At 45.9% G+C, this 141,457-nt stretch overlaps 6 protein-coding genes, 1 long non-coding RNA gene and 2 pseudogenes across 13 annotated transcripts; 4 read left to right on the top strand and 5 right to left on the bottom strand.

The window, feature by feature from the left end:
• Positions 1–2,035: 2,035 nt before the first annotated feature.
• On the top strand, positions 2,036–2,659 carry LOC136548210 (receptor-like protein 7). The gene has a single exon (XM_066539817.1). The coding sequence runs from the start codon at positions 2,036–2,038 to the stop codon at positions 2,657–2,659; it is 624 nt and encodes a 207-aa protein (XP_066395914.1).
• Positions 2,660–33,031: 30,372 nt separating this feature from the next.
• Positions 33,032–38,461, bottom strand: LOC136551119 (uncharacterized). Of its 2 annotated transcripts, none has more exons than XM_066542708.1 (8): positions 37,976–38,461; positions 37,206–37,369; positions 35,912–36,117; positions 34,771–35,025; positions 34,561–34,647; positions 33,965–34,137; positions 33,729–33,838; positions 33,032–33,520 (listed from the first exon to the last, which is right to left on the bottom strand). In XM_066542708.1, the coding sequence occupies exons 1-7, from the start codon at positions 38,401–38,403 to the stop codon at positions 33,730–33,732; spliced, it is 1,422 nt and encodes a 473-aa protein (XP_066398805.1). In that variant the 5' UTR covers positions 38,404–38,461; the 3' UTR covers positions 33,032–33,520; position 33,729. The 2 variants fall into 2 exon arrangements, with proteins under 2 accessions (XP_066398805.1, XP_066398806.1); XM_066542709.1 differs by having other exon boundaries at positions 33,032–33,495.
• Positions 38,462–52,849: 14,388 nt separating this feature from the next.
• LOC136551118 (uncharacterized) lies at positions 52,850–56,512 on the bottom strand. 5 transcript variants are annotated; one of them, XM_066542703.1, is made up of 10 exons: positions 56,378–56,512; positions 56,204–56,286; positions 56,028–56,118; positions 55,894–55,937; positions 55,641–55,809; positions 55,413–55,544; positions 54,919–55,008; positions 53,668–53,760; positions 53,427–53,583; positions 52,850–53,097 (listed from the first exon to the last, which is right to left on the bottom strand). In XM_066542703.1, the coding sequence occupies exons 4-10, from the start codon at positions 55,899–55,901 to the stop codon at positions 53,003–53,005; spliced, it is 744 nt and encodes a 247-aa protein (XP_066398800.1). In that variant the 5' UTR covers positions 55,902–55,937; positions 56,028–56,118; positions 56,204–56,286; positions 56,378–56,512; the 3' UTR covers positions 52,850–53,002. The 5 variants fall into 5 exon arrangements, 4 of the variants coding, with proteins under 4 accessions (XP_066398800.1, XP_066398803.1, XP_066398804.1 ...); XM_066542706.1 differs by having other exon boundaries at positions 53,455–53,583; XM_066542707.1 differs by lacking the exon at positions 54,919–55,008.
• Positions 56,513–57,830: 1,318 nt separating this feature from the next.
• LOC136548209 (L-type lectin-domain containing receptor kinase SIT2-like) lies at positions 57,831–59,822 on the bottom strand. The gene has a single exon (XM_066539816.1). It carries the CDS (start codon positions 59,820–59,822, stop codon positions 57,831–57,833), a length of 1,992 nt encoding a protein of 663 aa, XP_066395913.1.
• A 25,978-nt stretch (positions 59,823–85,800) lies between these two features.
• LOC136551117 (uncharacterized) lies at positions 85,801–87,987 on the bottom strand. Of its 2 annotated transcripts, XR_010782445.1 has the most exons (6): positions 87,453–87,987; positions 87,300–87,368; positions 87,127–87,221; positions 86,892–86,985; positions 86,631–86,748; positions 85,801–86,515 (listed from the first exon to the last, which is right to left on the bottom strand). It is a non-coding gene; the product is annotated as an uncharacterized lncRNA (long non-coding RNA). The 2 variants fall into 2 exon arrangements; XR_010782444.1 differs by having other exon boundaries at positions 87,300–87,987.
• Positions 87,988–92,233: 4,246 nt separating this feature from the next.
• On the top strand, positions 92,234–95,041 carry LOC136548208 (uncharacterized). Its single transcript, XM_066539815.1, has 4 exons — positions 92,234–92,290; positions 92,427–92,506; positions 93,196–93,580; positions 93,731–95,041. The coding sequence occupies exons 1-4, from the start codon at positions 92,234–92,236 to the stop codon at positions 95,039–95,041; spliced, it is 1,833 nt and encodes a 610-aa protein (XP_066395912.1).
• A 2,012-nt stretch (positions 95,042–97,053) lies between these two features.
• LOC136549515 (DEAD-box ATP-dependent RNA helicase 52B-like) lies at positions 97,054–103,643 on the top strand. Its single transcript, XM_066540819.1, has 7 exons — positions 97,054–97,218; positions 97,548–98,425; positions 98,523–98,606; positions 99,143–99,385; positions 101,643–101,810; positions 101,975–102,088; positions 102,935–103,643. The coding sequence occupies exons 2-7, from the start codon at positions 97,595–97,597 to the stop codon at positions 103,433–103,435; spliced, it is 1,941 nt and encodes a 646-aa protein (XP_066396916.1). The 5' UTR covers positions 97,054–97,218; positions 97,548–97,594; the 3' UTR covers positions 103,436–103,643.
• A 4,214-nt stretch (positions 103,644–107,857) lies between these two features.
• LOC136549516 (UDP-glycosyltransferase 91C1-like) lies at positions 107,858–110,743 on the top strand (annotated as a pseudogene).
• A 2,193-nt stretch (positions 110,744–112,936) lies between these two features.
• On the bottom strand, positions 112,937–114,633 carry LOC136551116 (putative UDP-rhamnose:rhamnosyltransferase 1; annotated as a pseudogene).
• Positions 114,634–141,457: the final 26,824 nt, after the last annotated feature.

The raw sequence follows: 141,457 nt of genomic DNA, 5'->3' as shown, positions 1-141,457 counted from the left end.
ATAACAACTCTAATGTCTAGAGATACTCTAATGGTGAACTGATCATAGATTAGTTGGGTTCCTTGCGGTGAAACCTGCTCACCCGGGTTCAAGTCCTCGACTTGGAACGAGTGCTCGCATTTTTATGGATTTATTCTAGAATTTAATGGCGCTATGCTTTCCAAAAGAACTAGATTTCATAAACAACATAGATGAAGAATGAAGGGAAAATCATGCCGAGGCAATCTAGAATTTAACAACGCTATGCTTAATTTCCAAAAGAACTAGATTTCATAAACAACATAGAGGAAGAATGAAGGGAAAATCCTGCCGAGGCAATCATATTTGTTTTGGTAGATATGCTCTTCAAGTGCTTGAACCTATTTGGATCATCGCGAGACAGGTAGAAGCAGGATGAAGAGCAATGACACGATATGCACGTTGTGGTAGGCGAAGTTCGCATCAACAGAGGGGTGGGGTTTCCATACGTGTGTTTATAGGAATGAGTGCGCGTGCGTGTTGTGAGCATCTACGTTGTACTGCATAATTCTAAAAAAACAACTCTAATGTCTATTATCAAAATATTGCTGTTTCTTAGGAGCACTCAATAATTTGAACGACTTGCAAATTAAATCCTGTTTTCTTGGTGCTGAGTCGTAGAATTGAGAGAGTTGAGAACTTGAGATCAAACAATCTCAGCTAGAATATTTTGTCACAAATTTTCACACTCTATCTTGACCAGTGACGGACCTAGGTTTTTACCTCTGGATATGCGCAGCAAAAAAATTTCTTATGCAATTCGGTGAAAATTTCCTTTTTTTATTTTTTTTTACATTGAAAATTTCTACCTATCTCTATGACTGACGGACCCCAGGGTATGCGGTGGCCCACCCTGTGGGTCCGTCCCTGATCTTGACAAGTTGAACTTTTGATTCCAAGATTACAACGGAGTTTTCACTTTTTTGCCACCGCTTATAGGTGGGTATTCTGTATTCTCAAATACAACTTCCTGATCTTGTATAATAATACCACGAATCTCTTTGGTTATTAGATTAGTCATATAATACAACTTCCTGTAGTAACAAAAAGTACAAGATCAGGAAGTTGTATTTGAGACAAAGTATAATAATATATTTGGTTATATAATAATATATTTTTATAAAAAAGTACAAGATCAGGAAGTTGTATTTGAGACAAAGTATATTTGGTTATATAATAATATATTTTTACAAGTACAAGATTAGTTATATAATAATATATTTTTATACTAAATTTATTTGGAGACATAAGTGTTAAAAAACTTAGTGTTAGTTTGACCGGCAGGATCTCTCGAGACATTGTGTGCAGTACGGTTGTTGGCGCTGTGCATCATCTGACATTTACTCTCGCTCCTCACCAGCCGTCGTAAAAATTCTCTTATTTATACTATAATCACGAATTCGTGGTCTTGGCCCCAACCAAGCCACCGGCGACGGCGACGGCGACGACCTTGACTTGAGAGGCATGTGCTGACGTGTGCATGCAGCATGCGGCCATGGCCCATGACTCCATGAGTGCTCTACATGGCGGTGAACAGAAGAGCGACGACGGTGAACAGCAAGCACCCATGACGACTCCATGAGCGCTCGAACAAGTGAAAAGTGAAATACAAAGAACCCTCATTTCCCTCTCTACATCTCTGTTATTCTTCTCGTGTGTGCAAACACAAAGAACCTGATTTGTCAACAAAAACGTTTTCTCTTCGCGAACGTGCCACGCAAAATACTACTGCGAGTTTCCAGCGATAGATTTGTCAAAGTAATAACGAAAAGAAAAACGTTGAAATTTTCAACAGCGGTGATATAAATAAAGGGTGAAAATTCACAAATGAAATGACTTGGCATCGTGCCGTCCGTACATAGTGGATGTTCTATAAGATGATATAGCATGGGCACTGGCCACTGCAATTCCTCGAGTGACACCATCTATCATCGGCAATGCCTTCCATTTCCTGGCCCGTACTGCTGTTCATCCTAGTATCAGCACAAGTCTACTACATCCGCCACCACTGGTGGTCATGACAACCTCACTAGCTGCTGCTCTTGAGTGCCTCCCTGACCAGGCCGCCTCGCTCCTCCGGCTGAAGCAATCGTTCTCCTTCGACTATGCCACCACCACCACCCTCCTGTCATGGGAAGGCGGCACCGATTGCTGCCGCTGGGAAGGCGTCGGCTGCGACACTGCGACCGGCCTTGTCAATGCTCTCAATCTCAGCAACCGTGGCTTGTACAGCTACGGCATCGACCAAGCACTCTTCAACCTCACCTCCATTAGACTCCTCGACCTCAGCATGAACGACTTCGGTGGGTCGGAACTCCCAGCTGCAGGGTTTGACAGGCTCTCTTCGCTTGCTTACCTGGATCTATCAAGCTCAGGCTTCTCTGGCCAGATCCCCATCAGCGTCGCCAAAATCACAAGCCTTGTGTCCTTAGATCTTTCTAATCAGTATGTATATGAAAATGATGGCATTATGAGAAACCATTTGCTGGTCTGGGAACCCAACTTCCAGACCTTGGTGAGGAACTTGAGCAATATGAGGGAATTGTACCTCGATGGGGTCAACATATCTAGCAGCGCACAAGAGTGGAGCAGTGCACTAGCTGAACATATTCCTCGTCTCCGAGTTCCCAGCTTGGTATGATGTGGTCTCCAAGCTTCCATTGATCAATCGTTCTCGAGCCTTGGCTCCCTCGAGGTGATCAACCTTCGTCTCAACAGCATGTCTGGTGCGTTCCCTCAGTATTTTGCGGATTTTCTTAACCTAAGTATGCTCATGCTTGTTGGATCTGATCTTGATGGATTGTTCCCTCAGAAGATATTTGAACTCAAGAAACTCACATATCTTGAATTACCAGACAACGCTAACCTCGTGGTGCAAGTCCAGAGCTTTCCAAATGGAAGTAGTTTGCACATGTTGGCTCTCGGTGGCACTAACCTCTCCATTGCTAATCCGAGCTCCATTGGAAACCTTAGGTCCTTACAGTTTCTAGGGATTGATGCTGGAGTGATTTCAAAGGAATTTTCTTCCTCATTGAACTCTGGACTCTTTGGAAATGTTGGACCTCTCTCGATTTGTCTTGCAGAATGAGTCATTCTTCTCATGGATTGGTGACCTCAAGAACTTGATCTTCTTGACTCTTTCGCATGGCGACTTCTCTCGGACAACAAACTTTTGGATTGGCAATCTCACAAACTTGGAGGAATTGATCATTTTGAATTCGTTCTTCTCGGGACCAATACCAACTGAAATTGGAAATCTCAAGAATTTGATGGTACTAACACTAGACAACTGCAGCCTTTCTGGCAGCATACCGGTTTGGATTGCTGATTTGAAACAGCTATCATATGTGGACCTTAGCTATAATAACCTCAGCGGTAAGATTTTGCTAATGACTTTTCCTGAAATAAGATTTTACTAAGTATATTACACTGTATCCTAATTTATGAATATTGAGTAGTAGTGATATACTCCCGTTTCTTTTTGTAAGGTGTGCATGCATTTAAAGATTCCAACCTCATAATTTTAATTTCAACAAGTAATTAGCTGTACAAGTTGTAAACTTTGTTATGCAAATGTAATATTATTGGATTTGTATTTGGAAACACTATCTTATGGTTATGATTTTGTTGCTAGAAACGCAATGTTATAAGATAAACTAAAGGTCAAAGAATAATATCAAAGACCGTACGTGTTGCTATAGGTCAAAGAATAATATTAAAGACCGTGTCACGTCAAATCGTGTATCTTATCTCCTACAACTAAAAAGAACAAAAGTAAGACTATTTTTTCGTGCGACTTTTTTTGGGGTCGTCTTCGCTCCGCCTCCCCTGCGATACCCGCCTCCCGTCCGCGCGCAAATCGCTAAAATGCCGCAATCACCGCCCCACCCACTGTGCGTCCGATCCACGCCGACGCCAGCTCCCACCCGCCGCCACCGCTCCGCATCCACCTCCTCTTCCTCTCCCCTAGCCGCAGCGCGCACGGATGCCACGCTCGGCCGCCTCGCCGTCGCTGCCTCCACGCGTCCGATCTGCCTCTCCCGTAGTAACGCACGTCGACGCTCCCTCTCTCTCCCTGCCCTCGCGCCGCCACTCCATCACCACGCTCGCCCACGCCATCGCACTCCATGGCCGCCCAGCCCCGATGAGGCTAGGGTTTTTCGGCCCCCACCCCTCGAGGCAGCGCTGCCGTCGCTGGTAGCCACGGCGCCGCCGATGCCGTGAAGCTACCGTTGCGCCCTTGCCGGCTCCGATTCACGACGCGCGCTACACTCCTCCATCTACCCGACTCCGGTGGCCCGACCATGTGCTGCGCTACCACAGGGGCACCGGTGAAAGGTTCTTGTTTGGTTTTGGTAATTGAGTGACAACCTAGGTGGACTAATTGTGTTTATGTGAGATACACAGGTGATTAGTCCACAGGTACATGTGTGTGAGCAACATATGCCATGGAGGTGAAAATGGCTTGGAGATGTTGCGAAGCTCACACATGTGATGATGAAGGAGCTTAAATACACATGAGACATGACATTGAGTCATGTGATCAAGGTGGAGAAGATCAAGACAAGACTTGGCTTGATGAACCGGTTGCAAGCGTGAAGGGCAAGTCGAAGGCTTTGGAGTGACGGACCGCGTGGCGGTGAAGCTTGAGCAAGACTTGGCGCCGATGGACGATGGCAACGGTGAAGAGCAAGTGAAGTCAAGATCGATGAACCAATATGATCACGTGATGATATGAAGTGGATCATATCATTGTTGATCATGTTGGTGCATGTGTTGCATCGACATTAGAGGAGATGGAATGGAATGCGCAAGGCAAAGGTATAACCTAGGGCATTTCATTTCACCGGTCATAGGTGTGTAGAGAAGTTAATGATCGGGTTTAGGATAGATGGCCGTACTATCAAGAGGGGCAAACTTGTTTGCATATCGGTCATCTAGTGCCACTCGAGTGATCTAACTTTGCATTGTCGCTAGGATCGAGTGGCGTGGCAAGTTGAGTGGCTAACATCCTTTGGGAAATGATTGTGAAAATGCTAACACACATACACATGATGGTGTACACTTGGTGGTGTTGGCACATTTACAAAGGAGGTGGTGTTTGCAGGGGTGAGATGGGTTTGGGTCCATTTACACATGATGGTGTACACTTCGGCGCTTTCGGGAAAATGGAATGCCTATTTTCTATTGCGCCGGATGCAAATTCTTGTGGTTAGCACACTTGAGCAAGGGTGAAGAGAATGGAGAAGATGCTGGCGTCGGTCAACTGACCGGACGCTGGATCTGAATGCACTGGACGCTGGCAGGCTGCGTCTGGTCGCGCTGACGAGGAGTGTAGCAGTAGCTGGAGAGTGACCGGACGCTGGCTGCGTCCGATCACGTTCGACCGGACGCGTCCGGTCATGCTCGGGAGCTTACTGGAAACGACCGGACGCTGAGGGTCCAGCGTCCGGTCAGTTGAAGCTGCTGCGTCCGGTCAAGTCAAGTGACCGTTGGAATCGGGACACATGGTCGTCTGCGAGCGACCGGACGCTGAGGTCCAGCGTCCGGTCAACACGACCGGAGCGTCCGGTCGGCCCGACCGTTGCCCAGTGAAGGGGTAACGGCTAGTTTAGCCCTTGGGGCTATAAATAGAAGTGGCCCTCGGCCATGGCTGGAGTAGAGCACCTCAAGGGACTTAGTGTCCATGCTTGTGAGTGCTTGGGAGCCCTACATCACATATATACTTGATAGTGATCATTCGATTGTGTGAGTGAGCGATTCTAGTGCGATTGCATCGTGAGGTTGCATCGAGTGGCACTAGGTGATCGAGTTGCAAGCCGGTGGAGCTTGTTACTCTTGGAGGTTACCACCTCCTAGACGGCTTGGTGGTGGTCTCCGTCGAAGCGAGCAAGAAGCTTGTGCGGCGCTCCGGAGAAGTGCTTGTGAGGGGCATTGTGCTCGCCCCGCGGGAGCCATGAAGAGCAACTCTAGTAAAACGTGTCATTGAGCTACCCTCACTCAAGGGGTAGGTTCTTGCGGCGCCCGACGTGCGGGCTTAGCGGGTGATGCTAATTAGCCGCCGAACCACCAAGTGAGCGGTCGACACAACGGGGACTAGCGTGTTGGCAAACACGTGAACCTCGGGAGAAAAATCATCGTGTCAACCTTGTTCTTCCCGTTGGTTTGCATCCCCATTACACAAGCTTGCAATTACTTTTATACATATTAAGCTTGTGTAGTTGCTCTTGTAATTAGATAGCTTGTGTAGCTTGCTAATTACCTTCTTGCTTGTGTAGCATAGAAGTAGCTCCCTTGCGTGGCTAATTTGGTTTTAGTAACCTTGTTAGTCACATTGCTTAGTTTGTGTAGCTAAGTATTTGCGCTCTCTAATTAGGTATTGGTTGCCTTGTTATTGAGCATTGCTAGTGAGCTTAGTTAGCTTTGTGCTTTTGCTTACTAGCATGTGTAGGAGCTCCTTTGTTGCTTAAAGTACTAGTGGCATAGGTTTGTGTAACCTTGCTCCTAGAATTGTTTAGGAGAGCTCTAGCTAGCCCGGCACCCTTGTTGCATAATTGTTATCTTTGCAAGGTGCTAATGAACATATATAGTGGGGTATAGTCTTGGCTAGACCGATAGTTTTAATTCCACATTTGTATCGGTTAGCCGACGCGATTAAGTTTTAGAAAAGACTATTCACCCCCCCTCTAGTCGCCATCTCGACCCTTCAACCGGCAAGGGCAAACCCTAGCGGCGCGGTTGAGGCCTCCTGCGCGACCAGGTCCTCCTCTACTCCTCTCTCCCCATACGTCGCGCGGAGGAGGTACACACGAGCCCCGGCATGTGGAGGCGCCGTGGAAGAGGCCAGACAGCCCGGCGTGCGACCCCGGTAGTGTGCAGCATCGGCGGCATAGGAGCACGCGAAGCCGGCGCGCAGCCTAGACGGCACGGTAGCGCGCGGACCCGGCGGTGCGGAAGCCGCGGCCCTAGGACACGAGCTTCCCCAGGCGGCCACGGTACGCGCGGACGTGGACCCCGCGGGCGGGAGGTGGCGCGGCCGGTCCACGGTGCTTCGGCGAGGCTCCCGGCGTGCTACCCCGGTTCATTATCTTTCTCCCTGGCGGCAACTACCGGCCGCTTCATCGATTGAACGCATCCGCTGCGCCGGCCTCTGTTTCCCTGCTGGAGGACAAGGTGATGGTTCTTCTCATTTACTGTTAATGTATTTTTACCTGTTTATAGATTCCTATAAAAATACTTTTGCACCTTCCTATAAAAATGCAATTCTAGATTGTATTGTTAAAGGCCTTGATCCTAGGTTTGATATTACATAGATTGCTAAGCCGTGAGTACTTCCTGCATTACTAGCATCTCAATACTTTTTTTCAAAAACATACAAAGCTTGCACATCTTCGTTTTATTTTGTACTCTATATTTTCAGCTTGACCTTTTTTGGTGCTGACTTGACATGTCTGTTAACTTTGCGTGATATGCCATGGAATTGCTAAGATTTAATGACTGAACAATTTGGTGCTGTGAAAAGGGTGAGAAGTGCAGTGTATTTATTTCATCGCTATTGGCAGATAAATCAAAATGACGAAAGAAAGAGTGTATTTTCTTGCAAATCTATCTTTTCTATCACTAGCTGCATAAATTGGATCTATGTTTTTTTCCTTAAGCACTCTACTTCTGACACAGATTTTCTATGGTGGAATGAATGCGAAATTTGCATTGCCCAATTTATCATTTATTTTCAGTGATATTCTTTTGGGACTGAATATTGAGTTTTTTTAAACGCTGAAACTTCAAATTTGGTTTGACTCCTTATGCTTGCTACCATTTCCTTTCCATTTGTGGTTTGACTGGTTCTATATATAGTTGCAGTTTGTGTAGATTTGTGTACAGTAGCAATAGTAGCATCAATGCCCACACACTAGCTCTTGTTCTGTGTGCAGTGCTAGCCAATTGTTTCAGAAAGGCTTCTATCACCTAACCTGTCACCATGAACTATACTCATATCTACTAGCGTTTCTCAAGTGTGTAGCAATGTGTTGCAAAACACTGAAATAGTAGCTGCACTTTAACAAAAGACTGTGTTCCTATCTCTATTTTTTTTGTTGGTCATATCTCTGAAATAGGTAGGATGACAATTAATTTGATTAACACAAAAGTTTATTAAATAATACGTTCAGTTACCTTTGCCTTTAGAGAAAAGCTATCTGGTCACACATTTATTATTTTATTGATAAACTATACAAAACAAATGATATTTCATTTCAGTGGCATAGACTACGCTCGAGCATTGCCGAGAAATAGACAGATGCAGTGATGCACTATCCTGAAACCAAACTTGCATTCTTATCGGGAGGTCAGATTCATGAGCTGCCTTTTCTGAAATAGCAAGTACACTGCACAACAATGTTGAACATATACAGGTCGTCCACTCCAATCCGTTGGTTTTTTTGCCGTTGCTAGCCGAACCTTTGCTCGACGCTGGTTGCCATTTTGCATGCCTGTTCCTATTTTGAAGATGTATGTTTCAAAGCACTGAAATAGTAGTTGCATTCTAACATGTCTCTGTTTTCTTTGTGTAGCATATCTTTGAAACAGGTAGGAGGGCGTCTAATTTAATTCACACAGAAGTTTGTTAAATAATAAGCTCGGTAAGCTTTTCTCTGTAGAATAAGCAGCTAAACACATAACCAGGGAATTGTACGCAAACCGCCACATAAAATGCTTCGTTCTTTCTGGGTGAAGAATTTTCCTAAGTTTACCCCACAAGCCATTCCTCTCCACTGAGTTGCTACAGTTCGCACCACCCTGGATGCTTTGCCGCTGCTTCTTTGCACAGAAAACACAATAAGCCGATTTGACTGAGAAAATACCTTTTTGGTCGAAATGCCAGGCAACCACATCCTCCATCTCTATATGTACAGGTAGCGCTAATATAAGCCAAGCATCTTCTTCACAGAAAGTGTCCTAAGAATTTCTTATAGTTTTGACAATTTGTTTGGTTACTTTCATTCCTACCTTCAAGATGGGTGACGCGGCAGAGCCAGGCCGCTCTGCTTTGCTGCCGAAACCTGACATCGCAGTCGCGGACTCCTGTATCGCAGCTGTCCGTGGCCCCCCGGGCGCTCGCATTGAGGCAAATTATTATATTAAAGGACAAAACAAAACAAACACAACAACACAGTGACAATGAGGTGAGTCGCATGCAGCCTGTGTGCGGCTTGTGCGGTCGGAGCGGCACTGTAGGCACAGCTTGCGTATGTACGCAGTGACTTCCAACCAACTAAAAAATCATAACTTCTTAACCAAATATCCAAATTAAATTCCGATTGTACCGTTGAGTTTCTGACAATAAATCCTTCAAAACAAGATCTCACATGGTGAATAGGTTGCATATGATTTTTTTTCCAAAAGACATGCGTTAAAAAAAATAACCAAACTAATCGTAAAAAAATAATCGGTAGTATGGACTCCAAAAGACGGGCTCGATGCGCTGCTCCTCGATAACCGGTGGCTTTTATCAAGATAAGTATCATTAGATTTGACATCAGATATATTTTCATAATATATTTATTTGGCTTTATAAATATTAATATTTTTATTTATATTTTTCGTCAAACATTCGGCACTTTAACCAAGAATGTACATAGAACCGTGTCCTTTTCTGGATAGAGATAGATGTAGTATTTAATTAAATTTAAGATTGTTTGACTCCTAAGAAATATTAGTTTTAGCTATTTTACAACGCAGCGAGTAGAAAAGAGCATCGGTATGTGGTTCACTTTTTTTAAAATTGACTAGGTTGGTAAAAAATATTAGTAATATCTGTATCTTTAAATAAGGCTATATACAATAAGTTTAACTATTCAACTTATGTATATGTGGGGCCTGTTTGCTTAAACTTATCAGCCGGCTTATCAGCTAAAATCTTCAGTATTTTTCTTTTCACAATAAATTAGCTTCAGCCAGCTTTAATACCAATCGAATAGGCCTGTGGTCAAAGTTGAAAATATTTAACTTTTGAATAGCCAATAAGGGAGTGCTCGCCTCCACCATCGTCACTATGGAGTATATAAAAGCACTTTATTTTGGTTGCCTTTGAGTTTTTTTCGCCACATGCTTTTCAACCGCATGAAATTTATCCGGATGCACTTACGATCATCTGTCTTGTCGCGCCATCTAGATTTATCAAAGTGGCGTCTGATTCTCGAGAAAACATTACGACTATCCAGTAAGAGAGGTTTTACTAGAAGGTAAAAAGGCAGCATCATAGCAGTAAAACACCATAATAATAAATAAAAGGACTCTACATTTGTGTTCATTATTAAAGAACGATCTGTCTAAAAAAAGGCATGGCACCAGCCGCTCACTTACATCTTAGAATAATATCATTTTTTAGTTCTAATGTGTGTCAAGGAATTATAAATCTTAATAAAAAATTAATTTAGCGCTATACTAGAATTGCATCATTTGTAGGTGTGAGAGAGTAATAAGATTAAGAAAGTATAATAGCAAAACGTCAAAAGCAGGTGAGCAAGCGTGCCACGATGGGAACTTTGAGGTGAACGAGGTGAGCGTTAGCCATCAGCCTCAGCCAGCGGTGCGATATGAATGCTAGTATTCTGACACAAGCAACCAGAGCACGGCGGTGCCAAAGCCAGACGGCAGGCGTAGGCGCGTGTCTCGATAAAAGCCACCGGTTATCGAGAGCAGCGCATCGAGCTCATCTTTTAGAGTCCATACTACCGATTATTTTTTTTTACGATTAGTTCGGTTATTTTTTTAACACATGTCTTTTGGAAAACAAATCATATGCAACTTATTCATCATGTGAGATCTTGTTTTGAAGGATTTATTGTCAGAAACTCAATGGTACAATCAGAATTTAATTTGGATATTTAGTTAAGTTATGATTTTTTAGTTGGTTGGAAGTCACTACGTACATACACAAGCTGACACGCCTACAGCGCCGCTCCGACCGCACAAGCCGCACATAGGCTGCATGTGACTCACCTCACTGTCACTGTGTTGTTGTGTTTGTTTTGTTTTGTCCTTTAATATAATAATTTGCCTCAATGCGAGCGCCCGGGGGGCCACGGACAGCTGCGATATAGGAGGCCGCGACTGCGACGTCGGGTTTCGGCAGCAAAGCAGAGAGGCCTGGCTTTGCCGCGCCACCCATCTTGGCGCGGTAGTGCCGCGTCCTGATCCATGGCGCGGTAGACCTTGCCACGTCAACGATCAGTTTTTTCGGTCGTCGCCACGTCAGCCTCTCGTTGCGCCATCATGCATGGCGCGGCACAGGCTTTTCGCCGCGCCATGGAAATAGGCGCGACCAAAAGTATTAGTTTTAGAAATAAAAAATAGCCGGTGTTAGGTATAAAATTAAAGTGCAAAAGTGTTAAAATTAAAAAAAATCCATAGCAACGCACGGGCACGCTACCTAGTACTGTAATAAAATAAAGAGAGTGTTATTTTTCCATCTTGGTTCAACATGTCTTGTAAGGTCTAGTTTGTCTCTTTATCCTGTGAAATTAAAATACTAATGCTTTCAATTAGGACACGTCATTTCTGCTTTTCGTCTAGGTGGTTCCCAAAGGACCGAACAAATAACCAAATAGAGTGAACGAGAGCTTCAAAATTTTCTTTGCCGAGCATATAGGTTTGTCTTCCAATTCTTGCCTAACTAAAATCATGATAAGCCAAAATATAGGTTTGTCAAAATCAAGGCTTGCCAAAGTTAGGGAAAAAAACATAGGTAGACAATTTGTTGAATGTCATAACAATGGTAGAAAGCACTTTTTTCTCTCATGCAATTTAAGAAGTTTCTAGAAACTTGCTAAAACTTTGACCATAAACATTGGAATGCTGATTCTTTGGCAATAAACCAATTGATAACTAAAATTTTTGGCATGCCATATAATTTTAGTTAGGCAAAAATTGAAAGCCAGCTAAGCAGGCCCATCATGCCCCAATGATTCTTGATGTTATTTATAATAGTATATTCCTACAACGGACCATAACATTACTGCTTTAGTACTTCATTACTAGTTTATTACATTATTGGTTGTTTCACAAAATAAAGTAACAATTAAATATTAGGGGGGTTCTCAATAATTTCCAAAAGATTAAGGTCTTATTTGGATCTCATGGTCTATAGTTTAGTTGGCTAAATAATGTTAAGGGCTAAACTTTAGATCACTTTAGCTCATTTGTGTGGTCTAATGAACTAATTAATGGTATTTTATAAGGTTGACTAAAGTTTAGACATCACTTTAGATCACTTATTTGGAGCCTCAAGAGCTAAAATGGTATAAAGTTTAGTGACTAAACTTTAAACCATGGGATCCAAATAGAGCCGCATAACATGCACTTTTTTAATCGGTTCAGAAAACATAACTAACTACTGAAAGGTAACTGCTGCTTTACTTTCTGCAGGGGAAATACCAACACAACTATTTGCTCTTCCTGAGCTGAGAAGATTGGCTCTTAGAAACAACCAGCTATGTGGCTCCATACAGGAGTTCCGATGCATCATCTTCAGGCTTGACATTTCTTGATTTGAAAGAAAATCAATTAAGCGGGCAGCACATCCCAAGGTCATTTTCACAACTCCAAAGTTTGTATATTCTCGATCTTAGCATGAACGACTTTTCAGGCTTGCTAGAGCTTAATACACTTTGGAGATTAAGAAAACTCAGTTTCCTTTCTCTCTCAAATAATAAGCTATCTGTTGTAGATGGAGAAGTTAACAACTCTTTACCTCCTATTCTCCCTAAAATAGACAGCCTATACCTCTCATCTTGCAAGCTAAGGAAAGTTCCAAGATCCTTGATGCATCTTAACCATATCCAAATTTTAGACCTTTCGAGCAACCAGATTCAAGGGACAGTACCTGAGTGGTTGTGGAAGAAATGGAGCCATAGCCTCACCTATATGAATCTTTCTCACAACAATTTTTCAAGTATGGAACTTTCTTCATATTTTCTCCCGAACATGCAGTTGCAAACTCTTGACCTTAGCTACAGTAATCTTCATGGCAAAGTTCCTATCCCAGGCCACCCAACATATCGACAACTTCTTGATTACTCAAATAACATTTTCTCATCAACCCCGGAAAACTTTTCTTGGTATCTTAGCCAAACTGCATATATTAGTTTTGCAAGAAACGACATAAGTGGACAGCTCCCGGACACCATTTGCAGAGCAAGGATGCTTGAAGTTCTTGACTTGTCATACAACAATTTTAGTGGACTGATACCGCCCTGTCTTATAGAAGATGGCCACTTGAGGATTAAACACTAATGAACACTACAAAACCACTGTTCCTAGATAAGGGAGAACATATTTAGGGAGCACTGTCTTTTGTTACAAAAAATCGTCGCACTCTTCAGACAATTGATTTGCATGGAAATAAAATTGAAGGACCACTTCCAAGGTTACTCTCAAACTGCAGCGAACTGGAGGTTATTGATTTTGGAAACAATCACATAGCTGACACATTCCCTTCTTGGCTGGGAAAGCTTTCCAATCTTCGTGTCATAATTTTGAGATCCAACCAATTCTATGGAGCCATATGTGACCGTCTACAAGAAGATAGATCTGAAGAATTTTTCACAAGTTTACAGATCATTGATCTTGCCTCAAACAACTTCTCAGGGTTTCTGTGCCCAAAATGGTTTCCAACGGGGTAGCGGTCCGGAAGGAAGTTTTTGAATGTCCTCTTCTTTGTGAGGGAATGTTCGATAAATTTAGATAAGGTGCCGTTATCCCTGGGGGAGTGATTGCGGATAGGTTCCTATGGCTCTTCCTAAGCTGGGACGGATTGATGGCAATGATGACCAAACAAAATACAAAAAAAAATTGTCAGGGGTGAACATCTGTCTAGGGGATCCTACCAAAATATTGTTATAATCACCTACAAAGTGATGTTCATATGACATTTGAAAAGATATGGACCACCTTAATGGTGATAGACTTTTCAAATAACTATTTCCATGATAGAATTCTTGACAAGATAGGAAAGCTTGTTTCACTCCATGAACTTAGCTTGTCACATAATGCTTTTAATGGAAAAATCCCTGCACAAATTGGAGGGATGACGGAACTGGAATCACTAGACTTATCTTCTAATCAGCTTTCTGGTGAGATTCCACACGAATTGACAAATCTCACCTTTCTTGGCACCTTAGACTTGAGCAACAACAAATTGCTTGGCAGAATACCAGAATCACACCAATTTGGAACGTTCCCGAGCAGTTCATTCGAAGGTAATGCAGGATTTTGTGGTGCACCTCTGCCTAAACAATGCAAAAGCTCAGACGCTCAAAGTGAACCAAATGGGAGTAACTCATCGAGGCAAATCGATTTTATTTTATATCTATTTTCTGGTGCAGGCTTTGGCATCGGATTTGCTACAGCTATCCTGATAAAATGGGTTCATATTGGCAAGTGGTGTAAAATTGAAGGCATTTTGTTGTGGCCCATATGGCCATGGGCTAGGACAGGCCACGGCGGGCGGCAAGAACTAGACCAGGCTAACCCATGAGCTAACTCTGGCTTCGGTTCACACTCGCAGAGTAGCTCGTGACCTCTCGCACCCAAGGGCCAAGGGCAGTGCCTGCGCTCGAGCGGTTCAGATTCACCGGTGACTTATCCCATGCCTGATGCCCTCCATTCCACATCCAACGGCTGACAGTAGAAAGCAACTTTTCCACCACAATAACAAAGTCCAGCACCGGCGATTCTGGCCCAATATGGCCGCACGTGGTTGGCTGCCCTCGCCCATGCGTGGAATTTTTTTTGGCAGAATTTTTTTTTTGACGGAAATGAAAGATTTTTTTAATCGTTTCATTGAAAATCCGAAACTAGATGCTTTGCTCCCCTACAAGTTTATGTCTTATAAATTTCTAAACTTACGTACGTGTCCAATACCTGACATAGAAAAAAAAACTTTGGGTGCGTACATGATATTTTACATGGCCATTTTACGTGTTCAATATATATGACAGCTTATATTTTATTAGAAGAACCTCTCAATTATGTAACATAGTTTTAATCGAGTCAGCATAACACACATACTCAATTATGTAACATGTTAATAACATGTATATTTTAGATCGTCGACGTTCATGTTCGATTATGTAACATGTTAGCGTGTAATATGTTTTAGATCGTCGACGTTCATGATTCAGTTAACGTGTTAATTAGATGTTTATTTTTTTTTATGTATATAGCATATTTTTTTAAACTGAGTATGTGAATTAAAAATAGATGTTTGAATTTGCATTCAAGATATACTTCCTCCTGTCTTGTAATATAGTGCATTCTAGGAATTTTAAGACATATTAAGAGAGAACATAAAAGACGCATGTACCCTCAATTTATTTCCTAATCAGACGCTATCATCAACATGATTAATGGTGATTGGTTGATAAATAAAAAGTATTTAATGCAAAATTGGTGTTTGTCCTCTAGAATGCATTATATTTGAGGACAAATTTTGAATGCTAGAATACACTATATTACCGGACGGATGGAGTATGCTTTATCAGTTATTTTAGTAGGATAATATATTTATGCACAGTCACAGAATGGAAAAGGAAAGGCAAGAACAAGAAAAGGTGCGGCAAACAAGGCGCTGATTAGGAGGATTTGACAATATCTCCTTTTCTTTTCATAGATTAATTAATATAATTAATTCAAAAAATCTATAAAAAATCAACAGATTAATTTATTTGAGGTACTACCTCCTAGTAAGTAAAGAGAGTACCATAGTATTGCTCATTAAAAATACTTAGTAAAATGTCCGTTTAATTCTGCTATGAAAATACTTAGTAAAACTATATGTTATTTCTCTGTTTGATATATAATAATTCCAAGTTGGGTTATATTTAGGCTAGAACCACAGCTGGGCTTTGCTATTTGGGGTGAAAAAGTTGCTTCTTCTATCAGCCATTGGATGTAAAATGGAGGGCATCGGGTATGGAGTAAGGGGTGTTTGGTTTTATGGACTAAATTTTAGTCCATGTCACATCGGACGTTCGGATGCTATTTAGGAGAACTAAATATGAGTTAATTATAAAACTAATTACATAGATGGAGACTAATTTACGAGACGAATTTATTAAGCCTAATTAATTCGCCATTAGCACATATTTACTGTAGCACCACATTGTCAAATCATGGACTAATTAGGCTTAAAAAATTCGTCTCACAAATTAGCCACAATCTGTGCAATTAGTTATTTTTTCGTCTATATTTAATACTTCATACATGTGTTAAACATCCGATGAGACAGGGACTAAAATTTTCCTGTAAAACCAAACACCCCCTGAGTCACCGGTGACTTGCCTTCAGTAAGTTAGAGAATCTGAACCGGCGCTCGAGACCGTCCGTGTGATAGATGGGCAGGCCATTCCTCTATGTGGCAGTGTGGGTGTGGCTAACGTGTGGGTGTGGCTAACTAATAAATAAGTCTGGTGGATTGTAATATGGCTACAAAAGTTAGCGCCATGTGTGTGGCTGGCTCTGTGGCTCAACATGGTTCACACGGTGGATCAAGTGGCCTGGCTGTTTTTGTTCGCATGGGCTAATACTGTTGGAATCGGTGACCACTGAGTTCTTGATTTTAGAGTTGGCTTACAGCCGGCTCGGCTCGTTATGAGCCTACGCTCCCATAGGCCACAGGTCCACTGAAGCTGACAACATATAAAGTCCATGGACCGTACTCAACTCAAAAGACTCCTGATAGGTGGGGTTCTCCCGCCTTATATATTGTGCTCCCCCACCATCGATATACGATGTGGGACTAAACCCCAACAATCTCCTCCTTAGTTACATATCGGGGTGCCCCCGCCATACGTGACGCTCGAGATTTTTTTTGTTGGGTTTAGCTTTTCTGACCATGGGCTCCGATACCAATTGTGCTGGCTTGCTCGTTACCACGAGCCTTCGCTCCCACAGGTCACAGGTCCACCTAGAGCTGACAACATATAAGGTATTTGGGTCTTACTCAACCCAAAAGACTAACTTGATAGGTGGGGGTTCTCACGCCTTATATGTTGTGTTCCCCCACCATCACTACACAATATGGGACAACCCCAACAAATACAAGTCAAATCAAGCATGCGATAAATGTTAAACGTGTTGATAACATCATTCTTCAAACCAAACACACCCTTAGTTAATCTTGCAAGAGAGAAAATAGCTCTTGTAAATAGTGCTGCTATAGTTGCAAGTGCAGGAGAAGGTGGAGCCACAAGAAGTTGTAAGCGCTCCATTTAAGAATGTAATATTTTCTCGTGGAGTATTTCTATTCTATTTTACACTGTTATATGTTTGTTACAATCACAACTACAAAACAAGACTCATATTGTATATATTTTGAAATAGTAGTTTTATGTAATACTGAAATGTTATTTTTATGTACATTAGCTACTTCATTGATAAGTTATCTATACCTAGTATTAAAGAGCTCAAATTTTATCCTATTATTTTTCGTCCATCTTCTCCCTAACTAACTCTATGAATGTGAAAATTGTCTGTCGGTGTTTGATGACCGGCAATCCATCACGGGGGTACCCAGGATGGTGTTTGAAGGGCTTTGACGTACGCAAAACTCAATGGTAAACACAAAGAGACAAACGATTTATACTAGTTCGGGCCCTCTTGTCGAGTAATAGCCTTTACGTTCAGTCGACGTGTAGCCTTTTACGTTGGATTAATTGTATGATTGTTAGGGTTATAAGCGGGTGCACTGTACCTCTCTTTATATAGGGGAGAGGGTAAGAGCACGTATATAGTACTAGTCGGTTACAAGAGAAGAGTCCTAGTCCTTTTACAGAATCTAGCTTTCATAGTAAGCCAACTAAGTCGATCTAGAATAGCTTGAAGTCCACGTCATCTTATCTTGCGTCCTTCAACAAATTGCGGGCCATCCCAGGGCCCATCCAAGTAGTACCCCCATGGGGAACCTCTAGGACCCTAGTCCATCAAGCCCCCGAGCGTGTCATGACTAAACTCGGAAGCCTTCTTGTTCCTCCTGATTTTGCCGGGTAGAAACAAGCGTAGTCCAAGTGCTTTCGTGAGTGAAATCATGAGGTACTCCGTAAAGCCTCCGGGTGACGTGCACTTTTCAGAAAAGTACACTCACTGAGTGTAGCCCCCGAGCCTCTTGCTGTTTGCAAAACAAAGAGTTAGAGGGTTTAAAAGAAAAAACATCCATAGAGGATATGTACCTTGCAGCCCCCGAGCCTGTGTCCGAGTACTTGTACTCGAGATAAGGATCTAAAAAGAATATACTCGAGGATCAGAGTGTCAGCAAAAATTATTGTCCTATCTGCTTGTACAGAAGCAGGTAAGACATGTCAAAGTCACATGCAAAGCTTTAGTACAGTTGGTCCAAAGATGCTCAGGATATTTGTGGGAATATACCATCAAAGGTGCTACCGGGTGTATTGTGACTTCACATGTGCTAGGAAAAGGCCATCTATACACTGAGAAGGTGTAGTGGGATGTATTGTACCCTTGTAGTATAACACGTGAACCTATGTAGGAGTCAGTAGCTTGTCCATGTATTCCGCATGAACCTTGATGTAACTCTAACACCGATCACAGCAGTAGGTATTCGCCTGATGATGTAAGGAGGGCTGCGATGCAGGCAAAATAAGAGCGGCTGGCAACCTATCTAGGGTTTGCGCGGCGGCGAGAAGTTACACAAGGCGGCTAGCGGGGCAAGTCGAGTAATGTGGTGGCTTCGACTTGTTGTTTGGGAACGGTGGATGGGATAGCGGCGGAAAACAAAATCACAGCAACGGGCGATTGAACTACGACCACGAACACAATCCTAAACCAGCAACAAGACTCGACCACGGACACAAACTCAACAACACGAATCTGAAACGAAATTGCAAAGGCACAAAGGGCGATAGGACAGCGGAAATTGAAATATTTTTGGGCTTTTTGTGGACTCTAGGTAATGAACAAATATGAATCTAAGGCAAACGAGATTATACCTCGCGGTAAACCTGAAATATCTGATACCAATTGATGTGTACAGGCCCGATCTTCCGAGAGGTAGTCGGTAAGTTCGATTTGTGGAGATCTCGACGTTGGCGATCCGGCTTCAAATCAGACACGATTCGAACCCTGCAACCGTTACACCACTGCTCCGTTGGTTATCAACCAAGCACAACTTGATTGACCTCGCCAAGAAGGCTTTTCCTGCAAGCGAATCGAAGAGCACAAGCAAGAAGGTAAAACACGCAATCTGAAATTGCAAATATGAATGACGCGAATATCAATAGAGGGTTCAAGAACTCGGTTCCAAAGGACTAATCGACACAGTGGAGGAGATCAAGAACGGGGGCCCTGGATCACTGCAAAAGGATTTGTCACCACAGTTACAATGAACGATTCAGTTTCTCGATGGAAAACTAAACTCTAAACAAAACCCAATTGTGTAGCAGCGGCGGCGGCTGTGTTTATAGTCTAAGACTCGACCTAGGGTTGGGGACGGCCAGGGGTTGGGCGCCCACAACTTGGGCTTAAGGCCCGACACGATACATGGCCAAGTTGGCCCAAATAGGTGACGCAGCACCTTGCCGTGGTCACACAGAATGATCCACGGACCTTCTGGAGCTGGGACCAGATCCAAAACGACGGCGTCGTCGTCCCCTTTCCAACGCATCCAAGAACGGCCCGTTTCGATGTCGTATGAGGAAGTTATGACCGAAACAGTGACGACGTGTCTGCTGAATCCGAGGACGACGTGGCAGCTGAGTTGGAAACGAATTGCAACTTGGGGAAGACCATGGCGTCGATGTGTCCAGCGTGGCGATGTCCTCATCAAACCTAGTCCATAGACAACACCAAGACACCTATAAAAACCCTCCTGGAGAGCACTTGAACCTCAGTTGTTGAAGAAGCAAAGTAGCTCAGAGTTTTAAAGCTTGCAAATATGGTGGTGAGCGAAGTAGACCAGCCCCCGGGAGTACTCGGTTGGTATAACCAATAGTCATAGTGACTAGAAGAATTCTTGTGAGAGGGTTTAGAGATAGGCTAAACCCATAGTTGTGCACAGTAGAGGAGTCTAGAACTGCAACTAGAAGAAGTCTTATGATGGCTAGTAGGGTGGCACGTCCAGCAGTCCCCTATCAGTTCTTCTAGGGTGCCTGTCAACGTTTGTCCATGAAGGGTTGTACCCGGACCCGAATGTGTATAGATGGCGTTGGCTAGGTGGCAAGATGTGCAAATAGCTCATCCTATATACTAGCCTGCAGGCTTCCTCTTATAGTAGCATGCTCCCAAGGGTAGTCAGCCAACAAATGTTCATAGCCGGACAGTCTACCCAAGGTTCTAGGTTCGGACACACTGCACTTCTGTTATCTACCCAGATGCATTACTCTTCTCCTCTTGGATCTAGATGCATCGGGTATGAAAGCACCTACTAAGAAGCACTTAGAGTATGAGTACTCTGTTTTATCTGAGTAGGTGTTATCTTTGTTATTGACTAAAAAAATCTTGTATCCAATATTTGTAGTTCTCTAAATAAATAGTTGCTCATTATTCTAAGTGGTCTTGAATCTTGTAAAGTATGCAAATTTTTATCCATTGAACTATTGTTGAATAAAAAATCTTCATCCAACTACTATGCTTTCTAATAGGTACTGTCAAGCGATTATCTGAATACTGCATCAATCATCTAGGTACTTCACGATGTGGCCATGTAGATAACGGTCGTAGCATGGCCAGTACCCAAAAAGAAAAAAATCCAAAGGATAAGTCTGAACACATTGTGACGCGTTGGAAATCCTGCAAAGGCGTGTAACCATCGTATCAACCGTGCAGCCGCATTAAAATGGAAGGGAAACCGAAACTCCGTGCCCATTGGCGTGATTATCAGGCCACATCATGGTAAAAACCCTATAAAAATGGAACCATTCCTGTGCATCATCTTCCTCTGCTCCATTTGCATTCTGCCTAAGCCCTTGAGCCACTATGAGCGTTGCCAATCTCGCTTCTTGAAACCCTAGATCTATAAAAAAAGCTTTGCTTGCTGGGTAAGGGCAAGAACCCGAGCACTGCCGCCAAGAAGACTGGCAAGAAGAGGGCGCTAGAGCTGCCAGAGATGGCCACCATCGCCCAGATCTGACCGGTGCCAAGCATGAAGCCGAAGCACCTCCAGAAACTCCACGAGCAGGGCTATTTGCTAGATCAGAAGCTTGGTGAATGGAAAGCACCTGGTGAGCACTGTATTCCCAATCTTGAGCCAGGGGAGATTGTGCTTTTTATGCCGTTCATCTAACATAGGTTAGGGTTGCCAACTTGTCCCTTTTTGCATGGGTTTTTGCATTATTATGGCATAACCCTGAATCATCTGAACCCTAACTCCATTCTACATCTTTCCATTTTTGTTCATCTTTGCAAAACTTTCCTTGGCATCCCCCCATCTATCACTCTGTTTTGCTACTTTTTCAAACTGAAACCACACCCGGATGCCACAAGTCCAAGTGTTTTAGGGAGTGCTGGTATTCAATTTCACGTGGGGAGGAAGAACGAGTATATCCACTATACCCTGGTGGATTCTGTGAAGAACTGGAGGGCCGAGTGATTTTATGCGGGGAACATGTGGCCTCCCCTAGAAATGCATAGCAACACCATGCCAGTGCCCAACAACCGTTGGGGATAAGTAGACATTGAGTGCGATGGAACTTGAGGGTATTTGTCCTTTCCTCAAGCAAATCTAAGCCATGAAGGACCAAGGCCTTAGTGGAATCGGAGTAGTTGCCAGCTTCATTAGACACCGAGTACAACCTGTGCAAGAGAGGATCCACTATGGGTTCGAGTACACCGGCCCAGAGAACCCTACCTGGGTAACCACTGATGAGTGGATGGAGGGTGAAGTTCTAGAGAGAATTCAGAATGTGCTTGTGTCGATACAGGTGATACCATACCAGTATCCAGAACATGATCATCAGAATCTACCAGCCACTTTAAGTATATTGACATTGTGATTTGTAAATATCTTAATACTATGGAAAACTAACTCCTATGTGTTGATTGTAGGAGTTGGGGCAGAATTTCAATGATTTGCCTGCTCGTCCTCCACGTCTCGATTCTAGAGGAGTTGATAGAAGCGAGCAGCATCCGGTGGAGCAGCCGGAGGGAGCGCCGCCTCCACCGTCCCTATGGACTAGGAAGCTAGGGGCGAGTCTAAAGAGAACCCAGATGTCATCATAGTCTAGGCAATCCCGAGTGCCAGGTAGGGAGCCACTAGAGAAAAATGGTCATTGGAGGCCGATGTTGCCGCCGGGAGTGGGACAGTGCCTAGAAGGCCCCATCAAGCCTACACAATGAGACCAGATAAAAGAGGTATGAACTATCTCCATGTAGTCTGAATTTTACCCTATGCTAAATCCAACTCATGAACAGCTACTGCACATGAGGCTGTAGAAGAATAGCCAGAAGAGGAGGAAGACACCTCGTTTTCTGTCAGGCAGTAAGTATTCTTTTCTGAGTAAAATTCTGTTGCTAAATTCTTGACATAGATATACTTGATGAAGTTTATTTGCTTTTGACAGGATGCCGCCACCAGACCTGTTGAGCACCCAAGTGGCAACTCAGGGTGATAGGATCCTGCTTGGACAAGGTGCTAGCACTGTGAGGCATCAGGAGGACTTAGTGTTGTCATGTATCAAGCCTGGAGTTGGGTGGATCGCTTAGTGGTATATCACTAGGAAAGCCCACCCTGGAGAAGAAGTCCAGTGATAAGTAAGTGTCGAAGTTTCCTCTGTATGTTACTTCATTCCCGGGATATCACTTGACTGCTGCTCATATCAGGGTAAAAAGGGCACTGAGTACCCGAGCGTAGAATGAAGAGCCTCGGGTTGAAGAGAGCCTACGCACCGATGGTGACCAGGTGGAAGAAGGCTAGACAAGTGGGCCTGTGTCTCCACCTAGGTCCATTGAGATGCCCTGGGTGTAGGGGCCAACATCCGTAAAAGGTGAGGTGGAGCAAACTGCGCAGCTGGGTACTACATAGAGTGTGGAGATGCCATAGCCACATGTAGCGGTGCCTGTGGGTGACGAAGCACACCAGCCACCAGGGTCGGAGCCCACGAAGGCTACTGCTGAAGAAGTACAGAGCGCGAGGGCTGACCAAAGCACTACTGCACCGAGTGGTCCTACCCCAAAGGTGCCGACGACGAGCGCCCAGCAAGTGGAGGAGGATGACGTCATCTCGGTTACTAGACCGGGTACCTAGCCCCAGGCTTATAGCCCAAAGTTCATCGGGTTGATGAAGTCATGGTTCGGGCTGCTAAACCAGGCTTCCGTCTTCGACGGCCAGTTGAGGGTAAGTACACGCATTTTGTTATTTCCTGCTATAAATAACTTCCTAATGCTCATTCTAGAAATAGTCATATGCTCATGACGTGGAGCTGAAAGCCTCTGTCGAGGTCCAAAAGATCCAGGCAGAGCTCGCCAAACTAAGGGAGGAGCAGGCCATGAGGGAGGCCGAGTGGGAATCTGCATAGAAGCACCATGAAGAGACCCTCTGTACTCTGTTCTCAGATTGGTGAAGCCGAGCAACAAAAAGTGGCCGCTGAAACAAGAAAAATGATGCCTTTGACTCTTTGTTGAAGATGACAGAGAAGGCCGAGCTCTTTGATACAAAGCTGAAAGGTAAAAGAACTATATGACTTCTCTGTGGTTCATGACATGTAGTAGTCGGTGATCATGATGATGATCATTTATGGTCCTTTTTACAGAAGAGCAGATCAGAACTCGACGGTTGGAAGGCAAGGTGAAGGAGCTGAATAAAGCCCTGAGAATCCAGCACAACTAAACTAAAGAGGTAACTAAATGAGCAAGTGAAGAACTTGCTCGAGCTAAGCTGATAAAGCGGGGAGCTGATCGTGATCTGATGTAGGCTCTTAAGTTAATGATTGATATGAAGGCCTAGCTAGAGAGAGCACAATCAGAGTAAAACATGCTCTAGGAAGCCATGAAGCCACTCGCCCTCCTCTTCCATAGTCCAGAAGATGGTGAAAAGAGGCGGGTGGATATAGTGAAAGACATCCCCAACCGCTTCGAGTGTTATGTGCGTGGAGCCACCAAGGTCTGCATCTGGAATGTACTCGGTACGCTCCGGGTGCTATACCTAGCTGTGGATCTCCATCAGGTGACCACAGAATATGATGATGAAGGCCATCTTGCTACTGTGGAGAGAGCTAAGGAGGAACTCGATGGACTCGCCACCACCATAACCGACGAATTAGACCTTAGGATGGAGAAGCCTGATGAATAGGCTATGTGAGTTTGAACAAAACTTGTTAAGCATGTGTGTCGGGTAGGCACGTTGTAAGAAACAATGTCTTTTACTTGTGTAGGCTACTAGTTGAATAAAAAACTTACCCTGTAACTAATACATCTTGTTAGGGTACTTAAACACCAAAGATAGGTTTTTCAACTTGGTTAGACTTGGTAATCTTTTAAGTAAGACTGTAGTATGCTTAGGCTGTAAATTTATCTTATCGAGTCCTTTAGAAGGGCGTGTAAGACTGTATAGCCAAGTAAAGAGTGATCAACATAGTCACTATGATTAGAATCATGTTAGACCCTTCCATCGATGTTAAGTGCTTGAAGTCACTTGTTTAAGGAACCCTTATAATGATTGATTACTGTTAGAATCCCACCCATAGCCAACGAATTAGGTTACTTGCTTCTAGGAATCACCCTACCCAGGACAACATGCAATAGTTTAGACTAAATGTCAGTAATTGGCTCCCAGCAAAGGAGATGTAAGCCATCCGGGTAGGAGGCATATCTCGTATAATATAGCCCAGTACTCGGTATATAGAATAAAAACTATGTCGAGTAAATTTATCATCTTTGAGAGAGGTGTAGCTGTGCAATTAGTCAGTTGTATATCTCGTATATGATGTAACAAAGGCTACAACAAAAAGAGACAACTGGAATAGTTGTGTATCTTGCATAGAAGTAAAAAGACAGATTCATCTAGCGAAGAACATTGACTCTGTATTATTATCAAAGAATATTAAGTACAGATGCTAGAACACTAGATTTACTTAAACAAGAAAACTACTTAATAATATTAAGCATAAAATCTCTGTAGCTGATCGATGTTCTAGGAGTTAGGCATGGGATTGCCATCCTCAGTGATTAACTCGAAGGAGCCTGGTCGAGTAACTTTAGAGATGATAAAGGGGCCTTCCTAGGGGCTGAGTAGCTTGTGTTGTCCTGAGGTATTCTGGATATGCTTGAGGACAAAATCTCTGACTTGAAAGGTACGGGGGCGCACATTCTTATCATAGTGATGTCGTAGGCCTTGTAGGTACCTGACAGACTAGAAGAGTGCGTTAAGCTTGATTTCTTCGGCACTATCAATTTCTAACCGCTGGGTTTCGTCTGCTTCGCCTTCATTGTACTGTTCAACACTGAGAGAGTTCCATATCAAATCCACTAGCAAGATGGCTTATGAGCCATAAACCCAAAAAGGGGAGTGCCCTATCGCTCTGCTTTGTTGAGTGCGTAATCCCCCAAACTACCTTGGGTAACTCGTATATCCACTTGCCGCTATAGTCTTTAAGCTCGTCGAATAGCCTAGGTTTTAGCCCGGCTAGAAGTAGCCCATTAGCTCTCTCTACTTGGCCATTTGCTTGAGGATGAGCTACGGAAGCATAGTCGATGCTGATGCCGCAATCTTGAGCCCAACTTCTAAACTCGATAGCTGTAAAGGGTGAGCTGAGATCTGTAATGATTTGATTGGGCATACCGAACCGATACATAATGTCTTGCATGAATTTGACTGCCTTTGTAGCATTAAACTTGATGAGTAGCTTGTACTCTATCCACTTAGTGAACTTGTCAATAGCCACATAGATGTACTCAAAACCACCCGGTGCTTGTTTGAGAGGTCCAACCATGTCGAGCCGCCAACATGAAAAGGCCATGATGTAGGGATGCAGATAAGGTTGTGAGCTGAGATGTGGGCTTGCTTGGCAAAAAACTGACAGCCCTTGTAGTGTCATACTAACTCTTCTGTGTCATTTAGTGCTGTAGGCCAATAGTACCAGGATCTGAAAGCCTTACCGACTAAAGTCCTGGAGGCTGCGTGATTACCACAACACCCGGAGTGGATTTCCTCCAAGATCTTCTGCCCTTCTTTAGGTGTAATGCATTTGAGGAGAACACCAGATGATGCACCCCATTGGTAGAGCATGTCCCCAACTAAGACATAATTTTTGCTTCTGCGCGTGATCTGCTCTACTTCTACCTTGTCATCGGGCAACTTATGGTCTCAGATATAATCAATAAATACTTGCATTCATACCGGGTAGACCACTAGTACCTGGACACCAGGAGTCGGAGTACCGGTGGATGTGGAGGCTTCTTGTTTGATCTAAGGGACTTGGAGTTCCTGAACAAACACATCAGGGGGTATCTAGGCTTTATCTAATCCCAATTTGTCCAAAACATCAGCCGCAACATTGAGATCTCACATAACATGGAGGATTTCTAGACCTTGGAAGTGTTTCTCAATTTTGCGGACTTCTATGCAGTAAACATCCATGGTTTCCTTGGTACAATCCCAATCCTTGTTGACCTAGTTGATGACCACCGAGGGGTCACCATAGACGAGCAAACGTTTGATGCCAAGTGAGACTGCTACTCGGAGGCCATGAAGGAGGGCCTCGTACTCGGCTTCATTGTTAGTAGCAAGCCAAAGTATTTGTAGGACATATTTAAGCTGCTTTCCATCTGGAGATATAAGGAGAACGCCAGCACCTACGCCTCCTAGTTTGAGGGAACCATCAAAATACATCTTCCAATGACCGAGGATAACTATCGGAGTAGGCTGCTAGGCTTCGGTCCACTCGGCTATGAAATCAGCCAAGACTTGAGATTTGATAGCCTTATGGGAGACAAACTCAATGTTTTGAGCTCCGAGTTTGACTAACCACTTGGATATGCGTCCTGTTGCATCCTGATTGCGTAGGACGTCACTAAGTGGGAAGTCAGATACCACTGTTACCTTGTGTTCTTCAAAGTAGCGGCGTAGCTTGCGTGAAGTGATTAAGAGGGCATAGAGGAGCTTTTGCACATGTGAGTACTTGGCCTTGGATTCAGATAGCACCTCGCTAATATAATAGACAGGTCATTGTACCTTATATATGTTCCCTTCTTCAGCCCACTCCACGACTATTGCCGTGCTGACTACCATAGTAGTAGCTGCAATGTAGAGTAGGAGTGGTTCATGTCTCTTAGGTGGAGTAAGTATTGGAGAGATAGATAGGTACTCTTTTAGTTTCTAGAAAACTTCATCAGCTTCAGCTGTCCACTCGAACTTGCCCGATTTTTTCAACAACTTGAAAAGTAGACCTTTTTCCCTGAGTCGCGAAATGAAACGATTAAGGGCAGCCATGCACCCTGTTAGTTTCTGAATGTCTTTAACACAGTGAGGTCGAGTCATCTGAGTGATTGCTTGAATTTGTTTCGTGCTAGCTTCGATACCCCGATGGCTCACGAGAAAACCCAATAGTTGTCCAGAAGGAACTCCAAACACACACTTTGTTGGGTTAAGCTTCCACTTGTACTTACGAAGACTGTCAAATGTTTGCTTCAAGTCTGCGATTAGAGTAGAGGGGTCCTTGGTCTTGACGACCACATCATCTACGTAGGCTTCTACATTATGTCTGATCTATTTGCTTAGGCACGCCTGGATAGCCCGCTGATAGGTTGCACTGGCGTTTTTTTAACCCAAAGGACATGGTTGTGTAAAAGTAGGCACCAAACGGAGTGATGAAGGATGTCTTGCTCTGATCTTCTTTATGGAGGGTAATTTGATGGTATCCTGAGTAGCAATCAAGGAAGGATAGAAGAGCCAACCTGGCCATAGAGTCTACGATCTGATCGATACGAGGTAAGTCAAAGGGATCCTTCGAGTAGTGTTTGTTGAGATCTGTGTAGTCGACGCACATGCACCACTCTTTTGAGTTTTTTTTCTAGACGAGTACAGGATTGGCTAGCTAGTTAGGGTGAAGGATTTCCCTAATGAACTCGGCTGCCAATAACTTGGTGATTTCCTTTTTGATTGCTTCTTTCTTATCTGGTGAAAACTATCATAGACGTTGCTTGACCGGCTTTGAGCCAGGATTTAAATCCAATTTATGCTCAACCAACTCTCTTGGAACACCTGACATATCAGCCGACTTCCATGCGAAGATATCTTTATTTTCCTTAAGAAAGTTGGTGAGCGCGAGTTCCTATTCTTTGGAGAGGTGGGAGCTGATGATAGCTGTCTTAGAGGGATCACCAGTACCCAAATCCATCTCGATGGTATCCATCTTAGAGGGTGGTGCAATGATTCCTGCCTTCTTAGTCGGAATCTCCATGTCTTTCGGCTTAGTCTGCTGTGCAATGTTGCAATCTCGTATGCTTCATAGGCTTACTGTGTTCTGGCTATGATCTAGACAACTTCCATGTCGCAGTCATATGAGCGCTTGAGGTCACCTCGAAAGGAGAGTACGCCATTGGGACCTAGCATCTTGAGCAACAGGTACGGGTAATGTGGCATGGCCATGAACTTGGCCAAAGCAGGTCGACCAAAGATGGCATGGTATGATGATTCAAAGTCAGCCACCTCAAACTTAATGAACTCCGTTCAGAAATTGTTTGGGGTGCCAAACGTTATCGGGAGCGTGATCTATCCGAGTGGCATGGTAACCTTGCCAGATACTATCCCATAGAAAGGGATGTCAGTGGGGGTGAGTAGGCTGGTAAAGTCTAGGCCTATCTTCTTTAGTGTATCTACAAATATTATATTCAATCTTGCGCCGCCATCAATCAAGACCTTGAAGACTGTCATGCCGGTGATTGTTGGGCCCAAGACGAGTGGATAGTGGCCGGTGTTAGTCACGCATGGAAATCATTCGCGAGTACGTTCTTTAGATGCAATCATCTTCTGTACTATACGCTTAAATTCCTCGGTGGTCTCTGGATTATCATCGCAGAACTTTTCTAACTAACACTTGTATTTGATCCCGTTGGCAAAGTGATCTATCACCTCCCTGTCTATGATATCAAAGACTTGGGCTCGTATTTCAGCAAAGCAGTGATAATATTGCTGGAAGGTTTCATCTGATTTCTGTTTGCAAGTTCTAAGCTCATTCCGGGTACTTGGGTGAGTGAGGACACTGCAAAAAAATTCATAGAATTTGCGCTCAAGTTGTCCCCAAGTACCGATGTAGCGGGCTCATAGTTTATCAAACCAGGCGAGAGGTACAATGTCAAGTGGCATGGGAAAATATAACACTTTGATGTCATCGTCGCCACCTGCCAACTCGATGGACTGAGAGTAGATGCGCAACCATTGGTTAGGTTCTGTCTTCCCATCATACTTGGTATGATTGGACGGCTTAAATTTATAGGGAAGCCAGACAGAGAGTAGCCTGTTAGAGAAACATGGGAACCTGTCTGGTGGGATGCCGGCCTCTCTGTACTCGGACTCGCCTTTGCCTTCCCTGTTCCTATACTGGTGCCCATGATAGGCCGATTGTGCGGCACCCTGATTCCTATTCTGGTTACCCTACGGCCCTAGACGGGAGTGGGCCAGTACTCGTTGTTCTCCTCATTGGTTACCTTGTGGTCCCAGATGAGAGTGGGTTGGTGCCCATGCCTCTGGTCCTCGAGAAGGGTTAGCTTGGGATGTTGCTTTTGCAGACTGCATCTGAAGGGTTGTGGATTCCAAAATGACTTTGAGTCGTTGCTGATCTGGAGTAGAGTTTTCTATCGCCACCATCTCTTCTACCAAGGCATAGACGTTGGCATAGGGCATAGTGAAGACCCTGTGGCCAGCTACTTCCATGAACTCAGGCTCAAGGTTGCGTGATGCAGAGGCTCTAACGGCATCACGGTCTTAGCGCTGTCGTTCTACTTCTTCATCTCGTAGACATTGTTCATATGCTGCCTCTACAGCCAAGCGCCATCGTTCGACATCTCGACAAGCCGATTGATACCACTACCCCTCCTCCCTATGGTGTTGGGTGCGGTTGCACCGAGCCTGTCGAGCTCTGTTCTTCTTTTCCCTAGCCGTCTTCTGCTCATTCGTCTCTCCATTGGGTGGTGTAGTGTCTAGGGAGATGTCGAACAAGGTTTCATCTCCATCTTGGATATCTGGTGGGTTAGGCATAGGGATCTGAGGTGGTTGCCCAGCCATAAAGACTTCTCTGGAGTGCCTCATGGCCGAGTGAGTTCCAGATTCTACAGTCGTCGCAATATCTAAGATTTCTATAGAACCGTGATCGTTGTTGTCTGCTAGAAGAGTTCTACCGTCTTGATAAGGCAAGAGGTCCACCATGCCAACTAGACAAGATGGATTTATTAAAGAAGTGTCGGGTTGAGCACCCGGCCAATGGATGATGCCTCCTTCGGGTGTGATGGATAAAACCAAACCTCTCTAGGCACCCGTAAGAGGGATCTCTTGCCCAGACTACATGAGGTAGCTGATCGTATCTTGATAAATTGAGGCTGAATTCTTGAGTCCAAGTGGAAAAACAAACTAGGTCTTTGTGTTGGACTTCAGATGGGATCTCTAGCCCGGACAAATGTGACGTGTCTAAGCGGGAGTCATGGTTGATGGTGACCTATTGAGTTCGAGTTGATTCAGAAATTGAGAGGTGCAAAAACTTCTCGGTGAGTTGATCCAGCGTGGTCGTTGAGACGTTTGGTAAAGCTTGAGGTGCCAGGATCTCCATGAGACAACTTTGGAGCTTGCCGTTGTCGTCAGCCTTGTAATCTAGGAGTTGAAGATGAAAGTGACACCCGTCGAAAAAATCATGTCGTCAAGGTCCGCTGAGCTCTCGATCGCGAAGTCGCCGAAAGCCCCTACCTGGCGCGCCAGCTGTCGATGTTTGATGACCGGCAACCCGTCACGGGGGTACCTGGGACGGTATTCGAAGGGCTTCGACGTATGCAGAACTCGATGGTAAACGCAAAGAGACGAACGATTTATACTGGTTTGGGCCCTCTTGTCGAGTAATAGCATTTACGTCCAGTTGGCGTGTAGCCTTTGGAGTTGGATTGATTATATGATTGTTACGGTTACAAGGGGTGCACCGTACCTCTCTTTATATAGGGGAGAGGGTAAATGCACGTATCTAATCCTAGTCAGTTACAAGAGAAGAGTCATAGTCCTATTACAGAATCTAGCTTTCATAGTAAGCCGACTAAGTCGATCTGAAATAGTTTGAAGTCCACTCCATCTTGTCTCGCGTCCTTCAACAGACCGCGGACCATCCCAGGGCTCATCCAAGTAGTACCCCCGTGGGGAACCTCTAGGACCCTGGTGCCTCGTTGTCTCTGTGTTTTATATATAACCTATGCTAGACTTCTAAGGTAACATAAATAGTCAGGGATCCTAATATAATACGTCCCTCCAATCCTGATAAACCTGAATTAGAATTCTAATCAATATGGAAAAATAGAAAAACAGAAGAGTATAAATTTATATTTCCTGTGTTTTCCTCACTTATATTTAGTCCCGGTATGAGTGAGGATCCTGTTGAGGACCACTCTTTTTCTTTAATATAATGAAACATTGCTCTCCTGTATTTTAAAAAATATTTCATGGTTTTGTCCACTTTCTGTACCTTTTCATGTGTGCTTCGTCCTTTTTTATTTCCGTTCCGGACTACTACATCCTATTTTTTCTCCATTTTGTCTGTCTTTTTTTTTTGCTCCAAACTCCTATACTGTGCATTCTTTTTTCTGTCCATTTTTTATTTCCACATGGTGCATCCTTTTTTTCTGTCTCTCCCCATCCGCCGTTATTGGCTCTTTTGCGTTTTTTCTTTTTCCAAAGTATCTCATTTTTCATTATAAATGTATATATACATGTACTTATACCTAATATTAAAGAACCTAAATTTCTCTCTATCTGTTTTTTCGTTCACCTCCTCCGTCTCAAAACTAGGAGGAGGGTGGCTTTGTGGACGACGATGGTGGCGGCGGGGATGACAATGCCAGCGCGATGGAGTTGGGGAGCGAAGACGGAGGCATCTTCATCATGGTCATGGAGAAAGACGACGACCAGGCGGCCGACCCAGAGCTGCGGCTGCTGCCGCACATCATGGACCTCCCGGCAGTCAGGGCGCGCACGGCGGGGGTGGTGCGGCAAAAACCCCCGCTGGCGTTCCCACGTCAAGGCGGGTGGATGCACGGAGGTGCTTCATCATGGACGAAGAGATGATAACTGATGAGCTCACGGGAACAAGAAATCCACTCCAGCTTCGGCACACCTACCTATTGTTAGGCCGCTCAGTGATCATCTGAAAAACAAAGTAGTAACTCTGTTCCGTTAATGCGTCCATTGTCTTATACTAACATTGTACTTGCACAAGTGATAAAAAGATTAACCAGTGTAAATGAAATATCTTGTTGAGATGACCAATTTGAATGTAGTCGAATTCGCATAAATCCAATGTGTTGGGGTGGATTGAATTGAAACATGAACTAAATTCCACCCAATCCACCCCAACACACGTGGATTGAGATGAATCTGACTATATCTAAACAAGGTCGATGAATCTGACTACATCTAAACAAGGTCTCCATCAACTGTTGAGTGTGTGCGTGTTTCTAATATTAAAGAGCAGAAATTTCTCAAGGTAGGCTTTGGGGGCGTAAACTGAACCATATTTGATAATTTGTGCGTCAAGCTTAGACAGCTTTGAATCTGGGGTCTTTTAGACAAACGAAGAAGTCGAGGGACCAAAAACTTATTCATTTGCGAAAAGAATTATTTCAGAAGGAAAATCTATGAACGGCATGGGACACAAAATATGTGATGATATACAGAAAGGCACGGTCAAAAGTACAACGGAATCGACAATGTGGTAAAATCAACAAGCTGTATCTCTCCAAGAAACAAGGGAAGCTGAACAAATGAAACTGTGAAGGGGATATGGCTTATACAAGTAACCTTTGAGTTCCGCAAAGAAGAATATTGTTCCCAACTTAAAGAATTGTTCGATTCGTACAACAAAAAATATATATAAAAAAACAACTATTCAATGGGGCTCAATTCAGCAACAATATAGCAAGCTGAGTAGATTGGCATCAACTCATATCATACTCATCAGCACAGTGAGCTCGCAGGCAGCTACATGAAAAATACAGAAGCCAAAACATGCGAAAACTTCTCCAAGAAAAATGTTACATCAGTTGGTTATTATTTTGTATCTAGCATCTGAGCAGAACTGAAAGGGCCCCCATGATATAATCATGTAGCTGAGCTACAAACTTATGTTTTATCTCCTCAAATTCTACTCAGCAAAAATGATGTTGAAGCCAAATTTTCTGCTAGGAATGTCATGAGACAGACTACAAGTATACAACAATGAACTGTGGTGTCGAATGGCACGCTGAAACAGAAGTGGCAACCTTTCTAGACCACCATCAAACCTGAGTATAATCCAGGTATCAGAAACTGCATGATAGAGGCAGAAGATAATATCAGAAAATTACTAAAAGCTAATGATTTCAGTGGAGTGAAAAAATTATGCCAGCTGAAGCTTATATGACTAGTTGATTACAGATCATTATTGTCATTAAAAAATATATATATTACAGAACAATATTAAGAATAAATTTGGGGGAGCAAAATGCATTTTTTTCCTTCAGGGACGGTATACTACCTCAAACAAAGGCAGCAAGCCATCTCATCTCTGCACCATTTCCATTCGATAAGTAATATATCTTTTTCCATTTCTCTTCTGAAAAATTCTCGCGCCGAATGATCTTTTGCCTGGTCAAGTGTATTGCCAATTTTCAGTTATTGAGTTAACAAGTAATATGCCAGAGTCAGCCATCACAGATTATCAAACACTATCAACAGATAGAAATATGCCAAATTTCTATAAAAAAAAAAAACCTCATGTAATAGTGACACACAGTCTCAGCTTCATCTAAGGTGTAACGTGGAAAGATCAAACGAGCATCAGAAGGAACATCTGGCAGCTCCTGCCGTAGTTTGCCAACTGCTGTTGAGTGTGAAAAGGCCCCCACCATCATATCATTGTGCAACATTGATCTATAAGCATTGACCTGTTTATAGTACAAGTGAAACATTAAGTGTGTATGTCCAGGGAACTGATTACTAGTGTTAAAAAAAAGTGCTATGATGCTACGCATTGTACACTTGCCATATGTATTCCAGATCTCCACTGAGCAGTAAAAAAAGCTAATACAGACTCATATGTTTATCTTTACAAAAATAAGTCACTCAGAAACTGTATATTTACTTATTATTAGGCAACAGAACAGAGTACATGAAAGATTACAAAAGAAAAGAGAATGAACACATAGAAAAGTGTAAGGAACTTAACAATTTTTATTACACCACAACCAAAAAATACATGCAAATAAGCAGAAAGGATATGCAAATATTTGCTACTTTCAAAGGAGGAAACTGAAGGACACAAAAGAATGTGATGATTGAACATGGTGAGGTATCTCAGTGCAACGAACCATTGTAAGCTCTTTTGCATGGATCGATCGACAGGATCGGACAGTTACAGGTTCCTGGAAGTCACTGAATGTAAACCAACTATTGTACTGCAAAAGAAAAAAAGAATCTTTTAATGTGTTTCACATTAATGGGAATTTTTACACATATAACATATCAAACATTGAAGTGGCAGCAGCCAATTCAGCTATGGTGTCAATGCTCTGACATACCTGATCAATGGCAAACAGTACAGGGACGTCTTTAACAAGGGACAGCTCCTTCCTTAAGCGAACTACAACACCAACTGAAGCATGCGTGTGAGTTATCCCAGTTTGAATGAGATCATATAATGTGGACCCTTCAGGCATTTCCATTGTGTCAGCCCCTTTCATCATTCCAACACCAGCACCTTCTCCCAGGGGAATAGGCTCAAAAATTTGACATGGTAATTTTTGTAAGCGTGTTTCGTTGTACTTCAAAAAATCCTGAAGCAGCAATAGAAACAGATTTAGAGGAAATGATGTTCCATCCAGCACAATGTAGTATCAAACAAAATATATATATATATTGCCATAAATTATGGGTTTAAGATGTACTACCTCCAACTAAAAGTGATGTAGTGCAAGTGGAGAGCATGCAGCATTTTACATTTTGGCACAATATCTTTTAGAATATTTAGATAAGTGCATAATTGCCGTAAAATTACTTTCATGACTTTTAATAGGTTCTGTAGATATGTTATAGTACAAATTAGTGGTGAGATTTGTATTTTGCAAAATGTTACAGATTATCTGCTTTCTAGCAATGGACGCGTATGCTACTATGCTTAATAAAGTATCCATGGACCCAAGTGTAATAAAGGAAATATATACAAATAAACAAGCATAACTGCATAAGTTTACATTCCTACTATATTATCAATATCCAACTGAGATTAGAGAAACCCAGTTTGCATACAGCATGGAGTATGAACTGATAATATAAAATAGCACAAGTGAGATGTGTTTAAATCAATCTTTAGGCAAATATGTAACCATATCAGAAACTTAGATTTCACAGTGACAACTTGAAAACAGAAGAGGCTCCACCAGTACCAAATAAGATTGAATGTTAATCAATATGTGCATGACCATCGTCCACCTATCAAGACATCGTATTCTTACAATCGTTGCCACTTGCCCACTTGATGGTTACTATATCATCACATACATCAAACTAGCATTATTTGGAGCGTGTAGGCAGATTACAAACAAATAAAACAAGGAAAGCAGATGATAATGCATTCTATCTGCATCCATATATAGAAAAGAGGAATATGAAAGATAGTCTATTTGAAGCAACTGGAACATACAAAATCACAGAGCTTAGCACCTGCAAGATCTTCGCAGCCTGTATTGGTGTATCGAAAAAATCACTATATGTGTTTCTATAGAAGAATCCTCCATGAGTCCAATCCTTCCCTTGTGGAACATAAAATACCAGCCATCCTTCAGTACGTGCCCAATGGACAAGCATCGCAAGTGCAATGCTTTTACCACAACTCCGTGGGCCATCCAAGACAATTTGTTTTTTGGTATCTGGATACAGGCAAGCAGGAAAAATGATTGAGATCTTGAGATACAGTGTTGCGGCAAGCCGGCAAATATATGTGTACATATGCAATCACATTGTATTGAATATGTTTTGCAATGGCAATGTGTTTAGAGGAAAACAAAGTAAAAATTGTAGTGCAAACTAAACAGCTTTACTCTAGCAATATATGGCATATTAATATATTATACATTTTCAAATGTGCCATTATTTGCATGGTTATAGATTGATGGTACTGCAATTGCTTTTGCAACACCAGTATCAATTCAGAAGTTGTTTCAGAAAGTTAAGACAAGGAAAAGTAAGGAGAATGGACTTTTGTCACTATTAATCTTGCTAGGTGAAAAATCATGTTCCTTCTGTCCCATAATATAAGGTGGGCACACATTTGAAAATTCAAACTCCATAATCTTTCACCAACAAGCAACAATTAGTCTAATAATATGAAACTTTGGATTTGTACTTACAAATACTTTCTAATAATCAAACTTTTGTTGCCATGAATGATATATTATAAGAGAAATTAGCAGTCAAAGTGTGATATTGAAGACCCCACCAAATCAAACCGTCTTTATATTTTTGGATGGAGTGGGTACCACCACTTTTAGAATTAAGAAACCTACTTCCTCAGTCAACCTTTCTTTTCTTTTGTTCTGATAGTATGCCTTAATATTAAAGAGTCAAAAATGAACTAATGCTAAATCATGGGCATATTATCTTAATTTCCAATGTCGATTTTGAGAAAGTTGACATATCAGTACATCAGTTCAATCAAACAACAAATACGATGCATGTTAACAGGAGCAGCGTTTGCTTGACACCATAAAAGACTAGTATGATGCTGATAGCATGATGCTGATGATGCAATCAACAGCAAATGTGTTCACTATAATCTGAAGGAACTCAAATCATTCATGCTAACATAAGACTTAAGCAGCACAAACACAAGCACTGTACACACAGCATCAATTGACAGCACGGCATGTATCATCTGAGGCTAACACATCTCATAGTCTTAATAACATGGAGCAGCATCCAAGAATCCAATATGCACAAGTACCAACACATTACACACCCTTGAGCTTTGTTGTAACAGCAGGATCAACAATCCTACGGAAGTTATCCCGGAGGTCTAGGAACCTCTTCCTCAACATCACAGCACACCGTCTTGTCTCCTGAAACTCTTCCATCATGCCCGCTGGCAACCCTTCTGGTAAAACAGCATTCCATTCATCCAAACTGAAAAATATGCCACATGACAGAGGAAGAAAAGAAAATTCAACATTCCAAAAGAATCTGCCAATGGCATCCAAGAAATTCAATCTGAGCAATATTCAGTCTCCTGGTTGCAGATTAATGTACGAAATGAATTATCTTTTACATCTAATGAGACAAGATACTACAAAATACCATATAATACAGTATTTTGCGTCTACCTAACTTGGAAAAGGGTAATATTTCAACAATTAGACATGCATTAAGAAAATGAACACAATTTAGTCAAAGCATCAAATGGCCTTGAAGTTAGCAAAAACATACAAATTACAAAACTTGAACAAATCAATGGAGCATTTAGATAACATCAACCGCTGACTCCATCGTGGGATTGCAGATGAAGCAACAGAATGATTAATTATGCACAAAAATCTACAAAGGATCAACCCTACTTAAAATGGTACTATGACCAAAACCCATACAATCTACCAAATAAAGTTCAAATACCACAATGATTGCTACCTAATCGCTAATGTGGCCAGACAGACCGCCGCAAATGCAACCGCAAGATCCAAACCTTCAAAATACCACGCACATTGGCGATATAATTGAGAGGGGGAGGGTGCCTACGTGAAGTCGACGTAGACGTTCGCGTCACGGTGGGCGAAGGACCCGAACGTGTCAGTGAAGGCGAAGAGCGGGCGGCCGCCGGGGCCGACGTCGAGAGCTGGGTCGTATGTAGGGGGCAGCGGGTCGGTGGGCAGCTCGAACTCGGTGTCAATGTCGTCGCCCCCGCCTCCGGCAGAGAAATCGGCCCCGGCGGCATCACCGGCAGACGCCACCCCGCGCGGGTCCTTGGCGCGGACCTTGCCGCGGTTTGACGTGGACGACGCTGGCTTGCCCCCGCCCTTGGCCTTCGCGTAGGATCGGGAGGCGAGGAGATGGGAGGCGAGCGCGGAGGGTGGGTCGGGGAGTGCGGTGGCGCGAGCCCCGCCGGAGGATACCGCGGCTGCTGCGGCGGCGGCGGCGCCGCGACGGAGGAGAGGGCGGAGGAGCATTTCGGCGGCGGGGTTTAGGCCGTCGGAGCGGAGAAGGGTTAGGAGCCTGATTGGACTCTTCCTGGGTCGCCTTGGGGTCGTGGAGGTGACTAGTGGGCTTTCAATTTTAACGGGCTGGACTTTTGGGCCCAATGTTGAATTTTCCGTGTCCATGTACCAGTTCCTGAATTCCGGGTTTTCTCAAGAAAGTATGAATTTTGGGTGACTAGAATTCGACTGTGACTCCTTTGCGGTCGATGAAAATGAGAAATAACCTGTTTTCTCTCACTTTCACTGCATGTCTCTTGAAATGGTATTCGTCATGTTCGCTTGAATTTATTCAGAACTACTTTTTAGTTATGAAATAGTGTTTTCTCACATCAGCATAAGTCAAATTTCAGCATAAGCGAACAGGCTGATTGTTGAGAGGAAAATGTTTTCTCTTACTTTGGACAATGCAACTGCAAATGAGGTCGATGTTAAGGATGTAATTGTAGAACTGAAGAAGCATAGTCCTTTAGTTTGTAATGGGAAGTTTTTTTCATGTGAGATGTGCTAATCACATTCTTAAACTTGTTGGTAGAGATGGTATGCGTGTGATCGGATCTGCAGCTAAAATATTAGAGCTTTTGTAGTAGCTGTGAAGGGCTCTACGGTACAGTGGGAGGAGTTCGTGAAGTGTGCTACTGAGTGTGGATTGGACACTAAATCTAGACTCTCACTTGATGTTTCCACTAGATGGAATTCGACATATTTGATGCTAAGGGGTGTTGTGTATTATAAGCTGGCTTTTGAGAGGCTCAAGTCATATGAACGCCACAGGTATGAGCATATTTGTCCTTCACCTGAGGAGTGGGATAAAGCATGAACTTTACTCCCGTTCTTGAGAAAGTTCTTTGAGCTAACTAGGTTATTATCTGGTACTACCTTCATCCTGAAAAGAATGCAACTATGAGTTGCGTGCCACGAAAAGTGATTTACATTTTACCAAGTTATTAGTGAATAAAATTCATATTTATGATTTTGAATTAATTTATTATAAAAATACATTTCGTAATTAATCTGATGGTATTTATTTGGTATCATAAACATGGATACTTTTTATCTTTAATTGGTCAAACTTAAGGTATTAAAACATGACACTGTGCTAGAATTGCATTCTTTTGGGGACAGAGGTAGTGCTTCCTATCCAACAGCAAATCTGTTTTTAGAGGTTTTGTGAGATTAAACTTATGCTCAATGAATGGTGCAGTAATATTGATCCCACTATTAGTCAAATGGCCAATGCTATGATTGTCAAGTTTGACAATATTGGAAGAAGTCTAATGTGTGGCACTTGCTGTTGCAAATGTTCTTGATCCTAGGTTCAAGACAAAAATTGTTGAGTTTTACTTGAAAAAGCTATATAGAAATTCTTATCAAGTTGAAGTTGACAAATTCCATATTGTGATTAAGATGTATCGGTTCTATGCTACAACTGCTCCTTCATCTTCAATAAGTAGAGCATTTGCAGATGCGGTGGCTGTAGACCAGATTAGGGACAACATAGATGAGGATCTTGATAGCTTCCTATATGAAACAAGTGGGTTAGCTGAGGAATCAAATGAATTAGATAAATGCCCAGCAGAACCATCAGTAAATCTACCAAAGGCATCTTAGCATACATTTGATGTTTTGGCTTGGTGGAAAAATCTAAGAGATGAATATCCTATACTTTCCCAACTTGCCCGTGATGTGCTGGGCATGCAAGCATCTAAGCTTGCTTCAGAATCTGCCTTTAGTGCTGGAGGCCGTGTAGTTGATCCATTTCGCAGTTGGCTTGATCCAGAGATGGTAGAAGCACTTGTTTGCACTAAAGATTAGATAACACGAGCTAGAAAAGGTGAAGCTTTAAAGCTAATGCTTTTGTTAAAGGGCCTTGCTTAGGTACAACCTTTACCTCATAGGAGGTAAGATCTCAAACAAATCTTAGCCCTTGATTTTTGAGTGGCATACAACAATTAAATATTATAAATTAATTAAAATGTTTAGAAAAAAGAAAAAGAAAAAGACAACAAACTAAACAAATGTATATAAGATATATACTATCCAAGAATAACTGTTCGTTGTCATAGAAACCGATGCAGCGACATGCAGGTGGAGCGGGCAAGGCAAAGGGTGCCTAGCACCATGCCGGACTGACAAAGAAGAGCTGTGTAGAGCAGTAGATGTACTCCCTCCGTTCAAAATGATAAGTTGCTTTGATTTTTTTATTCATTCATTTTGCTATGTATCTAGACATATTATTATATCTAGATGCATAGTAAAATGGATATAACAAGAAAGTCAAATCGACTTATAATTTGAAACAGATGGAGTACATCATATATGTGAACATGTCACATGAATATATGGTTTGAGCCTAATCAACGTCAAAATCTGCATTTTTTATTACTGCATACTAATGTTGAAATTTAAATACCAAAATAGATTAATTTAAATAAATAACTAAAATGCACCTATACGTTTGTTACATTGTAGAAAAAATACAACTAACATTTATGTAACTTTTTTTGAAACGAATCAAGCAGGAGAGCCGCCGATTATATTAAAAAGTAGATGAAGCCTAGACTGGGCAAAAATAAACAGATACAACTCTGGTCGGTTAGATTGGGACATCAACACACACCGAACCCCCCAAACTCAAAGAAGAAGAAGAAACAACTTTGACATGTCGGAATGGGGGGACATCGACACGGGCTGCGACTCAACATAAAACACACGCTTCACCACCACGAACTGGTCACTACACTGTGCCACCACCCCCCGAAAGACAAAGCCATCAAGACGTAAACACCCTTGTCACCGCTTGCGTCGTTGTTGTCGACGATGTCCTGCACCGAGTAGCCCACTACTAAAGCAGGGCTAGTTGCTGCAATCCGTGTAGCCCTTCCGCAATCAGATCCGCTTGTACCGTCACTAAAGATGGTGTCCCACACCGAAGTAACCACAACAAAATAGGGCTACCCGTTGCAGGCCACTTCAAGCTACCAAACCAACATGAGAGGAGCTGCCTTAAGCGCACATCAAGCCGACCCCGCCCACCGAGATCCACAAGCGCACAACACAACTTCCAGTAGCCTAGTTTTCTCATCGAATGTAGAAATGCCACACACGTCCTCCGGCTGCCGGTTAGAAGCCTTCTTGCGTCGAAACAGCCACAGCTAAGCGGGACCGCCCGCCGCCACAACACGCAGGTCACCACGACAACGCAAGTCTACTTGTCCACTGTTGGTATTTATTAATGCACACAGATAAATCCGCAAGCGCATGGATACCGTTGTAGCTTTCACCCGGAAGTATTCCAAATATCGTATCCACAGGGAAATGTGTGAGACTAATTATGATCTAACTTAACTAAGGGTAGCAACAAGGTTAGGATAAATAGGAGCGTAGAGGGGATAACTGAGGTTCTCTAATTCTAACTTGGGTAAGCTATGTCTTTTACTGTTCAACTGGGGACATTACTAGTGAAAGACACCAGCAGAGGATGCTTTCCTTCGTAACCAGGTCCTACTTAGCCTACAAATAGGAGGTGGACTACAAAGGATCAACGATGCTATATAGTACTCAACGAGGCTATATAGTACTGATGTCACACACGTGATCTACCACCGATCCGGAATGCAGGGTACATCCACGATTAACTTAAGTCTAAGCACCATGCTTACACTTATGATTAATACTTTACCCCCTCTAGAACAAGAATAAAGCACTCAAAGAGTCGTTATCCTGATGAATAATATAAACAAGATGCTTACTTGAATTAGAAGTTGATTACCAGAGATATCTCAGAGGCAAGCTCAGATAGAACTTGGATCCGCCAAGGTACAAGCCATAAAGAGAGCACCAACAGGCCGGCACCTCCTCCAAACTCTTCCCTCACTCTCTATCTCATTATTTCTATTCATAAGACTAGATCCTATGGAGGACTAATCTTCTCTTGATAGCTGACTCGATCCTGAAGATATGAATTAGGGTTTTAGGGATCTACTGAGGGAGGGAGGTAGAGGTTGATATATATAGGCCAGAGCATCAATCCTGAGCCCTCGGATCAAACCGACTTAAATAAACGACGAAGATTGGATCTCAATGGTGGTGGGGAACCAACTTTTGAAGTGGAGGATGACTGGTGGGACCCATAGGCCGGCTTGTAGGTTGGGCCGACCGACCCCACATGGCAGGCCCTTGGGGTCTGCTTCGATGGAGAGCCTCCTAGAGTCTTCTAGAATCTTTCAACGCTGTTTACGCGACGAAATTTCATAATTTCCTTTGATGAATAGGTCCCCTTGATGGTTTTCTAGATAAACCCTGCTGAAAACACAGATTCACTAAAACTCGTGGAATTTATTAGTTTAAACCCCTATACCTATGTTTGGTGATGGAATTAAGTATAAATGCAGGTTATGTTGATGGTTTATAATTGATATTAGTGACAGTCAACAGCCTCCACCTCTCACGTTGGCCTCCTTGCCAACTCCGTGAGCTCCTCCCACATCGGCCTCCTCACCAACTTCATGGTTGCAACTGGCATACGGTTGAAAGGTCCTAATATGGCTAGAGGGAGGTGAATAGCCTATTTAAAAATCTACATGATCACTAGAGCAATTTGATTAGTATGACAAATAGTGAAATACAAACTTGCTCTAGCTCTACAAGGGTTGCAAGCCACCTATCCTACAATTTTAGTTGTTATAATTACTAGGCACACAAGAGGCTATGTTGCTACTCACTAAGAGCTCTTAAACTTGCTACACTAAAGAGCTCCACTAGATGAACTTAAGCTAGAAAGCAAGCTCTCGATTCTAGCTACACTAAAGAGCTTGCTACAACTAGTTTGCGGGAGTGCAAATGAGTGAGTAGGGTTGTTATACCGCCACATAGAGGAGTGAACCAATCACAAGATGAATACCAATTCAATCACCGAGAGAATACCAAGGGGCAAGAGACAATGAATTTTTCTCCCGAGGTTCACATATTTACCAACACGCTAGTCCCCGTTGTGTCGACCAACACTTGGTGGTTCGGCGGCTAATAAGTATCACACACCTAGCCCACTATAAGAGGCGTTGCAAGAACCTACCCACAAGTGAGGTAACTCAATGACACGAGCAATTTACTAGAGCTACCTTGCGGCTCTTCACCGAGAAAGGTGCAAGACCCCTCATAATCACCGGAGCCGGCTACGAACAATCACCAACTTATGCCAAAGCTCCTCCACTGCTCTAAGCCATCTAGGTGGTGGCAACCACCAAGAGAACACAAGAAATCCATAGACAACGATCCCCAAGTTTCACTAGATGCAACCACTCAAGCAAATGCACTTGGAATCACTCCCAATCTCACTATCATAATGAATCAATGATGGAGATGAGTGAGAGGCGTTTGCATAGACTCACAAGGATGTCAAGTATGTCAAAGTGTTAAGAGAGTGAGCCTAGGGTCGGCCAAATACTATTTATAGAGCCCCCCAAATAAATAAAGCCGTTAGGGTCAAGAGAGGGCGCTCTGCGCACTGATCGTCCGTCCGATCGCCGAATGGCCTCCACATTTCGCCCTTTCAAATCTCATCCACTAGATCTCAACGACTATTTTCCTAAACACGCAAACAGTTAAGTCATGACCGGACTCTCAACACCGTGATGTCTAATCATTTACAAAAAGGTTCCCAAGCCAGAAATTATCTACCGGACATGTATGGTCAATGCCAACCTAATGCGCCCTAGTGTTCGGTCCTTCCACTTATCAGCAGCGTGCTCCTGAGGTGCTGACGCCAGCATACATCACACTCAACCTGACATGACCCCTGCGCGTCCAGTCACAAATATTGTGCAGGGTCTAGTCGTCACCAAGCATAGCTTCTCCTCTACGCCAACTGACTGGACGCGCCCAGGGTGAGTCCGGTCACCCCAAGGCCAAAGTTTGTTTAAATACTTTCTCCTCCTTTCCTTTTTCTAAGTCCTCAACCTCTTCACCCTTGCTTCTAAGTTGCTAACCATAAAGTATAGAACTTGTGTGCATGTGTGTTAGCATTTTCTCAAGCATTTTTCAAGGGTTACATGTTAGCACACTAGGTCCCTAATGCATATGCAAGAATCATATCACCTAGTGGCACTTGATAAACTGTTTAGCCAAAGAATTCCCCTTTTTATAGTATGGCTATCGATCAATAACATGATCACACTCTCTATAGTGTCTTGATCACCAAAACCAAAACCCTAAGCAATACCTTTGCCTTGATCTTCATAGGGTTTTTATTTTTCTCTTTCTTCTTTGGCAAGTTGAGCACTTGATCACCCTTTGGTCATCATCATCCACCATGATCATCCTCTTGCTCCACCACTTGGTATGTACTAACCTTGCTCACATGACACTCATGACAAATGTTAGTACTTAGGTATCATCAATTAGCCAAAACCAAACTAGGGCTTTTAATCTCCCCCTTTTTGGTAATTGATGACAACCTTTTCATAAAGATATTCAACAAAATCTTTTTGGATTCATGTTGCTTGCCTAAGCATTTTACCATGTGTAAAGGATATGGACAAGTTTCATAAACCCGAATTGGTAGCATTAGCTCCCCCTACATATGTGCTAACAGTTTGGATTTGAAAGCTTGCACATATGTATAGTTAGGAAGTGTGGGGAAGTAATGACTACCAAATGGTGCTAAGGTGTAAAGAATGGACCTTTGAAGCATGATACCAATAGGAGTTGCCATTTGAACATCATCCTTAGCACCAAAAATTGCTAGATGTCACTTGAAAAACAAAGACAAACTAGATACCTTATGAGATCAACATTAGAAGCAAGGTTCTAGTACCACTTATAAAAGTTCAAGGAATATCTAGCTATCCTATGTATGCTAGTTTTTTGTTTCATCAATCATTATCTATGATCTAGCATACACCACACATGCATGGATAGGGAATTTAAAAAAAACTTGTGCTATGCAAGAACATATTTAATGCACATTCAAATGCAACATACAAGTTTATGAGCTTGCTCCCCCTACTTGTGTGCTTCAAAATTTTAATTGATCCCCTTCCTTTCACCTATCTTACTATCTTTGGTTTCTCTCCCCCTTTTGCTTATCTTTGGGAAATACTTCTCCCCCTTTGTCATCAATAACCACAAAAGGTGAGCTTAAATTTTAAATAGGTTGTGTGAAACCATGATAAGTGAGGACTATTTTCTCAATTTGGTTCAATCTAGATCACTTGCAAAAGATATTTAACTCGGTTTAATCCAAGGGCAAGCTTCTTCACTCCTCCAAATAAGGGTTATCATGTACCATGTTGAGTTAAACACGTATAGCTCATTTTCTAGATTAAACACTAGGTTCACAAGCCCATAAACATGTCATATGCTACCACTAGATCATTTCAAGCATACAAGCAATAGTGGTACCATACAAGCATCAAATTCATTTGATTTTCATGAATGAGCCTATTTAACATGAGGAATGACTAAATGCACTAAACAAGTCCTTAGAAATTGATGAATGACATGTCAATCAACTTTACCTTGCTTTGCTCGAAGGAGAGGCATGTCATATAATGGGGGTGCATCAACACATATTTGAGAAGTCAAGTATGTTCAATTCATTCCTTAGATTGCAAAACCTCTTCTCAACAAGTGGCTTGGTGAAGATATCAGCAAGTTGGTCATCGATGCTCACACTCTTAATGCAAATATCCCCTTTTTGTTGGTAATCTCTTATAAAATGATGGCAGACATCAATATACTTTATTCTTGCATGTTGAACCGAATTGTTGGTGAGCTTGATTGCACTATCATTGTCACATAGCAATGGCACTTGCTTGAACTTGATTCCAAAATCACTCAAAGTAGCCTTCATCCAAAGTAATTGTGCACAACAACTACTGACTGAAATGTATTCCTCTTTGGTAGTTGAAAATACTACACTATTTTGCTTCTTTGATGACCAAGACACAAGTGATCTTCTCAATAGTTGACATGTGCCTGATGTGCTCTTTCTCTCAACTTTGCATCCCGCATAATCAGAGTCTGAATATCCAATCAACTCAAATCTTGCTCTTTTGGGGTACCACAATCCAACATTTTGTGTATGCTTTAAGTATCTCAATATTCTATTTGTTGTCTTCAAATGACTTTCTCTTGGTGAGGCTTAAAATCTTACACACATGCATACACTAAACATTACATCCGGCCTTGATGCGGTCATATAGAGTAGGCTTCCAATCATAGATTGATACATCTTTTGATCCACCATGTTGTCACTAGTATTACTATCCAAGCTTCAATTTGGCCCCATTAGTGTACTAATAGCTTTGCTCTCATCCATGCCAAACTTCTTGAGCATGTCTTTGATGTACTTGCCTTGACTCATAAATGTGTCATTCTTCATTTGCTTGATTTGAAGACCACTGAAGTAACTAAGCTCTCTAATCATGGACATCTCAAATTCACTTGCCATCATCTTTCCAAACTCCTCACAAAAATCTTGATTGGTTGATCCAAATATGATATCATCAACATAGATTTGCAACACAAACAAGTCATTTCCTAGCTTCTTGGTGAAGAGAGTGATGTCAACCTTTCCCATCTTAAATCCCTTAGAGAGTAGGAAATCCCTCAATCTTTCATACCATGCTCTTGATGCTTGCTTCAAGCCATACAAAGTCTTTTCTCAACTTGTAAACATGGTTGGGCTTCTTATCATCTTCAAAACTAGGAGGTTGCTCAACATACATAAGCTCATTGATGTACCCATTGAGAAATGCACTCTTCACATCCATTTGGTACAATTTGATGTGGGCACAAGCATAGGCTAACAAGATCATAATTGCTTTCAATCTTGCAACCGGGGCATATGTTTCTCCAAAGTCAAGACCATTGAACTTGAGTGTAACCTTGAGCCACTAATCTTGCTTTATTTCTTACAACTATCCCATCTTGATCTTGCTTATTGCGAAAGACCATTTGGTTCCTATCACATTATGATCCTTAGGCCTCTCAACTAACTCCCATACTTATTTCTTGTGAAGTTGTTTAGCTCTTCATGCATAGCATTCACCCAATCAACATCCAACAAAGCTTCATCTATCTTCTTAGGTTCAATGGAAGACACAAATGAGAAGTGTTCATAAAATTATGCCAATCTTGATCTTGTTTGTATACCTCTTGAGATATCACCAATGATAGAATCCAATGGATGATCTCTTGCAACATTGGTTGGTTGGAGCACTTGCACTTGATTGCTTGCATTTGATTGATCACATGGTTGAGATGATGAACTAGCCACTTGTTGATCTTGCACTTTATCATCACTAGCACTTGCTTGATTTTTGATCATAAGAACCACTAGCTTGCCCATTTGAGTTAGAGAGCACTTGATTCTTGTCATCTTCAACATCAATCACCTCTGTAGGCCTTATATCATCAATGTCCATGTTCTTCATTGCATTGACCAATTGAGTGCCTCTTACATCATCTAGATTCTCATCTTCCTCTCGGAAACCATTGGTTTCATCAAATTCCACATCATGAACCTCCTCAAGAGTACCACTAGCCAAATTGCAAACTCTATAAGCCTTGCTAGTAGTGGAGTAACCAAGCAAGATACCTAGTGGTACTTGATAAACTGTTTAGCCAAAGAATTTTCCTTTTTATAGTACGGCTATTGATCCTAAACATGATCACACTCTCTATAGTGTCTTGATCACCAAAACCAAAACCCTAAGCAATACCTTTGCCTTGATCTTCATAGGGTTTTTATTTTTCTCTTTCTTCTTTTGTAAGTTGAGCACTTGATCACCCTTTGGTCACCATCATCCACCATGATCATCCTCTTGCTCCACCACTTGGTATGTACTAACCTTGCTCACATGACACTCATGACAAAGGTTAGTACTTAGGTATCATCAATTAGCCAAAACCAAACTAGGGCTTTCAACAGTCCCACTAGACCATCGCCCTCCACTGCCAAGTAGATGCGAGGCCCTCCAATCACTGCGCCAACGCCCTTCTCCTAATAGCCTTCTTCTGCTATGGACACCGCAAACTTGAAACCTCAACTAGGCCTCCACCTTCCTCGCCACGATGCTGGCCGCCGCCGCAGACTGACCGAGCATGAGTGAAAGCTCTAGTTTGATTTTGGTGAATTGATGAAACCCTAAGTGCTAACCTATTGCTCTAAGTGATCATGAGATAGGGTAGCACATTCCAAGTGGTGGAGCAAATGGAGAAGATCATGATGGTGGTGATGGCCATGGTGATGATCAAGTGCTCGGGCTTGGAAAAGAAGAAAGAGAAAAACAAAAAGCTTAAGGCAAAGGTATAATAGATAGGAGCTTTTGTTTTTGGTGATCAAGACACCTAGTGGGTGTGGTCACATTTAGGATAGATAGCCATACTATTAAGAGGGGTGAAACTCATCGTAAAATGTGATTATCAAAGTGCCACTAGATGTTCTAACTCATTGCATGTGCATTTAGGTTCTAGTGAGTGCTAACACCCTTGAAAATATTTTTGAAAATATGCTGACACACGTGCACATGGTGATACACTTGGTGGTTGGCACATTGGATCAAGGGTGGTGAAGTTTGGTGAAGTGTGGAGGCAAGGAAGCTCTATTTCCTATGACCGGACGCAGGACCAGACGTTGGACCTAAGCGTCTAGTCATTAGGGCAGAGGCTGCAGTGCTAGGGTCTCTGACCGGACCCTGAGTGGCGCGCAGGGTCGGACGTGTAGGGGGTGCATCTGGTCCTTGCTGACATAGCCGAAGCAAGTGAGTTTGATGCGCTGGAGATGAGCCAAAGAGGAACGGATGCTGAGGAGCGTCCGGTCATATGTGATTGGACGCATCCGGTCAGCAAAATTCCTCTCTAGATGTTTACTGGACTCGATCGGACACTGGGTAACTATAGGGAGCGGTGCGTCCTATCGTGGGCTGCTGGCGCATGGGCATACAAGGACCTGACGCGAGGTCAGTGTGTCTGGTCATTCTTCGCGTGCATCTGATCACACTTTAACTGCGCAGGCATGGTTGACTAGCCGTTGAGATCGCACGGTGGTGGTTTAAATGCGGGACACGTGGATGGTGCTCTACGATTGGATGTTGGGGGCCGCGCGTCCGATCATGACGACCGGCGCGTCTAGTCACCCTAAAACCAGTGAGAAGAAGGGGGCCAACGACTCTTTTTGAAGGGGCTCCCTATTTAAGTTGTGTGGCTGGCTCTTGCCTACTCTCTTGGCCATTTTCATTGACATAGCAACCTAGTGAGCTAAGCTAAAGCCCTCCCACTCATCTCTATCATTGATTCATCATCTTTGTGAGATTGGGAGTGAATCCAAGTGCATTTCTTAAGTGATTGCATCTAGAGGCACTTGGTGATTGTGTTTCGCTGTGGTTTTCGCTTTGTTTCTCTTGGTGGTTGCCGCCACCTAGATGGCTTGGTGTAGCAAGGATCGTCAAGCGGAGGAAGGTGATTGTCTCCGGCTCTGATCGTGGTGATTGTGAGGGGTTCTTGTCTCCGAGGATTTCATTGGTATTCATTATGATTGACTGATTGTCTCTTGCCATGGTAGTATAACTTCACTACCTCACTCTTGTATGTACATTTCTAGTGTAGCTAAGCTCTTTAGTGTAATTAGTTTTGAGAGCTAACTTGTGTCTTGTCTAGTGGTTAGTGAGGCTCTTTAGTTAGTCTTTGAGACCCCACTAACTTAGTGGTAGTAACTTAGCCTCTTGTGTGTGAAATAGAGATCATAGCAATTAGAATTATGGATAGGAGGCTTGCATTTTTAGTAGGCTAGCGCAATACTCGCTTCGCCGTTTAATTGTCTAACCACTTGGTTTAAGTGTTGTTGTAGATTTTTTAATAGGCTATTCACCCCCTCTAGCCATTAGGACCTGTCAACGAGTCCAAAACGATGCCTCCAAGGAGGAACAAGATGCCACCGCGCAGCCATCGCCTGACCAGAAGGTTAAGGTTTTCACCCAGGACGCCTTGCAAAGGGGAGAGGACCGTTCGATGAGTGCTTCCAATGAAGAAAACAGCGCCCAGAGGCATCGTCGTCATCGGCCCAACAGGGGCAAAGCTTTCGCCATGGTGCTGCAACCTTGTGCTTGACAATGGCCATGGTCCACCCGCTACGGTAGCCGCCACGCCGTCACTGTCGCCCACCGAGTTGCCACGTGTGCAAATGGCAGCACACACCACCATGGCCTATTACAGACGCCGCAATCTCGCTCGGCCACTGCCGTGGCCCTTCCTCACCTACGCAGATCCGGCCTCGCTCGCCCGACCCGGCCCATCGCCGTTGTTGCCTTCTTGCGCCAGCACTAGCACTGACCGACGCCGCCGCAGCCATCACAAGCTATCCATTGCGCCCCCAGTGCCTGCCATCCACCCCTAGGTGCAGCACGCAGGCACCACGTGGATCTAGCCCTAGGATTGTTGTATCCCGTCACCAAGGACGGAAACCCACCTTGTCCGGCTGTTGCTTTCCCGGTGACGCTCGGATCGCCGCCACAGCCAGAGAAGGGCCAACGCCGGAGCACCGCGTAGATCCGACCACCAGGATAGGGAAGTCACCGCCGGCTGCCATGGCCGCCACCTCGATGATGCTCGAAACCACCGGTGTGCCCTGAGCTTGGGAAGAAGGCCCCGCCGCCGCCTTCCTTGCTCCCGCGTGGGCTTCCGGCCGTATGCTTTGGCGGCGGCGAGGGAGCGGGAGATAGGGAGAGGGGTCGGCGGCATGGTGGAAGCTCCATCCATGTCACCCGGGATGGACGACGTGGACGGGCATGGGTCAGTTTTTTAGATGTTCATTTTCTATGTACAACTAACGTTTATGTACATCTAACGTTGAGATAAGTTACAACTCCACGCTGATTAAATAATGAAGAAATGTTACATATCATGTTGGGAATCATCCAATACAAATGCACGGTCACATGTTTGCATGAGATCAAGACAGTGCAATAGGGTTGATTATCTAATTGGCTAGTTAAACATGACGCGGATCATAGGTCTTTGGGCTTCGATCATCGAGGAGTCGCTATGCTTTCAGTGGTAGGCGATGTCCCCATCGACAGCGAGGTGCCTGTGGTGACTTCGTGAATTTCAAGATCTGTCGGAGCAGTCCTTCAGAGGTGCTCATAGGGGTAGGATTTGCGTAGGTGTGTTCATAGGAGTGAGTGTACGTGCGTGTTGTGGACGTCTGCATTTTGCTGTGTAATTCTAAAAAAAAGATCTCTAATTGATAAATATGTTACCTCAAATTTGATTACGTTCCTATTTCTCAAAAGTAATAAAACTATTTCTCCTATTACCTATCTGGTTATAGCGACCTAGTTAAATGTTGGATAAGTTAACTATATAGTGTTTGTGTCCTAATGCAGTCCACCTTTCCTTTTTGAGGTCCTAAAAATGTTTCTTCATCAATAGTTATTGACTAGGTAGCATGCCCGTGTGTGGAACAACTAAATTTTTGTACTAAAAACATACGAATCGTACGATAAGATAACAATATTGTAAGACATTAAACTGACATTTAATTCAAAAAACAAATTTTATAAAATTAACAGTCACTAAGAGGACGACATCGTAAGCTCATAAACTCTACTATATAGACCCTTCTGTGATATGGCTAAAATAATGTTTTATAGGTTCGTGTTCGTGCGTTGCTATGGGACAGCTAAACTTTTATACTAAAAACACACGGATCACACGATAAGATAATAATACTGTAAAATTAAATATCAACGTAAAGTGAAATTTAATCCATAAAGCAAAGTTCATAAAATTAACACAGTCACGGAAAGCGCAACGTCGTAGGCTAACAAACTCTACTGTATAGATATTTCCGTGATGCAGCTAAGATAATGTTTTGTATCAGTAGAAAGAAATCTCTTATAGCCATTTTTTCGTGCGCCAATAAATCCATGAATAAATTCCGCCTCATCTTTATATGATCCTGTACACAGGTTTGAGTATATATATAAATATTAGTGCTTCACATTGATAATACTACGTGTCTTAAAAAATCTCTCACAAAACCTTAAAACAAAGTATGTTATACTCACCGTATAAACTTTTTTCAACAATTACATTGCAACTCCACTAATAACAATACAACAACACATATGACAAGAAATATACATCGTACGGCCTCTAAAATTCTTTTTGATAAAACCGACCCGAAGTTTCTTGAAAGACTAAAATGATGGCGGACACCCTATGCGCCCGTGCCGTGCCACCACGGCCGAGCCCCCATCGATATGTGGCGCCGCAACTTCCCCGCCCCTCGCCCGAACCACCTCCGACGCCGACATCTCTAGGTGGTCGCCCATGCGCCGCCCCACCCGGGCCGCGCCACGTCAACACCCACAAACAAACGCAAACCCACACCACTCATCGTGTATGAGTCCACAAATCATGCTGAACAAAAAATATCAATTCAACTTTGCAGTGGTTCATTTATTACAACATCATATATGTACATGGTATATATTTGTTTAAATAAAGGTATATAGATAACACATAACGTCATATGGTGTACATGAAGAAGTGAACGTCTTTCTTTCTTCTATAGATGGATACTCAATAAACTACTAAACCTGAAAGAATGAACACCATACCAACAGTGCTTCCACGTAGTTCCATCCCCCCAAACAAAAGTCCCTGCACATAAATCCGCAAATGTTCAGTAATCATGTAACTGAACATCCCCGCAAATGTTCAGTAAGATTCAGACGAATTTTCTAATTCTATGTTTCTTCTACAAGAAAAGGTAAGCTAAAATATACCAAATTGAATTGTTACCCTTAAAGTATTCAGAGCCACCAGCTAAGAATTTATTTAAAATCATTGAAAAGAGCATTGTCCAACTAATAGCTAAGAGGAAATTATAATGGCTCAAAATAAGCTTATTACCAAATAAATGTCTGCCCATACTAATGCTACGGTAACATTTTGTACACACACATAACTATGATTGCACACGATCTTACAAGATAAATTTAACAGGGCGTGACCAACTTCATCCGCTGAGCAGCTTCCTTGGCAAGCAGCTTTTCCCCTGCCCTTGGTTTTCGCCTGTGATTTGGAACCCATGACACCACCATCCCAGTTCTTCCTGACCTCATGAAACTTGTCGTTGAAGTTGGCCTAGGAGAGAATGAGTTCCAGTCAGTACATAAGTCAATTGAACACGAATTGGATGCGGAGAAAAAGATATTCATAAAATCCAACCTTAATAGCCTGCAGGATCTTGCTGAACTGAAGATTGTCCTCATTCTTGACGGTGGTCATGCAAAGAACAGATGCGGTATTCTTGTGAACGACCTACATGAAGTTATTCATTAGCTAAGAAACATATAACTCAGCTAACAAAAAACATAACAATTGTACGTTTTATGCATAGCTAGCGTGTTAATAATGATATGAAGTTCTCTCCAAATATGTGTTCGCTATTCAATTGGGCAACACCAAAGTATTTTCAATCAGCACTAAACTGGAAAATGAGGTTATCATCATACATGGAAATTTGCTACAAAGAATGTACCAATTATACGCAAATAGCAGAGAAGCAACAAGAAAAAAGAAGACAGAAGCTTGTACTACTTCAGATGCAGTCACTAACACTTAATTTTACTAACAGTAAGAGTTATGAGTATCATTATTGATTTTCCTAAACCAACAGGCATACTTATATGGGAATTTGGAAGCAAAATAGTCCATTTGCTACCACTTATAAACCCCATACCTTTTACTACTGGCTTTTCAACATAAAAATTAAAGAGCCTTGGAAATACATAGTTGGCTTGATGCCATGACCCTCTCAAAATCTTTACAAGCATAGTGTTTCCCAACACAGGAGAAAATACCAGTACAGGATCATCTGCATATATCGAATCTGTATGATGATTGATGAACGCGGTTAGATTCATATACTCTACCTTTAAAGTAGAGGTGAATTATCAACTATATATTGGAAAAAATAAGCCTTCAAAGTTGAAATGGAATGGTGATGGGCATGGGCACATAGCAAAGCAACATTACATGTTGAATGGTTAACGTGGCCATACTTCCATGGTCTAATCAAAATGTTACCTTGAGCTCCTTTTTGCATCAAATCAAATAACTAAAAAAGCTAAATGGAACATGGATAACTTAATGCAAAAACTAATCACCTGCTCTATGTTTGTTCTGCATCATGCATGTATAAGCAAAAAGTGAGGTGGGGTCCCTCAAATTACAAGCATTGACAATTGAACTCAAACGACAGACCTTCAACCTTATGGGTAAATGAATCTTCCTCCAAATTTCAGTCCATAAGAAGTTAAGAACTTCAAAAATGATCATCGGCATCAGGCAAGCAATCGTAGTTACGAGAGGAGGCCGACAGAGTAAATAAATACAAAAATTTGCTGGCTGAACATGCAGCAGAGTCCTGCCTGTATCAAGTAAAAGCTTTGCCTGACACAACAAGAAAGCACCTACCCACTTAGAAACTGTGTCACTTGGGTATTGTATCACAACTCGACAATAGTCGTCTCCGGTCACAGCTTTCAGTCCTAACCCATTTGCATCCTGCAGTTTATTTAAGTAAGGTTTGTCTGAACCAAGACAGCAAAGAAGATCCTAAAGCTGCTCTATCAGTATCACTCCTGGCTGTGAGGTGGACCAATGTGCTATATTAGTATCACTCGATTCAAAACATATTGACATTTTTTCTTTAGATTAGTTGCTTAAAGTGCATAAAAGATAAAGCACATTATAGATAAAGCATCTCTGCATTCGAGATAAAGCATCATATTGACAGGTTTCCAGTCTAATTTATTCAGTTTTGCAAGGGAACTTGTTCATTCTTATAAGCTCATTATAGATAAAGCATCTGTGCATTCAAAACATTCATCCAAAAGTTCAGAATTCATGATTTGAGATTATATCTACCAAAAAAGGAATAAGATAAGCATCGTCTGACAATAAATCACCTCATTTTCTCTGTAAAACTTGTAAAGCTCTTCAACATATTCTGTTGCTGCAAGCCGGTTCCCCGAGTCTGCACTATCAATATCCATGAGCGATTCATCTTGGTTCATAATGTCTTTGTTCTCTGTCTCACCCTGCATTGCCAAACATTACAGTAAGCCAGAGCAATGACAAAGATGCCCAAAACCCATCCCTTTCTGAGCAACAGCACAAATCAGAAGTGCAAATACCATGTCGATGTCACTATCACTATCGTCGACCGGCTCGTAGAGTTCCACGTCGACATCAACGGTGCCATCGCCGATCGATTCCTTCTGTTGATCAACTCCGGGTTCTAGATCAGTTATGATCGGCAGACATTCAGGTTGGCCTTTGCTCCCCAAGGAGGCGACATATTTCCTGAACAACCAAAGCAATGCCCAGATCAAATCAAAGCCTCCAAGAAATGCCAGAGAGCAAGAACAGGCTAGCACGCGTCCTAACCTTGTCATGGGCCGGCTGCTTGGCAACGCTGTCTTCTTTTCGTCCTAACCAAGGAGAAGATAGGAACGCCACGGTTAAACAGATTTGGACCCCAAGAACAATGAAAAAGACACAATCGTGGGGCAGGAGATTACTGCAGCGTGGGCTTCTTGGCGACGGCGCACGGGTACGGGGCAGCCCCGAAGACGTTCTTGATGTCCGTGAGCGTGCGTCGGCTCCCCATCTCTGCACAAATCAGGATATCAGAACCATGGGCTCGCGACGCAGCAAACAATCCAAGAGGAGATCAGCCCCGGCCGCCCGCACCCACCTCGGACGCCTGGCGCGGGCTTCCCCGCCGCCGTCCTCCTGTTCTCATCAGCCGCCCTCGCAGCCATCGTCCCCGAAGCCGACCTGCACACAGCACACGGCGGCGGCTCAGGATTCGATTCAAGAAACGTCCCCCGATCCCCATGGAGAGAGCACATCGATCCGTCAAGCGCACCTGCAGGAGGAGGAGGAGGAGACGGATTGAGCGGCCTGTCGATCCAGCCGAAATGCGGCGGCGGTGCCTTACGGACGTAGGAGCCCCGGAGCGACGCGGACCATACGAATGCATGGGGGCGGCGCGGCGAGGGTAGGGATGAAAACGGATTTGGGGATACGGCTGATATTACGTCTGTTTTTAAAATTTTGTTCGTATTTGAATTTGAATACGGATAGTGTTAACTATGTCGGATAGGATACGATTGGATATCGACATCATAAATATATGATTTGAGTATTCGGATACGGATACGGTATCGGATATTGGATATCTGACTCGGATACGGACAGATCTCAACCTCTCTAAACGGATTCAGTTTCGAATACGGTCGGAAAATATCCGTACTGTTTTCATCCCTAGATGAGGGTGACAATGGGGGCGCGGTGGATGCGGAGCCGGGCAGACGAATCACGGAGGCGAGGTTTGTTTCCTTCAAATCATGGAGCAAGGTTTGTTTCTTTTTTCGCTAAGGGACGGGACGGGCCTAGGAGCAACAGGTGCGGGAACGCAGAGGCAGGAAGATGGAATCACGTTAGAATGTCGTACTAACAAGGTGTTTATACGTTTTTTTTAGTTATAGGAGATCTTTAGATTTCGTGAGAACATCCAGAATAATCTACCAGATGTATGTTTTGTTAATCTCCTTATGTCACGGCCACGCGCACTCTCGATCAGGCATATGCACGCATCTAGCCAGGCCCAGGCATTTAGCACCTAGTTTTTTTTCCTTCTCCTTTTTGTTTTGATTGCTACCACTAGTTTTTTTTTTTCATTTTTAGGGCTTCTCCTTATTTTACTTTTCCTAGAGCATCATGACTTCTTTTTTGTTTATTTTTTAGTGTATAAACAAGGACAAAGGACACAACTAAATCAGTTTGTATTTGTTTCTCTAATTTTCTTTGGTTTTAAAAATGTTCCATTCAACTCATACGTACCAGTGAAACAAACAATGATTCATATGCCTGTTTATAAAACCTCGTGTCGATTGATGAAACATAAACTGCATTATACTGAAACAATGTACTAGTTAATAATGACCTGACATGTATACATGGACCAATGACAACATATCAAGTGACGCTGAATTTATCCAAGCGGGGAGTACTAATCTGGAAGGCGATGGGGATTTTCAAAGGAATAAGATTTGGATGACGAGAGCACCAAACAAGGTAAAGACGTTTGTTCGGCAACACAATATACAACATACCACAAGTACAAAACTATATTTCTGTACATGAATAAGAAATGGAGCATCCATATCTTAGTTCTATATGTATGTAGGCCAGAAACCGAATTCCAAAGCGAGTTAAAGATAGCAACGACAGACAAATATTGTGCACAGATGCACATATATACCAAATGTTACAAAGTAATAACCGAAGTAGCATGCATCCTGCACTCAGCGTGGGCATCATCTTCCTCCAGAGAGACCAGACATTGTGCCAATGTCTGTGCCAATGTCTGATTGATGAAATATGATGTGTGCGTCGAACCCCTCTTTGCTTTCTACATCCATTGGTATAAACTCAGGAACAGGAAGGTCGCCTTCGAGGTACAACATGACTTGTTGCATGTTGGGTCTTGCATTGGGCAATGGATGTGAGCACCACAGCCCCAACTTTAGTGACAGGCATACCTCATCGGTGTTATACTCACTTTGGAGCCTAGTATCCATAGCCTCCATAAGTGATCCATTGTGCCAATGCTCGGACACCCAATCCACCAATATGAATGGGGTATCTTGTGCTCTTCCCTCAATGGGCCTTCTCCCGCAAGTAAGCTCGAGAAGGAGTATGCCGAAAGCAAACACATCAGTTAGAGGGGTTGCTTTACCTGTACGTGCTAACTCTGGAGCTATATAACCAAAGGTGCCAGCCATGCGTGTTGTCTGTGGGTCAGTACCATGATTGTATAACCTCGCTAGACCAAAATCACCTAGCCTCCCATTCATATCTCTGTCGAGGAGCACATTGCTTGACTTAATGTCTCGATGGATGACAATTTGTTCCCAGGATTCATGAAGGTAGAGAAGGCCTGATGCTATACCTTTGATGATTTGAAATCTTTCGTGCCAACCAACACAAGGCCTATCATCACTAGTAGTATATAGGTAGTTGTCGAGACTACCGTTTGGCATGTACTCATAGACCAAGATGAGTTCTCTTTTACGTCGACAGTAGCCAAGTAATTGCACGATATTTCTATGTCGCAGACGACCAATGCTAACAACCTCGGCAATGAACTCTCTCATGCCTTGCCTTGATTCATGGGACACCCTCTTCACTGCGACTTCGGTCTTAGATGTTGGAAGTATGCCCTTGTACACCTGTCCAAATCCCCCTCTACCGATAAGATGTTTGTCCTTGAATCCTTCTGTAGCTTGGAACAAGTCCTTGAATGAGAACCTATGTGGTCCAAACTCAATCTCCCAATCTTCCAAAAGATCAGCATTTACGAACCGCCTTCGCACAAGATAGACAATAGTGCCCACTGTGAGGACAAAAATTGTAATAACAAGAGCTATAAAAGAAACAGACTGCTTGGAAAAAATGGAGTGAGACTTTGCAACAATTTGAGGCAGCTGTGGTAGTGTGGCGATGTCGATGGCTGGAGCAGGCCCTCCCATCCGAAAGCTCCAACCAAGCACATAATGCTGTGTTCCACCAAAGTTGCTCGAGGCCGCTGAAAAGCCTAAATAAGTTGTCTCTGTAAGTACTGCTGATAGGTTATAGGTTATGGTTGTCAGTGGATACATGGGTTTAGCCATACCGAGGGGAGCAATTGCCACATCAATATTGTTGGTGTCTCCATCATAGTCTACCCACACTTGCATCGGCTCGTGGCTACTAAGTGACAAATCCTCCAAATTTCCACTCTTGCTATCATAGAATTTGGGTGCAAAGGATATATTGGAGCGGAGACTATTGATGTTAATTCCAACATGGTTGTCATTGATGTCTTCGAACTCAACATTAGAGACGGTATCTAGCTCTACGGCGAAGAGATGATTTTTTGGATCACCATTGTTCTGCGGATTGAGGAGTCCCAAGAACTGAGCTGGAAAGGCATCTGAAAAATTCATGCTGGGGGCGATGAAGAAGGCCATACCGTCGTTGCTGGGGCTGGATCCGTCTGTGATTATGCCAAACACAAAGGTGGCCGAGAAGGATTGTACCGTGTTGTTGGCCGACTTGTTTTGGAAGTCTAAAGGAGCTGGGTAGAACACATGTCCTTTGACCTGCCCCATCCCATTGGTAAGCTGCAGAAGTCCGTTCGGCTTGATGGAGGCAGTGCCGTCGAGGGTGAGGTTAACATTACTGAAGCCGGCATAGGTAAATTGGTCGGTGCCGGTGCCATAGGAGACTATGAGTGCTAGGCCAAGGGTAAGGAGGAGGCACTTCATGTCAAGTTTGGGTGTGGGTTGCAGCAAGGATGCAGGAAAGGAGCTTACTAATTCCTAAGCCTTCCGGGTTGGCAAGTGCAGTAGACTAATCTATGGTTAGGCAGTTACTATCATTGAAGCAGGAGTGAACTGGATTGAATTAACTAGGGCCGGCCGGCACAACTTGCAGTCTCGAGTCGAATTCCAATTTGACTGTCGTCAGCCTCTATGAATGATTGACTATTTGACTGGATCTTTTCATGGCAGCCATATATAGGACGACAAACAAAGGTTTATTCAAGTTTTTTAAACTTATATTTGTATTCCAACAAAACTATGCAAAACACATGCTCACAAATGGGAATTTCGAGGAGTTACAGTGTCAGCATATACGATCCCATGTTTTATGTATATGTATAAATAAGCATAGCATCTCACAAGTCAAAAATCACCATGCTTGTCTACTTTCAGGACAAAGGGCATGCTATATTTTCCTTTTTCCGACCTGATCAATTTTGAAGAACTTTTGCGAGTAGCCGAGCAGTGGGTTGTTGGAAACCAAGACTTTCGATGTGCTCTATGTTTGTTTGTTCTTACGCTTAATATCGTGCTCCGCCTTTCGTTACGGGGAAAATAGAGTTCGTCGTCCTGGTCATAGGCACCAGGCACGTTACATACTAAAGGTTAGAATGGTTGAGGACTAGTAGAGTTTGGCTAGCATTATTGAGGGCCAACAGTAATGCAGGAGCAGGAACATCATATTTGGGTTTTGAAAAGAAAAAAAGAACTTTCTACCAGTGTACCGCATCGCCTTTGAGATTCTAATCTGAGCAGCCCAACGTTAACGCACGATTTTTTTAAGTTTCTCTACAATTTGTGACACTTCATGGGGGAAGAAGCATGTAATTTTTGTCCAGCTCAACGCATGAACTTTTTACCGTTTTAGGGAAGAAGACAAGAGCTTAAGTTCAACAAGGATATAGACAAATATTTGGCCTAAGAATGGTTAATTTATCAACCTAAAAAAGGTTTTCTTACTGCACCTTTTCGTTTAGGCTCTAGTTTGGAACAAAGAAAAAATAGAGAAACTTTAGAGGATTAAAAAACTATAGGGAAGTTTCCTATGAACCTTTGGGAACAAAGGATTTGGTTCCTACAAATTCTATGAAATTCCTATATGGAGTAGCTTGGTTCATAGGAATTTTGAAGAAATTTTACGAAGAGGTTGAACTTCATGGTATTTTTCCGTTGTGTCAGTCTTTTTCCCGTGTTCCATCCAAACATTCAATCTTGTAGTTTTCTGTGTTTTCGCAGTCCACAAGATTCAAGATAGCAAGGTATTTTATTCATATGTTGTTCCTATTCATGCGTTTATAGAACGGTGATTGTCGACAGAATATCGTCGGCAGTCCTCCGAGGGGTATCCCGCGAAGGTAGATTGATCGGCAGTGGTGCGCGTAATCAAGAACAATAAGGCAACAGAGACACAAGAGTTAGAAAGGTTCGGGCCGTCTGCACGACGTAATACCCTACTCTTGTGGTATGTTGGTTTGTATTGGCTATCGTATGATATTGTGTGTCATCAGATGCCTTAGGCTAAGCCTAGGATCCGTATGGAGATATCGACTAGGGGACCCCTACCTCTCCTTATATGCTCTGGAGGGGTAGGGTTACGAGGAAAGTATCATATTTGGTATTATACAATATCTTATTGTAGCCTTGCGGTGCACGCCGACCAGTGCCGTGCGCCGCACGTCTTAATCTTGTGGGCTGAGCCACCTCTGATGGTGCGGCCCATGTCTTGTCTTGTGGATACCGAGGATCATATCCCCCACAGTGATGCTCAGGAGCGGGTGTTCATCCGACCGGATGCCGCGCGTCCACTTCTGTCTTTCTGCTACCGTATTTCCCACTCCGCGTCGCTAGTGCCCACTCCACGAGACTGACCTCTCCTCGTCGCGCGCAACCACGGTGCCTGCACTGATCGTCGAAATAGTGTTCCCAGCGGCCTTCCTCTGTGTCCCGTCCCCGCTCCTCTCCAAGGCGCTCCCTGACACCGCACTCCCCGCCTCCCCCAAGCCCTCCTCCCACCATGCCTCCTTCCTCCTGCGCTCATGCGGCAGGTCCCGAGCGCTCTCCGTTGCCATCTTTGTCCTGGGCCCCACTTCCTCCGCGGTGTCACGGCTCCATCCTCCTTCTCCACCACGACCTAGTGTCGGATTCTGTTGTGCAGTGCTCTGCCCGCCCATCCGCCTACCAGGGTTTGCTGAAAGCGCATGTTTCAAGCGTATGTTTTTTAGTGTTTCAGAGGTATGTTACAAGTGTTTTAAATGGATGTTGCAAAAGTAGATCAGGATATTGCATATGTTGCAATGGCTATACACATATGTTGCAAGCGTCTATTCCAAATATTTCATCTGTTTTTTTCTACGTACGTTGCAAGTGAGTTTATTTGTATGTTGCATGTCTTACACATATGTTCTAACTATTTTATCTGGATGTTGCATATGTTTTGCAAATGACTTTTCAAGTGTTTTTGAGTTTTTTTGCAAATGTTTCAGACGCATGTTTTAAGTGTTTCATTGTCTGCAGACGTATGTTGCAAACGTTTCATCTTGATGTTTCAAAAGTAGATCGGGGGTTGCATATGTTGCAATGGCGCCGGTCGCTAGCGGATAGTGGCCTACCGCAGGGCTTCGGCTCCTACCTCGCGCGGCGCGCCTCGCCATCTCCCCCTCCCTTCCCTTCCCTCCATCTTGCTGTGGCAATTCAAGCTCGCGCGGGAAAACAGAGGGGTGTGGACGGCCCCGTGTGTGGGCGGGCATCGTGGGCGAGGCGAGTCGTCTGGGCAGCGCGGAATCCGAGCGGGCGGGGCGCACGTCGCGGAGCAAGATCGGGAAATGGAGGGTAGCCCGTCCGGTCGTCCGGGCGCTAGCACTGACCTTTTTAGAACATGTTTCCAAATATGCCCTTGGATTAACTAATTACTCAGATGACAATGTAATAAATTCCAGTCCCATGAACTGGCTATTTTTGTTTTAACTTTTCAGTAGGGAAAGTGGAGCGCCTTACTATAAAAATATGGCCCTTTCATTGCTCAACAAATGATTTTTTTTTCCTGTACTAATATACAAAACTGCTAGTCCATCACAAGTCAATAGTCATCGACTGCAGAAGCCGTGTTAGACCCATTGGCGCTGATTTCCGTCGGTTTGCTGACCAAAAGAGTCGTCATGTGAGCTGTTGCAATTGCGACCCGCCGAATGCCGTAGGTCCTGCTTTTTTTACGTCTCTTTCTCTTTCTTTCGGCTGTGTCAGTGACTCCTTTGCTCCCTTCTTTTCTCTCCCAAGCGATGATGAGTGTGGGTTTGGTATTTCCATGGTGACGACGGTTTCTCTTTGAAAAAGGTCCACCAAGCTATTTTTCTTCACCCCGATAATGCTTCCTCCAACAATGTTAATAGCCTAACGAGACGGGGGTTTAGCATATATATGAAACTTGGTTAAAAAAATTCAGCTCTTGCTGATCTTTTCAGGCACTCACAATGCAGCTATCATAGTTTCTATGCGCATTAATTATCCTGTCACCTAAATATTTTGCTGACGTGGCAAATGATTTATTGAGGAGAGAGAAGAAAATTGTTTCTTAATAAGAAACAATGTCTACACGAGAACCAAGACATGAAAAAATATAATAGGTAGATGAGGGAGAGAGAAGATATGCGATTGGACAAAGGATTATTTTATAGAAACTATCCATTGTCTATATATAGTGTCTACATGCATAGAAACTATATATGGTTTCTAGTATTCGGAATGCTCTTAGCAAATCTCTCCCATGATTATCTCTTATCTATTTCCCCATTTACTTTCTCACACTTTCCTCTCAGATCCAGGGCAACATGGTGGAGCTCGCGCACAGCCGACGATATCGTGTGGATGGCGAGTGACCATAAAGGTCATGTCGAGGGTGCATGGTGATTTTTTTTATTTTTAACCCTTTTTTAAACTATTTTCAAGTTTGACACTGTTTAATTTTTTTTTTCAATACTAACACTTTTGTCGGCGTGGCAAAATCAAGCTGCCACGCCATGCATGGCGGCGCGGCAGGGCTACCACCGTGGCAGCGACCAGACCCGCTGACCGCTGACGTGGCCTGGCTTGCCGCGCCGCAGATCAGGGCGCGGCACTGCCGCGCTAAACCTCATGGCGTGGCAGGGCCGAGTAAACCGCCACCGCTCGCCTGCCCTAGGGCAGGCCGCCGCCCGGCCCTCCCTGCCCCCAAGCTTTTCCTCGGCCTCGGTCAAGCTATTATGCTCTTATTTGTTGTTTAAATGATGGATTCAAATATTAGGATTGGTAGCTAGGGTTAGGAGGAAAAGTATATTTGGGAACTATGGGTAACTAGGGTTTGGAGGAACAAATTAGTTCCATTTTTGTCTATGTTAAGGTTAATTACACTAGTAGAGAACAGACCTTTTATCCGAGGCCAAAATGGGCTCTAGTCCCGGCATTTTTTGCGCTCGGGACTAGAGAGACCTTTAGTCCCGGTTGGTGTCTCCAACTGGGACTAAAGGTCCCTACCCAACGCCTACTGCACTTGGCACAGTGGTAGGGGACATTTAGTCCCGGTTGGAGCCACCAACCGAGACTAAAGGTATACTTTTACTCCCGGTTGGTGGATCCAACCGGGACTAAAAGTCTCTGTCACCTCTGTCTGGCGCAGGAGCCGTTGGGAGGGACCTTTAGTCCCGGTTGGAGCCACCAACCGGGACTAAAGGTCCCCCCTTTATATATCGTCCGTCTCCTTCTTCCTCCCCGAACCCGAGCTCAGCACATTTTGAAGCTCACTGCAAGTGTTCTTGCTTTCTCCCTCTATTGTTCCTCCATCCATTCTTCGATTCCTCCATCGATTTCTTCGATTCTTCAGTTGTAAAGGTTACAAATCTCATACTCTCATTTTTCACCATTGTCTTATCTCATTTTGTTCACTATATATATATATGGTTCTTTATTGTGGTTTTTTTTCACTTGTAAGCAATTTGAGCTCAAAATCACTTCAAGCTTGCATATTTACATGAAGGAAGGTTAAAGTAGCTATTAAAAACTAGTATTCACCGTTCATTTGTAGCATGTATAGCACACTTCATTGTTTAGAGATATAGAGAATTTTAGAGTTTTTTAATTTTATTTGTTTATAAAATGAGAAATTTATAGTGTATTAAAAATGAGTATAGGGACTAGTGCCTCCGACTGGTATGACAGATGCAATGCAAGGCCGTGCAATAGAAAGCAAATCCGTTCTCTTTTGACGATACGCCCGAATAGCCGGGCCTGACAGATTTGGTGGTTGAACGGGTCCGTCGGCCATCGCCGTGCGACTGTACGACAAAGAACGGCATCGATCGATCATAGTATTTTATTGTCCGGAGTCTGGTCCGGGGTGCAATGCAACGCAATGACAATTGACAATGCGTTGCTAGGTCAAAATATGGTCATTTCTATGGACTCCGCGACTAAACATTTTATTTTAACTTTTTATGAAATGAAAAACTTAGAAAATTATAGAAAATCCGTACTAGTTGAACTTGCGGACCGTGTTCAGCTCGGTGAGCATGTTCTCTGCCGAGCGGTAACGGACGTCAAGGAGGAGCTTTGATTCTACGAGGGAGAGCGGCAACGGTCGTGGAAGACCGTGTTCCCTTCCTCGTAGAATCGGAGCTCTTCTTGACCAAGTACGGTGCCGTCCGGTGGAGAAATGCTCGCTGAGATGATCACGTAAGCAAGGTCAACTAGTACGGATGGTTATTTATTAAAACATGTTTTTGAGCTATAAATCCTGCTGTCCGTCTTCTTCCTCCTCGAGCCCGCCCGAGAGCTTAAGTTCAAATTTAAGCAGTGTTCTTACTCTTTCTCCATCAATTCTTCGATTTCTAGTTAATTTGCGGAAATATCATGTGAATTACTTACCAGCCGCAGTAAAAGACGAGAACACAATGATCATTAAAAATATCATTGTTTAGAGATATAGATAATTTTATAGTTTCTTAATTTTATTTGTTTATAAAATGAGAAATTTATAGTGTATTAAAAATGAGTATAGAGAGTAGATGGCAACTGCTTCCGAGTCCTCGACCTTTCATGGGTTTCCAAAGCGACTTAGGCCGGGCCTCCCTCTCATTCCATGCGGCAAGTGTCGTGATGAGACAAAGATTGTGATGGAGTACCGAGTGAAGAAGGAGGGTCCCAACAAGGATCGTATCTTCTACAAGTGTCCGGATCGCAATGTGAGTTATTTTATCGTATTTAATGATTATGGTTAGTTTATACCTATTTTCATGATGGTTGTGATTAAAGTTCTAATTTTTTGTTTTAATTTCAGTGGGATGGCAGTGGACGATGTTCAGGCTTCTACTGGGAGGAAGAGTATGTTGAACTCGTGCAAAAATATCTTGCACAACAGGCAGATACGGCGGCTAATGAGGCAGTGATCCAGCCGAAGAAGCCCAAAGATGTTGCACAATCAGGGAATCTGTCTGTTTTAGTTGAGATTGGTCGTGAAATCCTTATGCTCCTGAAATGTATTTTAGCTTTAGTTCTTTTAGTTGTAGTTGGGATTGTCTACATTGTAGCGATGCTTTCATAAATTTGTACATTTTGTGGTGGCACACATATTGTATAAATAATTAATTATGATCTAGGTTTTAATATGGTATTTATGCCATGTAATGCAGATGAGCCGGCATTGGATGTACAATGCTGATCGCCGCTCCCAAGAGTTCATTGACGGCGTGCATTCTTTGTTACGTGCGGCCGAGGCAAACAAACGCGACGGTTTCATGTGCTGCCCATGTGCCATATGTAAGAATACGGTGGAATATCCTTGCTCAAGGACTCTTCATTCACACTTGTTTAAGTCAGGTTTCATGCCAAACTATATTTATTGGACGAAGCACGGAGAAACCGGCATTGTAATGGAAGAAGGTGAAGAAGAACAATGGGATGACAATGATATTATTCCCGATGGTGCATGCTTCAATGATACTGCAATGGGAGAAGCTGAAGAAGAGGTAGCCACAGAAGATGAGCCTGCTGATGATCTTTGTCAGGTCATTCGTGACGCACAAAGAGAATGTGAAAGTAAAAAGGAGAAGATCAAGTTCGAGCGGATGCTAAAAGATCACAACAAATTGTTGTACCCAACTTATGATGCAGGGCAGAAAAAGTTGGGAACCACACTAGAATTGCTGCAATGGAAGGCAAAGAATGGTGTATCTGGCAAGGGATTTGGAGAGTTACTAAAAATCCAAAAGAAGATGCTTCCGAAGGACAATGAATTGCCCGCCACTACCTACGAAGCAAAACAAGTTATCTGTCCTATGGGGCTAGAAATTGAGAAGATACATGCATGTCCTAATGACTGCATGCTGTACCGTGGCAAAGAGTACGAGAAATTGGATGCATGCCCGGTATGCCATGCATCGCGGTATAAGATTAGGCGAGATGACCCTGGTGATGTTGAGGGCAAACGTCCACAGAAGAAAATCCCTGCCAAGGTTATGTGGTATGCTCCTATAATACCACGCTTGAAACGTCTGTTCAGAAACAAAGAACATGCAAAATTGTTGCGATGGCACAAAGAAGACCGTAAGGTAGACAATATGTTGAGACACCCTGCTAATGGGTCCCAGTGGAGAGCAATCGACAGAGAATTCCCGGAGTTTGCAAATGACGCAAGAAACTTAAGGTTTGCTTTAAGTACAGATGGTATCAATCCTTTTGGAGAGCAGAACAGTAGTCATAGCACTTGGCCTATTACTCTAAGTATCTACAACCTTCCTCCTTGGTTATGCATGAAGCGAAAGTTCATTATGATGCCTGTGCTCATCCAAGGCCCGAAGCAACCTGGCAATGACATCGATGTGTACCTGAGACCACTTATTGACGAACTTCTCATTTTGTGGAATAAAGAAGGTGTACGTGTGTGAGATGAGTACAAACAGGAACACTTTGATCTGCGAGCATTGTTGTTCGTAACAATCAATGATTGGCCTGCTCTAAGTAATCTTTTAGGACAGTCAAACAAGAGATATAATGCATGCACACACTGCTTCGGTGATATTAGAGGTGTATTCTTGAAAAAATGTCGAAAGGTCGTGTACCTTGGACATCGTCGATTTCTTCCTGCAAATCACCCCGTAAGAAAGAAAGGCAAGCATTTGAAAGGGAAGGCAGACCACCTGACCAAGCCTCGCAACCGAACTGGTGAGGATGTACCCGATATGGTCAATGATGTGAAAGTCGTCTTTGGAAAAGGACATGGCAGCCAACCTGTTCCGAACGACGCTAACGGTCACGCACCCATGTGGAAGAAGAAGTCCATATTTTGGGACCTACCCTATTGACAAGTCCTAGAGGTCCGCAGCTCAATCGACGTAATGCACCTAACGAAGAATCTTTGTGTGAACCTGCTAGGCTTCATGGGTGTGTATAAAAAGCCTAAGGGCACATTTGAAGCACGATAGGACCTGCGTTGTTTGAGAGAAAGAGACAACCTGCATCCAGAGAAGATAGATGATGGACGCCATTACTTATGTCCTGCCAGCTACACTCTAAGCAAAGAGGAGAAGGAAATCATGTTTGAATGCTTAAACAACATCAAGGTACCATCTGGATTCTCCTCGAATATAAAAGGTATTATAAATGTGCCAGAGAAGAAATTTTGTAACTTAAAGTCCCATGACTGTCACGTTCTCATGACGCAATTACTTCCAGTTGCATTAAGAGGAATTCTACCTCCAAATATACGTCTAGCCACCGTGAAGCTATGTGCATTCCTCAATGCAATTTCTTAGAAGGCAATTGATCCAACTGATCTAGCTAAACTACAGAATAATGTGGTTCAATGTCTCGTTAGCTTTGAGTTGGTGTTCCCTCCTTCCTTCTTTGATATCATGACACACCTCCTAGTTCACCTAGTCAAGAAGATTTTCATTCTCGGTCCTGTGTTCCTACACAACATGTTCCACTTAGAGAGATTCATGGGAGTCCTGAAGAAATATGTTCACAACCGTGCTCGCCCAGAAGGAAGCATCGCCAAGGGCTATGGAATAGAAGAGGTCATTGAGTTCTGTGTTGACTTTATTCCCGACCTTGACTCGATTGGTGTTCCTGAATCGAGACATGAGGGGAGACTAAGCGGAAAGGGGACACTAGGGAGGAAAACATATATTGGTATGGAGGATGATGATTTCAATAAAGCGCACTACACAGTTCTACAGAACTCCTCTTTGGTAGATCCGTATATTGAAACACACAAGGATCTCTTACGATCCGAGTTTCTAGGGAAGACTGAAGCTTGGATTACGCGTAAGCACATGGAAATTTTCGGCGGTTGGTTGCAAAAAAAATGTCAAGGTGATGAGAGCATCCATGAGCAACTGTATTTATTGGCTATGCAACCATCATGGCATATCGTAACATACAAAGGGTATGAGATAAATGGGAATATATTCTACACAGTAGCCCAAGATAAAAGGAGTACCAACCAAAATAGTGGTGTCCATATAGATGCCACAGACCTGAATGGGAATAAGCAGACATATTATGACCGCATAGATGAAATATGGGAACTAGAATATGCACCTACTTTGAAGATCCCATTGTTCAAGTGCCAATGGGTCAAGGTGACCGAAGGCAGGGTAACAGTAGACAACGAGTATGGAATGACAATAGTAGACCTTAGTAATATTGGGTACAAAGACGAACCATTTGTCCTTGCCAAGGATGTAAATTAGGTGTTCTATGCCAATGATATGTCTACCAAACCAAAAAGAGGGAAAAACGATAATGACTCAACCAAAGAGCCAAAGCACCACATAGTTCTTTCAGGGAAAAGAGTCATCGTGGAAATTGAGGACAAGTCGGACATGTTAGAAGATTATAAAAAGTATGACTGAATTCCGCCCTTCAAAGTGAACAAAGACCCTAGCATCTTGGTAAATGATGAGGACACTCCATGGTTACGACGCGATCATAACCAAGGGACATACATAAAGAAGAAGTTCACTACTGTGCCCACTTGATGATATAGTGATTTAATGTAGTGTGTGTTTGAGATATTATGTAATAATTGTGAATTCAGATGTTTATTATGTCGTGTTTCAAATTAAATCAATGTTTGATTTGGTGGGATTTCTCTCTCGAAAAGTAAAATTAGGATATTGAGTGATGAAAAATTAAAATATTAACGTTAAAATGATGTGAAAACAAATTTCCTGTCCAAAACCAATAGTTTTAATAATTTTAATTAAACACTACATTTTTGCATTAACGAAATAATAAATATTAGTTACATTATGTTTTACAATTATAATAAAAAATAAAAAAGTTAGGTTATAGATTTTTCCTATGTGCAATAAAGAAAGAGAAAATCCATATTTTTAACAAAATAATTTTATGTCTTTTATTTAATTTACTATGTATTTAACAAGAAAATCCATATTTCTATTAAAAAAGTTTGCTCAAAACAGGCGGGAAATGAAACTGCAGGCCACCTTTACTCCCGGGTGGGAAGCTCACCCACTCGGGAGTAAAGGTGGGCTGCAGTTTCGTGGCCCGCCAAAAAAACCCTTTACTCCCGGTGCGTGTTACCAATCGGGAGTAAAGGTATACCTTTACTCCCAGTTGGTAACACGCACCGGGAGTAAAAAGACCTTTACTCCTGGTTGGTAAGATGCACCGGGAGTAAAGGACCTTTACTCCCGGCTGGTGGCTGGCATCGGGAGTAAATCTCCCTGGTATATAACCGCCAGCGCCTGGCGCAGATCGATCCGCTGCTCTTCTTCCTCGTCGAACACTGCCGCCCTCTTCTTCCTCGCGCCGCCGTCCGTTCGCCTTCCGTGACACCGCCGCCCTTTTCTTCCTCGTGCGGCCTCCACCGCGCGCGCCCGTGGCCCTCCTCCGCGCGCGCCCGTGGCCCTCCACCACGCCCTCCTCCGCGCGCGTCTGAGGCCCTCCACTGCCGAGGTGATTAGTTCGTCTCTTTGTACATTCTCAGATGGTGGAAAACTTCAAAAAATATTATATTTTGCCGTGATACCGAATATAGATGTTCTAAAGTAAATTACAAATGTTCTAGATTTTATATACGCAAATATCATATAAAAATGAAGGAAAACTTCAACGTTTCTTCATTTGTGAACTTTGAATACAGATATAATATATTAATGTTGCTAAAGTAATATGAGCATTACATATTTTTTCGGGAAGACTATCTTCAAACTTTATATCATAGCATCAGAGACGAAGTACTGTGCCTGTAGAAGAAGAAAATAAATTCTTATCATTTTGGAAATAGTAATGGTTATATTAGCAATAAGACACATATACTTACATTTCATAATGACTTATACTTACATTATCAGCATAGAATTTTTCATATGATGAATGACTACATGGTTCACATGGTACATAGGATCACAACATCACGCACCGACACCGCCCTGGCCCGCCTCACGTCGTCGTCGTTAGCACACCGGCCCGCCTCACGTCGTCGTCGTCAGCACACCGGCCCCCGCGCTGACACGTATATATACGTCATTTGTATTCATATGCATGTATATATACGTCACGGAGCACCGCCGCCCTCGTTCGCCCATGTGTTTCTATGTATACGGCGGAGCACCGCCGCCCTCGTTCACCCATGTGTACAAACATATATACGGTGGAGTGGAGCACCGCCACTCTTGTCACACCACCCTCTCTCGCGGCCTAGTCGATCAACATTCGTATTATCGTTATCGTTAATGCTAAACAATCACACCAGGGTGAACCGCGCTGTTGATGTCACCGACGTGGTTCGCCCTAGTCACCGACGCAATTCGCCCTCGGCCGTTTATGTATAGCCCTAATTCGCCCTAGTACCGATGCAATTCGCCCTAGTGACCGAGGGGCAAGATTTAATAATGCATATTGTTCGTAGATTTTACGCATGTAAGCAAAGATTTGACGTACTATATATTGGTTTTGTTTTTTGAAGCTAGATGGCCGACCCGAGAAACATGGATGAGGAGGAGTTGATGATGAATTTGATCAACATTGGCACTCAAGTTGCCGGCGATGATGGTGCTAACAATAACATGCAAGAGGATGCAAATGACGGGAGTCAGTACTTAGCTCTTGAACAAAATGAGCAACAACATATTGGCCAAGTATATATTTTTTATTATTAGCTATATATATTATCATATGTCTTTGTGTGCTCATGACATTAAAAATAATGTTTATGTTTTGTAGCCCTCTGGATCGACATCAACAACAACAATGAAGAGTAAAAATGTTCGAGGTCCCAAAAAGCCATTGGAGGGCCGCTTCATCATCTCGGAGTTCAATGTGGATACAGGCGAACCGGGAGGGCCAAATAAAATGAAATTCGTGCACCACTGTGGTTACCTTGTATGGGACCGGCTCCCGATCAGTACCTGCGAATGGAAGAAGAAGACCAATGCTCCTCATATCAGTTTTGTCTCCGATCATGACAAGACATTAATTTGGAATGATGTCTTGGAACATTTCACGCTCCAAACAGATGGTTATGGTGATATAATAGATGGTGATGAATTGAAGGAGCGAGTTAGGGATTGGGCAATGAAGAAGATGGCCACCCAGTTTCAGACTTGGAAGAAACACTTATACACAACGTATGTCAAGAAGAACATAGCACCAGATTTTACTGTCCCAGGCCTGATCTCAAAGCAGAGGCCCTATTGGGATGAGTTTGTACAGTACAAGACGTCGAAAGAGGGTGTGAGTCGGGTGATAAAGAACCAACATAATGCCCAACAGAAGACATACCACCATAACTTGGGATCAGGTGGCTACTCGACTGCCATGAAGAAGTGGAACAAAATGGAAGCAGACCTTCTTGCCAAGGGTATCACACTAGAATCACTCGAGTGGGGAGAGCGTGCAAAGAATTGGTTTTTCGCTCATGGGGGAACACTGGACCAGGAGACAGGGAAGTGCGTTTATGGCGCAAGACTGCAAGAAGCAACAGAAAGATTGTTTTATGCTCAGAGAGCTACTGCTAGTGGTGCGTTTAGGCTCAACAGAGAGAAGGATGAACTGACATACGCCATCGGGACTATTGAACACGGTGGCCGAACTAGAGGCAAAGGAAGTGTCTCATGGGAGCATGGATTCTCTCATGACAGACCTTCCTACAGAAGCCGCTAGAGAAAGAAGGAAGAAGAGGCACAGCGGCTCCAGAGGTTGGAGGAAGCGGTGCGTGAAGCACAGGAGCGGGAAAAACCTTGAAGCGAGAATGCAGGAGGAAATCAGAAGGCAAGTGCAAATAGTAGTGAGTGCAAGCAAGCAGACATCAGAGCCAGGAATCAACATTAGCCAATCTGTTCAGTTGAAAAGCAGCTGCGCTTCCATAGAGATACCAAATCAAGGGGACACAGGACTGCGCTTCCATGTGGATGATGTCACTGAACCTTTTACATCGTGTGAGCTACACATTCCGAAGGGGAATTCCACAATCAAGGTGGCTATCAGTCTTGTTAATCCTATCGACCGAACCAAGACACCAAGGATTCATGGGAATATAATCCAAGAAGGATATGCTACCATCTCGGTAGATAAAGCTGAAAAAGGTTTTAGTGATTTGCCTCTTGACATTCCTGGAGGTGATGGCGAGAAGACTCTAGGAGAAGCAGAGAAGACATTCATTCTATGGCGCAAGCGCCACATCATCATTCCCGGGATGTCGCCTCCACCTCCTCCTGAACTACCTCACCATAGGTGTGGATGAAAACACTACATCATTAATTTATATTGGCTTAAATAATTAACAATCTGCTCATAATAATATATCATTCCTTTTTTTGTAGCAGATCCTCCCCCAACCTAAATCCAATTGTTCAATCGCCAGATCATCATAGTGCTATGTACGATGACAATGTGTTGGAAGGCGAGGCTACATCCACACCATCTCCAAGGAGGTCTCCAACGCCGCAGCCGCCACCTCCAAGGAGGTCTCCAACGCCGCTGCCACCACCTCCAAGGAGGTCTCCAACGCCTCCCCCGCCCCCGCCTACCAAGAAGCCAAGTACCAAGAGGCCAGCCCCGCAAACGAAGAACCAGTCCCCGCTGGCAAAGAAAGCCACCGTGAAACCAAGGGCTATTCCCAAAATAATATCTGAACAGAAGGAAGAAGTAACTGATGCATATAAAAAAGATATGTCCAGATTCTATGACAAACTTAAAAAGAATCAAGAAGCAAGGAGAAACCCGGAGAAACCATACTTCTTCGTAGCTCCAGATATTCTAAGAAAAAAGGTGGCTTCTTACCAGCAACAACAGCGAGAATCTTGTAAGCCTTCCAAATCAACGTTAACGGACTATGACCGCACTCTCACCAAGTCAATTGAGGCGGCACAGAAAAAGAAGCGGGCAGGGAAAGGAGTTGCACAACTTGGACAACAATCGCACCAATCAGTCCCCCGCGTAAGTTGTTGGTAATGAATATGGTTCAAATTTAGGATTAATGCATCAGGCAAACATACCTCCGGATGTTGATTTGGATCACCTTGGTGAATTTATTGATGAGACTGGTCTCGACCTTTACCATATGTTTGGTGATGGAAACATTGAGAGTGCGGCGGAGGTTGATATTTGGAAGAAAAAATTTGTACTAGGCCAGAGTCTATACAACCCTCAAACCTTATCTGATCTGGGGATGCAAATGTACCTGCTAAACAAGTGGTACATGCAGGCGTCTACCGGTGGAGACTTCTGCGTTGGTGTCAGAATTAGAGACGAACATTGGTTCCGTGGCGATGATGTTATGTATGTTGACTTTGCAGAATTTCATCAACTATGCCACCTGACCTCTTTGGACAAAGTTATCATTAGCTGCTATTGCCTGTAAGTAATAATTCTTTCGATCTATTATTAAACTCATCATATATGTGTATATGCATATAAATTATCCTAACAAGTACTATATATATGCAGATTTACAATGACAGAGCTCAGAAAGGAAGGCTGCAATGAAATTGGTTTTGTTGATCCCCATATAGTATTCAAAGACCCAGTTACTCCAAAGACTAATTGGAAGTATGAGTCAGAGAGTAACCTCATGAACTTCTTAGTGAACCAACGCCACAAGAAGGATATACTCTTTCCCTACAACTTTAAGTGAGTGTTAATAATGTCGATCATCCTTAATGGCTCATATGTTGATTCTAGTTAATTAATGAGTGTTATGCGTTATATCCTATAAACACATGCAACAATCATTGGATATTGATGGACATCGATCTGGTGAAAAGTCACTTGATAATCTATGACTCGATGAGAAAACGACAACAAGACTACCAAGATATGATAGATATTATCCAGAGGTAATTTTGGTATCTCTAGCAACTATATATACACACAAACATGATGATTAACTATATCTGATGATGTGGCAAAATTTTTATTGGGCAGTGTTTGAAAAACCTTTATTGAGAAGCAACACATGAAAAAATGCAAAGCGCCACTGAATATAATCCCTTTGAAAGTAAGTCCCCTGAATCGCATCATCTTTATTAATTAAACATATAGCTTTCACCAGATCACCAGATTGGATGACAAATCTTTTTCTCGTAAAGTGGTGTCTGAGGCAGGAACAGGGGAACAACTACTGTGGTTACTATGTTTACAAGTTTATCAAGGTGGTCTCCCAAAGAACTCCTACAGAGAGACTCAAAGTACATTAAAAATAAACTATATATTCATTTAATTATTATTATTGATTGTGTTACTATGTATTTATATATATATATATATATATCTTTTTTGTACATATATTAATTTATTTTCCTTTAATTCAAACCTATAGGCTCGATGGTTGGAGGAAAAGGTCATACGGCAAGACCAAATCAAAGCAATTCAAGAGTCTATAGCCGGATTTTTTAATGAGCAGGTCATCGATTCCAAGGGCGAGTTCTACTTCGACCCAACACTGCCATTAAAGCCAAGCTAGAGGATGAGAGAGGAAACTTGTTATATCACAACAACTATAATGTAATCTTTTGTAATATATGCACATGAAATAATATAATGTAAAATACACATATGCATGCATGCATGTAAATATATATATGATGCATGCATGCATATATATATATATATATATATATATATATATATATATATATATATATATATATATATATATATATATATATATATATATATATATATATATATATATATATTTCTATGCTTGAATTGTGTAATTTAATACGTTCATTGTGCTTGAACCGAAACATACTATACACGCATATAAATGTATAATTAGCAGCGTACAATACGACTTCGAAAACCTATTTTGAAAAGAAAACAAAAAAATGAAAAGAAAAGAAAAAAGAAAAAAAAACTTTAGTCCCGGTTCGTATTACCAACCGGGACTAAAAGGTGCCGGCCATCGTGGCATGTCAGGAGGCACCTTTTAGTCCCGGTTGGTGTTACCCACCGGGACTAAAGGTCCCCCTTTAGTCCCGGTTCCTGACCCGGGACTAAAGGACCCCCCTTTAGTCCCGGATGCTTGCTCCCGGGTGGGGAACCGGGACTAGAGGGGGTTCCCCACCGGGAGTAAAGCTCTGTTCTCTACCAGTGTTAGTTAGTTAGAACTATGTTTACCATGTTTAGTCTAAGGTAAATTTTGGTTCTTAAGTTTAGGTTATATTTTCTTAGTTTTAATGCAAATGGTTCACCTTTAGATTGCTTTAGTTTTTTTTGTTTTACATTAATTTGTGATGTTTTGATTGGTGTTAAATTATAACCATTTTATTAATTAGATGCAAGACATGTATCGTGAGCAGTTTTGGCGAAAACGGGGTCGTCCTAGAGAATTATACCCCGACGTGTCTAGCAAAGATGCCCCTGTCCCTCCTGACCTCCCTGTCCCTACCTGTGATTGTGGTTTTTCCGTCCACGTGTTTCAATCGAGATATCGAGACACAGCTGCGTGTTTCTACTACACATGCAGTCATTTTAATGTAAGTAGTTGTCTCCGTATCATTATTTCTTCATTTGTGTTAGTAGTTTACTAATATTTTGGTGGAATTTTGTTGTGTAGGCACATGAGAGGTGCTTTTTCTTTCAGTGGATCGACGGTCTAGATAAGTTTGACTCAAGGTACCACATTTTTACGATTGGTGGAGAGGGAGACATCCACGTGAGCACTTCGAGCTGTGGGTTCCACCTCCCCTAACACCCCCCATGACGGCTGAGGAGAAGCATGTAGCCGCAGCAAGATGACTTGAGGAACCTTTTCTGTGCGATTGCGAAGATCGAGCTGTAATATCCCCTTCGAATTCATTGGAGTTTGTGTGTGGCAACAAGCACGAAATAAGTGCAAAGTGTATCTATTGAACTGTTTAGCTCTATGTGTGCATGTACTAATCTATCCTATTTTAGCTCCATGGATTTGCGAAGCGTCATTTTAGAGAGTGGTTCTATGGTCCTAAGAATCATTGGCTAGATCCAAAGGAAAATGAAAAGAAGAAAGAAATGATAATCATCGAAGCACCTTCTGTCTTGTGCGAATGTGGTGTTAAAGCCAATTACGGCCTAGTCCCTTCGAAGCTTGGAATAGGCCATTGATGTGGCCATATGGTTGACTATGATAAGGTTGGTTATTGTTGTGGAAACTATGAAATCAAATTTTTCTTGTCTGAAATGACTTATGATCTCATTTTTCGTTTGAACAGAGCACTAGGAAATAATCTAATATTAATACCTATATCAACAATTCTAACTTACTATACTAACTACACTAAGTAATCTAATATTAATACCTATACCAACAATTCTAACTAACTATACTAACTACACTAGCTAATCTAATATTAATACCTATACTAACCATACTAACTAACTAACTTTACTAACTATACCTATCTAGCTAATAAAAAAACTAACCCTTAATCAGTTAACTTTACTAACTTTACTAACTAACTTTGCTGACTAATTATAGAAATTATTATTTAGTCCAACAAATTTTGAATCCTAACAACAAATGTACAAGAGGATTACCTCGACAAACTAGAGGTGGAGATTGGGGCTCACCCCAATCCAGCAAAGGAGACGAGATGGGCGGCGGGGCCAGCCGACGGCGGGCTTCTTCTGCCGCCGACAGTTGGTGGCAGGGGAGGGAGAGGATGGGAGAGAGGGAGGCGACGCTACAAGGAGCGTGTGGGGGATATACCCCCGGGTACCACAAGATGGTACATGGGCTGCACCATCCGAGGTGGCCTGGCCCGTAAGATCAAGACGTGCACGGCGCTGCTTGGCGTGCACCGCAAGACATTGTAATAGTACCAAATAGGATACTTTACTTGTAACCTTGTCCCTTCGGAGTATATAAGGAGGGGCAAGGGTCCCCTAGAGGACAGATCCATAGATATCATACAGTATACATCTCAATACAATACACCAAAGACACAGGACGTAGGGTATTACGTCGATCAGACGGCCCGAACCTGTCTAAATCGCTGTCTCTGCGCCTTGTGTCACCATCTGGTTCCTGATTACACGCACCGTCTACCGACAATCTACCACCACGGGCACCCCCCTCGGTGGACTGCCGACCATATTTCGTCGACAGTGGCGCGCCAGGTAGGGGGTGTGCGCTTGATCCATGGTGAGCCAGATGGACCTCAAATCAACAACGCGTTCTCGTCGTCAATCTCGTGGAGATCCATCCCGGTCCACGACGACGATTCATCGCTGCTACACCAGCCCCTGCGACAGCAGATCCGATCTCGGAACCACCTCCGAGGTCGTTTTCACCAACGACTCACCGCCGCTGCTCTCGTCAGCCCTCGTCGACGACTAGCCGTCGCTGCTCTCGTCGGCCCTCGTCGACAACTCGCCGCCGATGCTCTCATTGGCCCTCGTCGACAACTCGCCGCTGATGCTCTCGTCAGCCCTCATCGATGACTAGCCGCCGCTGCTCTGGTTGGCCCTCGTCGACGACTCGCCGTTGCTGCTCTCGTCAGCCCTCGCCGACCACTCGCCGTCGCTGCCCTCATCAGCCTTCGCCGACGTCCCTCGTCGTCGACTCGTCGTCACCGCTCGGCGGCCTTCGCCGATATCCCTCGCCGACCACTCGCCGTCGCTGCCCTCATCAGCCTTCGCCGATGTCCCTCGCCGTCGACTCGTCGTCACCGCTCGACGGCCTTCGCCAACATCCTTTGCCGACGTCCCTCGCCGTCGACTCGTCGTCACCGCTCGACGGCCTTCGCCGACATCCTTCGCCGACGTCCCTCGCCGTCGATTCATCGTCACCGCTCGACGGCCTTCGCCGATGTCCCTCGCCATCGACTCATCGTCACCGCTCGATGGCCTCCGCCGAGCTCCGACCACCTCGACCACCAGACCACGTCGACCACGTCCCGAGCAGCTCCGCCGAGCTCCGACCACGTCGACCACCAGACCACGTCGAAAACATCCCGAGCGGCTCCGCCGAGCTTCGACCACCAGACCATGTCGCAATGATGATCGCCGCGAAGAACGGCGCTATGACAATCGCGACCACAGTCATGACGACAGGTCAAAAGGCTCGAGGACTGGACAACTTCATCGCCAACGACACGTCAAGCCATCTCTCGAACATCGCAACACACCGACTACACCCACCGGTCGTCAATAAAGCTAAGTATTATTTTTAATTGAAAATTTCTTCGATCATCGTACACCTCCGCCGACCACCCTTAGGGTGCGCTCCGCGTCGAATTTTCTCCATACATACAGTCCAAAACATGTATAAGTTTTTACAACGGTTCGCCGATACGTTTTCCTTCCTGCTTGAGAATCCCAGAGCCGGCACTGTCTCCGGCTCCACCCCACGCGTGCATGAGAGTCCGCCCTCTGCGCTACGGGTAGTCGGCAGTCGCTCCCTGGTAACACTGGCACTCTACGCGCGGCAGCGTTCCGTACCTCGCGCTACGAGATGTTGGTCAGCCCAGGGCTGGCGCATTCTTCAGGACAGGTTAATACATCGCGCTACGCCTCTACATAACAAAAGGGCTAAAAACAGCTAATGTTATTTTTCGAATATTACACCAAGTATAATTCATCGCCAACCGAACACCAAGTGTTTACTTCACCTCCTATAGAGAGGTCAATATATTTCGTACACCATCATGTACTACCGCTCTCCGTGTTTATTTTTCAGGAACACAGTTCGGTCAGCGAGCTCATGCTTCAGGGTTCGCCAAGACCACTACGGTGCTCGAGGACTCTGGCCAGACCACGCTCGTGCTCGGGGACTCTGGCCAGACCACGCTCATGCTTGGGGACTCGCCAGACCACTCCGTGCTCTGGGACTTCTCGCCAGACCACTCCGAGCTCCGACCACGTCGATCACATCTCGAGCAGCCCCGCTGAGCTCCGACCACGTCTCAGGGACTTCGTCGGTCGCTCCTCGACCTGTGCTCAGGGACTGCCTCGATCACTCTCCGACCACGGCTCGGGGACTTTGCGTCTTGACTACATGTGACTGGCAACTCGCATACAGTTGGGATATTTTTTCTCACTTGGACCTTGCTACAAGGCTCATACCTCGCCTTCCAGCAAGCTCGGGGACTACATCGGTACGATGCACCTGTCGGTGCATCTCGTATCGCCTGTACGACGATTGGGTTCTCAATTTAACTGGGAATTCTTTTTAGACCCTGGCACCACGTGCCTAAGTCACCTACTACCAGGCTCGGGGACTAAGTGGGCACACTTCACCTTGCGGTGAATGTGCTTGTTTTTCGACCACTACGCCTCTGATGATCAAAGATGCTACGCTTCAAGACGCACTTACATTTCTTTTCAGAAATACAAGTGGGCACACTTCCTGGGACGGAAATCTTTTTCTTTCTTCTTAAGAGCACCATACATTCTTCGGACAACCTACTTCTCCGGCGACAACGGTGGTCGGAGATGTCAAGAACTCAAGCCTCATTGTTCGGAGAAGGTTGAAACGGCGTGTCGCATCAGAATACATGGCGCTTGGGGACTAGCTGTGGGGGATATACCCCCGGGTACCACAAGATGGTACATGGGCTGCACCATCCGAGGTGGCCTGGCCCGTAAGATCAAGACGTGCACGGCGCTGCTTGGCGTGCACCGCAAGACATTGTAATAGTACCAAATAGGATACTTTACTTGTAACCTTGTCCCTTCGGAGTATATAAGGAGGGGCAAGGGTCCCCTAGAGGACAGATCCATAGATATCATACAGTATACATCTCAATACAATACACCAAAGACACAGGACGTAGGGTATTACGTCGATCAGACGGCCCGAACCTGTCTAAATCGCTGTCTCTGCGCCTTGTGTCACCATCTGGTTCCTGATTACACGCACCGTCTACCGACAATCTACCACCACGGGCACCCCCCTCGGTGGACTGCCGACCATATTTCGTCGACAGAGCGGCAGCCGCGCCGGCGACGGGGAGGGGCGGAGCGGCAGTGGGGAGAGAGGTAGCGGCGGGCAGTAGTGGGGAGAGAGGGAGGGAATGGGGAGAGAGGGTGGCGGCGGCGCGGCAGTGGTGGGGGAGGCACGACGGTTGCTGTAGGGCGGCGGCGGGAGTGAATGAGGGAAACAGAGAGGGAGGGGAGGGAGGCCGCGCCCTGATCTGCGGCGCGACAGGCCTAGCCACGTCAGCGAGCGGCGGGCCTGGTCGCTGCCATGGTGGCGGCCCTACCGCGCCGCCATGCATGGCGTGCCAGTTTGATTTTGCCGCGTCGCTGAAGTAGGTGCGGCAAAAAGTGTTAGTTTAAAAAAAATTAAACTGTGTCAAACTTAAAAATAGTTTAAAAAAAAGGTTAAAAAAAACTGCATGGTGGGGTTCTCACATCAGCCATTGCATGTGGCGAGGAGACCGCGCTGGCAAGCGGCAAGCCTGTACCGTGGGGAGCGCATGTGGCAAGAATTTCACGGCATAGTGGAGCTGATGAGGGGGATTCTTGCTCCCTCCGGAAGGCTAGAATCCTATGACTTCTGATCCAACTGCGATGGAGGATCTTGGCATGGCGCATGGACGCTGCTATTTGCAACCGAGGAAAGGTGGAGACGTGGAGGTGACGTAAGGAGAATTTAAAGGAAGCTGACTGGAAGGAGAAACGATTACTATTGCAAGTTGTAGTGCTGAATGGGCCGTTCGCTTGGTGTCTCTGTTGGCCGGCTCTCAGGCCATCCACGTCACCCCAATTACTTCATCCGTTGGATTCTTCGATCAATGCTCCTGGTTCCTCCCACCGGCTTCTACAGTGCCCGCCTAGAAATATCTGCTCCCACCGCGTTCGCTGCCTCTCGAAGCCTCCCATCATACCGTCTCCCTCGATCTCTCCGCGACGCTCGGCGCCCCCTCTTCCACCCCTTCCTCTCTCTCTCCCGACGCGGTGACACCCTCCTCCTCCTCCCCTCGCGTCGCCACAGGCCGGCCGGATCAACGCTGTCGGCTCACCGCGCGAGCCCCTGCCGAAACTGCAGCGCGATGCCGCGGCGGTGGCCGGCCCTAAGCCTGGGCAAAATACCCGATACCCATTACCCGTACCCGAATTATCCGAACCCGGACCCGAATTACCCGAACCCGAGGTACCCGATCCCAAATTCGGATAGCGATTTTGATTACCCAAAATTAGTTTGGGTAATTCGGGTAATATCCCCCGGTACCCAAACTACCCGAACTACCCAAAGATTTGTTTTGTCTTTGTATTCATCATGTGTTGTTAGCTGAACCATTTAACTTATCACTTTATTAGAATATAATTCTCTCTATTTGAATGAGTGACTGTAATATATTATTCTCTACAAATTGCTATTGAAATTCTATACAAATTGCTGCTGAAATTATGTATAGATCACTACTGAAATTTAGTGTAGTTTATTGTTTTCTGTAAATTTGGGTATATCGGGTAATACCCGAACCCGAACCCGAATTATCGGGTACCCGAATTTGCGGGTAGTGTTTTTTCGGGGGTAATATCGGGTAGCAATTTTTATTACCCGAATTACCCGACCCGAAAAAATTGGGTAACCCGAACGCCCAGGCTTAGCCGGCCCTCCGCGCGGCGGCGGCCACACTCTTCCTCCTCCTCCTCCTCCTCCAACACCACCACCACCACGCCGCTTCCTCCTCGCGATGCAAGGCAGCGGGTCGCGCGGCCTAGGGTTTGGCCCCTCCGTCGCTGGTCGCCCCCACGGCCGCGCGGGCAGCCAGCTCAGGCCTTGATGCGACCGCCGGCTCTGGCGGCGGAGGGACCTCCGTGCTGCCCGTCGATGACGACGGGGAGGTCACGTCACCAACCTCGGCGGTGGATCTGAAGCGGCCGCTAGCGGGGCCCCTCCTGGTGGCGGATCTGAGGCTGGAGCACGGCGTGGGGCTCACGCCGGCAACGCAGGCGCTGGGGCGCGTGGCCTCCCCATCGCCACTAGATCCAGCAGCGTGGGCTCCACCAATGGTCGGTGCGCCGGCTGGACGGTGGCACACATCCGCGAGCTGGCCCCCGCTGCCCCCCGCACGTGGACACTGCTGTGGCTACCACCCCGACGCGGCTTCGTCCCGCAGGTTCGCGCCTCCTCACGCGCCGTGCTGCCGGCCCGACGCCGCACCCGGCCTGCTGCGCAGCACCACGTGTGGGCCGCCACGGTGGCCGCCCCGATGGTGGTGGATGTACTCGGCCACGGAGCGGCACGACAGGCCCATGCCGGTAGCCACCGCCGCCGCTGCCCCTTCCCGCCGCTCTGCGTGTGCTCGACCAAACCCTAGCTACCTGCGCCGCCGCTGCTTCCCCTGCACTGCCCCTTCCCGCCGCTCCGCGTGTGCTCCACCAAACCCTACCTGCCTATGCTCGTTGGCCATGCCCCTGACCGGGGGTGGGTCCCCACCATGGCGTTGCCGGCGCAGGCAGAAGCATGGCCTGGAAATCGCTTGTCCTCATCTTCCCCCCTCTCCCTTTCTCCCACTGTGGCTGCGTATGGTGGCCGCACCCGGTGCGGGTGGGCCTCGACAGTGCCGCGTTTGGTACAGACCACTCTCAGGTGCTCCCATTTCATCTTATTTTGTGATTTTGCTTTTGTCTCTCTAATTTCTCCCTACGTTGACTATGAATCGTGTTCTATTGGTTGACCTATAATGCCTGCAGCTCCAATGTTTGCCTTCTCTATGTTCATCTCTAGGAGGACAGCACCAATTGCCAGTTGCCACCTCACTATCACTGCTACAAAGGTTATGTAATCTCTCTCAACTTAGCTCCATATGAGTGCCTAGGCATTTTGAATGTTGGTCGATTTGCATCAGAGGCCACAACAGATAGTGTACTTCTCGTCACTACTTCTTGCCATCTTACCTCACCACGTTTCCAGAGTGGTGGTCACTTAGTTCCCTTGTCAACAGAGCACAAATTGATATGTACATTTCGATTGCCACAGCGATGTTCAACTCCAGTAATATTCAGCATAGGTAGACTACTTTCAAGTTTTGGCACCAGCCATTTTTTTCTTCTTGAGCTTGTGACAAAAAATTACGTACCCATTGCTCAAGCATATGATCTGATGTTCATTCTCTTGTGAGGTACTGGCCATGCCCTGTTATTTATATTATGCAATTTGTGACAGTAACCCGGTTGTCACCATGCCTTGAAGCTTCAAGTTGAAGAACAAATGATGATTGGTATGTTTCTGAAGCCTCTAAAAATCCTGTCTTCGTTGGGAAAAAAAACCTGACCTTTTTCGTTGTGCCAGCAGAAACTTTACAGCCCTTTAAAACAACATGTTAGTTTGCAAAGAGAAATGTCACTAGGAATTACTATTATTTAGCTCACCCTTTCCTCTGAATTATATATGCGTTGCAGTTGTATTTCCATGACATGTTTCTGCCATACTCATAATTGAACCAACTGAAAGTGAGACCAAGGTAAACATTTGCAACTTTTCTCTCAACGATCGACATGGTCACTGTGATTTCCTTGCCGTTCTGTAGGGTGTGGGCTGGTTAAACCTTCTCTCCTTTCATGTTGATTTCTTACCTATACCTGCTTATTAGGCTTTATATGTTTTTAAAACGAATACGAAACAGTTGTTGGTACATATATATAACAATGATGATTCTACTCTTTTGGGTCAGCTTTCTCCCTAACCCCCCCTCCCCTTCGATTTATGTATAAAAGCAATACTACTTTTTCTCATGCTTACTATGATATGTCGCTAACCTTTTCAAAACATAAAATGGAGATCAATCAGGTCATTGCAAGCTACCTGCTGCTCTGTACCGACGTAAGAAAAAAAAGGTAGCCTTAGGATTATTTGGGTATACTAGTATATTGCCCGTGCTAACGCTACGGTGACATCTAGAAAAAAAAATAAGTCATAAAACTAAAATATAAAACAACTGATGAAAGAAATGCAAATTCAATCTAGAATCAACTGAGAAAAATAATGTTTACCTGTTATGTCTAACTCGTCCACGTGATTACTTCAATAGATAGATATATGACCTGGTCTATCACTGTTAGCCTATCACCTTATCTATACTGGATCTCATGAGCATCTAAAAAAACCATGTGAACTCATGCCATATTACTGTACCCCCCACGTAATGAGCCTATATAAATGTGGAACAAATAACTTGTGGCATGACAAGCAAAAAAAGCTGACGTCTCAGACAACTGCAAGTCCAAAATCTTGTCTGAAATGTCAGCTTTTGCCGACCGGGGGCTACTACCAGACATAACTTTTGCAACAAATATATTCAAGAATGCACCCATCCATCCGGGGAACTTATTGCAAGATGCATTCAGCATTCATATGTCAAACAATATATGTGGGAAGAGAACCTCTCGGAGGGGAAAGGAAAAAAATGCACAGTTTCATATTGTACATCAACTACCTATATAGAAGAAAAGAGTACAAAAATGGCATATGGGCCGCTAGGCAATTCTACAACATCTGAAGAATACAGGAAAAAATTTAGGTCAACGAAAACCAGAAATAGTTGTAGCTGAAGATAATATTACTAAACAAAGCAACTGGCCATCTGCAAGTTCCGCCCACTTACGTTTGTTTCTAGCTAGACGGTTTCTTGGCAGAACCAAAGAGCAGAAGAATGGTGCACGCGTCGCCCACAATATTATCGATGTTGTCCTCCGATTTCTCATATAGTGAAAGAGTAAAACACTATATGAGAAATTGGAGCACCGCAGCTGCTGCCCGTGCTAACGCTATGGTGCCATTTAGAAACATTAATTCTAAAACCTCCTTCCATCGCTAAATCTGGAGCAAATCAAAACCTTTATTCATAGTCATATTCTTAAACACAAAGTAGTATTGTGAAATATGTACCACCCAAACATTTGGCTCCAACGAACTTACAAATTCATTAATAAAGTGCATGCTTACCTTTGTTTCAATGTTACCAGATCATTCTTGTAACATTTGGTTTTGTACTCCAGATTATAAGTGTATGCTTACAGATTAATTCACAGGATAGCATTGAGTATATAAAGCTACCATGTTTTCATATCCTCATTTCTTACTGAAGTGTAGCCTTCGTAGCGTTGCTGCTTGCCGCTCAGGCGCACCACGTACAGGGAGAGCGAGCAGCAGCTGCCCGGTGACCATCTGAGAAGTAACCTGCCTTGATAAGCTCATCTCTCCTCTTTGGATCGACAACAGCAACACCCAAAAATCAGTGAACTTGTGTTTATATGCTTCATGAAACTTAAATACGTAGAAAAAAAGAAAGATGATGCCAACCCACAATTGAGGGATACCTGAACAATTATGGCTATAGTTCTCTATCATATCATCAGCAGTTTTGAAGTTCTGTCCTGATTTCTTTGTTGAGTTGAACTCCAGATCATATGAACCTGCATCCCGGTGAAAAGCCTACTAAAAATCATGCGAAAGTAAATTTGAATCAGTTACACGGTTTAATAAAATGAAACCACGATAGCAGGGAAAAAAGCTAACTTTGAGCAATGTTTTTGCTGATATTGATTTGTTCAGTGAATTAAGAAAGAAAGAACACATACTGCATTTCCTGATTTCAATACAAACTCAAAGCCGATTAAGGTCCCTCCCTTCCATGATCCATAGCATTGCCCATGGTATGAACATTTGCATCTTCTGAAAGCAGCAAAAAAGAGTGGGCTGAAATCAATTTCCATGATTCACTGTAGCCATCTGAAAAATAACCAGTCCTATTCTATGAAATCCACCACAACCAATCCTAAACACTGAAATCTAACAACATAAATTTACACTCACATGAACTCTCTAGATAGACAAAATCAATGCCGGCAACTGGAAATTCAGCTACTGATCTCTGAAGTCCAACACCAATTTAAACTCCATACTGGTCTCTGGAACCAAACAACTGCAGATATTTGAAAACATTCCGTGCTAAGGAATTGAAACTCTGAAAACGTCACTTATATTACCCTGCATTCCGGTTGCATTAGCAGGGTCTCCATCTCCTCCTTCTGATGGAGCCCTCTGTCATTTTCTCCCTGCGTAGTTCTCAGCTAAGGATGGTACAGAGGAAGATAGACAGGAACCCCGTGATGGTAGAGAGGAAGATGGAAAGGAGGTACCATGCGCCATCTCAAGCAGCTCGTGGACGAAGGTGGACATGCGGCCGGGAGCGGCATGGAGGTTCTTGAAATTGCCCAGCAAAATCCAGAAAAATCAAACCAAGATGCATCAGTTCGACTTCTGTTGTGCCACCACGACGAATCGTGTGCCGCCGTCGCGGCCCCGCGGTCCCGGTCCCCGCACGCCTCTGCGTCCTCGCGCGCCGCCGCGGTCCGTCGCCTCCTCGCCCGCCTACGCGACCTTGCACCTGCGCGGCCCACACATGAGAGGCCAGGGTTCTGAGCTGTCACCACCGGACGCGACGAACGCGAGGGACCACAGCCTGCAAGGCCACATCCGCCGCTGCAGCATTCCACAGCTACCATCGGCGCGCGGAGGAGGGCAAGCAGGCGGCGGCCCGCGCGTCCTCGCCTAGTGGCGGCGCGCCTCACCGGCCTTTCCGCGTCCCCGCCCTGCGACACCTCTGTCGCGGCCTCGCCTTGCCCGGCAGCGACGGGGTGTGTCGATCGCGGCAGGGAGGGACGGCGAGCGACAGGCAGCCTGTTCGCTGGCTCGTAAACGATCCTAAATTTAAACATTGTTTCTCTCTCACACTAAACTAGCCAGCAGTAAATAATTCACGATACGATACGGTCTCTCGAATAGGCTGAGGGAGCGGCGTAGAGTATATCCCTACAAACTGCATAGCATAATCGCATGGAGTATATCCTTCCTTTGATCCTTCACCGATCTGCTCAGGTGGAACTGCTCCTGCAGCCGCCAAGTAGATCCTTCACCAGATCCGCGGTGCTGCCTCCTGAGCCTGCTGACCGCCGCATCGAGGGAGGCTCGGGCAGACGGGCGGTGGAGGGGTGGGCGGCGTGAGAGAGGCTGGCGGCCGCCCGAGTTGAAGCACGATGGAGGTAGCGCGTGTGGCTCGAAAGAAGTTCATCAATGGAGGCTCAGATCCCGCGCCCGCCGACCACGGCCCTGACCAAAACCGTCGTGGACCCGGGGCAGTGACAGCGAACGCGCGATGTCCGCGTCGGCGGGGGCCTCATGACGGCACGGCTTGCGGCCACGGCGCCAGCCAGAGCCGGAGAGGAGGAGGAGCGGTTGGGGGAGGACGGGGACGCCTTGGCCTTGCGCCCCCGAAGCAGGCTAGGGTTTTGCGGCGCGGAGGAACAGCTTGCGGACATTATTTTCTTTTTACCGGAGAAATCACGTGGGATTCCATCCCTGGCCGCGTGGAGGGCGTGCGGGGGCGTGCGGGGTGCGGCTGCATGGATGCGTGAGAAGCCTGGCATTCCGCATCGAATTCTGGCCATCGAATTTGGTTTAGGTGTTTTATTAGCTCTTGATTTTAATGGAGATGAATTCCTGTGTGTATTTTTTTGGGTGCACAATGGTTGGAGGCTCTCAGCGGGGGACGTTTTTCTGAGAGAACCTAGTATAATTTTGATTAGTCCATTATAGTAGAGATGATTTGTCTCTGTACCAACATAAAAACATACATATACTATACTTAGGTTCTGCAACCATGATGAGCAAAATAGTAGGCAAAGTACTTGATCTTCAATCTTTGATTATAGTTCTAATGTTTCCCAATATGCATATGAACATGACCTTTGTAGTGAAAGAAAATACAACAACAACAATAACAAAGCCTTTACATCCCAAACAAGTTGGGATAGGCTAGAGTTGAAACCCAGCAGAAGCAATCAAGGTTCAGGCACGTGAATAGCCATCTTTCAAGCACTCTTATCTAAGGCTAAGTCTTTGGGTATATTCCATCCTTTCAAGTCTCCTTTTATTGCCTCTACCCAAGTCAACTTCGGTCTTCCTCTGCCTCTCTTCACGTTACTATCCTGGCCTAGGAAGCCACTACGCACCGGTGCCTCTGGAGGTCTCCGTTGGACATGTCCAAACCATCTCAACCGGTGTTGGACAAGCTTCTCTTCAATTGGTGCTACCCCTAATCTATCACATATATCATCGTTCCGAACTCGATCCCTTCTTGTATGACCGCTAATCCAACGCAACATACGCATTTCCGCGACACTTATCTGTTGAACATGTCGTCTTTTCGTAGGCCAATATTCTGCACCATACAACATAGCAGGTCTAATCGTCGTCCTATAAAACTTGCCTTTTAGCTTCTGTGGTACCCTTTTGTCACATAGGACACCAGATGCTTGCCGCCACTTCATCCACCCTGTTTTGATTCTATGGCTAACATCTTCATCAATATCCCCGTCTCTCTGTAGCATTGATCATAAATATCGAAAGGTATCCTTCCTAGGCACTACTTGACTTTCCAAACTAATATCTTCCTTCTCCCGAATAGTAGTGCCGAAGTCACATCTCATATACTCAGTTTTAGTTCTACTGAGTCTAAAAATAGGTGCAAATAAAAAAGGAATGGAGAGGGGTGGAGTAATCAGTATTTGAGTGCTCAAAGTATTTACATTTATCTTAGACATACATACAACCTAAGAGTTGTCCTGCCAAACTGGCATATTGCCAAATATGAAAATACCATTTACTAATGCTTATTTCTCAAACCAAATTATTCAGAGTATATTTATTAGGGGTTATTTCTATGGGAGTTGTATGAGGTTTTGGGATTGCATTACCTTCTGTGTGGCTAATAGATTAGGAAGCAACAAAATACAATGCTCCCTAACTTATAAGAATTTATTCATGCTATGCTGATTAGCACATGACGTCCTTCAGTCTATTATTATTCCTGGCAGGTTGATATGATGATGATGTCAGGAACTGATCCACGTGCCCTATGAAGACAGCGGTGTCGTCTGCTGTCAGATTGGTAAACTCCTACCTACGTATGCATTTTTAGTTGGTTTGTTTCTAAATACTGACAAGGAAGTGACAAAGCTTTCAGTTTTCTATGCATGAAATATCTACATTGAACTCCTAATATTGTTTCTATGCAAAAATTAAACATATTTTTTTCCTACACCTTAATCAGATCATTTGTCAGCGCACGCGATGACGCGCGTGATGAACTAGTACGATGAATGGATGGAAGTTTCTCAATCTAATGGCGGCGTGCAGGAGGCGGCGGCGATCTATTTTTTTCGTGGACGGCGGTGTTTGCTGCAGATAGGAGGACGGAGGAGGGAATACGGAGGTGGAGGTATCCGCGTGTGTAAGGCCCTGTTTAGATCCCACCAAAAAACCAAAAAATTTTAAGATTCTCCGTCACATCAAATCTTGCGGCACATGCATGGAGCATTAAATGTAGGTAAAAAGAATAACTAATTGCACAGTTTGTCTGTAATTGGCGAGACGAATCTTTTAAGCCTAAATAGTCCATAATTGGACAATTTTTTCCAAATACAAACGAAAGTGCTACAGTAGCCAAAAGCCAAAAATTTTCGGAACTAAACGCGCCGTAAATTGATGTGGTTTCTTCTTCTTTTCCATCTTCTATTGAAAAAGTGGGCCAGGTGGGAGTACGGAGGTGTGCAGGAGGAGATGGATGCCATTAATTGTTGCGTTTTTTTTTTCATCTCATGTTGAACAACGGTGTAGGCGGTGGATGATTAAGGGATGGATTTGATTCCTGAGTATGATCGGATGGACTATATATATGTAGCGATACGTGGGGCGATGTGTAATAAGGTAGACTCTTTTAGTGGAGTTTTGCTATATAAAAGTATAGGACAGGATATGATATCTATACTTCGTATATTTCCTTCGTTTTAAACTATAAGTCGTTTTGACTTCTTTATATATCGATTCTGCTATGCATTTAGACATATATTATATCTAGACACGTACCAAAATGGATATGCCAGTAAAGTTAAAGCGACTTATAATTTAAAAACGATGGTGTGTATATATATATATATATATATATATATATATATATATATATATATATAGGGAGAGGCTATTCAGTAGCCGGCTACAAAATAAGTTATTCTGTAGCCACCTCCATTTACTATAATTTTATATACTAATTTACTATAATGTCAATACATATTTACGATAGTTGGGTTACTATAACACATGGGGATATTTACCATAACGTTATATTAAACCACTTAGTAAGGAGTTACTATAATCTCGTAAATTAACATAGTAATTATCATAACTCAAAGTGGCTACAGAATAAGTTATTCTGTAGCCAGCTACAGGATAGTAGTTCTATATATATATATATATATATATATATATATATATATATATATATATATATATATATATATATATATATATATATATATATATATATATATATATATATCATATTAAAGAGCTCTGAAAGACCTGTGGCTTAGTGGTTATAAGAGCCTTAGTAGCACTTTGGGTCCTGGGTTCAGCTCTCCATGGGAGCGAATATTACATGATTTAACGGCTTTCATAGAGGCAGGATTTACGTGCGTGCATTCATAGGAGTGAATGTGCGTGTGTTGTGACCGTATGTGCAGACGTCTATGGTGACTTCATCAATCTCGTCTCGAGAATTTGTCCGTCCAGTTTTCGAAGGTTCTCATCAAGATATGATTTACGTGCGTGTGTTATGAGTGTCTGCAGGCCCGTCCTATGGGGGGCAGCCTGTGCGATGCCCATGGGCCCATGAGGCTGGGGGCCCATGAGGGTACCCATGTGTATACTGTATAGACGTGCCAGGACGATGTTGTCGAGCGCCATCAGCCCATCAGCGTCTCGGGCACGTCTGGCTCGACCTCGAACACGTCTAGCCCCGCGCCGCCGAGGCAGCCCTCAGCGAGCGCCACGACGAGCTCGGACATCCCTCCGGCGTGGTGGCATGGCACTGGCACTGCAGTGCAGCGTCCCTCTTCACGGCAACGGCAAGTCGGCAAAGGTACCAGGCCTCTTAAATAAACAAATCAATTTGATTGCAGTTCAATACTTTAGTGTACAGATCAATACCTACTTACGGAGATAGGGCTAGGCTTCATAGATTTGATTTGTAATTCAATATTTTTTTATCATGTTAGATGTTGCCAAAGAAACATAAGTCTGGTGCTCAAAAAAGGAAAGAGAAAACAAGAACTTCAATTCAGAGAATCACAAAAGGGTGCGTTGCATAGGTTTTTTTCCAACATCAAGAAATGCCGAAGTCAGTCAAGATCAGGGGCAGGAACATGATCAACCAATAATCGCACAAGCTGATGGTGGTACAGACGAGTAGATTTTAGATGCACAAGCTGATGCCAATGAAGGTGCTACAGGGGAGGAAAATTTTGATGCGCAAGCTGATGCTAATGAAGGTGCTGCAGGGGAGGAAAATTTAGATGCGCAAGCTGATGCTAATGAGGACATTTTGAGATCAGGTGAAAATTTGCAGCCTTCGGATGATACAGAAAATTTATATATTGATGAACAATCAATGTTGACTATCTTTGATCCTAGGACATGGAAAAATCTTAACAATCTCAAAAGAGATATCTTAATTGAGAAAGGGCATGTGAGAGAGATGGATTTACAATTTCCTAGTGATCCTAGTAATAGGTGTTTTTCATATGCTTACTACTCCAGAAAGTTAACTAATGGAGAGGTTGTTGACAGGAAATGGCTGGTTTACTATAAACATGTGGACAAGGTCTTTTGTTTTTGTTGCAAGCTATTCAAATCAAATCAGAACAATTCTTTGTTAGCAAATGATGGAGTGAGGGATTGGAAGCATTTGAGTGAGAAACTAAAACAACATGAGAACAGTGTGGAGCATCTGACAAACATGAATACATGAAATGATCTTCGGATTAGATTGAGCAAAAATAAAACAATTGAGGATGAAATGCAATGGGAAATTGCAAAAGAGAAGGAGCGTTGGAGACAAGTTTTGGTAAGAATAGTTTCTGCTGTGAAGTTTCTTGCTAAACAAAATCTTGCCTTCCGAGGAACAAATGCAAAACTTTATCAATCAAATAATGGTAATTTTCTGGCCACAGTGGAAATGATTGCTGAATTTGATCCTGTCATGCAAGAACATAGTAGGCGCATTCAAAATAATGAAATCTATCATCATTATCTTGGCCCTAGGATACAAAATGAGTTAATTGCTATACTTGCTGATGCTGTGAAAAAACATATCTTGAAGATCATAAAAGATGCCAAGTACTTCTCTGTTATCTTGGATTGTACCCCAGATGTTAGTCATGAAGAACAAACGACACTAATTGTGCGGTGTGTTAATATGTCAAGTGCCATTCCAAGAGTAGAGGAATTTTTTCTAGAGTTCTTAAAGGTTGATGACACATCAGGATTGGGGTTTTTTAATGTACTGTTGGATGCATTGTAGTCTCTTGATTTGAACATTGATGATGCGAGAGGTCAAGGGTATGATAATGGTTCCAATATGAAGGGAAAATATCGAGGTGTGCAGGCACGTGTGCTTGAAATTAATCCAAGAGCATTGTATATGCCATGTGCATGTCATAGTCCGAACCTTGTTCTTTGTGATATGGCAAAATCCTGTAGAAAAGCTATTACTTTTTTTGGTGTCATACAACGGATATATGCATTGTTTGCACGATCTACTAAAAAGTGGAAAATTTTGACCGATCATATTGAGAGGTTCACTGTCAAACCCTTGTCTGATACTCGTTGGGAGAGTCAAATAAAGAGTGTGCAACCTATCAGGTATCAAGCTTCTCAAATAAGATCAGCTCTGAAGGAGGTGGAAAGAACTTGTACTGAGGACCCAAAATCGATGAGTGAAGCTAGATCATTGGTAACCACTATTGAGAATTTTGAATTTTTAGTTGGTATGGTTATTTGGGAAGATATTTTATCTGTTATCAACATGGTGAGCAAAAAGTTGCAGTCTCCAATTATGTGCTTGGATAGTACTTTGAAACAGATAGAAGGGGTCATATCATATTTTAAGAAGTACAGAGACACATGCTTAAGTGCAAGTATTGAGACTGCAAAATCCATTGCATCTAGTTTGGATGTGGAGCCAACATTTCCTATAAAACATAAAGGTAAAAGGAAGAACCAATTTGATAAACAAGATGATGAAACTGAAGAATTACAATGGTCAGCTATAGATGACTTCAATGATGACTACTTCCTAGTTATTGTTGATTATGCAATTGTTTCATTGACTAGTCGATTTGATCAGCTAAAGGAATTTGAGAAAATATTTGGTTTCTTATTCAATTCGGAAAATCTAAAGTCCTTGGATCATAGTGATCTACGAGACTGTTGCACAACTTTTGTGAATACTTTTTCTCATGACAACAAGTCTGATGTTGAGTTAGATGATTTGTTCTCTGAGTTAAAAGTGTTGCAAGTAACTTTGCCAGATCAGTTGATGTCAGCATCTGAGATTCTTTACTTTGTTAAAGTTGCAGATTGCTATCCAAATGCCTCTATTGCATATCGGATTCTATTAACTATTCCAGTGACAGTAGCATCAGCTGAAAGAAGCTTCTCCAAATTAAAGCTACTGAAAAATTGTTTGAGGTCAACTATGCTACAAAAAAGATTAAATGGCTTGGCTATGTGCAGCATTGAGAAGGATATTTTAGATACAATTGATCTTGAAAGTGTTCTTGAAGATTTTGCATCAAGAAATGCTCGAAGACGCTTTTTTAAAAAGCACTGAAGCACTGTAATTTTATTTGAGGTAACAATCATAGTTATTTTGCTATTTTTTTATCTTCTTTGATATACTGTTATCTTTTCAAGAAGAATTAAATATATGCTACAAGTTATATACTTTAATCGTCCTATTCAAATATTACATTACCGGGCCCTTAGTGTCTTACTGGCCCAAGGGCCCATGAAATTTGTGGGACGGCCCTGAGTGTCTGTGTTGTACCGTTAATTTCAAAGAAAGTTATAGAGCCAAAATTTTGTGTCTATTTTTTTTGTTAACCTCTTCCTAACTATCCAAAAAGTGAAAAGTTTCTTCCTTCGTACTCTTTTTACATCCCAAGCTATACCCACGCTCTCCATGTATCTTACATGCCCCAGACCTAGGACCCGTGATCATATACGAGTCAGAACAACTCACGTCCAGCGAGGATGAATACATAGTTCAATTATAAGATGTATTGGGTTGCGTCCTTCATATCTTGATGTAGGCTCATAACTTGTACTCATACGAGTTAGAACAACTTCTAGTATACGTATTAGGTTCCGTTGCAAAGCACGAATATATTTTGCTATACATATGACTAGTTATTAGTTGAGACTAAAAATTAGCCTAAATTCGTTGTTGTTGGCTAACAACTAGTTGAAGTTTTAGCTAAAAAATTAGTCCACCTATTACTTTAGCTGAGCAGTTAGCCCTATATCAAGTATGCCTTATATATATTATAATATTAGGCATATAACAAAGCCGTAATGCTCTCTACCGAGCGTTTGACCGGCTTGACACGTGTCTTCGTTGGGCCTACGGACTAGATCTGACTGATCCAACTCATGGCTTCTCCATTTAATTAAAAAAATCTAGACGCTTCCACCAGGATGGAATCGCCTCGCGCCGCGCGCCCCTACGCCTCATGCTGGAGCCGCCTCATGCCGCGCACCCCGCCTGTGACTCACGTCGCGCGCTGCCCGCGCTTCGCGCTGCGCTCCCCCGCACCCGCACTAACGAGCCTTCATTGGGCGGCAATAATTAAAGGAGCACATGTTACAACTGTATGTTTCATGCGCTTAAGATGTACGTTGCGTATGTTTCATCTGGATGTTGCAAAAATAGATCTGGTGTTGCATATGTTGCAATGGCTATACACATGTGTTGCAAGTATATGTTTGAAATGTTTCCATTTTTTCAAACATATGTTGAAAGTGTTTCATCTAGATGTTGCATATGTTGCAGTGGCTATACACGTATGTTGCAAGTGTGTTTTCCAAATGTTTCAGTTGTTTCATTTGGATGTTGCATATGTTGCAGTAGTTATACACGTATGCTGCAAGTGTATATTTCACCTATTTTAGACGTATGTTGTAAGTGTTTTATCTATATGTTGCAGCGCACTTTGACTCGCGGGCATGCACCCATACAACGCTGCCTATCTCTGTCATAAGAGCAGCTCCAATAGTCGGACGTGCACACAACAGGCGATCAATGCCCAAAAGGCCAAGCACTCCCGTGCATGCAAAGTGGGCCAGCATCCAACGGATACAGAACCAGGCGCTCCTGCACCACAAGCTTGGTCCCCATGATAGAGCATGTAGCCGAGGTTAACACATGGATATACACGCTGTGCTGTCCCTCCGTCTCTATCTTGCATTGGTCACTCTCGTATTGGGTCATGTGTGCTGTGCTTTCTCTCTCGTGTTAGGGTATGCGCGCACGGAGCCACGCACATACTCTCCCGGCAGCCACAGCCAACAACAGGAGGAGGTGCGGGGCGCAAGTCCGGGCGCTAGCATGGCCCGCATGTAACAAAGGGAAAAGCTAACACGAGCGTCGGTCCGTTGTTAGCGAAAGCTCAAAAAAAAAAATTGCTACCATGTCACGTGATGATGGGCTGAAAGTCTGTCTCCCGATGTTGCACAGAGACTCTCGAGGCTGCATATTATTCGTGGGCCGTTGTGGGCCTGTTATATATTTACGCTGGGCTGCCGCTGGATTGAATACTTCCACAAGATAGGTAGCGAGCCCCCTTCGATCACCGCTGTCTCGCTTTTCTTCTCCCGTTCACCCCGTACCTGCAACAAGTTCCTCTCCCTCGTGGCAACGACTGGGCGACGCCGCCGCCGCCGCCGCCTCCTCCTACGCAGATTCCCAGGTCTTCGCCGGTCCCTTCGCCGCCAAAGAGCAACCACTAGGTATGCCTACCCGTTCTCTTCCCTTCCTGCCGTGCGAAACGAGCACCCAAACCCTAACTTCAGCTATTTGGCTTTTTGTATTCGGATCTGATCTAGTACTGGTGTATATTTGTATCGTGCCTACTGGCTTCGATTTGTTTCGCAAAAATTATCGGGTGTATAGCGGTATAAACAAGTCCTTTACTGGTTCCGCCCCTGCTTGCCTCAAGCGCAAAAATCATACTGGATTTTAGATTTCTGTACTGTTTTTATTGGCTAAATTCTACTAATTTGTTTTCTGCGGTTCGCTTGCCCCTTTAGCTATAATTTGCGTCGAAAATATGTTTCAGGCTAAATCTGCGAGCGGGGCATCTCCATCAAGTGACTCGTGCTAATTATGCGATCTTCATGGGCTGACTCAGTTGCGAACGCCGAGGAATCGGCGCCCGCGACTGCTGCTGCTGCTGCTGCTGCTGCAAACGGCTCTGTTGCAACTCATGGCAACTCGCGCCCCACGCGCAGCTCTTACGTGCCTCCTCACCTCCGTGGCCGTCCAGCTGATGCCAGCTTTGACACCCAAGCGGGCTTAGTAGCACCGGTACAAGGTGGACCACTGCCCTCGGCTGCTGCACAACCTTCTGGTCAGGGCACTGCTGTTGGTGGCCCTCGCTGGGCTGGCATTGTGAATGGTAGTGGTGGTGGTGGCAGCGTTGGTGCTCCTCGCCAGGGTTATGGTGGTGGTGGTGGCGGCAGGGGCGGAGGCCGTGGTGCCTGGAACTCCCGTCCTGGGGGTTGGGACCGCAGAGACCGTGAGCCTGATCCTTTTGCCAAAGCCGAGGCTGAAGAAGTTGACTTCGAGGGCCAGGAGAATACTGGCATCAATTTTGATGCCTATGAAGACATCCCTGTTGAGACCAGTGGCCATGATGTGCCTGCACCAGTCAACACATTTGCAGAGATTGATTTGGGTGACGCATTGAATGAGAATATCCGGAGGTGCAAGTATGTGAAACCAACACCAGTGCAGCGTTATGCCATCCCGATCTCCATTGCTGGGCGGGATCTCATGGCTTGCGCACAGACTGGATCTGGAAAAACTGCGGCATTCTGTTTCCCAATCATCAGTGGCATCTTAAAGTCACCAAGGCCACAACAGAGGTCACGGAGTACAAGGACTGCTTGTCCTCTGGCTCTGATCTTATCACCCACTCGTGAGCTTTCGGTCCAAGTATGTCAAACCGATAAACATTTAGTCAGTAGTAATATATGTAGATCTTTTTAATTTTGATTGTTTTTCTTCTAACGACTAACGATTAATGCCTTAGATCCATGAAGAAGCAAGGAAGTTTGCATACCAGACTGGTGTCAGAGTTGTGGTTGCATATGGTGGTGCACCAATAACTAACCAGGTACCCGTTTTGTTGATGATGTGTTTCTATTGTGATTCCTGGTATTTTAATTGCTGCATATCTCTTAACATATTTTTTGTTTGGTAGTTATTGTGGCTCTTTCCAGTTTAAATTATCGATGTTTTTTTTTCAGTTTGGAATTTTAACAATATCTATTGCCATAAACTTTTTTTTTTTACATTCGTTTCTACTGTAAGAATGAAGTGGTACATGGCAATTAATGTAAAATATTGTAGTTGTATTGTACCGCAAGGAAGAAAAGGTGCGTTGACTCTCATATTGCTATTGGAGAGTCTACATTGGTTGTTGAAGTGTAACAAAAATAGATACGAAGTATTCTTTTGCTAGTCTCCATGCCACATCAAGTATATAGATCTCTGGATATGAAAGGAAACATGTCTTGAATCACTAGTTGCATCATTATTTTTTCTTATGTATCAGAATGTTGTGGTGTCATTGGGTTATAGATTTTTGGCCTATACTAATGCAATGAGAAAATCATCTTTGTTTATAATGTGTTTCTTGAAATATTGCAGCTGAGGGAGTTAGAGAGAGGTGTGGAAATCCTGGTGGCAACTCCTGGTCGCTTAATGGATCTGTTGGAGAGGGCTAGAGTCTCACTGCAAATGATAAGGTATTTAGCTCTCGATGAAGCTGATCGGATGCTTGATATGGGTTTCGAGCCACAGATACGTAAAATTGTTGAGGGCATGGACATGCCTCAACGTGGTGAGAGGCAGACAATGTTGTTTAGTGCGACATTCCCAAAAGAGATACAGGTTTGTTTCTTTCCTGTTCTCTTTCCACCCTTAAAGTAAATGTCATGTATTCTGTGTGTATTGTCACTCTAGTGGGGTTTCATACACTTGAAGCAACCAACGGATATGCGGTGCCTACACTGTATGAGTGCATGTGTAGTCGTTTATCTTGTGGTTTTCTTCATCACCATGATTGTGTACTTGATACACAAAAAAATGTGTTTATGGTCAGTTCTATTGCGTTCAATTCTTGCAATCAATCATGGTTTGATCAGAAAATTATTAATTTATGGAATAACAACAACAACAAAGCCTTTAAGTCCCAAACAAGTTGGGGTAGGCTAGAGTTGAAACCCAGCAGAAGCAATCAAGGTTCAGGCACGTGAATAGCTGTTTTCCAACCACTCCTATCTAAGGCTAAGTCTTTGGGTATATTCTATCCTTTCAAGTCTCCTTTTATTGCCTCTACCCAAGCCAACTTCGGTCTTCCTCTGCCTCTCTTCACGTTACTATCCTGGCTTAGAATTCTACTACGCACCGGTGCCTCTGGAGGTCTCCGTTGGACATGTCCAAACCATCTCAACCGGTGTTGGACAAGCTTTTCTTCAATTGGTGCTACCCCTAATCTATCACGTATATCATCGTTCTGAACTCGATCCCTTCTTGTATGACCGCAAATCCAATGCAACATACGCATTTCCGCGACACTTATCTGTTGAACATGTCGTCTTTTCGTAGGCCAACATTCTGCACCATACAACATAGCAGGTCTAATCGCCGTCCTATAAAACGTGCCTTTTAGCTTCTGTGGTACCCTTTTGTCACATAGGACACCAGATGCTTGGCTCCACTTCATCCACCCTGCTTTGATTCTATGGCTAACATCTTCATCAATATCCCCGTCTCTCTGTAGCATTGATCCTAAATATCGAAAGGTATCCTTCCTGGGCACTACTTGACCTTCCAAACTAATATCTTCCTCCTCCCGAGTAGTAGTGTCGAAGTCACATCTCATATACTCAGTTTTAGTTCTACCGAGTCTAAAACCTATGGACTCCAAAGTCTTCCGCCATAACTCCAGTTTCTGATTCACTCCTGTCCGGCTTTCATCAACTAGCACTACATCGTCTACGAAAAGCATACACCAAGGGATGCCCCCTGTATGTCCCTTGTGACCTCATCCATCACTAAGGCAAACAGATAAGGGCTCAAAGCTGACCCTTGATGTAGTCCTATCCTAATTGGGAAGTCATCCGTGTCTCCATCACTTGTTCGAACACTAGTCACAACATTGTTGTACATGTCCTTAATGAGCCCGACGTACTTCGTTGGGACTTTATGTTTGTCCAAATCCCACCACATAACATTCCTTGATATTTTATCATAAGTCTTCTCCAAGTCAATAAAAACCATGTGTAGATCCTTCTTCTTCTCCCTATACCGCTCCATAACTTGTCTTATTAAGTAAATGGCTTCCATGGTTGACCTTCCGGGCATGAAACCAAATTGGTTCATAGAGACCCGCGTTATTGCTCTCAAGCGATGCTCGATAACTCTCTCCCATAGCTTCATAGTATGGCTCATCAACTTAATTCCCCGGTAATTAGTACAACTTTGAATATCCCCTTTATTCTTGTAGATCGGTACCAATATACTTCTCCTCCACTCGTCAGGCATCTTGTTCGATCGAAAAATATGGAAGACGGACCCTATTTTTTCTATTTCTGGCATAGTGTGTTTTTTGAACAAGGGTCTGACTAATTGTTTTAGAGCTATGGAGACTGTTTGCATTGCAATACTGCTGAGTTTCACAACTATGCAAGGGTCACCATATAATGTAGGCTTTTTGCTGAAAATATTTGTGTTCCTTTTCATTTCCTACGGAAATTTTGTTATGAAGAAGCTGTAAAGAAAATGAGCGTACCATTTGTCCGTATTTACCTCTCCTATGTACTTCCAAAACTTCTTTAGTATTATCATGCATTATTTTCTCTTGGATATGTGCAACACAGTTAATTGATGGAACGGGAAATGGTATGATGGTCATGCCTCAAATACGGGGATTATATGAACTTGGTTACCCCCTGCAGGTCGAGTTTTTTCATATGGACTTGGTTACTTTATAGTGGTGTTTGCCAAAGCATTTTGTGGAAAGAGAAATTTTACTGTCATTACTCATTAGAGACTGTTTAATTTCTGCTATTATAGGATCTTTATCACAAGTTGTTCGCTGTAGAATAGGAATTGTGTGCTGAATATTTCATATATTGTTATGCAGAGGATGGCTGCAGATTTCCTTGCTGATTACATCTTTCTTGCTGTTGGGAGAGTTGGTTCAAGCACCGATTTGATTGCTCAGAGGGTGGAGTTTGTCCTTGATTCAGACAAACGAAGCTACCTTATGGACCTTCTTCATGCACAAAAGGCTAATGAGACACATGGAAAGGTACTATATTTTTCAGGATTTGTTGTTATGTTTTAGGTTGAACATGATTAGGTTGAAGTTACCTATCAAACTTAATGGCTATATCATACTATTTTGTATATTATTATTTCCTAACTTGTTCATAGTTTTCATGGCACTTTATCTTTTTTGTTTGTTTGATGCAGCATGCTCTTACTTTGGTCTTTGTGGAGACAAAGAGGGGTGCTGATGCTCTGGAGGACTGGCTTTTTAGAAATGGATTCCCTGCAACTAGCATTCATGGAGACAGGACACAACAGGTAGGTTGTAGGTTTCATGGTTTGACCACCTTGCATGCTTTTTTACATTGCAACCAATAGCGCATGTGCATGCTTAAGATATAATAGTGTACAGCACAAATAGGATTTATTTTAATCACTTAGTATCTTCGTAAGATAATAATATGAGTAATCAATTGTGCAATTGGATTTGTTATTAATGCTAGTATATCATTAGAAAAGAGTACATATATCAGAAACAGTTTTGTTACCTATGTTTTTTTTTGACATTATTGTGTATCTGCTAAATGAATAAAGCTCAAAAATCAAAATCTGGGCATCCAATTAATAAAACTCAAACTCTAAAGTTTGCAAGTTTTTCTGTTTCTTCAGTACGTTAAAAGGTGCCATTGATGTGTACATTTGAAATTTAAATTATTCGGCGTGTTCGCTGGTTGGTTTCTGGGCTGGTTTGGGCTGGCTGGTGCTGGTTTGTTGTGAGAGGAAAACACTGTTGGCTGGTTGAATAAGCCTGGCTGAAACCAACAAGCGAACATGGTGATTATTTTTATTGGAGAGTGTTATTAGGGTGTTGATTACATCTAGCAATTGGAATACAAAAGAACACATCTGACGCTGTTATTTCATTTGCTGAAAAATCACTGTTTTCTTCTTTGGTGCTCCTGGACCTGGAGAGTTAATCGTTCGAGTACAATTCATGAGTAGAAAGATAATGAGTTGCATATTCAGAAAATAGATTCACTTTTCATCCACATGGACTGCTGAATTTTTATTGCTATTGCTTTAATGATGTGACTATTATGTACTCCTAATGTTTGAGATTCCTTGATATGTGGTTGACCATATTACTGTTTGTTCTTTATGCAGGAAAGGGAGCATGCTCTTAGGTCCTTCAAGAGTGGAGCAACTCCCATCCTTGTGGCGACTGATGTTGCTGCTCGTGGTCTTGACATACCACATGTTGCCCATGTGATTAATTTTGACCTCCCTAATGATATAGATGATTATGTTCATCGGATTGGAAGGACCGGACGTGCTGGGAAATCTGGTCTGGCGACTGCATTCTTCAACGAGAGCAACACTACGCTTGCAAGGCCGTTGAGCGATCTCATGAGAGAGGCCAACCAGGAGGTTCCTAAGTGGCTCGACGGGTACGCTGCCCGTTCAGGCTACGGAGGCGGAGGAGGTAGAAACCGCAGACAAGGTGGCGGTGCCAGATTTGGTGGCCGTGATTTCCGGCGAGATAGGGGCAGTGGTGGAGGTGGCGGTGGTGGTGGATATGGGGGATCATCAGGATACGGTGGTGGCTATGGCGGCGGCGGTGGCAGCGGCTATGGTGGTGGTCAGAGTACGAGTTCTTGGGACTGAACCAGACTCTGGTGAGAAGTTGAAAAATGGGTCAACCGTGATCAAATTAGTCCCTATTGGGTGGAACGAATGCTTCGAATTTGTTGCTTGACTGAGTACGGTGTCGGGAAATGTTCCCTTTGCCTTGGTTCTGGTGAAATCTTGTGTTTTGTGTTGTACTAGGGATTGGCTTTATGTTATTATCTGAATTGGTGGGTTCTACGCCTCATGCTTGTGATGTCTCTTTTCACAAAATATCTTTTGCATTTTATATCATTTGCTTACTCCCGGTCATAGATATAATTTAATCAAGGTTTGTCATTTAAGTAAACCTCTCTTGACTTTGACCATCATCGCTATCAAAACTTAATGAACGTAACATTGATGATATGAAATTTCTTATAAAACATACCTTTATGTAGATATCACTCTTTATCTACTCTAAGATAACATATTTTTATAGATATTTACTGGTTGAGAGTAAAATGTTCATAGGACAAACCTATATGGATTTATATTTATGATGGAAGGATTGTGATGGGAGGAAAGTGTTCAGATGTCAACTTTCATGGGAATATTTGTGATTATTCAGGGTATTTATATTTTTTATCGGAGAAGTTGATATTATTGTTCTCAGGGTAGCTCAGCTTTGTTTCTATTTTCTGTCGATCTCTGCCTCAAAAATGTGAGGAACGCCGACTTTTCATTTGCTACGAACATGACATTGGCATTTTGTTATTCCCCTGATGTTATGCGTGGGCATTCAATCGGATCAAGTTATCGCTTACTTTCTTTGAGAAATTTGGGATAATTAATGACTATTGGACTTGTGGATACAAATATGGGCCTTGTTTAGATCACCTTCAAATTCTAAGTTTTTTCACTCTCTTTCCATCACATCAATTTTTAGACACATGCATGGAGCATTAAATATAAGTAAAAAAAATAACTAATTGCATAGTTTGGTTGTAAATCACGAAACAAATCTTTTGAGCCTAGTTAGTCCATGATCGGACAAAGTTTGTCAAATACAAACGAAATATACTACAGTGTCCAAATTGCAAAAATTTACGATCTAAACGAGGCCATGGTAGAAGAGCTACGTTGGTAAGAGCATCTCCGAGAGTTCCTAAATCCTTTCCTAATCCTTGTTTTAGTAAGATAAGAAAAAATCCTTCTCCAATAGCTTGTAATCCATCCTCCTAATATTTTAGAACTTGATAAAAAGTCATCTCGTTTCAAGTAAAGTTATGCGCTTCTGAGTTGCGCGTATCTTCTTTCTCCCGCGCGTGTTTGTCGGAAGTTACGCACTTCTGAGTTGCACGTATCTTTTTTCTCCCGTGCGTGTTTGTCAGCCAATCTAAAGATGGAAGGACGTGGAAAGAACAAAAAGTACAAAAGTGTTTCTGATGCAAATGTAAAAGAGAGAATATATAAAAATGGTTAGGATAATTTAGAAATAGTATAAGATTTCTGATATAAAATTGATGTCTATATTTTAGGAGTGGATCATTAAAAACTCCTTGAGATAGCATTCTTTATTCCTTCTAATATTTTTTTAGGAGTTGTAAAACTTCATGTTTTTACGAAGAAAATATTGGGTACTCTCGGAAATGCTCTAAGTAAAATACAGTAAATCTTGATAAATTGCACGACCGGGTCTGGGTAATAGATCTGGAAACGTTCCAAGAGCTCATCCTCGTACCACTGATGCTTCGCCCTGTATACTTCAAAATAGAGAGAGTATTGTTTTTCCGAAAATTCGGATAAGACAACAATCAAAGATTTTTTTTAAGACGAAAGAAGAATTACATTAAAATATAGCTGAGTAAGTTATCAGGTTACAAGCACTCTGGAATACAATACGTGTCCCCAAAAACTGTTCTACATCTATATTGTATTCACGCTTCGTATAGCTCAAAAATCTCAAACCCAAACCTATATGACAAATTATATGGATGACCATAAAGGCAAACACTCGGCAAAAGGCTTGAGAATGCCCAACAAATAGCGGTCAACATTTCTCTAGATGGAGTTGAGCATAAGCTTTTTTTTTGTCTTCCTTCTTCCATCTGCCATTGAAGAATAAGGAAAACTAATTTAAGTCTTCCCAACTCAACTCCAGTGATCGACTTGAGAGACATACTTATTCTCATTAGTCCTTCATCGTGGTTAGATTTAACCACAACAAAAGAGAAAAAAATCGAAGAAAATTATTTCATGGCTGCAATATCATCTCTGCCTTGATGTCGCCATCCGCAAACCTAATTCTCTATGTCATCATGCCGAGGAAGTTGCTGACATCGTAGTTGTCGCCCTCATCTTCATCAGAGTCACCATGGAGAAACCAAATCTACTCTACCTCCTCGCCATCGTCGAAAAGGAGGAGACAAATCCCCAATACCAAAAAAACTTCATGGAGAGACGCTAACCCCTAATAAGTCTCGATCTACTGAAAAACTTATTAGAAAGATAGATTCCCGCTCCCTCCAACCTCCAGCGAGTTGTCGGAGAGGGAAGGGGACCAGCGGCGGCCACGACGGCCTCGGTTAGACCCAGGCGTTGAAAAGGACTTAGGACCGCATTTGGAGTATGACTACGATTGAGGATATGCCAACCAAGAAAACAAATGAATTTTTTGAACAAGGGCGCAAGTATTTCATAACAAATGTTCATCAATTTATACTGAATTCTATTAGAACCAAAATGTTAGAGGCAACATTATTCGGACAATAATGAAATATTTTTAGGCCCTGAATAATCTCAAGTAGGCTGCCGATTCGGATCGTGGAAAAGCACAGAATATTGCTTTCCAATTCATGGTCCGTCCAAACAAGATGGATGAAAAAAGCAAGTCCAATTTAGCCTAATTTGGAGGATCCAAACAGGTATGCGAGGAATAACATCACGGGAAAAACAAAATGCCAATGTCGTCCTCGTAGCAATTGCAAATTTGGTGTTCCTCACATTTTTGGGGCAGAGATTGACAGAAAATAGAAGAAACAGAGATGAGCTAACAATAATATCAACTTCCTTGATAAAAATTATAAATCTCCTGAACAATCACAAATATAATCCCCTGAAAGTTAACATCTCCACAATTTCCTCTCATCACAAATATAGAGCCTCCATTGTACAAATAAATCCATATAGGTTTGTCCCACGGACATTTGACTCTTAATAACCAGCAAATAGCTATAAAAATATATTATCTTACACAAAGAGCTGTGTCTAATAAAAGCGTGATTTATAAAAATTTTAGTAATCCAATGTTATGTTGTTAATCTATATTAAAGTTTTGATATCGATGATAGTCAAAGTTAAAATAAGATGACTTAAAACAAAAACCTAGATGATTTTTTTGTATGTGTGATCGGGGACAGGGAGTAAGCAAATGATATAAAATGCAAACTGATCCCAAAAAGATCTAGCTCGTGCTCGTTCTCACCCTTGCCATCAGTTGATCTACATTATACTCAAGGTCTATTTGGATCAGCTTGGGCTAGTTAGGGCTAAAAATTAGCCCAATTAGATGAGGTTGGCCAACCACCAACTAGCTAGAGACTTGGCCAATAAAAAAATAGTCGACATATTAGTCCTCTGTTTTGATAGGTTAGACTAGAGATAAATATTAGTTGGCTAACAATTAGCCCTATACATCCAAATAAATACTATTAGTAGTTGTCTTACAAACCAAACCATATATTGAACATTTTAAGCCTACACATGCCAACCTCACTATTCTTGCTTACAATTTAGTGACGCGGCTGATGTGGTATGGAGAAACGGTGAGGTTGACACCATGTGCACCTGCTGACGTATGCAGCGGTTCAAAGTAAAAAAGAAAAGTGGTTGGTTTAGGCAACAACCCTGATTATTGGTGTGCCTTCTAATAAATGGACACAATTTGTTTTTTCCTTTTATTGCTGTGCATATCATTCTTTCATTTAATGGAAAAGTAAAAAAAAAAGGTAGGGGATTCCCCCGCTGATTCGGTCAAAAAAGAAAAAGAAAAAAGGACACAGTAGTTGATCTGTTTGTTACTGTGATCCTCAAATGCTGGGGAGTTTGTGAAATTTACACAATAGCTTTTAACACCAATTTGGATATAGATTCCACACCACAAATTATATAATTCATCAAGCCTCACATCGCCTATTGTACTACATACATAAATCGGGAACAAATTGTTTAAAAATATAATGACCCAAGCAGAAGCGTCAGCAAGCCCGCAAATAGTAGGGTGATTCCCATCAAACCAGAAGCCAAAGATCGATTGAATGAAACTTAACATATATATAAACACATACGCGTGGATCACGATGTACCATTTTATATCATCAAATAATCTGAGTCGAAGAAACTTTTGCTGTCATATCATATCAGGGTGTTACTGCTACCGTTCCATTATTTCATCTGCACTGTCAAGCTAATAAGCTATCTGGTGGCTGGCCATGGAGGACACCCAAGAAGCTCTCCACATCGTCGTGTTTCCATGGCTGGCCTTCGGCCACATGATCCCATTCCTGGATCTCTCCAAGCGGCTGGCACGGCGCGGCCACGACGTCACCTTCGTCTCCACGCCGAGGAACGCGGCCAGGCTGGGCTCAGTCCCGCCGGAGCTCGCAGCGCGTCTACGCGTCATCAAGCTGGACCTGCCGGAGGTCGAGGGAATCCCCGAAGGCGCCGAGTTCAACGGCCGACGTCCCGCCGGAGAAGGTCGAGCTCCTCAAGAAGGCGTTCGACGGTCTCGCCGCGCCGTTCGAGCGCCTCGTCGCCGAGGGCTGTGCTGCCGCCGCCGGCGAGGCCGAGGCGGCCGCGTTCTCGAGGAAGCCTGACTGGATCATCCTCGACTTCGCTCAAAGCTGGATTTGGCCAATCGCTGAAGAGCACAAGGTGATATATATATTTCGGTAGCATGTGCTAATTAAAAGTGAGTATTAATTAGTTTTCTTAATTTTAATTTCCTTCTTGTCTGCCCCGCCGCCGCAAGATCGCGTGCGCCATGTTGCTCATCTTCCCGGTAGGCTTCGTGGCCTACGTCGGCCCGAAGCAGCAGAACGAGGCGCAACCACGCACAACAACGGAGGACTTCATGGTCCAGCCGCCGTGGATACCGTTCCCGACCACCATGTCCTTCCGCCGCCACGAGGCGGAGTGGATCGCCGCCGCGTTCCGGCCCAACGCCTCCGGCGTGTCCGACGCGGACCGCTTCTGGCAGCTGCACCACACGAGCTGCCGCCTCATCGTCCACCGCAGCTGCCCCGAGGCGGAGCCGCGTCTGTTCCCGCTCGTCACAAACCTCTTCGGCAAGCCCGTCGTCCCCGCGGGCCTCCTCATGCCCGAGGACGACGACGACGACGGCGCCCGGGGCGGTGACGACGACGGGTCCTTCTCTGACGCCGTGCGGTGGCTGGACGAGCAGCCCAAGCGGTCCGTCATCTACGTGGCGCTCGGGAGCGAGGCGCCGGTGACGGCGGACCAGGTCCGTGAGCTGTCGCTCGGGCTGGAGCTCTCCGGCGCGCGCTTCCTCTGGGCGGTCCGGCGGCCTGTCGGCCACTCCGGCGCGCTGCTGCCGGACGGGTTCGAGGCCCGCGTGGCGGGGCGCGGGGTGGTGCGCGCCGGGTGGGTGCCGCAGGTGCGCGTGCTGGCGCACGCCGCGGTGGGCGCGTTCCTGACGCACTGCGGCTGGGGTTCCACCGTGGAGAGCCTCTTCCGGTTCGGCCTCCCGCTCGTGATGCTGCCGTTCGTCGCCGACCAGGGCCTCATCGCGCGCGCCATGGCGGCGCACGGCGTCGGCGTCGAGGTGCCCAGGGACGAGCACGACGGGTCGTTCCGCGGGGACGACGTCGCGGTGACGGTGCGGCGGGTGATCGCGGAGGAAGAGGGTCGGGAGCTCGCGCGCAATGCCAGGCAGATGCAAAAGGTAGTCGGCGACAGGGCAAAACAAGAGCAGTACGTGGATGAGCTTGTGGACTATTTGCAGCGCTACAAATAACATTCTTATTCAGCCCTTTTTAGTGTTATATAAATCTTTCATTGTCCGAATAAGTCGTCTCATAATTTGGTAAAATGCACCGGCGGCTCTTAAACTTAGCTACAGCTCAAACTCCTAAAATGCCCACCTGCCTACAAGAACTTGGCTTTGGTTACGACGCGTGTCGAAATGGGCTTAGCCTTGACGCCCGTCCAAGTGGGCTCATCCCGACCCGTTTGCCGATGATGTGGCCTCCACGCTGGCCACGAGCTGGTTCTGACGGAATTTTTAGTGGGGGAAAAGGCTCAACTCTTCTTTTCCTCTTTTTTCTCTTCACGAGTGTGGGGAGAAGAAAACGGAGAAGAACAGGTGAGCCTTTTCTCAAATAAAAAATCTGCAGGAGCCAGCTTATGGCTAGGGGATTTATATTTTTGACGATCAGGGAAGTTGATATTATTGTTCTTTGGGGTAGCTTAGCTCCGTTTCTTTTATTTTCTGTCAATCTCTTATCTCTGCCTAAAAAAATTTGACGGAAATGCCGACTTTGCATTTGCTGCAAGCATAGCATTGGTATTTTGTTATTCCCATGATGTTATTCATTGGCATCCCGTTGACAGGAAAAAAGATCAGGGGAGGTTACATTTGAACTCGAGGTGTCGGAAGTTCCGACGTGTCCAAAACTTCCCCAATCCGAACTCCCGTCGAAACTATCGTATGCTTCAAGGGTCAGAACTATCTAAACTTTTGTCTCTCGTCGAAAGTTCCAACGTTCCATGTCCGAGCCTAGTTTTTATAGTTCCGATCCGAACTCCTCTAAACTCGTGGGGAACTTTCGGATTACAGCTTGGGATGGTTTTCTAGTGGTATGAGACCACTCCTTAAGGAAAATAGACCCTGTGGACCATTTAGTTTGGCTTTTGGCGTTTAATGATCAACATGACCATTTGGACTAATTTTTACGTTTGCCAGGCCCACGCGCCACGCCTGCTGAGCCTGCACGTCGCACTGCGCCATCCTCTGCACTGGAGCCAACCCACGCCCCATCAGGGGACTCGAGCCGGGGCTAGGGACAGTGATGGCGAGACGGGGATCTGGGCCGCCACGCCGGGGGTCCGGATTGGGGGCCGAGGTGGCCATGGTGGACGCAGTGGGAGAAGATGCGTCGAAAAGAAGAAAAAACAAAAATACATAAATTGTAATCTGACAGGCAGCGCGATGGGGGCAGAGATTATTGGTAATCTAGCATCTCCCCAGTAAACCAAAACATAATACTAGACCACCCTCATTATCATCTTATTGGAGAAATAGTATTGTGGAGCTCCTGAAGATGCTCTAATATTTCGACTAAAATGTGTCCGTCCTTATTTTGCCAATTTGATTATATTGTACAATCTAATAGAAATGTTGCAGGATGAACTCGAGTGGTCATGAAACCTTCATACGATGCATAGGTCTTGCTACCATAACCTAAATTTGCTTCATAGACTTCTTTAATTATGTCATGTATATCGTCATCAACATTGGCAGCAGCATTCCCAGATCCTCCTTGTTCAGATTTGAGAATTACTAGGTAAACCATGATGATTTTCTAAAAGTTGTGGACCTTCATTGGAACAGCACAGCCTTTTTTTTTGCCAATGCAGCTAAACCCTGTCTGCCAAATTCAAATAGGCTATGGCTGGTTTAAAAAATTGGAGAAAAAGTTTCCAAGGCCTTAGCAAAGCCCTCCACAACTCCTACTGGGTCTTGTTACTACTTGATGGTTTTGAAGACCAAAGACCCCTCTCTTGGCTAGAAAGGGCCTTTAGAACTCCAACTAAAGATCACATTAACAGACTTCTTGAATCTAAGAGAATTTTCTTTGAAACAGAGAAATACCACTAGATGGGTTAAGTTGGGAGATGAGATGAATACAATTACTTTCAAGCAATGGCCACCTTGGCCCACAACACAAACTCTATTTCCAGCATCACTACTCAGGATGGCATTCTAGTGATAGATCATGAACAAAAGGCAGGCTTGCTTTGGGATGCTTTCAAGAACAGAATGGTTTTGAGCCAATTCAGTGGTATCTCCTATAACCTTGGTTTTTTCCTGCAAAACCACCAGTTGGATTTCTTGGCTGATGATTTCAATGAAGCTAAAATAGATTCTGTCAAATCTTCCATCCGTAAGAGTCATGCCCCAGGCCCTGATGGCTACAATGGGTTATTCATCAAGAAGTGATGACCCATTATCAAGCAAGATTTTCTCGGGCTCTTCAAAGACTTCAGTGACAACTCCATCGATTTAACCAGCATTAATTCCTCTCTCATAGCCCTTGTTCCAAAGAGAAGTAACCCTTAGGGCAGTCCCAATGCTAGAAACTACGTATAGTTTCTATACCTATTAATTTTTATAGACACTATGTATAGAAACCATGGTTCCAATGGATAGTTTCTACAGAACAACTTTTTATCCAATCACATACACTCTCTCTTCATTCGCTACCAATCACATCCCTTCGTGTCTTGGTTCTCGTGTAGACATGGTTTCTAACTTAGACTCGGTTTCTATGATTTTTGTTCTCTCTCTTCAATAACTACCTTGCCACATCAGCAAAATGCTTAGGTGGCAGTACAATTAATGCCCATAGAAACTATAGTGGTTTCTGCATTGGGAGTGCCCTTACATGCCCATATCCTTACTCACCGCCACAACCAAGGTATCCCCGCATTTTCCAACCAAGCCAAGGATGCCGACCGCTATTGCTCCCACCTGTCGGGCGATGGGAAGAGGGGGAACAAGTAGAGCCCAAAAGAATTGGGATATCGAGCCGTCCCTAGAAATCGATTTCTGAAGGTGACGACGGGTGTGGGGGCGTAGCGACGGGGCTACCGCTGGCCACGAGTGGCGGGAGATGGCGATTGGGTCAAGGAAGGACATGGGAGTCATGCCGATGGCCCGATGACATCAGGTTAACACGACGAAGAGAGCAGCAGGGATAGACTTGCCGGCGGGGACACCGCTGAGGATGGGAGGCGGCCAACGATCGGTGGAGGAGCCATAATGGAGAGTGGTTTTCGCTACGAGGAAGAAGAAAGGGAAGTTGAAGGAGAACTATAGTAGCTGAGCAGTGACAGTCAAATTGACACCCGATAGCTACTGTTCGTCACCTGAAAAATTGATAAAACAGAGCGTAAGCAATTCATTTGGTCTTCTCATTTCACTTCTCCAATGTTTCAGCCTATCAGGTGCTTGAATTTTAAGATGATTTCAGGCATCACTCTTTTATCACCAACTAGTATAAATAAATTGTTACTTTTGTTATTTGTAATTTGTTTTTATGTCATAATATATCAAATTTCTGTTCTTGTTTGACTATAGAAACAATTGTAAATAGTAAATTTATTAATTGTCTTTGTGCTAACACAAATCAGATTTTATCGGGTTTATAATTTTGTCTGATGAGTTTTTTATTCTCAAAACCAAAAATTGCAATGTACTAAAGCTACAATTTTAATACAAAATATATGCAATAGTTGTTGCCCGGAAGAAAACTAAAATTCAGACAACTGAAATTTAGCAAGTCCGGATACATTGATCTTCGTCCTAATAATCTCCTCGGCGGCGCAGCAAGTGCTCGACCAGCTCATCGATGTAGCGCTCCTGCGTCGCTGTGTCCCAGAGAACCTCCTGCAATCCCTTGGCGTTGCGCGAGAACTCCTTGCCTTCCTCCTCCACCATCACCCGCTGCACGGTCTTCGCGACGTCCTCGCCGCGGAACTCGCTGCCGCAGTCGTCCCACGGCACCTCCAGGCCGACCCGCCGCTCCGTCATCAGGCGCGCGGTGAGGCCCTGGTCGGCGAACAGGGGCAGCATCACCAGCGGGTGGCCGAACAGGAAGCTCTCCATGAGGGAGCTCCACCCAACGTGCGTCAACGTCATGAAGGCGCCCACTGCGGCGTGCGCGAGCACGCGCACCTGCGGCACCCACCCGACGCGCACCACCCCGCGGCCCTTGAACCCGTCCAGGAGCTGCGTCCGCTCGCTGCCGACCGGCTTCCGGAGCGCCCAGAGGAAGCGCACGCCCGCCAGCTCCAGCCCGAGCGCGAGCGCGCGGACGTGCGCCGGCGTCAGCGGCGCCTCGCTCCCGAACGCCACGTAGAGCACGGAGCGCTCGGGCTGGGCATCGAGCCAGCGCATGAGCCTCGCGCTCTCCTCATCGTCGTCCTCGCCCCTCGCCGTCGGCAGCCGCGGCGCGAACGGCTGCGTCGTACGGTGCCAGGAGGCCCGAGGGGAGGACGGGCTTGCGGTAGAGGTCGCCCAGGAGGGGGCAGAGCGGGCCGTCGACCTCGTGGCTGCAACGGCACACGATGAGCGGGCACCGCTGCGTCGTCTCCCAGATGCGGCCGACGTCGGAGATGCCGGACGCGTTGGGCTGCCACCCCCCTGCGGTCCACTCAGCCTCGTGGCCGCGGAATGCGAGACAGGACGGAGAAGGGATCCACGGCGGCGGAACGGTGAAGTCCTCCGCCGCGGATGGCGGGTGCGCGTCGTTGAGCTCCTTTGGGCCCACGAACGCGACGCAGGCCGCAGGGAAGATCAGGAACACCGCGCACGGCACCTGCACTTGCCACGGAGACGGTCGGTCAGACACTCGGACGAAATACGAGAAGGTGCTGTGGCGGTGATAGGTACGTGGCTTGTGCTCCTCGGCGATGGGCGGAAGCCAGTGCTGCGCGAAGTCGAGGATGATCCAGTCGGGCTTCTTGGAGTGCCCTTCTCTGGCCTCCCCGTCGGCGCAAGCCTCGGCGAGGAAGGAGGCGAAGGGGGCGGCAAGGCCGTCGAAGGCGATCTTAAGGAGCTCGACCTTCTCCGGCGGGACGTCGGCCGTTGACTCGGCGCCGTCCGGGAGGCCATCCACGAGCGGCAGGGGCAGTGGCACGAGCCGGATGCGCGGCCTAACGTCGGCGGCGACAGGCCTCAGCTTGGCGAGGTTCCTCGGGGCACTGACGAAGGTGACGAAGTGGCCGCGCTCGAGGAAGGGGATGATGTGGCCGAAGGCGAGCCATGGGAACACCACGATGTGCAGAGGAGAGGACTCCTGCTTGGATTCTGCCATGAATGGTAATCTTCTTCGTGGAGCTTGATGGATGTGTGTGTGTGAATGCGAACGATGTCTGCAAGATGTGTAGGAGTAGTAAAGAAGAAGCGACCTGGGTATTGTACTACTGTTTGCAGCGAAATGCATAGTAGATGGGGCCAAGATGCATATGGACTAGAATCAGGCGCCCCAGCGAAATGCATAGTAGATGTAGCATTGAATTCCAGCAGGTTGGTTAGATAATTGTTTTATGTATTAATAGTGTAAGAGATTAATTTCTGATGAATGCTTTTCTAATGACTGCTTTGCAAAATTGTACTGCATGTTCATTGACTAATGACAAATCCTATCTCGAGATTATAATTGTGTGCTAGGAATGCTTCATTTCACTTCAAAAGAATCCTGCCACTGCATGCCCGAAGAGAGCATAAAAAAGCAGGCGCGACAGTTAGCCACTTAGCCAAAACAGATCCAGAAAGATTTGTACACGAAACACCCCGCTCAATGTCATTCCTCATAATTTAGTGCATTAGAAAAATGATAGAACACGCTCGCATAAAAAAAAGATAGAACACTGCATCAAACCAGAGTTTCTCCTCCAATTCCAACATCGGCTATTCAAGCCTAGCTAGTTAGCTCAACAACTAACAAATGCAATTCACGAGGCACAACCATCTTAGTAATAATTCATTAATAGTCCAGATACTCCAGTTTTGTCGTTGGCTTCGATGGAGCACCATGGAGCAGTGTCACAGTTCGTGCACTGCCCTTAGCCCGTCATGATTAGGACATTTAGCGGGCATCATATCTTCTACAGTTACGCTTAGAAACATCTAGTAACAATCTAATCATCCCAAACATCTCCTTTGGACTTTAGAAAATCAAATAATCTTTATTATGTGGCACATCGTAAGCTTTAGTTCCAACCCCAAATTATTACAGCAGCCTCAAGGACCATATGAGAACATCTAGCCGAAATTACATCATTTGACAGGAAGTCTCAAGGTTTGGCTTGTTCGCTTGTCTTAAATTTGGCTTGTTCGGCTTGTTTTTTCAGCCGGAACAGTGTTTTTCTCTCACAACAATTCAGCCGGAACAGTGTTTTTCAGCCAGTTTCAGCCAAAATTCAGACCAGCAAACGGGGCCTGTTCAAAGTATGGAGCTTCACAAAATCATTATTTAGTGAACATGGCAATATGTCCATGATCTCTTATTGAGAAGGAGCAGCATCCATCAACATACAACAGGAGAACATGGCATTATTTATATGTGACAATTAGTTTCCAAGCACTAATAATGGAAAGCATCTTCTGGAAGCACATTTCAAAGGGGACTTAGGACCTGTTTGGAGAGGCTCCGGCGGCTCCGGCTCTGGCTACTGTAGCACCACTGTGGAGGAGCCGTCGGAGCACCCAATTGCAGGCTTCTCTGGCTCCTCCTCTTTTCCCGTTCATTTGTGCCGAAGCCGGAACCGTTTTTTTCGCTGCTACAGGGATCTACAGTGTTGCACAGTGCAGTAGGAGCTGGAGCCGCTGGGCAAGGAGCCCTACCAAACAGGTTCTTAAACTGACAGATCGAGCATCTAAAGTGATAGCAATACAGAGAAAAATACCTCTGGCTCCTTGTCCTCAATTTCAGTAATCATCCCAGTATTCTAGGTATGATCATCGGCACGCTAGCACCACCAAGGTTTTATTCAGCATATTATGCAGAAATAATTGTCAAAATATGCATAGATTATGTTCAGTCAACCAGTCTAAGATATAATAGCTTGAATACACAAAGAACGATCTACTCCAACCGCAACAAATTTACCCAACGATGGAGAGATAAACATGAATAGACTTCAGAGCATCTTGTGCACTACTTTTCAAATGGCTAGGGCTACATCCTATAGGTAGTACATAGCAACTAAATTAAGCCTGGTTTAGTTCACCAAAACTCCCAACTTTGACACTATGCAAAAAGAAGATTCTCCGTCACATCAAACTTGCGGTACATGTATGGAGTACTAAATGTTGACGAAATCAAAAACTAATTGCACAGTTTGGTGGTACTTTGCGAGACGAACGTTTTGAGCCTAATTAGTCAACGATTGGACAATTATTATCAAATAAAAACAAAACGCTACAGTACAGCTACAGTGCTGCCGAATTCAGCCGGCGTCGAATCTGGCCGGAACTAAACGCGGCCTAAAAGCATTTTACAGAACTTGTAAGAACAAAAAAAAAAGTCAATAATGCTTGTCCTTCCATATAAGTAGCCTGAAAATGCTTCAGCCAGGACCACACATTGGCAATCTGATCTAAATCAAGACGATTTTACAGGACCTGCAAAGAAAGAACATTCATCTCCTCAAAGATAGCTCGTGCATCAATGTTTTTAAGGTCGTCTGATCGAACCTGGTTGCCATGGGACCGACCAGGAGACTAATCGCGATTAGTCGTTGACTAGACCGATTAGTCCATCCTGACCGTCCATCTAGCCGTCCATGTATATCAGGACATGTACTATATATATATATAAGCATCAAGACTGTATTAGTGTTTAGCTGGTGAAACTAATGCAGTCTTGATCTTAACGCACCTGAACAGCAGCACTGCTGCAGTAGCAAAATAACTAACATTTAGCAGACCATAGCAGCCACACAGTCAACATATTACTGTCGACACAGAATTTTCGTCTCGTGCCGAGGACACACGCAGCAAGCTGGAAGGGTCTGCTTGATGGAGCTGTAGATCCGCCTAGCTTCAGCGCAGGAATGGTCGATCCTACGCACTCCTCCCGAGACGTGCCAGCCAATTTGACCCTGTAATTGACAAGGAGAGAAAGCTTATCAGTAATTAAGGGCGGAACTTGCCGGTGTTGCCAGACAGTCCCGAATGTGCGGCTCTGAGAGCCGATATGAAAGGAGATCGACTAAATAGTCGATTCCAGCATATTCATGAGAATAAATCGGTTAAAGCTCATTGGGTTGTATAAGAAGAATCGGTTATCATTCAAGATAAATGTTGTTATTTAAGTAGATATTAATCAATGGCAATAAGATGCCAACAATGATTGGTTTATGCTGAGCCAATAATTACAAGCAACCGAACCCCTTTTTATATAAAGAAACAATTCAACACCATTTAACCGTTTAATAAAGATAAATCTAATGAACATGTTAGTTCTCATCTATCGCTATGACCAGTGGGGCATGAGGCAGAATCATGCAGGCCGTAGAAATAACAATAGACTCGACAACCCTAACTCATTACTAATATCAATGGGGCATGAGGCAGAATCATACAGGCCGTAATACAATAATAAGATCATGGGGCTAACACATCATTCAACCTATCTTTACTTCAATGGTCTCGTGATGCGAACTATTCGTGAAAGCACTCGATATCGGCTAAAATAGTCGATTCAGGCATAGCGCACAGTTAAAGTCATGCCTTATCAGGAATAGACCTACCGAATAATGATCCCCACTCCACGGTACTAACAGTGGGGTGTGAGGTAGAATCACACAGGCTGTGATAACGGGCCATAAAACGGTTTTCGCTAGTCAATAAATCTACTCAAGACGCAATATGCTTTAACTGCACGCTATGCACGATTAAGATTGATGTAAAACAGCCAATAAAACGTAACTCATCGTTTAATTTACAGATTAGATCAGTTTTAGATTAACAAACGATGGGCTAAACATGATATAAGGCCGATCTAGATCAATTCCAATCAGACAGAGTGATATTGTTGTAATTTAGATAAATAATGAAAGCAATAAGCAATATCGGTAACTTAATAAATCTACCAAAGACTGACATTCTAAGGTAGAGCCGATAACTTGACTTTGATCTAGTTCATGCAGTGGGGGTCGACCGGATCGATGTAGCCATACTTGAACTAGGCAAGAATCGATAACTAACTTATACCAGAGTCGCAGTGAAGGTCAACCGGATCAATGCAGCCGTACGAACAGAGGTATAAGCCATGACGGTACTTACAACAAGCAGTGGAGGTCGACCAGATCGATGCAGTCATACTTGCTGAAGAACTCGCCGTGATCTACTCTACTCCTACTCCTAAGCGGTGGCCGGAGCTAAAAAAGTAAATGACTTGTATATTGGATTGATTGTTGTCTTTACAATAGCCGGAGTTTGGTATTTATACCCAGAGTCTAAACATGAATCCTACTTGATCACGATTTGTTACAATCTTTGGTATAAAGGAAAACATTCCTAATTTAAGATAACTTGGACTCTAATCTTTCCCCTTTTGTAGAGTCCATCATATTTCGTCTTGGCGCCGATCATAACCTTTGTCATTATCTGCCAGCATTGCCTGAAGAAAGCCGATTCTGGTGCTGCATTCGAATCAGCTAATTTCGATCTGCACGCAATTGCTTCCTTGATGACATGATCTTAGGAGCTTTTAAGTCTCTATGAGACTCCTTCCAAATTTTGGTGTAAACATATGCCCCCCAATTTTGGGATAAAAGTAATTTTATTTCAAAATTATCATGTCTGTATCCCTGATTCGTACGCAGTCACGGGCAGAGAATCTTGATCTGGGGTCTACTATTTGTTGCCGTCCGCAGCTCATGAGCCTATGCCTTAAAACTTTTACAAGAGCGTCACTGCTTCATGGGCACTTGGATTCATCTTTCTGGACCGGCTATAAAATGTTTATCCGACCCTGGTAGAGCAACTCAACAATCCAACCATGTTTTTCTTCCATCTGCTCCCTCGAGTGCTTCTAGCTCCGTCGGACCCTCCATGGCCCATTCTTTTACTATGAAGATCTTGAGTGGTTAGAAGAATCCGTATGCATAGGGTGATTGTGTCGCTCATTCTAGCACCTTGTTGAGCAAGAGGATCAGCTACTGCGGCTAGAAGAAGTCTTGTGATATCACATGTGTCTTCTCACCATGCTTGTAGAGCTGTTCTAGTATTTGCAAGGGCTAAAATGTGTGGACACCTTCCCCTTATTCGTTCCACCAAATGCCCACCGGAAAAGCCACGGGCTTCTTTCCCACAGTTTCCCAGCCACCGAGAATCAGCTGGGCATCTGTTGGGTGGCCTTTCCCCTTTTCCTGGCACAATTCTATCAACAGGCCAACGTGACTCGGTTCACGATGACCTTCGGCCTTGTGGGGATCTGGACTCCCTTTAATTCAAAGAAGTCTTGGTGGGTCGGTCTCTGGTCAATGTAAATTCTTCGTATCCGCCCACGATATTTTGTAATTCAGGGAAGTAATAAGTTTGAATTTGTTATTTCTTCGTTATCTGTCCCCTAAATTTCCAGAGTGTCGATCCATTTCCGTTCCTGATTTCAATTTTACACCTCCAGCGAAGTCTATCTTCTTGCCTTCCCGGGCTATATATACGGGTTATGGCTCTGGATCAAAAAGCCACCCGCTTTGTCTCAAACCTCCTGCATCCTTAGTATAGTTTCTACTTTTTTCGTAGGCTTGAGAACATGGAGAACAGTAATAGATCTACTGAGGAGGCTCTTGATGGATCTGTATCATCACGCCAGCGCATCCATCGTCGAGAGGGTGCACCTCGTGATGCTTCTGTCATTTTAGAGCAGAGGGCTAACTCTGCTCAGCCTTTGGGGTCATCCTCAGCACCAATTTGTCGCCAACTTGCCTACTATCTAAGGAGGCCAAGAGATAACGATGACTTGATCACTTCCATTGACCGGACCGATGAGAAACTTGCCAACTACCTCGCTATTACAAAGTCTGCTCTGGCCATAGTTCAAGGCCGATCACCCCCTGAGGCTAACTCGGCGCGGGAGAGGCTGGCCAAGGCTGAAGCCAGAATCGCTGGTAAGACATTTACCATAATTTTCTGTTTCTTCTTAACTTTTGCCTCCAATACCCACATCACCTCTTCCTTAAATCCTTAGATCTATCGGTTTAGCTGGAAAGCCTCCGTTTAGCTGCGGACCATGCGGTGGGATTCATCAATGCCAGGGGCACCATTCTGGTAGTTCGCTTGTACGACATCCCAAACCACGTCAGAGAATTTGCTCTTCATGGCGTTCATTATATCGCTGACATGGCGTTGGCTGCTGCACAAGTTCACTCCGACCATGATCTTTGACTTCTTCCCCATGGAGCTCCAGCCACCGGATACCCTGGAGATTATGAGCGCCTGGTCAAGGATTTCTCCGACGCCGCCAACTCTGTAGTCCTGACCTCCTAGGCCGATGATATAGTGAATAAAGTGTTTTCTGTTCTATAGCTTGTAATAAGTGACATCAGGCAAACAATTCTATCGTCTCCAATGATTTTCCTTTTACTTCATGCACCACTTTGTCCGTGTTTGCCTCACTCCTGTGAGCGACACATATCATATTGGCTTTTACCCTTATGGGTTTATCTTCGCACTAGAAGCGATACCTTTCTGGTATCGGTTATTAGAACTGACAGCTGAGCAAATTGGCTGTCAAGTATTACTCCAAACATTAGGGTAATATTCCTTTAAATATTCCCCATTCGATTGCTCTATCGAATTCCTCTTCTCCTCTTAGTGTTTCCAAAAATGTAAATATTACCAGGCGCACAACGTTTGATCCGATAAGGTTTCTCCCGATTAGGCAACCATACCGGCTATCTCGCTTTTGGCCGTCAAGGGTAATCCATCCCTAGCTTTCTCTGGAGTCTCATTGCCATTGACCATCATAAGTACATCTTTGAGAGCATTCCTAGATCAGCCGAAGAAGTCAAATAGATCGTGGGAGCTGATGCTATTCGACTTAGAAATTTTGAGAGCGACCCATGATGTTCCAGACTTGAAATCTGCATGTCAACGCGTATCTTGTGTAGAATCAATCATACTCTTCGTTATTTAATTACACTTCTTTTTTTGGCTAAAGAGCCGATTTGATACAGTCGATCCTAGACTTCTAATCTAATCAAGTCTAAAAACACGGCTTTTATTAAGAGAACCCTTCGATTTCCTAGCCTCAGTTGCTCAACGCCATATTCCCATCGACATTAGTGAAGTGGCGCTTCGCCTTCCATTAATTGCGGTTGCCTTTTGCACGTCCCGGGGCGTCCGCCTCTTCGCTTCAGGTCTTCAAATACCAACCGGTGGCTTCGGCCTCGAACACATCTCCACTCGCAATTGTTCCTTTGCTCTTCTCCGCCTGCCAAAACTCTATAGCGGTTTTCCTTCTCCCTTTCATAGATCCAATCATCCCTCATGGCCAGCGAAGACAACCGAGGCAAGCGCATGGTGGAGGAAATCCCAGAGGAGAACATGTCGATGAACCAGCGTCTCCAACGCATGAGGTGAGATTGACATTTTTTGTTTATGATGATGAATAGTTCTGACTTGCCTATAGGTTTGTTGTGAATGACAGTCTCCGTCCTCTTCCCAGGGCCGGTGGGCCTTCTGACGCCGCATCTTCTGTGCCGGCCTCATCGTCGGATTCTTCCAACTCCTACAATGGCGACAACTCCTGGCACTACCTTCATGAGTGGAGGATGGCTCAGAATCGTTATTCTCAGGCGACTTGGGAGAATGACCAACTAGAGATTCGCCTTAGGGTCTCTCAGGCCACCCTTCACGTGGCTGAGGAGGAGGCCAGCGCCATCCGAGCGTGGCTGGCCGAGTCTGACGCCATGGTGGTGGGTAAGATAAATTCCAAGAACGCCTCATTCCGATTTCCATTATCTTTATCTTGATAATCTTTTGTTCCTATGACTGTCAGCCCTGATAGTGCAGTTAGAGTCTCTCCAACTGGCGGTGAACATGGCCATGGATGACGTCAATGCACGGGGCTCCCCTATCGATGCTCGTCTCCAAGATGTCTCGGTCTACGTTCGGGAGATCGCCCTCCACGGTGTTCGTCATGGTGCGGCGATGGCACTGACCGCGGTACAAGTCCAAACTAGGTATGAGCTCCACGCCATGGAGACTAGTTTCCCAATGGGCGATGGCCCTGAGGAGCATGAGGACCTTCTCGAAGAATTCATCATGGTAGCGGAGGCCATAGTAGACATCACATCCGCTCAGGATGTGGTGAACAAGGTCTTTGATTAGTCTGTACTTGGGGGTAATCTGATGAACATAGACTCCTGTTCTTTCATGTATGCGCCTCAGTGCAATGCCAACCCCTCCATCGCCTACGCCTGTGAGACAAAGAGTCTCGCCCTCGCCGAAGCCACCGACCTCTCCATCCAGATGGCCAGCGTGGTCATCAAAGCCAAGACGTTGTCCGCCGACGACATGGAGATCCTAGAGCTAGAGCCTCCCCATGCCTCCGCCAAGTCTAAGGAAATAAAGGAGGTCGGCCTCGGCCTCGACGGCCCCTCCAAGACCATGAAGATTGGGGCTCACCTTGACCCCAAATAGGAAAGCGTGCTCGTCTCCTTCCTACGTGCCAACACCGACGTGTTTGCTTGGAAACCTACAGACATGCCGAGGGTACCACGGGAGAAGATCGAGCACTCCTTGAATATCTCACCGACCACCAAACTGATCAAGCAGAAACTCCACCGATTTGTGCCAGACAAGAAGGAGGCTATTAGGGTAGAAATAAAATGGCTCTTAGCTATTGAATTTATAAAAGAAGTGTATCATCCTGAGTGGTTAGGAAACCCTATTCTCATTCAAAAAAAGAATAAAGAATAGAGAATGTGTGTTGATTACACTAATCTTAACAAACACTACCCTAAAGACCCCTTCGGTTTGCCTCGGATAGACGAGGTTGTAGACTCCACCATCGGATGCGAACTGCTCTCCTTCCTTGACTGTTACTCCAGTTATCACCAGATATCCCTCAAGAAAGAAGATCAGATCAAGACGTCTTTCATCATGCCCTTCAGTGCATATTGCTACACCACCATGTCCTTCGGACTCAAGAACGCCGGGGCGACATATCAAAGGGCTATCCAGATGTGCCTCGATCAATAGATTGGCCGCAACATCGAAGCTTACATCGATGATGTGGTCATCAAGTCCAAAACTGCCGATGATCTTATCGCTGATCTCGAAGAAACGTTCACCAACCTAAAAAGGTACCGATGGAAGCTGAACCCTTCAAAGTGCATCTTTGGAGTTCCGTCCGATATACTCCTGGGCTACATTGTCAGCGCATGAGGCATCGAGCCCAATCCTGACAAGGTCTCTGCCATCACTAACATGAAACGGCCAACATGTGTTAAGGACATACAGAAGCTTACAGGCTGCATGGCTGCCTTAAGCCGCTTCATATCGTGCCTCGGTGAAAAAGGGCTACCTTTCTTCAAACTCCTCAAGGCCTCTGAGTGCTTTTCTTGGTCAGAAGAGAGACACAGCTTTCGAGCAGCTTAAGTTGTTCCTAACAAAGCCTCCGATCATGACAGCGCCATGGCGAGACGAAATTCTAATGATCTATATCGCCGCTACTTCTCACGTCATCAGCACAGCAATTGTGGTCAAACATGAGGAGGCTGGGCACATCTATAAGGTGCAATGTCTGGTATATTTCATCAGCGAGGTTCTTAACGAGCCCAAGACTCGTTATCCTTAGGTCCAGAAGCTGCTATACGCCGTTCTGATTATGTCACGTAAGCTCCGTCACTACTTCAAGTATTACAAGATCGTCGTGGTCACCGAGTTCCCTCTAGGGGACATCCTTCACAACAAAGAGGCCAACGGCTATATCATCAAGTGGGCTGTCGAGCTTCATAGTTACTCCATTGAATTCAGAAGCAGGCCATCGTCGCCACCTGCCCCGAGCACTAGGTGATGTACTTCGATGGTGCCCTTAACATCAAAGGTGCTGGTGTGGGCATTCTGTTCATTACACTAATCAAGGATAAGCTCTGATACGTTCTCCGGATACACTTTCCGGCCTCCAACAACGCCGTCGAATATGAAGCATGCCTTCACGGACTCCGTATAGCCATTGTGCTCGGCATTAAACGTCTCATGGTATACGGGGACTCTGTGCTGGTCATCTACCAGCTTAACAAAGACTGGTCTTGCTCCAGCGAGAAGATGGATGCATATTGAGTCGAAATCAGGAAGCTTGAAGGGAAGTTCTACGGTATCGAGTACCACCACGTGGTACGCGATCAAAATTAGCTCGTCGATTACTTGTCCAAGTTGGGCTCCTCTTGCACCGTGATTCCACTAGGGGTCTTCATTCAAGATCTTCTGGCGCCATCCATTAAGGAAGAAAAGGAAATTCAGGAAGTTCCCCCCACCGAGCAGCTGGTACTTATGGTACCTTTGCCGGCCGCCGATTGGAGGGAACAGTTCATCAAGTACCTTTCCAGCGCTGAAGTACCCACCAATAAGACTAAAACCGAATGCCTAATCCATAGAAGCAAACATTACGTGCTGGTAGATGACAACTTGATGAGGAAAAGTGCCAAGGAAGGGATTCTGCAAAAATGCATCACCCAAGAAGACGGAGTGAAGTTACTTCTCAAAATTCACTCTGGTTCCTGTGGCAATCACGAGGCATTGAGAACACTAGTCGACAAAGCTTTCTGAGCTGGTTTTTACTGGCCCACTGCCATCTCTGATGCAGAAAACCTCGGCCGACATTGTAAAGGATGTCTGTTTTTCGCCAAGCAAATACATGTGCCGACACAAGAGCTGCAGACCATTCCAACTTTCTGGCCCTTTGCATGCTGGGGACTGGACATGATTGGACCTTTTAAGCCAGCGCTAGGTGGCTTTCAGTACGTATATGTCGCCATTGATAAGTTCTCCAAGTGGATTGAGTATAAACCGCGTGTCTCCGCTACTGCAAAGAAAGCAGCCGAGCTCTTCGAAGACATCATCCATAGATTCGGTCTCCCAAACAGCATCATCACCAACCTCAAAACTACATTTACTGGCCATCACTTTTGGGACTTCTACAAAGACCGTTGCATCTCCATCAAATACGTCTCCATTGCCCATCCTAAAGCCAACGACCAGGTCGAACGGGCGAACGGCATGATCCTTGATGCCATCAAAAAGAGACTATATCAGAAAGAAGAAAAGTACCCGGGCAGATGGCTCAAGGAGCTACCAGCTATAGTCTAGGGACTGTACACTCAAGCTAGTTACAGCACTGGTGTGTCTCCATACTTCTTGGTCTATGACTTAGAAGCCATACTACCAGCAGATATTGCCTTCCGAGCACCTAGGGTGGAAAATTATGATGAAAAGCAAGCCGCAGTTATTTGGACAGAGGACGTCGATAGGGCCGAGGAAGAATGCCTAATCACTTGCGTCTGCACAGCCAAGTATCTAGAAGGCTTGCTGAGGTACTACAACCGCAACATCAAAGGTCATTCATTTGTTGTCGGCGACCTCGTTCTCCGCAGGAAACATAAAACCAAAGGGATGCATAAGCTTTCCTCCCCCTAGGAAGGGCCTTACGTCGTCAGAGACGTTACCCGACCAGGATTTTATCACCTCTGTGACTTAGACATAATCGATGTTCCCAACTATTGGCACATCGAGCACCTCATACGTTTCTATCCTTGAAATGCCCTAGATATGTACTCTCCACTTTATGATGAATAAAGTTTTGATCTCCATAATTTGTCTCCATTTTTTCCATTATGGTTTAAATCTCTAGTAACGGTCACCGAGCTCTACGCCACTCCATGATGAACTCCAAAACAAAATTGCCATACCTGCGCCGACCACGTTTCTCTAAATCTCCAACGTTTTTACCGAACACGTTTTTCTCTGAATCGCCGAACATGTTTTTCTCCAAATCACCGAACACGTTTTCTCTGAATCGCCGAACATGTTTTTCTCCAACGTTTTCGCTAAACATGTTTTTCTCCAAATTGCCGAACATGTTTGTAAGGAAAATGGACCCTTGGCCCATTTACTTTGGATTTTGGTGTTTGATGACCAACACAACCAAATTGGACTAATGAATTTGCAAGTGATTGTTTTGTAGTTCAATAGGATGCAAGATGTGACTTGGACGAAGGCAACGTGATGATTCGATGATCAACACCATAAGCAAGACCTTAGAAGCACAAGAGAAGACTCAAGATATCAAGCAAAGTCTAAGCATGAAGATCGGAACCAAGTCGTACGCAAGATCACGAAGAAACAAGCTCATAGAGGTGACCGGACGCTGGAGGAAAGTGACCGAACGCTCCAATCAAGAGGCTTGGCAATAGGCATGACCGGGCGCTAGACCAGACGCTAGAGGTAGATCGATCGGACGTAGGACAACAGAGTCTGGTCGAGTACAGAGAGGTTCCAGAGCGGCGAAAATGCGACCGGACACGTCCGGTGGCATGTGACCGGATGCTGGCAGCGTTCGATTAGTGTATCGCGGCTCCAACGGTCAGGATGACCGGACGTGTCCGATCAAGATGACTCCAGCATCTGGTCAGTAGCAGAAAAGTAGGATTTCATCCCCAACGGCTACTTTCTCAGTGGGACTTATAAATACAACCCCCAATCGGCCATTTGGGACATGTGGAGCTGAGGAAACATACCAAGGGTGTTGATACACCATTTTAGTGATCTCCACTTGCATAGTGCTTAGTGTTTTATTAGGTGATTAGCGTAGGTGCTTTGCGAAGTGCTTAGGTTGATTATACCACCGCTTATGCGCTTGCTCTAGGTTTAGGCCTATTGTTTAGTGAGGTTTGTATACCTCTTACCACTCGGTGCTTGTGCACACCATTGTTGTACATCGGAGGGGCTCATAGTCTTGTGAGATCACACCAACCATGTTTGTGGTGTGGCCGCCACCATGTACCGGAGGGAACAAGGCCCACGGCGTTTCGACTGGAAGCTTGATAGTGAAGACGGCGGGGAGCATCCGGGAGAGGCTTGTCGGAAGGCACGTCGGAGACCCACTTGCGCATGGGGAAGGCTCGAGGCTATCCATGGAGTTACCCAACTGGGAGCTTGGCCCTTGCGAGGGATTCCTTGCGAGGGGCTCCAATAAGGACTAGGGAGAAGCTTGCGCCCTTCTCGATACCTCGGTAAAAATACCGGAGTCATCGATGGGAGATTGCATATCTCTACCTTGCTCTTTAGCTTCCACATTTACATTGATTGCATTACTCCTTTTACGGTAGAGATAGCAACACATTGGCAAAACCGTAGTTGCACATTTAGATAGTTTGTCTGTTGCATAGGTTTTACTAAGGTTAGAAAAAGAGGCCATAGTTTAGAGTTAGAATTTTAAGTTGCCTAATTCACCCCCTTCTTAGGCATCACGATTCCCTTCAATTGGTATCAGAGCCTGTTGGCTCAATTTAGACCTTTGGCTTAACCGCCGTTGAGCCGACACTTTTTAGAATGGTTGGGATGGATACCTCTAGGCCTCCGCACTTTGACGGCACTAACTTCCTGTCGGCGTTTTGGGACCGGGGGTCCCTCAACCAACGAGTGAGTTTGTGCTGCGTGCCCCTAATCCCGGATGGTGGTGCAAAGAGACACAAGGTTTATACTGGTTCAGGCAATCGAGGCCCTACGTCCAGTCTGAGAGATTGATCTTGTATTCCTTGCACCGGAGTGCTCGTAGTAGGGGGTTACAAGCTAGGTGAGAGAGGGGGCTAGCCCCAGGTCTCGGTGAGGGTGGTGCGAGCTGCTTGAGGTGTTGTTCTCAAGCAGCGTAGTGTCAAGTTCTATCGGTGTGTTCGTCCTCTTCCAGTCGCCCCTAGAAATGGCCCCGGTGCCTCCCTTTTATACTCTAAGGGAGACCTGGGACCGTACATAGATTGCTACATAGCGCTTCTATAAACGGGGTGGCGTGTCCGAGCCCTATAGCCGGCCACTGTCGTGGTATGGTCGATGGAGTGGCCCTGTCCTTGTCGTGCAGAAGTGACGCGCCGGTCATACTCGATCTTGTGCGTCGTGGGGCTCTAGTATAGCTTGATGCAGGACATGGCGGGCGACGTGCTGGTCACCGTGCAATGACGTCGTAGGGAGCAGCGGCCCTGCAGACACCGAGGCCGAGCCATCGTGGGGGGCTCGGCGGACATGGATCCTCAGGCTGCCGAGCCCCTGAAGCAAACTGCCGAGGCCTTGGGGGAGTTATTGGACCTGGGTACTGATTCCAAGGCCACAGTAGCCTAGACGTGGCTCCCCATGCTGCGTTGTCCTTGGAACAGGAGTTGGCAGCACAGTGAGGCATGGGCGTCCGCCACGTGCATGGTGGTCAGTACAGTGGCGGGTAACCCCTGCCCAGTCCGGGCGACGTGCGGGTCATCGTGTGATGACGTCGTGGGGAGCTATGGCTCTGCAGGTGCCGAGGCCAAGCCATCGTGGGGGGCCTGGTGGATGTGGGTCCTCAGGCTGCCGAGCCCCTGAAGCAAACTGCCGAGGCCTTGGAGGGAATTATTGGTCCTGGGTACTGATTCCGAGGCCACAGTAGCTCAGACGTGGCTCCTCATGCTGCGTTGTCCTTGGAGCAGGAGTTGGCAGCTCAGTGAGGCATGGGCGTCAGCCATGTGCATAGTGGTTAGCACAGTGGCGGGTAACCCCTGCCCCATCCCGCTTCCTGTCCCATCGGCCACTCTACTGTACTGTGCCGAGCGTGCGGCCGATGTCAGGGGCAGCAGTTGGCTGAGTTAATGCGACACGATGTTTTGTTAGAGGGACGGGAGAAGGAAGAGGCAGCGGAGTGCTGCCGAGCCCGCCTCGCGCGAGACGAAGGGTCAGTGGCCCGGCCGAGGCCTTCGGCGGGGAGTCGCTCGAGGTCAGTGGTGAGGGGGCCTCGGGTGAGTCGGAGAATCGGCCGAGGCCAGCGGTGAGGGGGCCTCGGGCGAGTCAGAGAACCGGCCGAGGCCAGCGGTGTTTAGCTAGTTTCGATCTTTACGAAGTCTACGCAGTCGTTTTTTGGGTTTTGCTTAGGGTACCCCTTCTCACGGCATCCGACAGTAGCCCCCGAGCCTTGGGGGGAGTGAAGGTACTCCCCCTGAGGTTCTGACGAGGATTGGCTCTCGACAGTTCCTGTTGGGATGGTGTTTGTACTCGAGGCTTTGGTGGGTGCGCGCGAGCGCACCCGCCGGGTGTAGCCCCCGAGGCCCTGGAGGAGTGATTTCACTTCTTCAGGGGCATTTTTCTCCTTCGAGTGAGGGATGTTTGCCGGGCCCATGGGTGCGAGTTCGGATCGCAGGGCCTTGACGATGCTACGGAAAAAGCCCCTCAGCCTCCGCCTGGAGCGAGAGGGCCGTCAGGGGTTCCCCCGGCTTTTTGTACGACCCCCGTACTTCTTTTTTGCTCGGAAGGAGGGGTGAAAGATGCCGCGCTACCCTTGGTGGGCGCGAGCGTCGGCATTTCCGGTGAGCTGTTATCGGGTAAGTCCGAGTGGAGGCCCATACCCCGTTTGCTGGGGGTCGGCTAGCGGTCCGGGGACGCGCTCCAAGAGTACCGGCGGGTTTCTCTAGTGGGTGCCGAGGCCGTTCGCTGGGCCTCGGTGGCTCGGTGCCTCCCTACGGTGGGATCCCATTCGGACACCTCCCTGCCGGTCTCGGACACGACACAGGGTGCGCCCGTACAGGCTCGCCCGTAGTCGTCCCTGACTCTTTTGCCCTGGGGTAGCTGTCGAAACCCCCGGGGGGTCCAGCCTTCGAACCCCTGGACCGTAACGGGCTTGGGTCGCTTTTGTCTTTATCTTGGGCGTAGGAAGAGCCCCTGAGCCTCTACATGGGGTGAGAGGGTGGTCAGGGGTCTTCCCGACTGTTTTGTCCGTCCCCCGCATGTCCTTTTCGCTCGGACGGGGGGCTGTTTGCCGAGCCCACTCGTGTGCGAGCTTGAGCCGCTGGGTCTCGGCAAAGTTGCAGGAGGAGCCCCCGAGTCTCTCGCCCGAAGCGAGAGAGCGATCAGAGGTCCCCCTGGCTTTTTGGTTCGCCCCTCGCGCGTGAGGGTCTGTCTGCCAAGCCCCCCTCGGGTGCGAGCCTAGGTCGCGGGGTCTCGGCGTCTTTAGCAGAGGGAGCTCCCTAGCCTCTGCACGGAGCAAGAGGGCCGTCAGGAGCTCTTCTGGCTTTTTGAACGACCCTCGCGCTTCCTTTTCGCTCGGAAGGAGGGTTTGTTTTGCCGAGCCCCCTCGGGTGCGAGCCTAAGTCGCTGGGTCTCGGCAATGTTTTTTGCAGGAAGAGTCCCTTAGCCTCTGCGCAGAGCAAGAGGGCCGTCAGGGATTCTCCTGACTTTTTATTCGACCCTCGCGCTTCCTTTTCGCTTAGAAGGAGGGGTGGAATGTGCCACGCTACCCTCGGTGGGCGCGAGCGATGGCAGTTCCGGTGAGCTGTTATCGGGTAAGTCCGAGTGGAGGCCCGTACCCCGTTCGCTGGGGGTCGGCTAGCGGTCCGTAGACGCGCTCCAAGAGTGCCGGAGGGTTTCTCTAGTGGGTGCCGAGGCCGTTCACTGGGCCTCGGTGGCTCGGTGCCTCCCTACGGTGGGATCCCATTCGGAGACCTCCCTACCGGTCTCGGACACGACACAGGGCGTCCCAAGCGTTTCGCTTGCTTGGGCCTCGGCCTCGTATAGGCTCGCCCGTAGTCGCCCCTGACTCTGTTGCCCTAGGGCGGCTGTCGAGACCGCTAAGGGCCCAGCCTTCGAACCCCTAGACCATAGCGGGCTCGGTGCCCAGTTCCTTTGCCTGAAAGGAATCGGGGGGGTTATTTCTCTCCCTACGGCTAACAACGGTAGGCGCATCTTTTGAGGCGACTTTTTCGGGGTAGCGAAACGGCGCCTGCTGCTGCTGCGGTTGGACACGACGTGGTGTCAGCCGACGGGACGTATCTGCACGCACGATTTAACGAGGGGGGAGTGGGCGCGTGGGCGGTAAAACCGGATCTGGATAACCGCGCCGGATCTTTTGGGGAAAACTTCCCCGATTTCGTCGCCCGGCGGTTTCGTCTTGTCCCTGCATAAATACGCAAAGAACCTCGCCCTTCCCCTTCTTACCTTTTCCACACTCGTCTTTGCTGCCTCCGTGTCGTTGCTGAGAGCTTAGAGCGCCGGGGAGGAGAAGGGGAAAGGCGAGGGACTGAAAGAGAGAGGGAGAGAGATTACCGTCGTAGCAGCGCCCTCCACCGCACAATGGCTGGTGGTCCCGTCATCCTCCTGGCGGATCCCTGGGAGCGGTCCAACATCACCGAGGAGAAGCTGCAGTCGCTCGTGGAGGCCGGTCTTCTTCGCCCGATCACCGACCCTAACGAGCCGGAGTGGATTGCTCCGGGGAACGAGTCGGAGCCGAGGCCGCGTGACGGCTACGTGGTGAGCTTCGTCGTCTTCCACGAGCGAGGCCTCGGGTCGCCGGTGGACAACTTCATGCGGGCGCTCCCGCACTACTATGGTGTGGAGCTTCACAATTTCAGCCCCAACTCCATCGCGCAGGCGGCCATCTTCGTTGCCGTCTGTGAGGGGTACTTGGGGATCGCTCCCCACTGGGAGTTGTGGCTCCACTTGTTCCGAGCGACGTTCACCACCAAGCCGGGGGGAACGAGGGGGGCTCGGAAGGTGCAGAGGGCCGGCGGCTGCACTCTTCACGTACGCCAAGACCGGCAGTCCCTCTACATCCCGGCCCAGCTATCCTCGTCCAACCGTCGTTGGTACGACGGCTGGTTCTACCTCCGCAACGACGGCGGAGGACTTCCCCCTTATACCGGGCGGGTTGTAGAGAGTCAACCAGAGAAATGGGGATACGGCGTCGTCAAGGCCGATCAGCCTAGGCTGGAACCGCTCTTGAGGGCCTTGGGGAAGCTGCGTGACCACGGTCTTTCGGCGGCCGTGGTCGTGGCGGCTTTTCACCGCCGGAGGGTGTTGCCGCTGATGGCCTAGCGGCGGCGGCTGTTCGAGATGACGCCGGGCGATCCGATCGCTGGTGTCAAGATGTCCGCCTTTGCCCTTACCGACGACGAGACCCTGCGTCGGGTGAGAGAGGCGGTAGACGGGAAGCCGAAGATTGACGATTTGATGCCGTTCCCGATGCGCCCGTCGCGGGGGTATGTCTCGCTGGTAAGTTGGATGTTGTCGAGGCTTTCGCGGCCTTCTTGTTTTTCGTTTTCCTTTTTCCTTTTTTTTTGTCTGTTGTCTTACTTCGTTGTTCCCATAGGGGATAAGAGACGTGCGAGGCTCCCCGCCGCCCGTTCCCGAGGACGCCCGGCGGCGGTCCGTGAACAGGGCGCGTGCCGAGGAGGAGAAGAAGAAGAAAGATGCCAAGGAGGCGAAGCGCACGAAGAAGCTCCTTGCGCGCGAAAAGCTGGATGCCCGTTGCCGGCGTCAGAAGCTCGACGGTCTCCCATTGGAGCCGTCTCCCTCGTCGTCGATGTCGGATTCTTCGGGCGACGGCGACGGGCGCGAGGTGGGGACGGCCTGCCTGGAACACCTCCCTGACATTAGGGAGATGGTGCCCGGGGCACCGGCAAGGAGCCTGACGCTTCCAGGAGGAGGAGGTGTCCCGGGGCCGGTGGCGGCTCGTCCCGGGGCCGAGGCCGACACACCCGAGGCGCGGGTGTTGGAGGAGCGTGCCGTCAGCCCGATGGGTTCGACGGTGGAGGTGGAGCCGGCGACGGTGGGGGCGACCCCCTCATCTCCATGAAGGGTCGAGGAGGTGCCGGGGCCCGACGGAGGCCAGCTGGCACCGGTGGTCACCGAGGCCGCGCTGCTGCCACCACCGCCGCCATTGCAGAGGAGGCTGGCGGTGTCGAAGCGGCTGCATCCCCGTTCGCGGTAAGCGTTTTTTCTGGTGGAGTACGTAGTACTTCTTGTTTGCCCCTCGGTCGCGTGCTGACCTTGGGCGTGTCTTTGCTTCCAGCCAGATGCATCTGGTGGAAGATCCTCCCTTGGCGCCCCGTAAGGCGCTCAAGGTGAATGTTAGCTCCTCTGCCCATCAGGCAGCGGAGGCGCAGGCTGGCGTGCAGCGTGGCGCGGCGTCGGGCGGGGCCGTTTCGGAGGAGGCGGCTGCCCAGGAAAAGGGTGCTGAGGTAGCCGCGGAGCGAGTGGAGGAGGGGGAGCCCACGCCTCGCGATGTCGTGGGTCTTGGGGCGAAGGAGGCCGGGGCGTCCATTATTGCCGAGGCCGTTGAGGGTGAGGCCAGAGACCCGAGACCTCTGAAGCCAGGGCGATGGACGCCGGGGCCACCGAGGTAGAGATGGCGGAGGCTAGAGCCCCCGGGTCCGTCGAGGCTGAGGCGATGGAGGTGGAGACGGAGCAAATTTTGGCGCCACCCCTGGTTCAGACAATCTCGTCTGATGATTCTTCCCGAGGGAAGGAGGCGGCGAACGTCGAGGAGGCCAGTACCGCGGAGCAGCCGGTCCCAGATCCCGCCAAGGGGAGTTCGGCCCTTGCCCGGCTATGGCCCAAGCCCCGTGGGTGGAACTTCCTGCGTGTTTTCTGGCGGAACCAGGCTGATCCCAAGGGGGAGCCTGTGTTCACCCTTGAAGATATCGCAGAGGGGGGGCGGTGGGATACCCTCGAGCAGTACCGCCAACTGGTAGTGCGGTCGCTGTAGACGGCGATGACTATTATGGGACGGGACTTGCCCGGTGTCACCTAGGTAAGTACCTTCCTTTCCCGTGTCGAGTTGTTTTCCCTTCGAGTCCCCTCGCAGTGTTTTGACGCGCGTTTCTTACCTTTATAGGAGCTCGAGACCCGGTCCCTTGGGAAATCGGTGTTCCTACGAAGGGAGAGGGATATCTGGGACCAGCTCTGGTGGCAGAAGGGCCTGCTCGCCGACGCCCAGGGGCTTTTGTCAGCGCAGAGTGCGGAAGTGGAGGACCTCCGCCTTCGTTGTGCTGACCTTCAGGCCGAGTTGGTCACGGCTAAGGGGCAGGCTGCCCCCTTGGAGGTGAAGATCAAGGAACTGGAGGAGGAGCGAGACTCCTTTAGGTCTCGGGCCCAAGAAGCGACGGCCTCTACGAAGGCCACAGCCGGGCAGCTGGGTGCGGAGCAGAGCGAGCATCAGGCGACGAGAGTCGCCTTGGCAGAGGTTACCAAGGCGGCCGAGGCCTCTTGGGTCGAGGTCCTAGCCTGGAAGAACAAGGCCGAGGGTAAGTTCCGCTGAATCGTGTTCCTTGTTCCATTTGTTCTGGTTCGCGTTTGACTCCTGACCCCTCGTTGCGACGTAGATCTGAAAAAAGAAGCTTCCCAGGCGGCTGAGGCCTCCGTCGCAGCGCAAGCGGCGCTGGATGCTGAGGTTCGGGAGCACGAGGCGTTACGTAGCGCTGTCCGTACCGCCTGCGAGGCCCTGGACGTCGAGGAGGTCCAATTAGCCAGCTCCCTTGGGAGCCGCCTGATTGCGTTGAGCGGCCGCGTCCGCGAGAGGCTCCGGGGGGCGTTGCACACGGGTGTCAAGCGCGCCCTGGCCGTTGTCTCTTCGCACTACGCCATCAACCTCGAGGCTGTCAGCGACGGCTATGTGTTGCCAGAAGATGACGAGGAGGCTGATGCGGAGGTCGTGAAGCTGTTGGAGGCGGCCGAGGCACCTGGCACGGCGTTGGCTGGTCTGTTTGAAGAAGAGGTGGTCCCTCCCGCGCCGGCCACCGATCCTTGAGCTTTGACCTGGGCCAAAAGGGGCCATGTAACCGGATTGAGTTAGTTGCTGTATCGTGATGTTTTTGTGGCTGTTGAGGCCTTTTAAAGTATTTGCGTATGTGCGTCTTTTAACCGTTTTCTGTTCTACTTCCAAGCCTGTGCCCTCTGTCTCGATCTTGGGAACCCGCAAAGAAATCCCTCGGGACTTAAGCTGTCCTTCGGCGAAGGGTGGCGAGGGAGCTGCCGTAGCCTAGAGGCGTAGGCCGTTCTCACGACTCGACCGGCCCTTTGGCCTCTAGACAAACTTTTGGTCTTTTGGGTTTCTTGTGAAGGTCCCGTCGGAGCGCGAGAGAGTTTGGCGTAGAAGTTTTTTGAAAGACCATTAACAAACGGTGTTCGAGAAGGGGTTTCGGGACTTAGGGGGTTTCCCCCTTTTAGCCCCCGAGGGAGGCTCGGCTTTGCAGAGGCAGAGCCGGGTCTCCCTTATAGCGCTATCGTGACGTCGAGCCCCGCCCTCTGCATAGAGCCTCCTCGGAGCCTACGCTGCCCTTTGGGTGAAAAGGTGGTGAGGGAGCTGCCGTAGCCTGGAGGCGTAGGCCGTTCTCACGGTTCGGCCTTTTCGCCTTTGGGGCGATCGTACGGTCCTTAGGTTCTATACAATCGATTTGTCTATAATGGGGGGGGTTCCTCGAAAGATTATAACAACTAAGAACGCCTCTTCATTGTGTTTTGAGGAACAATGTAAACAACATTTGGAAATTTAAGGGTAGAAACGACGTAGCTGTTCTATGTTCCAAGCGTTTGTGAAGATTTCGCCCTTCTCGTTGGCCAACTTGTAGGTCCCGGGCTTCAGCACTTGAGCGACGATGTACGGCCCTTCCTAGGGTGGGGTCAGCTTGTGGCGGCCCTTGTTGCTCTGCCTCCGTCTCAGCACCAGGTCGCCCACCTTCAGGTCTCGGCTTTGGACGCGCCGGGCTTGGTAGCGCCGTAGGGCTTGCTGGTACCTGGCTGAGTGTAGCAGCGCGACGTCTCGGGCTTCCTCCAGTTGGTCGAGGGCGTCTTCGCGTGTAGTGCGGTTGCTTTGCTCGTTGTACGCCTGTAGCCTCGGGGAACCGTATTCTAAGTTAGTGGGGAGGATGGCCTTGGCTCCATAGACCAGGAAGAACGGTGTGAATCCCGTGGCTCGGCTTGGGGTATTTCTTAGGCTCCAAATGACTGACGGGAGTTCGGCAAGCCATTTCTTGCCAAACTTCTTCAATTGGTTGAATATTCTTGGCTTAAGGCCTTGTAGGATCATGCCGTTGGCACGCTCTACTTGGCCATTCGTCCTTGGGTGCCCTACGGCCGACCAAGCCACCCGGATGTGGTGGTCGTCGCAGAACGTTAGGAACTTGTGTCCGGTGAATTGTGTCCCATTGTCAGTGATGATGGTGTTAGGAACCCCGAACCTGTGGATGATATCGGTAAAGAACAGCACCGCTTGCTCGGATTTGATCTGAGCGATCGGACGAGCCTCGATCCATTTGGAGAATTTGTCGATAGCTACCAGCAGATGGGTATGGCCCCCGGATGCCTTCTGCAGAGGCCCAACCATGTCCAGCCCCCACACAGCAAATGGCCATGTGATGGGGATGGTCTGGAGGGCTTGGGCCGGAAGGTGCGTCTGTCGAGCGTAGTACTGGCATCCCTCGCAGGAGCGTACTAGCTTCGTGGCGTCGGCCACCGCCGTTGGCCAATAGAAACCTTGATCGATTCGAGGTAATGGGAAGGGGACCTTTGGACAGGCTTTATTCAGACCGGTGTAGTCTACACACATCCTCCACTTCCCATTTTTCTTCTTGACTAAAACGGGGTTAGCCAACCACTCCGGGTGGGATACTTCCTTGATGAACCCGGCCGCCAAGAGCTTCTGTACCTCCTCCCCGATGGCCCTGCGTTTTTCTTGGTCGAAGCGCCGTAGGCGTTGCCTCGCCGGTCTAGATCCAGCCCGGATGTCCAGGGCATGCTCGGCGACTTCCCTCGGTATGCCCGGCATGTCCGAGGGACTCCATGCGAAAATGTCGGCGTTCGCGCGGAGAAAGTCGACGAGCACGGCTTCCTATTTGACATCGAGGGTGGCGCTGATTTTCAGCGCCCGGTCGTCGGGGCATGTGGGGTCGACTGGGATGAGTTTGATGGTTTCAGCGGGCTCGAACGCCCCCGCGCGACGCTTGGAGTCAGGCACCTCGCCACTGAGCTGGTCTAGGTGGGCGATGAGGGTCTCGGCCTCCGCAAGGGCCTCGGCGTACTCGATGCACTCGACGTCGCAGTCGTATGCATGTTCGTACGTGGATTCGATTGTGATGACCCCATTAGGGCCTGGCATCTTGAGCTTGAGGTAGGTATAGTTGGGCACTGCCATGAACTTGGCGTAGCATGGTCGCCCCAGGATGGCGTGGTAGGCTCCCCCGAACCCGACTACTTCGAAGGTGAGGACTTCCTTGCGGTAGTTGGAAGGGGTGCCGAAGCAGACGGGAAGGTCGATGCGCCCGAGGGGTTGCGTGCGCCTCCCCAGCACGATACCGTGGAAGGGTGCAACGTCGCCTCGTAGCCTCGACCGGTCGATCTCTAAGAGCTCTAGGGTGTTGGCATAGAGGATGTTGAGGCCGCTGCCTCCGTCCATCAACACCTTGGAGAGTCGGGTGTTGCCGATGATCGGGTCGACGACCAGCGGGTACTGCCCAGGATTCGGAATACGGTCGGGGTGGTCACCTCGATCGAAGGTGATCGCCTCTCGAGACCAGTCGAGGTACTAGGGGGTGGCCACCTTGACCGAGAAGACTTCTCGGTGCTCCCTCTTGCGCTGCCGCGCCGTAAGGCATGCCGAGGGCCCACCGAAGATCATGAAAGCGTTGCGTACCTCGGGGAACCCGTCGTCCTTGTCCTCGTTCCGACCGCCGGTGCCCTTCTGCTTGGTGTCGTCGTCGGGGAGCCCGAGCTTGGCGTAGTAGCGCCGTAGCATGGTGCAATCCTCGAGAGCATGCTTTACCGGACCTTGATGGTAAGGGTAGGGCTTCTTCAGCATGTCGTCGAATAGCCCAGGGCCACAGGGGCCTCGGGGATTCCTGCGATCTGTTGTAGCGACATGGATGGCCTCGAGGACCTCCTGCTTCCCTGGGCGACCCTTCTTCTTTTTCTTTGGGAGGTGGGAGGTTGAGGCCACGGGGGCCTCTTCCCTCCGCTTACCCTTGCAATCGGCGTCGGGGAAGATGGCTCCGACAGCCTCTTCCCCCGAGGCGAAGCTGGTGGCGATGTCAAGGAGCGCGGCAGCAGAGCGCGGGACGTTGCGTCCTAACTCTCGGACCAAGTCCCGACAAGTGGTGCCGGAGAGGAAAGCCTGGACGATCTCCGAGTCGCCGACGCTGGGTAGCTCGGTGCACTGTTTGGAGAAGCGCCGGATGAAGTCTTAGAGAGACTCGTTCGGCTTCTAGCGGTAGCTCTTAAGATCCCAGGAATTCCTGGGGCGTACGTAAGTGCCCTGGAAGTTCCCGATGAAGATCCTGACTAAGTCGCGCCAGTCGTGGATTTGTGAGGGAGGGAGATGCTCGAGCCAGGCTCGTGCCGAGTCCGACAAGAGCAGAGGGAGATTGCGGATGATGAGCAGGTCATCGTCCGCGCCGCCTAGCTGGCAGGCCAGGCGGTAATCGGCGAGCCAGAGCTCTGGGTTGGTCTCACCGCTGTACTTCGCGAGATTGGCCGGCTGTCGGAACCGGGTGGGGAAAGGAGCCGCGCGGATGGCCCTGCTAAAGACCCATGGGCCTGGCGGCTCAAGGGAAGGACTGCGGTCCTCACCGCTGTCGTAGCGACCGCCTCGGTGCGGGTGGTAGCCCCGGGCAGCTCCGTTGTCGTGGCGCCGTCGCCCGCCAACTACTTCGTGGTCGTCCCGTGCCTCGCGTTGGTCTCTAGGTCGATCGCGTACCGAGGGGGCCCTGTTGACTGTCGGCGTGCGAGCGGCCTCAGGGCGGACCGAGGCATCCTGGCCTCAGCGAGGTTGCGCTGCGGGCTGCTCTGAAGTGCCTCCACGCCGGCGGGAGGCGGAACTTTCGGCCTGCTGCACCGCTGCGGTCTCGAGGAGGTCGCGGAGCTCTCTGCAGACCCGTCGCCCCTCGGTGGTGGAGGGCTCGGGCATCGCTCGGACCAGCATCGCAGCCGCTGCGACATTCTGGCTAGCGCGATTAAAGATTGGGGGTGGCTCTCCCCCCTCGTTATCGTTGATGCGGTGATGGACATCGCGGGCCCTCCCTCGGGCTCCTCCACCCTCACCACGCCCTTGCTGCTCCTGCTCAAGAGTGTCCCGAAGCTGTTGCAGAAGGAGTCGATCTTGTTTGACCTTGGCTTGAAGCTCGCGGAGCTGCTCCAGGTCTGGGCGTCGATGTCCCCCGCGAACAGGATTCTCGTTCCGTGCTGCCGGGGGTTCAAGACGCGGAGGTGTGGCGTCGCCCGCCCCTGCCCAGGGCGGGGAATGGTTGCCTGTCCTCTCGTCCTCCTCGCCTGCCCTTGGCATCCCAAGCCCGACGTGGAAGCACTCACGAGATGGATCGTAAGTCCCTTCGTCGTCGGAGTCAGAGTAGCCGAGGCAGTAGTCGCTTGTGGCCAAGAATTGGCGCAAAGCCCCAGGGTTGTGGAGTTCGGAGAAGTCTGCCCCGGGCCATGCCTCGTCCTCGTCCGAGGAGTCGGAGCGGATGCTCAGGTCGGGAGCGAAGCGCTGGCGGCGTTCTGCGGGGTGCTCATGAGTGGCAGCGTAAGCGTAGGCGTAAGAGGCGGCGGCATTTCTCAATCCAAAGGGGGATGGCGATGGTGCCGTCTCCATATTCTGCCCCGCCGGGGTCGGCTCTCCAGGGAGTGGTGGAGCGGAGCCAGACGGCTGGGTATCGCCGTAAGCCGCCGGCGATTTTCCTTCATCCATGCTCAGGCCAGACAGGTCCCCAGCCAGGGACCTCGTACCAACAGCTGGTCGTAGGGTATCGGCGGGGAGTGGCGTGCCGCCCTGGGTTCGCGTAGCGTCGGGGTGGCCTTGCTCGCGTCGCGCCTGGCGAGCATGGCGAGAGCGGCCGCCCGGGCGCCGCCGGCGCCTGGGCTGCCGGGGCGTGACTTCATCGTCGGACGGTGGGGCTCGAGGGGCGAGGAGCACCATGTCGTACTCATGCCCTAGAGACATGAACTCTAGGCTTCCGAACCAAACTATGGTGCCGAGACGCAATGGTCGTACCGGGTCTGCCATCCGGAACTTGCTAGGATGACGAAGCCGACACGCAGATCCCCTACCTGGCGCGCCAACTGTCGGCGTTTTGGGACCGAGGGTCCCTCAACCAACGAGTGAGTTTGTGCTGCGTGCCCCTAATCCTGGATGGTGGTGCAAAGAGACACAAGGTTTATACTGGTTCAGGCAATCGAGGCCCTACGTCCAGTCTGAGAGATTGATCTTGTATTCCTTGCACCGGAGTGCTCGTAGTAGGGGGTTACAAGCTAGGTGAGAGAGGGGGCTAGCCCCAGGTCTCGGTGAGGGTGGTGCGAGCTGCTTGAGGCGTTGTTCTCAAGCAGCGTAGTGTCAAGTTCTATCGGTGTGTTCGTCCTCTTCCAGTCGCCCCTAGAAATGGCCCCGGTGCCTCCCTTTTATACTCTAAGGGAGACCTGGGACCGTACATAGATTGCTACATAGCGCTTCTGTAAACGGGGTGGCGTGTCCGAGCCCTGTAGCCGGCCACTGTCGTGGTATGGTCGATGGAGTGGCCCTGTCCTTGTCGTGCAGAAGTGACGCGCCGGTCATACTCGATCTTGTGCGTCGTGGGGCTCCAGTATAGCTTGATGTAGGACATGGCGGGCGACGTGCTGGTCACCGTGCAATGACGTCGTAGGGAGCAGCGGCCCTGCAGACGCCGAGGCCGAGCCATCGTGGGGGGCTCGGCGGACATGGATCCTCAGGCTGCCGAGCCCCTGAAGCAAACTGCCGAGGCCTTGGGGGAGTTATTGGACCTGGGTACTGATTCCAAGGCCACAGTAGCCCAGACGTGGCTCCCCATGCTGCGTTGTCCTTAGAATAGGAGTTGGCAGCACAGTGAGGCATGGGCGTCCGCCACATGCATGGTGGTTAGTACAGTGGCGGGTAACCCCTGCCCAGTCCGGGCGATGTGCGGGTCATCGTGTGATGACGTCGTGGGGAGCTGTGGCTCTGCAGGTGCCGAGGCCAAGCCATCGCGGGGGGCCCCGGCGGATGTGGGTCCTCAGGCTGCCGAGCCCCTGAAGCAAACTGCCGAGGCCTTGGAGGGAATTATTGGTCCTGGGTACTGATTCCGAGGCCACAGTAGCCCAGACGTGGCTCCTCATGCTGCGTTGTCCTTGGAGCAGGAGTTGGCAGCTCAGTGAGGCATGGGCGTCAGCCATGTGCATAGTGGTTAGCATAGTGGCGGGTAACCCCTGCCCCGTCCCGCTTCCTGTCCCGTCGGCCACTCTGCTATACTGTGCCGAGCGTGCGGCCGATGTTAGGGGCA

The sequence above is a fragment of the Miscanthus floridulus genome, chromosome 4, assembly GCF_019320115.1.
Source record: "Miscanthus floridulus cultivar M001 chromosome 4, ASM1932011v1, whole genome shotgun sequence".
Lineage (NCBI taxonomy): Eukaryota > Viridiplantae > Streptophyta > Magnoliopsida > Poales > Poaceae > Miscanthus > Miscanthus floridulus.
This window is presented reverse-complemented; position numbering and strand designations above follow the sequence as displayed.

Coding starts and splice junctions, on each gene's coding strand:
- LOC136548209 (XM_066539816.1), bottom strand. CDS start 59,822: ATGAAGTGCCTCCTCCTTACCCTTGGCCTAGCACTCATAGTCTCCTAT.
- LOC136551118 (XM_066542703.1), bottom strand. Junction 53,584..53,667: donor AGATCCTGCAGGCTATTAAG/GTTGGATTTTAT, acceptor ATTCTCTCCTAG/GCCAACTTCAACGACAAGTT. Junction 53,098..53,426: donor CGCCCTGTTAAATTTATCTT/GTAAGATCGTGT, acceptor ATTTATGTGCAG/GGACTTTTGTTTGGGGGGAT.
- LOC136551119 (XM_066542708.1), bottom strand. CDS start 38,403: ATGCTCCTCCGCCCTCTCCTCCGTCGCGGCGCCGCCGCCGCCGCAGCA. Junction 35,026..35,911: donor AGGCTGCGAAGATCTTGCAG/GTGCTAAGCTCT, acceptor TTGCTGCTTCAG/GATTTTTTGAAGTACAACGA. Junction 33,839..33,964: donor GTGTGTCACTATTACATGAG/GTTTTTTTTTTT, acceptor ACACTTGACCAG/GCAAAAGATCATTCGGCGCG.
- LOC136549515 (XM_066540819.1), top strand. CDS start 97,595: ATGCGATCTTCATGGGCTGACTCAGTTGCGAACGCCGAGGAATCGGCG. Junction 98,426..98,522: donor CTCGTGAGCTTTCGGTCCAA/GTATGTCAAACC, acceptor TTAATGCCTTAG/ATCCATGAAGAAGCAAGGAA. Junction 99,386..101,642: donor CATTCCCAAAAGAGATACAG/GTTTGTTTCTTT, acceptor ATTGTTATGCAG/AGGATGGCTGCAGATTTCCT.
- LOC136548208 (XM_066539815.1), top strand. CDS start 92,234: ATGGCACTGGCACTGCAGTGCAGCGTCCCTCTTCACGGCAACGGCAAG. Junction 92,291..92,426: donor GCAACGGCAAGTCGGCAAAG/GTACCAGGCCTC, acceptor TTATCATGTTAG/ATGTTGCCAAAGAAACATAA. Junction 92,507..93,195: donor ATTCAGAGAATCACAAAAGG/GTGCGTTGCATA, acceptor TCTTCGGATTAG/ATTGAGCAAAAATAAAACAA.
- LOC136548210 (XM_066539817.1), top strand. CDS start 2,036: ATGACAACCTCACTAGCTGCTGCTCTTGAGTGCCTCCCTGACCAGGCC.